General features: G+C 38.3%; 8 protein-coding genes, 1 long non-coding RNA gene and 1 other non-coding gene across 11 annotated transcripts; 5 read left to right on the forward strand and 5 right to left on the reverse strand.

Moving 5' to 3' along the window:
• Positions 1-3,012: 3,012 nt before the first annotated feature.
• Positions 3,013-10,299, reverse strand: LOC104420884 (triosephosphate isomerase, cytosolic). The gene is made up of 9 exons (XM_010032659.3): positions 10,099-10,299; positions 9,457-9,532; positions 7,990-8,113; positions 7,710-7,794; positions 7,475-7,607; positions 6,825-6,919; positions 5,440-5,518; positions 3,456-3,538; positions 3,013-3,374 (listed from the first exon to the last, which is right to left on the reverse strand). Exons 1-9 carry the CDS (start codon positions 10,135-10,137, stop codon positions 3,324-3,326), a joined length of 765 nt encoding a protein of 254 aa, XP_010030961.2. The 5' UTR covers positions 10,138-10,299; the 3' UTR covers positions 3,013-3,323.
• Positions 10,300-18,599: 8,300 nt separating this feature from the next.
• LOC104420885 (DNA replication complex GINS protein PSF2) lies at positions 18,600-22,846 on the forward strand. Its single transcript, XM_010032660.3, has 8 exons — positions 18,600-18,860; positions 18,964-19,038; positions 19,159-19,273; positions 20,912-21,011; positions 21,092-21,122; positions 21,224-21,316; positions 22,139-22,291; positions 22,557-22,846. Exons 1-8 carry the CDS (start codon positions 18,813-18,815, stop codon positions 22,575-22,577), a joined length of 636 nt encoding a protein of 211 aa, XP_010030962.1. The 5' UTR covers positions 18,600-18,812; the 3' UTR covers positions 22,578-22,846.
• A 10,761-nt stretch (positions 22,847-33,607) lies between these two features.
• On the forward strand, positions 33,608-37,469 carry LOC104420886 (hypothetical protein). Its single transcript, XM_010032661.3, has 3 exons — positions 33,608-34,417; positions 36,160-36,376; positions 36,517-37,469. The coding sequence occupies exons 1-3, from the start codon at positions 34,199-34,201 to the stop codon at positions 37,020-37,022; spliced, it is 942 nt and encodes a 313-aa protein (XP_010030963.1). The 5' UTR covers positions 33,608-34,198; the 3' UTR covers positions 37,023-37,469.
• A 2,409-nt stretch (positions 37,470-39,878) lies between these two features.
• Positions 39,879-42,125, forward strand: LOC104423303 (glucan endo-1,3-beta-glucosidase). The gene is given in 5 exon segments (XM_010035816.3): positions 39,879-40,068; positions 40,071-40,405; positions 40,607-41,185; positions 41,442-41,742; positions 41,868-42,125. Coding segments are annotated over 5 exon segments (1,353 nt in total). The 5' UTR covers positions 39,879-39,956; the 3' UTR covers positions 41,894-42,125.
• Positions 42,126-43,416: 1,291 nt separating this feature from the next.
• Positions 43,417-43,489, reverse strand: TRNAK-CUU. The gene has a single exon. It is a non-coding gene; the product is annotated as a tRNA-Lys (tRNA).
• Positions 43,490-63,102: 19,613 nt separating this feature from the next.
• LOC104420888 (epsin-2) lies at positions 63,103-66,040 on the forward strand. The gene is made up of 4 exons (XM_010032662.3): positions 63,103-63,353; positions 63,970-64,092; positions 65,162-65,323; positions 65,422-66,040. The coding sequence occupies exons 1-4, from the start codon at positions 63,223-63,225 to the stop codon at positions 65,798-65,800; spliced, it is 795 nt and encodes a 264-aa protein (XP_010030964.1). The 5' UTR covers positions 63,103-63,222; the 3' UTR covers positions 65,801-66,040.
• A 757-nt stretch (positions 66,041-66,797) lies between these two features.
• Positions 66,798-70,122, reverse strand: LOC104420889 (actin). The gene is made up of 5 exons (XM_010032663.3): positions 69,919-70,122; positions 68,721-68,787; positions 68,182-68,575; positions 67,230-67,843; positions 66,798-67,128 (listed from the first exon to the last, which is right to left on the reverse strand). Exons 2-5 carry the CDS (start codon positions 68,778-68,780, stop codon positions 67,063-67,065), a joined length of 1,134 nt encoding a protein of 377 aa, XP_010030965.1. The 5' UTR covers positions 68,781-68,787; positions 69,919-70,122; the 3' UTR covers positions 66,798-67,062.
• A 654-nt stretch (positions 70,123-70,776) lies between these two features.
• LOC104420890 lies at positions 70,777-71,795 on the forward strand. The gene is made up of 2 exons (XR_720901.3): positions 70,777-71,280; positions 71,406-71,795. It is a non-coding gene; the product is annotated as an uncharacterized LOC104420890 (long non-coding RNA).
• A 36,256-nt stretch (positions 71,796-108,051) lies between these two features.
• Positions 108,052-109,206, reverse strand: LOC104420891. Its single transcript, XM_010032665.3, has 2 exons — positions 109,037-109,206; positions 108,052-108,919 (listed from the first exon to the last, which is right to left on the reverse strand). Exon 2 carries the CDS (start codon positions 108,869-108,871, stop codon positions 108,179-108,181), a length of 693 nt encoding a protein of 230 aa, XP_010030967.1. The 5' UTR covers positions 108,872-108,919; positions 109,037-109,206; the 3' UTR covers positions 108,052-108,178.
• A 2,137-nt stretch (positions 109,207-111,343) lies between these two features.
• Positions 111,344-113,228, reverse strand: LOC104420892. 2 transcript variants are annotated; one of them, XM_010032666.3, is made up of 2 exons: positions 112,878-113,228; positions 111,344-112,092 (listed from the first exon to the last, which is right to left on the reverse strand). In XM_010032666.3, exons 1-2 carry the CDS (start codon positions 113,101-113,103, stop codon positions 111,560-111,562), a joined length of 759 nt encoding a protein of 252 aa, XP_010030968.1. In that variant the 5' UTR covers positions 113,104-113,228; the 3' UTR covers positions 111,344-111,559. The 2 variants fall into 2 exon arrangements, with proteins under 2 accessions (XP_010030968.1, XP_018719278.1); XM_018863733.2 differs by having other exon boundaries at positions 111,344-112,120.
• Between the last annotated feature and the right edge of the window lie 30,951 nt (positions 113,229-144,179).

Here is a 144,179-nt window from a genome sequence, read left to right on the forward strand (position 1 = left end):
TTGGACACATTCACCTTCTCTTATTGTAATATCTGCTCCCTAATAACCTTTTTGAAAGATCGCACGATTTTGCATCTAAGGGATAATCATGTTTAATAAAAAGGATTACCATATTAAGCACGATAATTTGGCTCAGAATTTGTGTAGTTTCCATTATTTTTGTTGCCTAGAAAAAGACTTAGGTACCCAATCGAATCTTCTTCTTCTTCTTTTTGTTAATCATGTTGAAACAAGGCAATAAAAGCACACATTTTCTCCTAACCCAATTAATTTTCATCGAAGTGAATATTCATGTCCAAGCAAAATTAAGTGAGTGCATTTCCACCAGTTATTTGACAATAATCGAACAAAGAGTCTAAAGTTTGTCAAAATTAAGGTGGAAGCAGCAGTCGGTGGATTCATTGAATATAATTAAGGAGGCAATGCCCTTTTTTCTATGCGACCAGTGCTAACTTACCAAATCTAGCTAATTGAACACAACCCACTTTTTTGGGCCAAAAAAAGGAAAACTCCATTTACTTTCAATTTGTTTCTTTAATTTTTTTCCTCTGTTTTCCTTCGGCGACATCCACTTTCGTTTTTTGGTAATTAAAATATTTTCCCCAGCCCTTTTTAATCCCAAAGGTTCACGCCCTCCAACCGCCTCCAAAGTTGACACACTATTCGTATGAAGCACAACTTGTTTGGCACAAACAACAACAATCCACAGTTTCAACCTTGTACAGCTCATGACCTAATGAAACCCCCTCCTGCCATCAAGATGAAGAAAATCAAGTAATCTTTTATTTAACGGGTTAATATTACTAAATATTTCAGATCGATACGATCATGTCACATCTACCTTGAATTCTAAGTTGGTAAATCGCGACAAATTAACCAATATTTTGGGGTAAAATTGAGGTAAATATAGAACGGGCACACCAGTGTGAGATTTTTAATAATATCAATCCTTTTTTCCAAAGAAAATTGGGTATATTTTGCCGAGAGAGAGGAGTCAAATACAATGGCAAGTTCGGCAGAGTGGCAAATGGGAATGGAGGAAGACTTTGAAAAATGGATTCGACAGAGAGATGCGGGACAAAAGGGGGTTGTCCCTCGTGACAGCGCGCGATCTTTTTCCGATTCGATCCGGATCGCAGGGTGTCGAGTTTGACTTTTCCAGAAGGAAGCCGCCTGAGCTATCCATCCATCACCGCTGCCTTTTTTCCGGGATCTTATCTCGGCTCGAGGTGATGTGACGTTCGTAACTTGCACAAGAGGTCATTAATATTTCACGTTTTCCCTCTCCCTCTTTTCGTTTGGCAATACTTCACAGCGTCGATGCTCGTGATTGTCGTTTCCAGTGTAATCGAGAAGCCGTCCAAATTGGGTGACGCGATGAATATGAAAGCAGGGCTCGTGCGAAGAAAGAAAGTAATTCAATTTCTCCGGCGGTTGGTCCGGAAGGCCCGTTGACTACCAAGCTTGTGATCAAATCTAATCATAGTCCGGTACCCAACGGAAAGTTAACATCCGGAACTATGTTGATGAGAACGCATTAAGCTATGATAGTTTTGAATTATTCATGTCTAATTCTATATCTGCGTGGGTTGACTCGAGAAGGCTCATGGGTCATCAAGCCCGTGATTGGATTTATCTGAAGTCATGTCATTTCATATTGAGAAAGAGTTACTTTTATGGAATATCAATAAAAACATACTAGATTACATCAGCTTGAAGTCAATTTTATCAACAAAAAAAAAAAAAAAATTGTTTAGGTAAATCAAATATAGTGTATAAATCCTCTATCAAAGTTATAAATTGTCGTGTCTACATCGAATTCCGGACTAGCTTGCTTGCACTTGATTTTATTTGAAAGGGTGGGAAGGTGCGACCATCACACACTACTCCATCTGGAATTTTTCAATTTGAGCATAACTATTCATTCCAACTGTCGGTGTACAAGGTCATCACAATAGTCCAAACCAACATGTCCAAAGCTAGTAAGTCTGTCCACACGAGCTAATAAATGCGCAAATTAGCCAAAGATTCGGTCACGACATGTGGCTCAAACTCGTGGTCATGGAAGATAATGTTGATTTTCACCACTAGGCTACCATGATCGGTGGATCTTGCACGCTATTAAAAAGTCATGAAGACCTAAGCCAATTGATCAAACATTCATTTTCTTTTTCTGCATCCTAGGACAAAAATGATTGGTTCAATTTCTCGGTTGGATGCTCCTGCCCTCCTAACAAGTACCCACTTGTACAAAAAAACAAGAAGGGCAGAAATTTAAAATCCGGATGGGAGATATTATAGGAGAAAGGCCATGTGGATTGATTCTCCGGGCGCTCGAGGCTAGGACGTCTTCTTCAGACCGCTGAGGGGTTCACATTGGGAGACTGCGGATTCAATGTACGTCTCTACGTTTGGCAGGCTTTGACTCTTATTCCACTTAATTTATACGGCGATGTTGTTGGGACAAGCTGGTTCAGAAGTTTCTACTCGCCTAAAAAGTACAAGAGATCACATGGCCCTATCCACCGAATCTTTTGTCTAGCGAGATAGATCTTGCGCGTTGAGGTTTGGTTTGGTTCTATGATACCACGCCAACACATCTCATAGATAATGCATGAAATATTTTCTCATCCTCTGGCTCGAGCAATGAAGAGAAGTGCTGAGAAAGACCGATTTACTTTATCTTCGGGCGTCTGTAAATAGTGACCTAGATGGGTTCAAAATTACCGTGCATTAGGAAGAAACTCTGGCCAGGAGATCGATCCCGACAGACTTGGTACGCAGAGATTGGCTTTGGAATGGCGCATAACGCATCCCATGTAGATGAAACTTATAAGCAGCAAACACAAATATTTGTCACGAATTTAGTGATTTTCCTGAGGTTTCGAAATCCTTTGGCCAACCTCCAGCAAACGAACCTGTAGGAATAGTTTGAGTCATGGAGACTGATATAAAAAAGCACAGGAAGATCCCGAACAAGGTCAGCCTATAAACAACGAAGCAGTCTGCAGCTGAAACCAATGAAGTGCGGGAAATTTTATTGCCAGATCCCCGTTGTCTCAGGGCATTCCATTCGTGATTTAACTATACTAAGAAAAATCACGAGTCGATGAAGGTTCACCGTGCATATAAGTATGCATTCAAGTTGGTCAAGCAAAATTTAGCATCCAGAGGCATTACAGAAATGTCGAGTCATGATTATTACTTAAAGTAACGATATCCGTCATGGCACTAACCAAAATCTATGGAAGCTTATGACCTCAAAAGACTCTTTTCACATGTCAAGAGGAATTCACTGCCACACCAGAAGAAAACTTCAGAGCTCAGGCACTCTTCTTCACCTCTGCAGACTTGATGATATCAATGAATTCCGGCTGAAAATAAAGATTGAAAGCAAAATTAACAAATATGGAATGGGAAACTAGATGGGCAGTATGCAAAGGCAACGAAAATACCTTGAGTGAAGCACCACCAACCAAAAATCCATCGACATCTGGCTGACCTGCCAACACCTTGCAGTTCCCACCATTAACAGAACCTGCCAAGAACACCCAGTTATGGAAGCGAATTACAATGAGAAAAATTTGAAGAGTCGAGAAAGTGCACTCTGCTTCACAAGCTTTCATAAAATGCAGAGACCTCTGATCAACTGGTGAAATTTAACTTCGAGGATAACTACATTAAATGGTTCACACGATGTTTGCAGTATCTACATTGTGACTGCAAAGCCACACTTTGAAGGTCTGCCATATTAAAATGGTTTAGAGCAATAAGAAAGCAAAGATGTATATAAAAAGCTTTCACATGACACAAAACAGGGATTTCACAAGGCCCCCCTTCAAGAAAGTGGAAAAAACAAAAGAAAACAGTAGCCAAAAGAGGAAAAAATTCTTCGTGCCAATAAAGGCAGTAGTGTATTCCATGAATTCATCAAGTGTGATGTATGTAATATATGACAGGTGGAGTATTGGAATATTTCTATTGATCAGTCATGTCATATAGGCCCAAGTCATACATCCAATTGCTTCCATTTGAATTATCCAGAGGATACCTTATATATATTAATATTGTATCAAATCAAAAAGATGGACAATTAAATCCATTGCTCTTGCCTCTTTATCATTTGCTTTAGCACGATAACTATTCACCGAGAATACAACAATGACAGGGAATGCCTCACTTCTACGAGAGGCAAATGAAAAAATTGGATGGGGTGACAAAATTAATTTGAGTTGGACACGCGTGAACTGTTGAAGAAAAAGCGGACACATAGCAAACATGGTAAATGAGGTAGTACAGTCTATCCTCTTTTGCCATTAAGTTGACAGTGCATATGATTTTGCACTTGCCATGTGCTGATCACCGGATTTAAGTTTGGATTTTGCTATTAGTTTTCTTTTGGCCATAAGTTATGGCCTAATTGCATACTACACTATATGACAGAATTTCTTGTGTATGTGTGTATGTTATGCTTATATATTGGACTTTAAATGCAGCCCCAAGGAGGAGGGGGTTGGAGTAGTTTCCTGGCTTGCGTAGGCTGGCTTCTAACTAGACGTGTTCATGGGCCACCCAGCCTGCTAACATATGGGTAGGCTTGGACAACATTTTGGTTCATCAAACTAAGGCAGGGGGCTGAGCAAGTTTCTCCCCACTATGACCTGTGGCCTAGCTCAACACATATGGGCAGGCTTGGACGACATTTTGGTTCATCAAACTAAGGCAAGGGGCTGAGCAAGTTTCCCCCCACTATGACCTGTGGCCTAGCTCAACACTTTGGCTATTTCACTTGTCTTACTAGTGACTTATAGCCTAGCTCAACACAAACGCCTCAAAATGGGCTTTGCCATGGTTTTTAGGCCTAATATGACGGCAGCCAAACTGACAATTTAAGCCTAGAGACCTCATGCCATGAACAGGTCCAATTTAACTCACCTTTATGCCAAACAAAGTGTTGAATTTGTCACAAGGAAAAAAAAAATCATAAGAGTAACCTTTTTGTCCCTCTTTATTTTCACTATGTTTAGAAGAAGAGATACTCATTTCATAAACAATGTGTAGGAAACTCTACCAGTTAGTCAGGGCAGCTATTCAATCAGATACTATTCAGCTTAAGCCAGACATCAGTCAAACATTAAGCTTCAAAATCCACATATCAACCAAGATGTTAGTCTAACCGGCTGTCGTAGCCTTATTTGCTTACATCCTAAGTGAATTTGGCACTTCTATGACTCATATTATATGAAATCCTATAATGTCTCTTCTTAAATTGAGTTGAAACACAAAAACTGCATCACTGCATGCGCTGCAAAATTCTTCCTCACAAAGGCCTTAGAGTGATGGATTCTCTTCATTTAAATGTGAGACATCTCCATAGACTATACAAGGATACAGATCATGTTAAATGATGCATATTCAACCATGGCACGACAAACATACCTCCATAGATAATACGGGTTGTTGCTGCAACTTCAGGACTAGTGTTTGCATGTAGCCATTTCCTTAGTTCACAATGAACCTACAGTGAGTAAGCACTTAATTAGATTGCACTGCCAATCTGTAATAAGAAATATCAATATTAAGATTCAAAGCCAATGAAAATAAAAAGTCATAGTCACTCATGATGCAGAATTTTCACTGGCTGTTGAAGGAAGGTTTTTAGCAAGTAATTTCTACCATACCTGCCTACTCCCCACATGAGCATAACTCTTAAAGGTAAAAGTAAGTAGGTGATATGAAACAAAAATCAGTTTCTGGAAGACACCAAAACTTATAGGAAGGCATTTATTGATGGGTGAAGAAAAAGGCAAAAGAAAGAAGGCAAAGGACCACAAAAGCCAAAAAGTCTTGCTAAGTCTTCAACAAACTTTCACTTCACAAATAACATTATTTAAAGTCCAGCCATTATCACTATCATAATGCTTGAAATCCATTTCCTCATGGTTGATAGATTTCTTGAGAGAAGTTAAGAACAAATCCTTAATGCTAGACTATTGACTTCACAGCCTTGTCAACTCAACACATGGTCGTAAGGTGAATTGGAAGGGCCAAGTATGGTGGAGAGAAAGTTAGGATAGGTTGGAGATTAAATAAATGTGCTCCCAAGCACTTCAGTTTCAACAGAGCATAGTGCAGAGCCAAGAGCTTTGGCCATGTATGTTTTGGAAAATATGGTGATATAATATCACAAAAGTTGGAATAGAGAGGACTCTAGAAAGGAAGTTCCTATCTATAACTTTTTCGTTCCCATGAGCTAGATTAAAAAAAATCAGGTTAAGGAACCTCAACAACCACGTTCCTTCCTCCCCCCCCCCTAATCACACCCCCAGCAGAAAAGAAAAGAAAAATGATCTATATGGAAACCACTTGCAGATGAAAATCAACAAAGTAAGGAATCTAGGGATATTCGAGGCAAACTTGTCAATGGATTTCTCTTCAATGACAACTGAGTGCCTTCTGTCAGGAGATAGATACTTGATAAGATAAAGGAAGTTTTACTTAAACTTTTCATTCAACAGTCAGTTCTGTCTTATCAAAGATATTGAATGCAATTAACTTCTGGAACCTACCAACTGCAGCACTTAATAGAGTCATCCAATTAACATTAACACTTAATTCGGTTGATTATCTTAATTAAGAACTAATACTATCACCAGGACAATTAGTAAACAGCATGAAGCCTCAAACCAGAAATTGCAATGTTGACCAACATAAAAGAATCTGCTGTTTGTGCATAAGAGGATCACATTTGCATATGTAGGCCTATTGCCATTAGAAACCGGGAAGTGATCTAAATAGGTCAACACAGATAAGGTTCGACTTACCTCCTGAGCCTGAGCTGGAGTTGCAACCTTTCCAGTTCCAATAGCCCACACAGGCTCATAAGCAATTACAACATCAGCCCAATTTGAAACACGCTCTGCAAGAAAATTGGAAACTACAGCTCAATATCTGTGCGACTTATGATGACTCTAATGGGCTAAATGACAAATCACAAAAATGTCCAAGGTGAGGATGCACAAAAGGAACTGTCTGACCATGTCAGGAACAGACTTATATATTCAATCTGATAATAATTGGCCTCTAAAAAGTTTAAAAAAGAGAAAGGAGGCACCATATATAAACATTCTCTGTAGCACGAGAGAAAGTATGTGCAATTAGGCAGCAGCTTAATGGGAAGGAAAAACTCCTCCTCCTTCAATGGGAAAGAAGAAAGTGTATAACATAGAAACTTTGACAAAATTTTGACCACATATCTTAAGCTACAAATGCAAGTGCAGATGCTTGCTACAGGAACCTATACTAGCAAAGAAAACCCCCAAGCTCTTCATTGCCAGAATGTTGAAGTAAAGCAGGAATCCATCAAAAAGACCACGTGCAATGAGTGGATGCAAAAGGAGACATATTTCCCCAGGGAAATAGCATCACCAAACAGGAGCACAGAAGATAGTCCAGAAAAATTAAGGTAAAATACCAGCTATTGCTTTAGTTTGGGCAGCAACTACTTCCAAAGTAGCTCCGGCTTCTCGCTGCTCCAGGGTCTCCCCCACACAAGCTATAACCTTCAAGCCTTGAGACAGTGCATATGCAGTCTTTTCTCCCACAAACTGTAACAATATGATCAGCCAAAGTAAATCAACTTCATCATTTTAACTCATAGAACAATTCCACCATTAAACAAAGTAGGAAATAATGCACCAAATTCTTACCTCGTTGGATTCACCCAAAAGTTGTCTTCTTTCAGAGTGGCCAAGAATGACCCAAGGAATGCTCAAATTGACAAGCATTTCCGCACTATAAAACAGTATTGAATACATCGAAGTCAGTTTATTTCATAGAAATCTCTCAACTTGAACATAATGCCAAACAGTGAAAAAATGAGATAACAGTGAAATTATAGATATATATGACAGACTTACACTTATTTGACAGTGTTTAAACAAAAGACAACTCAGTGAAAACTTAAAACACTTATCCAAATGATCTTACCTAACCTCACCCGTGAAAGCACCTCCCTTTTTCACCCAGCAGTTCTGTGCAGCAACTTGGAAGTCAGGCCTCAACGTACTTTTCACCAGTGGAAGAAAGATGAAAGGAGGGCTCACAACAACCTCTAAAGAATAAGAAAAGGAAAGATTTATGTATCAATTTATTCTTAAATAACATTAAATTGACCCTATCTTGTGTTAACACTAACATAGTGAGTTTCATTTAAGAAAAGGAGACAGGAAAAAGCATACCCACTAATTACCCTTTAAAAATAAAATCTCAATCACCTTGCAATAACTAATGTCCTGAGTACATTAAAAAAAAATGAGATACTAAATTTATTAGAAGAAAACATTGGGACCACAGCATACATGATATGAATCTCCAAAGATGAATGTATCTGCATGTCAGGCCATGCGTTAACACTTGCGACTTTATTAGATTAGATTAATGGCCAGTGAAAAATTTTGTTTCCACGAGCAGCATTGGTCAAATGGACACTTACATCAGAACTCAGGGTAGATCCCACTAACTTGATTGACACAGCTTGTTGGTTGAAATTTTGTTACCACCAGCCGTACCTCTCCTGATAATTATTTGTATAATAAAAAAATCCAATAGATGGTAAAAACGTAAAACCATCTGCAGATTCTTAAGTGTGCGACTGGGATGACTTTTGCTTTATAATTTTTGCTTATGGATTTTTTAGTGGTGCTTGAACTCGTGCTTTTGTTTAACCTTGAACACCTTACTCTTTACATCCATACAAACATTAACATCTACACTCAATTAAAATTTTCCATGATCTTCAATATTAGGAGTGTTTTTTTTTTTCACCTGATTTTGGGGAAAAGAAATTTTTTGAAAAGAAAGCAACAAAATACTTTCTAAAAGCATCCCCAAATGTACCCCACATCATTCACAACTGTAACACCCCAAAATATTGGACTTACTCTATAAACTACAAAAGATACTAGTAGTATTAAACAAATCGTCAAGTTCACCTGAAATTTTCCACCTAAGTTCACAACCTCTCAGTGACTTGGAACAATCAAATAAGATTAATTTTACAGGCCTATTAGAAAGAAGTCAAGACCAACTAGCACTGTGGAGGGAAAAGAGAAAAGGGAGGAGGAGAGGAGTCTCCATCATAACTTTCACCCATAAATTGACTCTCTTTCTATCGAGAGAAATCCTTAAAAGGTATTAAACAGACCTCTATCTTACGTACGAGATATTCCAAATTAAAACATGAAAGATTGCCATGGATATATCAAGCATTATTTATGGGACCCAAGTCTAAGAGACGGCAGAGCTGAGGCTTCTTGAACAGGCATCTTTTACGCAGCAAGCAACACGTAACACTTGGGAGGGCAAATGCATCTTGAATTAGAAACCAGGGCGATGCTAGCTTATTCAAGATAAAAGGAAGCATAATGGACAGAAATGTAAGGTCGCTTCACTCACCCACGACGTCTTGTGGTGGCACTTGCGCGTCATTAAGCGTGGCAACAATTTTCTTGACCTCCTCCGTTGTTCCATTCTGCATCATTTTTATGTACAAACACAATAGACTCAGAAAGTGTACCCAAAAAAAAAAAAAGAATTTCAAAACAGACAGTCTCAAAAGCAAGCTAAGCATCACCATGCTTATCAGCACATTCAGCATCGCAAGCAGAACGGCTCAAACGGCATATGAAGAGAAAGCAGTGCACGTATACGAGCAATATCATTTCCCCAGGCATGAACAAAATTTCGTCAGCCATTAAATCTTTCCAAACTAATTCATACCATGACCACCACCAGCTACCTAATCATCCCACTCCACCGAAAATCGGAGATAAAAAAAAAAAAAAACGATCAATCGGTGCGACAAAACCGATGCACCGTCCGCGATCGAAGAAACGCTAGCGCGACCCAAAAGACAGACCGATTCGATCCCATCGTTTTTCCAAACGAAACGAGCTTCAAAACAGAGAAACCCGATTCCAACCTTCCCCCGGAGCAATCAAAGCAGAGATCAAATCAAAGCCGAAATCAGACAATCCAAATGCACATCGATGGGAACCGGAAAAGGCACCGGAGAAGCAGAAACAGTAGTAGACTCACGCATTTCCAGTTGCCGCCGACGAAGAACTTCCTTGCCATATCTCCGATTCGCGGACGATGTGAGCTCAAACAACACGCCGGGAGAGACGAAGAGCGAAAGGGAGAGAGTTTCGAGCTTGGATCTTTCGGTTCTTCTCGGGTGCCGGATGCAGAGTGGAAAAGTATATACGGGAAATTTTCCGAGCCCCCGGACACTGATTGAGGTCTCCGATCTGTGGTCGATTGGGAAATGACGTTGGCGCCCTCGCCAACGGGAATATTCCCCGGAATATACATTGATATTTTAAGGAAAATTACTGTAATAGTCCTCAAATTTTGATTTAGTATGCAATATGATTAATTAATTTTTAAAAATTATTTAATACAATTCCTGAATTTTAGTATATTTTCAATTCATTTTTAAATTGAACATTGTCCATGGTCTTGAATTAATTAAATGACTACAAAATTTAAAAATTATAAGCATCGCATTACACAAAGTCCACATATCATTTATGTCATTAACCTATTCCAATAGGACGGCAGGGGGCAATTTGGTCAGATGGAATATGAGATTTTGCTCGTGTGGATGCAGGCGCAGGGGGGGTTGCGGTGGGGGTCCACCGAAGGGATAATGCGGATAAAAGTGGGTGGAGCGAGTGGGCTGAGCTTGACCCATGTGAAGTGGCAACCTCTCACGGGCCGCTCGTGCGACCCTCTCCAAATTATCCGAGTCCTAGGATTTACCTGGACTCCGAGAATCACTAAAATCCTTTGATTTTTCGATGATGATTATCCATCTCGGGCCATTGAATTTTCCTTCTTCTTCTTTTTTTATTTTTTTATTTCGTGTGTAGGAGTAGTTTTGGAAAGAGACATAAGTAAGGCGATAAGGTGTTTTAGCTTTACTAATATAGAAAATCTCGTTCATAGAGAACAAATAGAGTTATGGTTATGCTAAATTATATTACCAAAAGAAAACTGTAAGAAATCAATTTCCAAATACGTGCAAAGCATTGGATTTCAATTAGATGAAATGATGAATTCGATTTTATTTTTATAATCTAGGGGCAGGAATCGAACCCACAATTTCGTGAGCCGTAAATATGGGAACACTCTTGCCACTAGGTCAATGATAGGGGGTGTGTGTGTGTGTTTTTTTTTTTGGTTTGAATAAGGTGCTAAAGTCGAAAGGGTGGGTGAATTTTATTAAATAAGTAATACATCAGTCACTTCTTGCAATATTATTTAATGTTTTTACACTTTCAACCATGACAATCGATTCCATTTCTTGAGTCAAGACAACTAGTCCAACTCCTCGACCTATCTAAAGGACACACTTCACTACATCAGTTTAATGCATTTAGGATTTTTCCCTTAGACTGTTATCAACAATTTTGCAACTCAAAATTACAAGAACAAGAGAACTCCTCTAAAATGCCAATTCTTTCGGTTCTTTCTTCTTTTTCATTCTTCTTGTGATGAGCCATATCTTCCCACTTATATAGAGAAAAATTCATAATCTTAATGTCATGAACTAGGGTTTTTTAAAAGTGCAATTGATTGAGGAAGTAGTCAAGATTAGCCCCGGAACTTCAAAGAGTCTAGGGTTCTATTAGTAGTCTAGAATGTTCTCATAGGTATCATCTAAAATGTACACTTGTATTCTAGAGGGTTCTTGAATTGATGGACTAGCTGGTGAGTATGAAGTATAAATCTCCATCGTGAGATCAAGAAGAGACCTATGATTATTATTAGAAGATTTCAACTATATATGAAGAATTCATTCCCTTTGTATCATCCCTCTATTCCGACATAATAAGAAATAATAATAAAAAATTATCTTCGAAAGCATTTTCAGTCTAAAGTTTCCCTAATTTGGGGTCGACCTAATGAGTGAGTGAGCAATAAATTGAGGGTGCACTTAAGTTATTCTAGTAAGGGGTGAATGAATAAAATAAAGTTTTTAGTGCCTCGCAATCACAATCTCATATTTTGGCCCTAGACATTAAGGGTGCGTTTAGTAATATTTATTTTTTTTTTTGTTTTCCTGCCCTTTTGTTCATTGGAACAGAAAAAAAAAAAATCTTTTTGTATGTGTTAATTAATTTTTCTATTTCTTGGAATAAATTGGTGGTCAAGGAATAGATTAAGAACAAAAACAAGAAGTTAAAAAAAAAAATTACTTTTTTTTCGTTTCTCAAGAACAAAAAAAAAGAAAAGAAAAAAACAAGCCATTTCTTTTTCATCCAACCCAAGCCTTTGCTCATTTTGCTTAGTTTGCCCTAAACACTTCCTCTCACTAAAATTTTTTGGGAAAATCTCTCTCCTCCGTTTCTCACTCATGCGATCCCTCTGCCTCTCTCCTCTCGCCCGCCTTCATGCGATCACTTATCAGCACCTGATACCGAGAGCTACCTTGCATTTCCTTTAGGTAAAACCGGCTCGGTGAACTCGACAGCGCTTTATTTTTATGTAGCAATTAGAAAACTACTATCTGACAAATAGTGGCGAATTGCGTGGCATCCATATGGCAATTCTTATTACTAAAACAAAAAATAGAAATTTAATTATTTTAAACCAAAAGTATTTAGTTTTAAATTTCAGGGAAAAGATCCAAAGCCGACTTAAAATTGAAACGAACGCACGTGATAACAATAACTAACTTCTTCTTCTTCATTTTCAATTTAATTTGGCTTTTGTGTTTTAATTTTCAACACGACATAAAATTACACAATTGCGCCTTACCTGAAATTGATATTGTCCGTTTGAACATACATGTACTTTTGTCAAAATAAGTTCCAATGATCTTATATTAATCAGATGTCTTTTAAGTGACTTATGAACTTCTTAAGTTAAATTATTGGTTCAAAGCATCTGTGTGCCCAGCTTCTTGTAAAAATATTAGAAATTAGATAACTAGTCAATAATATTACAGAATAAGGAATGCATTCAAGCAGAGTATGGAATATTTAATATATACGGTTTTCTCTTTAGATGTTTATTAAAAGATTAGTTATGAAACAACTTTTGGGAAAGTTATCAAAAAATTCTAAATCATGTTTACTTTTGTCAATTCAATTTTAAACCTTTGAATTTTGTCAATTAAATGATAAACAATTTCATCTTTTGCCAATTGAATCTATTTTGTCAATTTTGATTGGAATTCACTGACGTGAATATTAACAATGTCACATAGGATGATCAAATCTAATGTGAACAATTTTTAATTATATTTCAACAATTTTTGGAATTTTTTGGAAAATTTTATGGTTTTTTATTTTTATTTTTTTTTGCTTTTTTTTGCTTTTTCTTTTGGGTTTTTGGAATTAGGGCCTATGAGAACCAAGATGCTCTTGCTAGCCAAAGCAAGGGTGCGTAAGCCCTCACCCAGAATCCGTGAGGACCGCAACACCCTTGCCAGATCTGGCCAAGTAGGGCCTTAATGGCCCTTGATAGCCTTAACTCCAAAACCAAAAAAAAAAAAAAAAATCATAAAAATTAAAAAAAATCTAAATATTATTTAAAAATGTCTACATCAATGATAAAGTGTCATATAAGATAGATGGCGTCCATGTCAAATTTCGGCCAAAGTTGGCTAAATGGATTCAATTGGCATGAGGTAAAAATGTCTAGAACTCAATTGACAAAATTAGGAGGTTTAAGATTGGAATGACAAAAGTGTAATAAGTATAGGACTTTTTGGGCAATTTTCCCAACAAATTCAAGTATGGAAGAATTTTGATCTAAACAATTACATATGATTTTATTATTTTTGAGCTAGGAGCACGAGTTTAACACTAGTCAGCTATAAATCACAAACCTAGCAACAAGACTCTCCTGTTACTTTAGATCTTTTAAATTTTGAATCTCTTCCATTTTCAATTTTTTTTTTTTTAACTCCTAACAATATTATCTACTCCTCCCGCATATCTTTCAGTATAACCACAACGCAACTGCTTCTTCTCACATTAATGTCTTCTTCAGTTTTTACTCAACGATGCATCAGAAGATGACCCGAGAACCAGCGTTTAGAGCTAACTCATCACCCTCGACTTGTTCTCCGATCAAAGCTTTCTTCGCAATACCGAATCCTCGGGTCGTTCGCCTCCTCGTCGTCAGCAGCGCAGCAACATTTTCCCTCGGGATCGCGATGATGGTCGAATGGTCTTTACACGCAAAGCACCATCAGGGGTACGAGTGGTTGGTCTATTTTGCTGCACTTGTTGTTGCCCTTCCGATCCTGGTTTGGACGGTCCTCATTCTCTCCGCCGCTTTCTTGTGCGGTGGGGCTTCTAGTCTGGAGCGATTGAGAGTGACCGGCTCGCCCGATTCCATCTTATCAGGGCCACAGCGAAAGGAAGCGGATGAGGAGGCAAAGCACAAAGAGATTTGCTCATCTGATCATGAGCAAGGGTTGGTGCGAGATGAAGTTAGTGACGTGCAAAATGAGGGTTTTGGTGATCATGTTCGTGCTTACGGTTCTCGGATTCCTTATAATTTCTCGAGAACTACAGCGGCGGATGGTAAGATTGCTTTCGAAAGAGCATTTTCTTTGCCGTCGATGGGCAATGCTCGCGAATACAATGACATCGAGCGAAGGTTGAGCTCCTGTTTGTAATGGAATGTTCTTGTTTGCTCGCTGAGGTGATTTAAGTTGGCGTTATCTTCTCTTTTTTGCCATTTATTTGCACTGCTGTAGTCATCGAGTTTGATTTGGCATGATGGGAGATTTTAATCCTTTTGGTGTTTAATCTGATTTACTGCATTGTATTATATTACACAGTCGTATATGTATATGTATTATTATGAAAACTAAACTCATGATTTGTAATTTCATAGGCAATATGGGAAAGTAAACAAGAGAGATTCTTACCAGCATAGACATGAAAAAAATGTAAGCCTGAAAAATGCAAAATATCCTAGCACGTGGCAAGACGGTGTTGAGTACTTCTTGCTTTTTAATTTCTTTGGAAATTTTGCTTTTATTTAATGCGAAACATTTAAAAAAATTCAAATTGACATTTTAACTTTATATTTAATTTTCGAAACTTAGAATAATTATCTTCTATTGAATTTCCTTAAAAAAAAAAAAAAAAAAAAAGCAAACCGATCAGCCTGATAATAAATATAGCAACTAGAACTTTATGGTAGTTCAATATTGATTTCCTTTTTTTCCTTTCTCTTGAAGTTTCTTTATGGTTTCCTCTAAACCTTTGTAGAGTATCTAAAAAAAAAAAAAGTGCTAGAAGACTTCTTCAAGCAATGTCAAAAACATAAATTAAGTAAACGAGAATATAAAAGTATGGGCGAAAATTAAAACTTAAGTGACAGATGAGGCGAATCTCACAATGGAGAGCAACTTTGCTTTCTGTAGCGCTCACTACATACGTAAGGAGAAGAATGACAAACATAAGCAAAACAAGTTTGAACTATTGTCAAGGAATTGAGGCGAATTACGCTTGAAGAGAAATAAATCATTTTCAAAAGAAACTGAATGATTATTTAATTGAGTAGATTTAGTAAGTCAGAGGACTTGATTGTACAAAATAAAACTTAAAAGACCAAGTCGGACTTATCCAAAAAGTTAGAAAACTTGAATGAACAAAGTGAAAATTAGTGAACCAAATTACACAAACGCTGAAACTCAAAGGAGGGATGGTCACTTGATGAAGAAAAGAATAATTAGTGGTTTAAACTCTTGATGTAAGGATAATTTTCAAATTAACCGAGTGTGAGATAAAAGTCCCATCCGACTTAATTATCTATATTTTCTTCTAAAGACACGTATTTACGTGAGTCCTTGAACTTACATAACTTTTTAAATTAAGTTAATTCGACCTTACGTTTGATTAATAGAAACTCATTTATCTGTTTAAGCGATATAATGTGAAAAATCTTCCTGCCATTGTGAACTCGAATGTAATACATTGGACATAAAATAAAATGAAAAATACAATCACGAATGTAATAGTGAAAAATATTTTACCGAAAGTTGACTTTTCATTTTTATGCAAATGATGGTGATTCTAGATAGGAAAGTGTTTAGAGTGTCTCTTCGTTTGTTTTACGAAAAATGAATTTTTAAAAACTAAAAAAAAATGAATCCCTAGAAAAATGAATAAATGAAATATTTTTTCATCATTTACAATAATATTTAGACATAAATTATTATTGATAGTAAATTTTTTTGTTGTTGACTAATGATTTCAAATTCATTTTATAAACGGAGCCTAAATGTAAAAATGAAATGCAAGGCTTATAAAAGCGAACCATGAACGCTGGAAATGAAAGGGGTAGAAATTAATATATTTATCAAACATCCTGGGAAGTCGTGTTTTGATAGATAATTGTACAATTACAATGGAAATGGTAGCCCATTAACCACGATTACAAGAAGCGCCTACAAATGCAAACCCTTCGAGATTCTTAGCATTCTACTGATACGTCGACAATCATCATTCACAAGAAAGTACAACTTCCAAACCACTCAAATAATCAACGGTGACATAGGTCTGTTTAGTTCACTTTTTTCAAAGAGGTTTTAGCCTCCAAAGCTCTTCAGAAAAATATCAAAGCATTTGTCAAGCATTTAAAAATAGCTTTCGACTAAATGTTAGACATTAGGAATATCGGAAGCTCAATGCTACTTTGGCCCAAAAATTCCAAAATAACATTTGCAGAATGCTAAAATTATAATTAAAATATGTTATCCTTCTAAAACTATATCGCAAATTCTTTAATTTTTCGATTTTGCTCCTCCTTGTCAATTCATCTTCTTTGCATGAGGGCAACCGACAATGACAAATCTGGCTAGTGAAGGGTCGTGCGACTCAGGCGACTTGAGCAACCATTACCTAGGTCTTGTGATCTCAAGTGACCATCACCTTGAAGTCGCGCAATATTAGACGGCCTTTGCATGGGTCTCATGCGACCTAAGCAATAGTTGCCTGCATCGCGCGCTGCCTAAGTCTTGCTAAGGATCCCTCGATCAAGCGACCCTTGCCTGGGTTGCACAACTCTTGTCGGAGGTCGCTTGTGGTCAAGCGACAGCCACTAGAGCTAGATCTGGCTCTTGAGCATAAGGCTTAAGTTTATATAAAAAATATAGCCTAAGCCCACTTCAAAAGAATTTTGGTGCCTCTATTCAACGTCTTCATCCACGCGTGTTGTTCTATTTTGTCTCAAACATATAGTCAAATTTTAAGATTTGTTAGTCTCGCGTGCTCTGTTGATGAGTCACGATACACTCTGCGAATCTTTTGACAATTTCTCAACGTCAATATCCTGTACCCGTCAACGATTGTAGCGGACGGTGGTTGGCGTGCACGCCATACAATTGACTAGAAATTTTTTTCTCCACCAACCAATCTCTCCTAATCGATGAAACTCCATCATTTTTTATCACAAAGGGTTGACATTTTCCTTTTTTTTTTATGCGTGTAAACAACTTGACTAAAAAAAATCATATTAAGTTTAGGTGTTAATATCTCGAAAAATCCAAAATTAGTATACTTGTGACAAATTTATTTTGAAATAATTTTTTAATCATAAAAAATCATAAAATAATACACCCATAACAAATTTATCTCGAAATAATTTTTAATTATAAAAATCATAAACTAGTACACCTATGATAAATTTATCTTCTATTAATTTTCGTCAAATTTTACCACTAAATTTGCTTACATGAATGACATATGATGACATGTCTTGCCACATGAAAATCCATAAGGTCGATACTATGAAAAATTCCACATTGGTTATATTTTATGAATTTCTATGTGGACTTGTCATGTCACCATACTACGTCACCATATGTCATCTAGGTTAGCAAATTTGACATTAAAATTTAACATAAGTTAATATAGGATAAATTTGTTATAAATGTACCAGTTTAGATTTTTTATTATCAAAAAATCAGTTTGAGATTTTTAAGAGTATTAATCCTAAGTTTAGAAAGGAAGAGGGAAATACTCACAATTTTTTTTTTTGAAATTTATTATATATATTTTTTCGTACCCATCACTCACTTTCCTCTCGGGATGGAACCACCGAACCGAATCAAATTGGCTGGTTTTGGGCGATTTCCAAAGAGGGCGTTTCGGTTCCTAGTTTCCACTTTTGGAATCGATGGCCAATCGGTCCGGTTCCCGATTTCAAGGTGAGAATTGGACCGATCGGATCGGACCAGTTAATTATATATATAATATTTTTAAATTTCTTAAAAAATAAACCATAATTTCTTCTAATTTCTTCTATTTTTCATTTTATTTTTTCCCAAAATAGTAAATTTACTGGTTCTATCAGTTAGACTAGTCGGTTCAATTCCTAGTCTTGAAATCTAGGAATCAGTTCTCTCAGTCCGGTTCCCAATTCCACCTCGAAATCAGACCGGATTAGGAGCCGATCAGTCCTACTTTCCTCCCATTCCCCTTCTTCCCAAACAAAGCAAAAAGCCAATGACTAAATTTAAAAGAAAATAAATTTCATAAGATTGCTTCGCAATCGCGCGCGGACTCATTTTTCTTTTCCTCATTTTCAGATTCCCAATTCGTTTTCCCGCCACCGCCGCTTATCACCTTCCCGCCAATCCCGACGGCCGACGGCGCAGACCCTCGTCGGCTACAGCGGCGCTCCCTCTCTCTTCACTTCGGTTCGCCCGCTTTTCTCCGTCGTCTCTGCCACCGCCGTCGCTCGCTTCTCGCCGCGAGAATCCCTAGATCCGCCCTCCCATGGCGGTCCAGTCCGAGCCCGACTACTCCCTCTTCACCGCCCAAGAGGTAAGGGATCACGCTCCTGCACATACGCCTCCTTGCGCGTGTTGTTCTGTCGCTTTTTTAGGTCACTGACGCCCGATCCTTTGCGCCTGCCTGCCTCTCTCAGATCGAGTTCGTCGCGGAGGATGAGTTGATCGAGATCGTGCCCAACATGCGGATGGATCCGCTCAACCTGATCTGCGTGAGTCCCTCGCATCCGACGCTCCTTTCTCTGGGCATCGGATGCTTCTGTGCGCGCGAGTGATTTTCGTTTCCCCGTTTTTTGATTTGGAGAGTCTTACTGAGTCGCGTTCGCTGACAGGGCGATTTCGGTCCGTTTCTCCCGCAAATAGCCGCTCAAGTGCCTCTGTGGCTAGCTGTGGCTCTGAAGAAGCGAGGCAAGTGCACGATTCGGCCTCCTGAATGGATGTCTGTGGGTAGGTTTTCCCGTTTTCCCGTTTTCCCGTTTTCCCTTGGCTTCTTTGGGTGCATATATGTTAAGGTAGCTTGTAGGCCTGTGAATATCTTGTTTTGGAGAACAGCTCTTGTTTTGGACATTGGAGTAGGCTCTGATCGAATGTGCTGATTATTCTCTCAGCTCGGGCATTGTTTTAGCTGAGAAGGTTTGTTTAATTGCTCAAGTTTTTTTCGTCTGGTGCTTGTGGTAAATCTCGGACAAAATGCACTTTTTGTAGTTCCTCTTTTAGTCTATTTGGACTCTCGTACATTTGAGAGGGGCATCTTTGGAATATAGTAGATTATGAGAATTGATTAATTGTGGACACCTGATCGGATAACAAATTGATGTCACCTTTCGAACGGTGAAAGCTAGTCCTATGTCCATTAACATAGTGGACAATGGCGTTTTAGTAGAGGACCTTGTTATCTTTGCAAAGAACTTTCGACTGCAAGTGGGTCAGTACATCTCCTTTGAAAGTTCTTTGCTAGTTTTGTACACGTTGGTTATCAAGTAGTGCTTCCACAAACAGATGAAGATACTAATCAAAGTTGAGTTCATCTTGAACAGAGTTTTCTCAGCATCGTGATTGCTATATTTCGCATCATTCTGCTTTCGTTTTTTATTTTTGTTCTTAATCTATAGTTTGTACTTGAAAAGTTATACAGACATTAGAGGATGTCAAGATCATTTCCCATTAATAAGGATGAAATTGTTGTGTGTATGGCTTACAAAAACTGTCCAGTAAGTTCAATTTGGTTTTGGGGTTTGAATGCTCAAGAGTTAGTTTTGGTTCATATGATGTTGAATTATAGGAGTACTATTAATTCATCAGGAAGCTGATGACGTACTAGGTCCAAGTACACCATTCCTTTTCTCATCAATGTTCCAGATTACTGGAACCTCTCTCTTTCTTGACACTGCCACAGTGTTGGGTTATCTCAGAAAAACAAAGTAGGTAAACATATATGAGAAACCTTGGGATTTGGAATGCCACCAGAGGTGAAGCTTGTTAATGTGAATTCTGTGTTAGCAGAGAAACCAAAATACTGTGTATTCTAAATTATCAACAATCTGAAACTCTACTTCCATTTTATGGTACACTAAAGGTCTGGAACCTTTGAATTTGTGTTCTATGTTCATGCATGAATAATTGATTCACTTTCACACTATGTATTTCTGAAATCTCAGTTCGATGTATACACTTTAAGAAAAAGTTGACATGCAATGTGGAATCATAGTTGCGTGGACATAATCCAAATAGAACCAAATCATATCATTTTATTTGACGATACAATCGGAAGGTTTACCGCTATCATATTGCAATCCATGCTCCATGTAACTTTAGGAGTTATTCAACAGTAGACTGTTATAAACTTAAAATCTCCATGTTGTAAATGGATTGTGACTATTGGATGTACATGGATTTTTAAAGTTGAAAAGGATTGCTGAGCTACTAGGTTGTGGACCAATCAAACTTTTTTCTTTTTCTTTTTTTTTTTTTTTTTGGATGTTAGCGGACACATTTGGCATGACAGACCACTGAAATTTGTGAACTTTTAATTTTTTAACATCAAATGTAACCATATCTTTTTGACATGAATTCTCTCTTTTCTAGAAAAACTGACCCATGTTCTGGAAGCTGAACGAGATTCTGAAAGAGAATTTCAGTCTTTACCATTCCATTATGTGGAAATTTCAAGACTTCTTTTTGACCAGTAAGTATATGAAGTTGGTTTTTGAATGTGCATATCAGTTGATGTTTAGTACCAATTCTTACTTCTCATGTGATCAACAGTGCACGGGATGACATTCCTGACGGGTATATGGTGGGTTAGAAAGTTTTTCATTTTGTTGTCTTCTTTCCCAACCTTTCATAATTACGCGTGAGGAATACTAGAGCAACCTTAAGTTATGTTGTCTGCCATAGGTGAGGTCTCTCACTGAGGATATAAGGGACGTGAGATTTCATAAAGTTCAAAGCAGCCTGGAGTCATTTGATGGTCGAACATCTGCAGTACAAGTATGCTTTTTATCCTAGTTCTATTCATTTGTTTGCTGGCAAAAAAATCTAACCATTTTCATTGCACAGAGAGGCATATTTTGTCTCAGTTTTTTGAGTTATTCTTATAGTGTAATAATGAAACTAAGTAGAAGATGTTGAACACATGATACCTGCCGATTACACCTATGGTGCTCTGGTCGTCTCCACACATTCGCCATTATTTTTATCATTGGGTTCATGACCCTTGGTCAAGATTCAACTAGCAGACTCAGCTTCTGGGAAAGTATGATCATTCTAATTGGCCACGTTTCATCTCTATGTGGAGTGGGCACTATTATCCAGATTCACTTCTAGCAGACTGTAAAATAACTGTCATGCACGGTCAGGGTGATTAGGTAATTAACTGTAAGATAATTTGACTATTTTCTGGGTACACGGACAACGAGCTTTCTCGAGCTTATCAAAACTTCTATCGTCTTTCAAATCTAACCAAACCTTTTGCTGGGAGATCTATCATCAACCATCTGTTACGATGTTATAAAGTCAAACCAGCACAAATGATTTGTGTTGGCCTCAGTATATTTCTCGTGCATCTCTGCAGCTGGGCATATTCAGAACAGAACCATAAGCAGCATAGGATAGCTTTTACTCTGATAGTTACAATTAAGTTGATTAACAACTGGCAAGCTGGAGCAGTTCCTTTCATGAATTTCTACAATTAGCAAGTTATATAAGATTCCCATGGGGTGCTAGAATTAAATGTTTGCAGGGATTCTTGACACTCAATGGACATTTCTCAACCTGAGGATTTGTAGTCTTAAAAGTTTTGTAATTTGACAGATAAAATCCTTATCGGCTATGGAGGTGAATATAGTTCGTCCCTTTGTCGCAAGAGCCCTACAGTCGTTCCAGAAGCTTGATAGTCTGCTGCCAGATACAGATTCAATGCCAAATAATCAACCACAACAAGCAGATAAAGCCGCAAAAGGACGAGTATGTTCTTACTTAACTTTCACCCTCTATGATACACTTAGTGCTTTGCTAGGCTAGTAGGAAAGGTCGAGATATTAGAACTGACCTTGTCAGATACATGACTGGTGTGGTAATTGATGTGAACTTTTTATGGGCCGAGAGTTAATGTTTTAAACCACATGCTTAGTTCTTGATCTTCCATGAGAAGGATTCTTGGCAACATACATCTGGACAGGACTGCATGTGGATGACAATCCCTAATAGAGTTTGTTTATCCATGATGCAGCGTGTGCTGCGGGGAAGGTGAAGGTTGTCGCCAGTCATCCTCATCATGTTGTGTTGTGGAAATGTTGCTCAACCGTGCAAGCAGGTCAGGAACTCGTTTTCTCTTTAGAGGGTCTGGATTTTTGTTGTGGACTTTGCCTTTTGAGTGAGCTTGGTTAAGTTATTTAACTTCACAGCATGTGAAATGGAAGACAAGGATATGCACATTTACATAGTTGTAAATATCTGGCTTAATGACACATCCTCTATGCTTTTGAGTACGTTGAAGAATATGTAGCAGATTGAGTATAATCATCAGTATCTGTATTATATATTTTATTTTTGAAGATAGGTTTTAGGCCGTTATATAAGGTAGGTATGCATTTGGGTACGAAGTAGGTTCTCTCTATATCCTCTATAACTAGAGCCTCGATGCAATCTTTCATTGGGCGGCAGGACGCCTTCCTCTTTACGGCTTAACTTTCTTCTCTAATCCTGGGTGCTGTTCTCTAGCTCTACATAGCCGCAGAGACTTTAAGTCAATAACTGGATGTCTGATAAAAGACAACTGCATTTCGCCTCAGCCAAATCACCCACATTTCGACTGGAAATAGTTCATTCCTAGGGATCTTTTAGATGATTAAATCAAACGTTGCTGGCGATGTCATCTTGAATCCGCTCCCTCAAAGGGTTCTTGAAGCTGTTGTAGACTGTCGAGTATTTACTAGAAAGTCGTAGTTAATAATTAACACTCATATATGCTATAAATAATGTTAGTTATCTGAGTGAAGTTAATAACAGCCTTTTACGAGAGGTTAGTTATTAAGACACTATATTTATAAATAAACAAGTATACTGAGAATTTTAATGTATTATTCGATCAACAAGAGAATATAGTTTAATATTCACAAAAGATTTATGTAATGTCCTTAAATAAATTTCATAATCAACTCAATTGATTATTATGATTGCTAACATAATATTCATCATTGATATCATATAATATTATCTAACAGCAGCAATGTGTAAATAATCGATCATAGCAGATGATATTTTATCATGCAAATTCAGTACTTTGTGACTAATATTACAGCGTATTGATAAGGGGAAGGAATGGAATAGGCATCCCCTAGATCTAGCTAAGGATTGCCCAATACTTCAAAAGCTTGGAATGGGCAATTTCCTCTAGATGGTCACCAAACAATCCCATTCTTGCATATGCCAAACTATGATCTTCAATTCCTTTGGGTTCGGTTATTGTAGCCACTGTTTGGGGGCCACAGGCCCATGTTTCTGCCTCTCTTTCGTTCTTTTTTTTATATTTTCGAAATATTGGAATATGGTTAATTTTCTTTGCCATAGAGCCTACGGCTCACTCGGTGGTGCCGATCCACGCCATGCTGTTGCGCAGCCCCCATGACACGGCCTATATCAAGCTGGCTTGGGCCAACGGGTGGCTCGGTTCATGACTAGTGACACGACTCTCTCCAGCAAGTATCAGGTTCAAATGGGGTCTATCGGAGAAATTGTTTAATCAATTCTAATCCATTGAATTAACGTCAATTATTCGAAACTTTTCGATTTTATACTAATTTAATCATAAACCTTTTGGCGAAATTCTAATGTCATCCTTCTAGTCAATTTTCGCTTTTCGTCGGAAATTGCTAACGTGTAGGAAGGCTGATAATGATTGAATTGCTATGTCAGTAATTTCTAGTAAAAATTAGCTGGAAAGATTACAACTGAATTTTGTGAAAAGATTTGAGACTAAATTGGCAAAATTGAAAAGTTTAGAACTGTATTGGCATTCGTACAATAAATTTATGACTAATTTGGTAATTTTCTCGGTAGATACATTGTTTGATCTTTTCACGAAACCAATAGATTTTCCGCGCACATAGCGCTGCAGATATATCCTCCTCGAAGGTACTTAGTACTTTTAAATAGCCAAGATGCAATCAGGAAGCAAAAGAACAAAAGCAATAGCTCTGCGCCTGTGAATTGGCAATTGGGTTTTGGTCACGGGATTGGTATGACGGTACCTCCAATTGCCAAATGCTTGCCATCCAGAAACCCAATCTCGAAAGAGACCGTTGGGGGGATATTCACAAGATGCCGGTGCACCATTCCCGGGAGAGACCCCAGAGTATGGAATAGAATATCCTCCTGGCACCCCTTTTCTCTTCGTCCCAATCCATATCTGCTCATGCTCTGTAGATAAGATCATCTATTCCCACTTATGAAAAGGACGTATACCATCCGCGGTTTCGACACATACCACCGAGCAATCATGGAAAAATAGAGGGGTGTAAATAGAACTTTGAAAACATATTTCCTAATGTAAAGTTTAGAACCATAACCAAAAAAAAAATTATAATAGATTTTGAACTGTTTTGGTAATTTTTCCAAACTTTTCCCCTCCCTCGTCCATCTGATCTGTGGAATTTGCCTTTTGTCATTTGGGAGTAGGGACAATTTGTAGCCAAAAAAGTCAAGGAAAGCCTTATCCGAAAAGCATTCACCGGGTCGTCGTCGTCATCGGGCCGTCAACCTCTCTTGGGACCTTCTGCAAGTTGCCCTTTACTTTTTACCTCATGTTGGCTAGGCCCACAGCAAAAAGAAGGAACAAAGAAGGAAAGGAAAAGAAAAGGAAAGAACCCACCACCACCACCACCACCACCACCACCACCACCACCACCACCAAGCATTTCAGATTTGACAATAGATTTCAGCTCAACCGATCCCTGCCAAAAGCCATACATCGTCATCGTTGCCATGGAGCTTCGTCTCCATTCATTTTGTCCCTACATGGGGTCGTGATTTATGATGTTGGGTAGGTTTCTCCACTGGATCTCGGCTGTCATCATCTCCCCCCCACCTATCCGGTGGTCGCTCGCCAAATGTTTAGCTCCGAAACCACACACCCAACATGTCCCTCTTGTTCCCTAATAATGCTGTCCTCGTCAGTCAGTCGAATCAACCTAGACATTCCCTAGAAACTGAGGAGGAAAAATGGGCATTTTTATTTTAGATACCCATGTGTCCTTCGCTCCTTCTGACCCCTCTTTTCACATACCAATCTAGTTTGTTTTATGTTAATGGACACTTATGTCATGGAATGAATGCTGCCGGTGATGTCCCGCCATTGAATGAGTTCTCAATTGTTTATCTCGATTAATTTCGCAATGATTTGATTCTATCCACACAAAGGTCGAGGTTTTTATATGTACCGACTCACATGGTTGATCCCGGGGCTTTTGTTTTAGGACATAGTGTGTGGTCCATGATAATGTATGTCCAACATGAGGCATGTGATTGTTCTTCTTGATGATTATGATCTTTGCATAATTCACTTTCATTGTTATTATTATAATTGCTATGCTGTGCTGCTGTGGGCTCCACCTGTCCAGTTCATGGTCTGTTTCAATATCGCACACTATTATTAGCCGTAAACATTCGAGCACCTTCCTCCTACCTTTTTTTTTTTTTTCCTGAAAGGTTTTGTGATGATGCTGCCTTCTTATTTTGGTTTTGATTGCAATGTCAGGCGGAGGATTGAGTAAAACCTAACGCAATGCCATGGCGGTCCCGTTGATGCGATTCAGAGTAAACCAAGTAGAGATTGATTGGTAATGGATCCGTTCGTGATGGTACCGCTAATCTTGTGATGTGACAAATTAAATAATGTCCACTAATTGCGTGGAGAATTTTAGTGAACGATTCTTTGGACAATACTTACCTACCTGTCTCGGTCCATTTGAGGCTGAATTATTTTATTTGGCATTGACTATAGTGTCAAGACTCGAGACAATTAACAAATGACAAGTTTAGGTATATGAACTTGATTATGTGATGAAAATGCTTATAATTAGACCAAGTCTAAGCAATTGCCCATGCATTGTCATTCTCCCCGTTTTTGCTCTCTTTCCTTTTGTTTCGTCAAAAAAAATAAAATTGGGAAATGAAGAGACAATGTCTTGACTGGAAAATGGTGTAGTGAAAAAAGATTTGAGGCAACTAGACAAAAATTGCACAATATCCAAGGTTAGTACTTGTGTAGACAATGATTAATTATGAAAAGGGTATTAAACAGAGACATCATTATGGAAATTCAGAGACGATAAGTATGAGACTCTTTTTTAATTATACAATAATCCAAGGTTAGTACTTGTGCAAACAATGATTAATTATAAAAAGGGTAATAAACAGAGACATCATTATGAAAATTCTGAGACGATAAGTATGAGACTCTTTTTTAATTGTACAACAATCCGAGGTTAGTACTTGTGCAAACAATGATTAATTATGAAAAGGGTATTAAACAAAGACATCATTATGGAAATTCATAGACAATAAGTGTGAGACTCTTTTTCAATGTATAGTAGTCATGATGTGTTTGTTGAAATGAAATATGAACTTTGAACCTTTCTTGTGCAATTTTAAGCTGTCATTGTTTCCTTTCTCAATTAGAGTTACAGTTGTCAAAAGTTGCGATTTAGATCTTGTGATTGACGGTCTTATGATCCAAAATTTACTAAATGATTTCAATCATACAAAAATTGATCATGGGTAAGATCATGGTAGCATTGCTTGTTTAGATCGGCAATAATGTAAAAAAAAAAAAAAATGTGATATTGTAAGATTTTACTTCCGCTTGTTAGACGACACAATTAGTTCACACAAAATAAGTTTTGGGCCGAAATTGGTAAAGCCTAACCTATAATATGTTTAAACCACAACTCCAAATAGAACTTAGAAACAAATTATATTGATAGTAGTAATGATAATTTTTGGTTCAAAAACCAACATGACAAGGAAGGTCAATAGAACACACAGTCTTTCAAATACATCAATCTGATATCTTCTCATGAATCAGTAATTTGGGTAAAATTCTTTTGTATAAAACAAAGAAAAGAAAATGAGTCTTCATAATTTCTCTCCATTGAAGGGCTAATGATTTATTCAAGATTTTCCTTGTTAGGAATTTCATTGTGTGATTTTGATGACACGAGACAAGAATATTTTCTTCATGTGCTTATGGTGTTTCCATTTTTTTAACTTTTGAAGTGCAAATAGCACTATGGGAAAGGTGTAATTTAAACTAAGTGGTAGCGAAGTTTTTCCCATGGCCAACCTATTTGCAGTACCTCTCAAGTACTTGTCTCATTTACTTGGGACTTGCAACAAGATGGACCCATATCATTTTCGCATCTTTTCGGATGGTTTGTAAAGTCTTTAAGATGTTAGCAAGATGGACCCATATCGTTTCAGCATCTTTCAAATGGTTGGTAAGGTCTTTAAGACGTTAGCATCCGATCTTACGGGTTCGATAGCAATTTTAACCACCTTGATCAGAGCAGATCATAAGCGAGCCATTGGTTGCTCTCACGCGACCTAAAAAAAAATAGTGAAAGTATGAAATATCAGCCGGAAAAAAAAGAAAAAGAAAAAGGAAAAAGAAAAAGGAATCGTATGCTTCTACGGAAGAATCCTTCCACATGTTTGAACCGCCCATGGAAAAAAGGTGTTTTCACGGTGCATGAGTTTATTTCTCCGGTACCGACCAAAACAAAAAGTTTATTTCTCTGGTGATTTCCTTTTTATTTTTATTTTTATTTTTTTTGGTCGGTTTTGTTTGGTGATTGGATGATTGGAATTGGAGGAGGGCGCGTCGCCACGTGGGATTTGAAGATAAAGATAACGGCGGGGCCCACACGCACCATCTTTCAAATCAAGGGCCAGCTGGACTCTCCAAAAGTCTCAATTGGCCGACCATCTAATCATTACTTCTTTTCTCCAACCCAAAAATAAAATATTATTATTATCATCATCATCTTTCGGGGGGCTAATTCCATAAAAAAACACGAACTTTAGGTGTTGTCCCAAATCTACCCAAATTTTATTTTGTCTTAAAAAAAACATGAACTTTAGGGGTTGTCCTAAATCTGGCGTGAACTTTATTTCGTCTAAAAAAAAGCACAAACTTTAGATGTTGTCTCCCAAATCCACCCAAATTTTATTTGAAACAAAATAAAGTAATTCAATTATAAATAGGTTTCTACAAGATGCACACGCTTTTAATATCTCGCTTTAAGGCAATGTAATTTTCTGTTTTCAACCTAGTTTTTGACATTGCAAACAGTTTGCCAATTGTTAATTGATCTAATGGCCTTAGCTATGTACCTCGTCCCCTAGAACTGAAGCTGCTGAATTATTTTTCCCATGAGAATCATCTGTAAAGTTCACCTCATTGGAAAGCAAACTTAAATTTAACACTTCCTCCAAACACTCGAATACAGCATCGTTTTGCTGTGTTGGATATTATTGCTGACGTGGAAATGACATGTTGGGTGACTGTGGAATGAGGGTTAACGGATGACAGATTTGAGACACAAGTGAAAATTTATGCATTTTTTTAGACAAAATAAATTTCGGGCCATATTTGGGACAATACTTAAAGTTCGTCTTTTTTAGACAAAATAAAGTTCGTCAGGATTTGGGATAACACCTAAAGTTCGTCTTTTTTTAAAACAAAATAAAGTTGAGTAGGATTTGGATAACACCTAAAGTTCGTACTTTTTTATGGAATTAGCCCCATTTTCAGTGTAAATATATCTAAAAAAGACCCAAAATTACGTCCAAATAAATATGCATGTTGCGGCAAAAAAATTTGAAATACTTCAATCGTATCGGACAAATTTAGTGTTTTGATGATGAAAAAATTTGAGTATTTATATTACTGTGGAGATAGTTTATTGTAATTTTTTCTGAAGCCGGGAAAAGAAATAAAAAAGAGAAAAGGACAAAAGGGGAACGAGGAACATGATGGGAAGGCCAAAGGAGAAATAATTACCCAATCTTTTTTATGTGATTGGAAGGGGATTTGTCGTGTTATCACTTGATCGAGATGATGGGGAAGGCTCGAAGGATGGAGGACAACCGTTGGTGTTGGTGTCGAGAAAAGGAAAGAAGCTGGGAAAGGTGGTGCCGTGAAGTGGACCCCCACGCGACAGCCCCGTGAGGCGCGTTCGAGACGGTCCAATCGTTTTAAGACCGCGTCCCGCCGTCGCCTTCAGGGGTAACGTCTCCGGTCACTTCCAGACTCTAAAATCAATGCCCGAGTCAGTTCAATAATCAGTATGTGAGAGTGTTTTTTTTCAAATGGCTTCTTTGAAATAGTTTTTTTGTAAGAAAATTTTAATGTTCTTATTTTCTTAAATGAAAGCACGAAATGATTATATTTATCATAATTTTAGTTTAAAATTATTTTTTTTTTTCCTTCTTCTCTTTCCAATGAGGGCTCGGCCACTATCGTCAGATTGAACGAGGGCAAGCCTCGCCTAAGGTTGACGAGGGATTGACAAACCTTGTCAGTTGCCAACGAGAGCCTACAAACTTACACTTAGGGTGAAGATCACCTCATTGATGGCCGCAAGGGTGGCCTCCCTTAGGCCAAGGGTTGCCTCACCCAACCCTCTTCAAGTACCGTGGGTGCCTTGTTGACCACCAATGAAGAAGAAAGAAAAATGAGAAAAGGGAGATTTTTTTCAAAAAGAGAAATGACTAAGATACCCTTGATCAGTCGGAGGGCCATGTCATTTTTAAAAGAGATATTGTCACTTCATGCCCTTATCTGAAATAAGATTTATTTCAAACCCTTATTAGAAAAAACAATAATATTTCAGATTTTTATTTGAAATTTTTCCTAATTTTTTGTGGGGATGATGATCTGGATGGACATTAAACTTTAGTCAAATGTATGGTCCTTGAACTTTTCTTTTATTTAATGTAGTCTATGAACTTTACCTCGTTATGCAATACTATCCCTAAAATTTTAATTTATTCAATATAATTTCTAGACTTTTAGTATATCTTCAATCTACTCCTTGAATTATGTGAAATTATTTAACTTTAAACATTTTTAATGATTAAAAATTGAACATGTATCAAAAGTTTATGGACCATATTTAAAAGTTCAAGTGCTATATATTGAGCTAAAGTTTCTTATGGATTATATTGAATGAATAAAAAGTGTATGGATCATATTAGATATTAAACCAAAATTTAAGATGGATTTCGGTCATTAAAAGAACATATATTTATTTATGTCGCAATAATTTATAAGCATTCTTCCACTTGGATATCTCCTAGACTCCAAGGTTGAGAAAATAGGTATGAAGGAGCAACGAACTTTCCTTCTTGCAGGAGTTTGATTTGTCCCCTCACCATGTGGCACTGTTTATGGTACTGTTGCGCATTGCAGTAGTACTGTTTAACGTAGTACGCTAAAGCGCTGTGGGTTCTTTTGAAGGAAAAGATTTGAGTGAGGGCGCATGGAAGACTTTCTATGCCCCCATCCATGAACGGGGTCACTTTTTAGGAAAATATCTTTCCCCGGGTCCAGTCCTTTCTTTGAATGAGACCGATCGACTTTGCACATGGCTGTAGCGCGTCCCTGAAGACTCCCGACGTCTCCAACCATTGTTGAGAGAATTCGAGAGTCGAACCCACGCTATAAGGTGAAAGTCCAAAAAGTCGAAAGCCAAAGCTTTTTTGGTCAATATATCGCGTCTATAAAAGTCCCGCCTCGAAGGGGAAATCATCATAAGCTTCCTTCCCCCGCTTAATCATGAAAATTTCTCTTTCGCAAACTTTTCATGCCGTTGATTATACATTGTTAGACTGTTGGAATTGTTCCGTAGAATAAAATATAATGGTACAGTGCCACCTTTATTTGACCTAAAACACTTTGAACTCTTTCTTCTTTTCTTTTCAAAAGTATAACATTTTTTTAGTCGAAAAAAGTATAACATTGACACGCCATAGTTTTCTTGATTTTTTTCTCGAAATTTTGAGATTATTCCTTTTTCATTTTTAAATTTGTAGAGAAATAGTCATGCGTAGAATTAAATGAAGCCAATTAAAGGGTATGAAAAATAAATTCGAGGCTGTTGAATGAATAACTTTTTTTTTTTTTTGCTGTGTTGTTAACAATACTTAATATGAAAAATATTTTTCATATTCAATGTGCTGATTATACATAGCACAAGATGGATAATGCATTGAAAATGTACACCCATTCTTCACTAAGATTTTAAACAACAAATCCAATTTATTTTTGAGGAAAAATTATACTTTTGGTCCCTCTCACACATTTTCTAATCAGTTCTCTATATTTTTAATTTGTTTAATCAAATCTCTTGACTTTTACAAAGTTTCTAATCAAGTCCTTCCAACGTCATATTTGACCCAGTGCAACCGAGGCAGCTATCAAAATGACACCAAAATATGATGCAAGTAATGTTAGATCGCAAGGAAAGATTTTGTCCATGTTGTATAATCAGACGCTGTCTAATGACAACTCTACTAGTTGGATTTGACGATATTTAGTGTCAAAGGGAGTCGATTAGAAAATTCATAAAAGTGGAATGACTTGTTCAGGTAAATTAAAAATATCAAAATCTAAGTAGAGAAAAGCTTGAAATCTATATAAGAAACGTAAGGTAGAATTATTATTCTTCTTTTCATTTTTAACGGGGAGAGAGGAAGACGTAGAGGATAAGTATTAGAATGAGCTGTAGGTCAATTATTTCAGCGGCAAGGAAACAAAGCCAATTATAAATATTATCATTAATTATTTTTATTACTATATTCATTTCGAATTCAATGATGGGGAAAATAAATGAGTGACGTCACATGGAGCTTCCGTGTAGAGCACGTCACCATCCCCATCTTCCATTCAAGTTGGCTCCTCTCTCTCTCTTTCTCTTCCTGACTTGGTCGCCAAGATTTTGTTTTTCACCTGCCTACCCCACCGCATGCCGGGAGCCCGGCTCCTGCAATTACCCTTATGCCCCCTGACCGCCCGTATTTACTATTCTGCCATCATTTGCAATAATGTCATGAGGTGATCCACTCTCATTAAATTCGATTATTGTCATGATTATGTTTCCACGCCTCATACGAAAATCGCAACAACCCAAAGCCCGTGAAAATTGACTCGCGATTGAATCTTTCCTTTTATATTAAAGGCGGGTTTATTTCGCGAAAAATAAATGACATAAAAATAATTTTTATATTATTCATAAAAACAAATAAATGAATATTTTTATTGTATATGAAAATAATTTGGCATGGATTACTGATGATGACGAAAATATTTTCTCTTGATTAATTATTTAAATGATATAAATAATTATTTTTCGAAAAATATTTTTTAAATCACCCATTTTTGCAACAATTTGATGATTTATACATTTTTCTTTGTATGAATGTTTGATCAATATCAGTTTTGAGGTTATGAAAAGTAAAAAGGGAACAAAACCCTCTAAAATAAGAGTACTTTTTTTATTTTATTTTATTATCATGTAACATGTATAGATGTGTTGTTCTAAGATGCCACGCATGTAATAATAGTCTGCAAAGGATATGACATATTGTGAGGATGCAATTTTATTTGGTAAACCGTTATTTTTCACAGGTTCATCTCGGTGAGGTGCACATATATTTGCTTTCTTCCTTTCACACGACACGCACAATTTCAGTAATGACGACTCGACGGCTCAATATGTACTAACAGTTTTCGAAGCGTCCGACCCTGCTGTCGATCCGACATCGAAGACACGTCGCCGCGTCCGTTCCCAATTCGGTTCGAGGGCGAGGAAAGGTCACCGAATTTCACGCCCAAGCAGTACGGGGTCGCTCAACGGCGTTTCTAGATTTTCCCCTCTAGGGATATATAGGAGAATAATCTTCCAGCACGTCTCGGCATATGCTCTCGCAGCGAAAACCGGGATAAAGAAAAAACCAACTCGCGAATCGTGTCGACCAACGAACCCGTCCGAGAATGCGGTCCGAATTCAAAGACGAGCTTTTATACGTGTTCCGGTAATCCTCCCCAAAAAACGCCGCGCGGGCCCCACCTAAAACCTCGTCCCCGCGGGCGACGACCCCGAGGGGGCAGAACCGTCATTGCGCCCTCCCGCGGGGCCCACCCCTCCCCGAAATTTTTATATGAGTCTGCGTCGTCGGTGGAATTTCAAAAGATAAAAGGAAGAAGAAGAAGGAAGAAGAAGAAGGAAGAGAACTCCATTCCTCCCTCCCCTCCCTCCTCTCTCTCTCTCTCTCTTTCTCCGTCTCTCGCTCTGGATCGAACTCGAATTCGAATTCTCGCATTCGCAATCCTTTCGAGACGAAATCGACGAACGGGGGAATTTTCCAGAATCGTCGCCGCCGCCGCGTCTTCTGAATTCCTGTAATTGGGAAGCTGAGAAACGGGCGGAAGAAACTCGAATTTCAGAAGAACCTGCAATCCAAAAATTCTTTTTTTTTTTTTGGGTAGGCGTGGAGGCCTTCCGGTCGCTATTTTGTTGATTCCGTCCATTACGTCGCTTTCCTAGGGTTTCTCCCCCGAGAATTCGCCTTTCGGCGTGGAATATTCCTTTTTGGACTCGTCGTTTTGTTGGCCTGCGCCGCCGAATTGAGCTCCGCCGCAGCTGGATTGGGGCGGGTTCGTTTTCGATCGATTGGCTTCTCTAGGGTTCCCGTGGGATCTGTTCGGGGGCGTCGGTATGAATTCCTCGGCGACGTGCTGACGGTGGCCGGAAGAAGGCGAGGAGGGAAAATAATTGTCGAGGCTAGTCAAATCGCCTCGGGGGGGTGGTCATGGATTGCACGGTGTGCGTGCCGCCGATGACGGAGAATCTCCTGTCGAGGAAAATCGGGGAGCGCGGAGGAGGTTTCAGCCACGAGAGCGAGCACGACCTGGCGGTGATGGTGAGCGAGTTCCTGGAGAACGGAGGGAGCGGCGGGGCCGAGTCGTGGTGCAGCAGCGACAGCGACTCGGGGCTAAGCGATCTCGCGCAGCTCGCTGAGAACATCACGGTAAGAGTTCTGCTCGATCGCCGGTCTCTTTCGTGTTCGAGCGTTTGGATTGGTCATTATGTGCGTGTATCTAGCGTTGCTAACGGGTTAAGTTTTCTCCTTTTTCTCTCCTTTTTTTGCAAGTTTGACTTTGGTGGTTGAAGTTGATATAGGATGCTTAGAAGGAATTTCAGCTCGTTTCAGCCAATAGGGATTTTCTATGGTTCGGTTGCTTCTGTAGCAATTAGGGAAAATAATAGAACGAAGAAGGGGAAAAAAATGAAATTAGTTCATGCGTAAAATTGATGCGTTAAACCAATTGGCAGTTTTTTTTTTTTGCACCTATATTTGGTAGAATTTTCAATGATTGGAGGAACTACCTGTCAACTTTAGCTGTTAGGTTGACCGTGGGAAGAATATTCAAGCCCTGCTTCTCTTATGGGAAGTAGGTGATTTGGTGTAGTTTGTATCTACTACTATCTTCCTGTTGTGGAATAAAGTTGATTTTTCGCAGTTTATGTCCTGGGTTATTTGTCTGGGGCGGCCCTTTGGGGAAAACTAGCGAGGCAAATTATACTTTTCGAGCCCCTTTTGGACTTGCCATTTTGTTGGGTGTCCTTACAATCGATGTGGAAATTGCTGGGATGCTAGGATATAGTGAAGACAGTGGTTGTATGGTGTTGAATATTCGGCGGTTTGTTTTGGTGCCGTGAGATGAGTTGTAGAATGCTTCCGGATACAATTGTTTGATCTAATATAGGACCTTAAGTCTCTTAGACAATGATTTTCTGTGGATGCGATTTTTGCTAGCTTCCCTTTGGCAAGCTGAGTTAGATGATTTTGCTATCCGTGCCTGGTACTTCCATGAGAAGTATAATCAACAGTCCTGTTGCAGATTGTGAAGTGCGACTATCAACTTAACTCTACCTTAAATAACCTCATTTGTACTGTTCAGCTTTATGTGTCTTAAGTCAAAGTTGAGTAACTAATGGAAGTTATTATTTCTGAGGGTATTTAAATCAGTTGTGAACCTTCTTTTAACATGTTTTTGTGAGACTGCGATTACCTGTGCTGTCCTACATTAATTTACCAGAATGCAAATTATGGCCTGATGGTGCATGGCTTGCTCGGTGGACTTACTTGTATTTGAAGGACTGATTTGGCAACTAAAAAATGAAGAGTCATTACTATGGAAGTTAATAAATGAATAGAGATGACTGGCCTATTTTTTTTTTATTCAACACTTATTAGGTTTATTGACATGGAAACTGAATATTCCATACAAAACACCAAATTTCTACTTTCATAGAAGTTTGGAGATGAATAGTTTGTGTCATTAAACTATTGAATAAGGAATTTGTCACAGAAAGGTGATATTAAGTTGCCCTTTAAACTCATTGCTTTCTACTCAGCTTTCTCTAGTCAAAATGAAATGCTATTGGTAGCATGCATGGAGAGGTTGCAGATAAAGATGATCAATTCAGACCTGGACAGAAACTATACAATAAATAATTCAAAATCTAGCATTTAATGGAAGAGGATCTGATTGCCAAAAAGTTGATGCAGTACGATGTTAGGTTATTGTGGATTTTGTAGATGGAATGAATAGGATAGATGAAAAAGGAATAAGCTGTATTGGCCTCTCCTTTCTTACTGTTTAATCTGTTGTTATTTTTGCTATCTGGTGTTTTGCTATACCATAGAAAGTCGAAATGCTTTTTGAGTTGATACTCACGTTATGCCTATATGCCTTTTTGTCACAGTTTTCTAAGCGCAACTTGGATCAGTATGAGAGTGACTTGCAATCAGTGGTCCATTCTCTTGTGCTTTCCATCAACGAGAGAGACCTTCAGTTTGTCAAGTCAGGATCGTGTAATGCCAGCTGCATTAGATTTTCTCTGGTTCAGCTTTTGAGACAATCGGGATATGATGCAGCAGTTTGTTCATCAAGATGGCAGGGTGGCAGCAAGGTCCCTGGAGGTAGTTGATTGATCTTTCTCTGCTGATCAATGGATTTGCCAATTCATTATCTTTGTGTCGCCAACTGTTTTTCTTTATTATTATTTATATTTGATGCAACTGTTTAAGCATTTCCTTATGTTACATGATATATGATGCAGGGGATCATGAATATGTCGACGTGGTTAATCATACCGGCTCTGGAAACTCTGATCGGTTGATCATAGACATCGACTTTCGGAGCCACTTTGAGATTGCTAGAGCTGTTGAGTCGTACGACAGAATACTGAAGTTACTTCCAGTGATCTATGTGGGCTCCTTGAGCAGGCTCAGTCAGTTCCTCAAAGTAATGGCTGAAGCCGGTAAGTTTTCGCTTAAACAGAACTCGATGCCGCTCCCTCCGTGGAGGTCTTTCAAATATTTACAAGCAAAGTGGTACTCGCCCTACCAGAGACAGCCCGATGCCGAGAAGCAGAGTGGTGTCAGAAGGAGCTCCTCGGAGCACGAGCAGTGCAGCGGGCATCTAAAGAGGCTGCAGTCTGCGCTAAGGTCTGAAATGGAAGCAGACCAGCTGTTGAAGCCCAAGAATGGCGACAGCAAGAGCCGGAGGCTGAAGGTCGACCGGCGGAGGCACTCCCTGTTCAGGAAGGACTCTTTGAGGGCCTGACCAGGGAGGGACTTGTGTGCGGTTTTTTTTTTTTTTTTTAATACACGAGAGAGGAAAATATATTGCGGCTTTTCCATCAATTTTTTTCCCCATATAGTGAAATTAAGTGTGGACCAAAATGTCAAAATGGTTCATACAAAATGCAGGCGTCATTAGGGTTTTACCATGATATAGAGAGAGAGAGAGAGAGACTCCTTTTCATTTTGAAGTGGGCGGCATAGTGCAATTTTCTTACGGTGGAGGGAACAGCAGAGCTCGGGTTGGAGTTCAAGGTTCTCTCAGGTGTTATGTCACCTTTTTGTTTTGTCTTTGTTTTTTCGGTTTAAGTTTTTGTAATCCTTGCCTCTCTATTTTGTGGGCGTGGCAGGAATCTTACTTGCTTTTACATCCTATATTTGTGACAATTTATTTTTTCTCCATTAATTTAAAAAAAAGATTAGCGCGGTAGCTTCATCTGCTAATTTCTCGTTTTTGGTTAACATACGTAGCTGCTAACTTTCCTTCGCTGGGGTGGGAGTGAAGGAGCGTACAACCAAATGTCTGACACGACACAAGGATATGATAAACATCGTATCTTCAGTTTGAAATTTGCGATAACATTCGCTAATCTCGTCAAGTTCGTCCAAAATCTGATTTGATAGGTTGTATCGTGTCACATTCTTCTTTGTGTGAAGCTGAGAGATTTTGATGGGCGATTTTCGCGAACGTTGCCTGATCAAAACCAGGGCGTGGAGGACGTCACAAGGCGGTGGAGATTCTGAGTTCCTTAAAGAAAAGCACGATGAAGCTGGAGGGTCGGGGCAGAATTATCGGCATGCCGGCCGCGCACGGTGCACTGTGAGATAAGGATATTCCGGTTGAGGACCAAAGTGGTGGTTGTTGGAGCGCAGACAGTTTGGGTCGACAATGAGTTTGAGTAAGAAGCAAACTGTCATCGACCGATCCCTACAATTGTGATTTCCATTGACAGGGGTACGAAGAATTCCGACGACGATTTGTCAATGCCGGCTAGGCCATGTCAACATCTTGAAGGTTCATTCCGATCACATGCTGTGAATGGTGTCGATGCCTCCTTGGCTTCTTGTTCCCAATTCCCCCGACCCACAGCCTCCTCAGCTCCCATGATCCAAAGGTCCGAGATCGATGGACTCCTCATCGCTGATCTATCAAGTTATTGACAGCTGAGAAATCTCTACACACGAATCACGTCGCAGCTGGATACGTAAAACAAGTTATTCAGAAATTCATTAACGACGTGAATCGAAGTTCTCTCTTTGACTATGCAAAACTGGGCGCCGTGGGATTTGTCCTGAACGACTGAATTTTCCGACAAGGGCAAGGAATTTCTTCGTTTTGCTAGTGTTGAACTTGTGCCTCCAGCACGATGAGAATAATGACATGTATAATTATTACAACAATTTTTTATTTATTTATAAATTTTAAGTTCTATCATAAAAGTTCTTTTAGTAGGTATCTAGAAAAAAATAAAAATAAAGAGTTCGTATTTTCATCTTCTTTGTTTGGAAAAAAATTGTATTTTGATAGAACATGTCACTTGTTTGAAAAACATTTTCTAGTTGTGAAGATGGGTGATAATAAGAGTTTTTATTTCTTATTTCTATTCCAGAAAAAGATAAGTGGAAAAGTTTTATTTCTCATTTCTGTTTCAAATCTATTTTTAGATTAAAAAATTGTTCAAGAAATAGAAAAATAAAATTACATTACCAAACAGAGTTTTGTTTCAAAAACAAGTATTGAACAGAAAAATAGTTCTGGAACAAAAATATAATAGTTATCATGCATATGCGTGTCCTTACAATATGCGTGTCCTTACAAACGAGAACTCTCGATACTGTTTTTCTTGGAATAGAACTACTATAGTCCCACTTGATAACTTTGGAATTACAAGATCACTTGGAAGGACACTAGATCAACATATTAGCGTACATGATTTGGACAATTTGTCAATTTTTGCACCAAGGTCAATCAAATATGCTCGTATCACGGTGAAAATAACTACGACACATGAAATGTGAGAAAAAACTATTTGTATATATATTACTTTTCATACAAGAAGGACAATGCGAATACAATATCCATTTTCATGTCAAAATCAAGTTGTATTCTTTTAAAATCAAGGATTTTTAGCTACTTATAGAATCATAGTTCTCAAATAACTTCAAAAAACATAAGCAAAAATGCATAAAAGAGAGGAGAAAAAGATGACAAAAAGAGTAGCATTGGGAATGGGCGGTCGCTCTTCTTCGGAGAGGATTAATGAGTTGGTCAAAGTCAAACCAACTTTCGTGTACTTAGATTTTTCTTTTATTAGAACCATAACAGTCTTTCAGCAGAATTTCCATCCAACTGTAACGGAAATAATGGATTTTCGATGGGATGCGCTACACATTTAATTTTCCATACCATTAATTATAAAGAAAAAAGTCATACTCTGGCCATCCGAATTTTGTGTTGCGCCTTACTTAATTTATAAGATTAATAAAATATTCCAAGAATTCAAATCGGGATTTTACGCATTAATTAAATCGAGATTTCTCCTTATGGTTCTTTTTTCCATTTGCCCGAAAAGTAAATAAGAGAACTCTTTCTTTTTTGGTTTGGATTATTGAGTGGAGCTACTGATTTGGCTCTCACATACATTCATGTTCGATCCAACAAATTTGAGGACCATTTGACACCTTAAAAACGAGAAAAATAAGAAAATAAATTTCCACCGACCAATACTTAGGACAACAAATAAAAGAAAAATACCCTTATTAGCCTTTTTTTTTTTGGTTCGAAATAATTAGTCAGTTTGACCCCCAAAAATCTCTCCTGGCCATCCTTCCTCCTTGGCACTCCATATAAAATATAAACTCAGCAATCCCATCTCCCCGCTCTCTGGCAACCCGAACCACAAAAACACATCCGACCATGGCCGCCCACCGCCACCTCCTCCTCCTAACCGCCGCCCTCCTCCACCTCCTCGCCGCCGCCTCGGCCATTGGCGTCAACTACGGCACCCTCGGTGACAACCTCCCGCCCCCGCCCAGGTGGCCAACTTCATCAAGTCCCAGACGATCATCAACCGGGTCAAGATCTTCGACACCAACCCGGACATCCTGCGTGCCTTCGCTGACACCGGGATCGCCATGACCGTCACTGCTGGGAACGGCGACATCCCGGCCCTCACCCGGCTTGCCTACGCCCGCCAGTGGGTCGCCATCAACATCGCCCCATTCTATCCGCGGACCCGGATCGTCCGCGTCCTCGTCGGAAACGAGATCATCCACAGCCAGGACAAGCGCCTTGTCGTCAATCTCCTTCCGGCCATGAGGACCCTCCACAACGCTCTCGTTCTCGCTGGTTTCAGGGGCATTCAGGTTAGAGATTCTCTCCACATCTTGCGCAGACAGAAATTCTTTCTATATTTTCATGCATTATTATCGTATCACATGCAACGTTAGGATCTTTACTGCGCGCATGGGTATGTCTCCTTTAATTCCAAGCTTGTAATCTTTTCCGTGATCAGGTAACGACCGCCCGACCTTTAATTCCAAGCTTGTAATCTTTTCCGTGATCAGGTAACGACCGCCCACTCCCTCGGCATCCTTGAGATGTCCGAGCCGCCAAGCAGAGGACGGTTCAGGCCCGGGTACACCCGGGTCCTCGTGCCGATGCTCAAGTTCCTCCGGGATACCAGATCGCCCTTCATGGTCAATCCCTACCCTTACTTCGGCTACTCCCCTCGGAAGGCGAATTACGCCCTCTTCAAGCCTAACCGAGGCGTCTACGACAGGTTCACCCGCATCACCTACACCAACATGTTTGACGGCTTGCTTGACGCTGTCTACTCGGCGATGAAAGCTGTGGGCTACGGCGACGTGCAGATCGTCGCAGGGGAGACTGGGTGGCCCTCCCTTGGCGGCCCCGGCGAGCCCGCCCCGACCCTTGCGAACGCCGTCTCATACAACGGGAAGCTGTTGAAGCACGTTAATTCGCGCCGGGGGACGCCCCTGATGCCAAACCGCCGGATAGAGACTTACATCTTTGCCCTGTTCAACGAGAACCAAAAACCAGGCCCGATCGCTGAGAGGAACTTTGGGTTGTTCTGGCCAGACTTCACGCCGGTCTACAAGATCGGAATCTTGCGCAGTGAAAGGGTACGCCGAATGGTACAATTGCATGGTACAATCATACGATATGTCCGGAATCTTAAATCATGCTCTCATCTAATAATTTCGACTTTTCAAACAACACGGAAGAGGTTGGCAATGAATAGAGTCACAGCATGCAACTGATATAACAGATCAGAGCTTGCAACTTGCATGTGACTTGTAAAACGTGAATCCACCTTATTAGAAAAACCATCTACAGTTATTAGGGCATTTCTAATTTCCAAAAACTTATTCAGTACAGCACCGACGCGGCAGGAGAGGCGGGAGAGGCGGGCACCGTAGGGCACCCCGCCCAGGTGGCGGCAAGCGGTGGTGTGTGCTGAAGCAAGGCGTGAGTGATCAGGCGGTGCAGGCCAACATAGACTACGTGTGCAGCACCGGCGTCGACTGTCGGCCCATCCAGTCCGGTGGGGCGTGCTTTGATCCCAATAACGTCAGGGCCCGCGCTTCTTACATCATGAACTCTTACTACCAGACCAAGGGTCGCCAGCCATCCAACTGCGATTTCTCCGGCTCCGGTGTGTTGACCTCCGTCAACCCAAGTGAGTGCCCTTTCATTAGTCTCTTTTCGTTCTCACTATCTAAGAAAAAAAGAAGAATGTGGCTGAAAACAGAAGAAGGAAACAAGAATACTTCATACTCACCATTTTCGACTCTTTCTACACAGGTCATGGTGCATGCATCTACATATGAGAAACCGGAACTGTAGAGACACCGGCATGACCTGCCGGAAACTGCGAGGGCTGTCTCGCTAGCATTGTAATCCCAAAGAGTTAATTAAGTTATAACAAGAAATGATTGTCCTATGATAACCATGTCCTATTAAATTTCCTGTGTCACTCAGTATCTTGATTGATCTCTCAATAGCTCATGAAAGAGAAAGTTAGCGTGTAGATTGAACCCCCTTCGCTCAGTTTGAATACTCCTATACATGCCTCAAGTAACTTATTTTAACATGTTATATTCTTGTCAATCTGATGTGTTTCTGCATCTTTGGACATGATAATAGATACCAAAGTATTTCTATACATATCTTTTTTAGTCCTTCAAAGTTAATTTACATCGTAGAGTGCGATTCATTTAAGCACTTGGTTCGGATGCGCCGATTCCTATACTGGACTTACACTTGCCTAGTGCCTTCCTCTCATAATGAACTTGAGGGACACACCTACCATCCTAAAGATGAAGCCTTAAGCCATCAACATGGACAGGGCGATTTGCGTGCATTCAATTGCGATTTGCATGCATTCAATAAGGAATGATTGACGCGAAAGGTTGGAACATCCCGTGATATTAAGAAAGGAAGTTCCTAGGTGAGTCATAATATGTGTTATCTAACTTGATTTTGACAAGTAATTTTTGCATTTCTAATATTTAGTGTAGTTAATAACCAGGTCATATTTGGGACAAAATATATAGTAAATTTGGTTTGAAGGGTACGAAGAGATAAAAAAGAAAAAATTAATGAGAGAGAGAGAGAGAGAGAGAGAGAGAGAGAGAGAGAGAGAGGGTTTTGATATTGCCTTTTCTTTTCTTATTATTCTTTGTGGCTGGGTTTTTGGAGGGCAGTGGGAGCATTTTGAATACAAAGTGGTAATTTCGTGATATTATGCTGGATGTAATTTATAGTCCACGGATATAACTTGGGATGCAAAAGTTAGTCTGGTTAATATAAAGGACGCAAAGAGGTTTTGTTACGAAACATAAACTTGATTTTGTAATTTTGCTCATATTATATGATACTATATCAAGGATGATAATATGTGATTGCCCCTCTACTACTTTGAGGGTTCGTGCGCACATTTCGATTCCTCAATCTTTCTTTTTAGTTAAGTAAACAGTATGTCTATTTGATAGATTTCGGATTGCGAAACAATCCGGACCACTAATCTCTTGAATAGACAAGATGCCAAGCTAAAGTCGGGTGGAGAGCCAAACCCGAGATTGTCTTAAGTTCAGTGAAGTAGAAAACCAGACGCACATGATGCCCCTCATTCACATGTACATGTCCGAGGTTTAACCACTAAGCTAAATCAACGAGCTTTAATCTCTATCTACAACACTGGCTGTTGGTAATTAGAGATTGTAAGAATGGACTAAGTATGCTTGAAGCGCAATAATATAGCATTAGAAGATGAATTAAAACATCTGAAGGCTAAGTTTTATGCAAGAACAGAAAAAGGTGGAAAAAAGGGGGAAAAAAAAAACAAAAAAGACGCCCACCGTGGGGCTCGAACCCACGACCACAAGGTTAAGAGCCTTGCGCTCTACCAACTGAGCTAGACGGGCTTTTGTTTTCTTTCTCCGAGTAACAATATTTAACTGTAAATAGGTTCATACATAGACCATTCAGGTTCCACAATATTATGCTATGTTTGGAACACCACGAGGGTGTAGAACCAAACTAAGTTTTGCAAAACAGTCGGACTATGCCAACGTGACTTTCCAAAAATATATTCGACAATTGTTGGAGTTCCTAAATTTAAGATCTATTGCAGAGCAATAAAGTATAATATTCCAAGATTATTCGTGCAAAACAGAAAAAAAATCACGGAAATCACGGACTAATGTGATAAATTGGTGAGATGATGAGATCAAAATTTGCAATTAATAAAACATTCGATTGATAGCCCAGATGAAACAGGTCTTGCAAGTGTTTTTCAAGGAACTTTGTCGAGATTTTTTATTTTTATTTTTATGAAGAGTATTAGATGGACATAATGGCTACGATACTCAATTGCAATGTTCAATTTGAACTCCATAAAAAGGAGAAAACTCGATCAGAAGATATACATAGACAAGGGACAATACAAGAGAATTTGAGCGTTATTGAAAGACTTTTGAGTTTGTTTCTTTTATAAGCTTGTAAAACCCACTTAAGTGATGTTCTAAGAGTTAGCAAGAGCGATAAACTCTTTTTTGAACGCATGAGAGTAGTAGTTGTACTTCACGTGAAGGTATTTATCTAACCGAGAGACAAATTGTACGAGGAGCTCTTTGAAAATACTTAGAAGTGTGGTTTATAGTTTGGGGAGGACCTACTGTAATATGTGTACGAGAAGTGGGAACAGCTGTTGGAGGGGGCCAATAGTTACTCGGTCTGTAGTGGGGTTGTTGTAGAAGGAATTCGGGTTTCATGTGACACAAGATTCAGCACTTGTAATAAGACAACATTTGTACTATTGACATAAATGGTGAAATTCAGCTGTTTGGGTTGCTAGAATTTGGAAGAGATAAGTAGGCAAATTCAAGCTGATCCTCTATAAATCTCACTTGCAATTTCTCTTTTCTTAAACTTGTTAATTTTTGTTGTTTATATCACTAGTTCATTTTACGTGTAAAAGCAAAATTTTTAGGGTATACCACGAAAAACCCCACAGTGGTACATTTGTGATAAATTTACTTGAAACTAATTTTTGATCACCAAAAAACCTAAACTAATACACTTGTGATAAATTTATTCTAAATGATCACAAAAACCCCTAAACTGATAAATTTGTCACAAATTTATCATAAATTAATTTTTTTTATCACAAAAAACCCCAAACTGGTACATTTATGAAAAATATACTCTCCGTTAAATTAGAATAATACCACAAAAAACTACAAAACCGATATAATTGTAACAAATGAAGAGTAAAATCTCAAATTAGTATACCGGTCAATTGTCATATATCATCCAACCTAGCAATTTGATAGTAAAATTTTATAGAGATTAACAGAGGGTAAATTTGTTACAAATGTATCGGTTTTGGATATATTTGTCAAACGTGTATTGGTTTGGGATTTTTTATGGTAAAAAAATTAATTTGGCGTAAATTTATCATGTATGTACAAATTTGAGATTTTTCATGATATTAACCTAAATTTTTATTGGGGTTGATTTTAAGAAATAATTTGTGTGTTTTTTTTTTTTTTTTTTTGAAAATTCATCCGCTTTCTGTAGTTGCTTAATTGGTAGTTGTGATCCATTTGCAGGTGGGTTGATTCTTGATCTAAAAGGGGAATTAGGAACCAAACCAATTGGTTTTGGAATTGGATCCAATTGACTAGCTACAATGCAATTCCTAGTTTTCCAGAACAAAGAACATATTTGCTTCCTCTTTCCCCTTCTTGAGTTCTTCCTCTATTATATTGTCCAAGAAATCCATCTCCATAGGCATATAAACCATATGTTACTTCACAAAGTACAATCTTTACTTGTAACTCTCGGATGTGCTGACTCCCCTCTCTACCCACTAGGGTTATCTATTTCCTTAAACCCTAAATCTCTCTCTTGGACTTGGCCACCTTTTGTCCAATTCCACGTTGGAGCTGGGACTTCACCAGGGTGCCTTGGAACCCTCCTTTTCTTTCGACCTTCTTAGTATTTAGGTGGGTCTCCCTCTAAATCATCTCCAACTAATTTTCTCAAATGGAGGATAATAAAGTCGAGACCTCAAGGATGGCTGCCTTTGTAGGTGCCTAGGAAACTTATTGCTTGTGAAGAAGGTAGAGATAAGAGAAGACCAAGTTTATGTAGAAAAATTGAAGAAGGTAAGCTTACGCTCTTTGGTAAACTCCTCAATAACCCTAAGTTTAGCTTCTAAGCCATCCAAACTACGATGAGGAAGGCTTGGCACATTGAAAGGTTGAGTTTCAAGTACCTAGATACATGCATTCTTGGCATGGAGTATAGCCCTTATTGGAGAATCTTTTATGAAAAAATGGAAGAAAATAGCATGGAAGAGGTCATCCCTAAAATGCCGCCTACCTTACATGAGATAAGCAAGAGAAACCTCAGTGTATAAAACCATGACTAGAAAAGGGAGATTACCCTGAAAAAAAAAGGGAAGGAAATTTGGTATAAAAAAGGGAGCAAGATGTAGGAACAAGCTTTAATACCTGTGCTCCCCTAAAAATTATTCCCAATAGCGACTTGTATGAGGTTCTACTCCCTTTTTAGCGTTGCAACCTATGGTAAAGATTAAAAAATAGAAAAAAGGGTTAAAATTCCAACCAACAAGAAACAAAGGAGGTATAATTAGCAAAATTGTCAGGAAATGTTGAAAGACATCGGGTTGTTGGAGGCACCAATTTTATTGATGAAGAAGCAAACAAATGGGTTTTGGTGAATAGCCTTAATAAGTCACCACGAGACATATGGAGATTCTAAGTTAAAACTGTCAGGGGTTGGGCAAACCAATAATAGTTCAAACCATTAGAGCCTTAGTGGCTCAAGAAAGGCCTGATATCCTTTTTCTCACGGAGACAAAGAATCAAGAACACGTACTATTGAGAATAAAAAAGAGGTTAAAGTTTAAATATAGTTTCCTCATTAATCCAGTGGGCATCAGGGGAGGCTTGGCTTTATTTTGGAATGTGGAATTTTCTACTATTGTGGAGTCCCATTCATGCATTTCATAGATGTGGTTTGCAAATCATGGGATAATAACAAATATATGAGAGTGAACTTTGTGCATGCTCCTTCTAAGTCTTAGGAATGTGTCATGTCGTGAGAAAAGTTACATAGAATTGGTTTGACTCGACCCAACCCGACCCGATTTGAGCATGAAAATAGTATATTTTAGGGTGATGTCTTAATATTATTTGGATAATGATTATAAAACAAGTAGTGTGCATGTTTTGGGTTGGGTTAGGGTTGGAACATTGTTTGACCCAAATACATTAGTCACTACAACATTTGTGAAACAATTTCGCTAAAACTTTAGAGGATGCGCAATGGATGAACGCCCTTGTTGTCTTCTCCTCCTTGTTGATCTTGCCGCCATCCACGGCTCTTCCTTGTTGTTATTGAATCTCGTCCCTTGTGTCCATTCTTCTACATTCGATCAAATCAATTTCTCTTTGAATCCACCCCTCCGCTTTGTTCCTCGCATTATGGGGTTTCAATTCACCTTGATTGGGAGTGCTTCTCGCCTTGCGTTACGGTGGTGTGGGATCTAGCGTTGTTGCTTATGTTGTTATTAGTGTTTGTGGATTTGCCCAATTTGAGTTTTAACCGGATTTTGGGTTTCTTGAGGAGGATTGCTGTTGAGAGTTTGTAGGAGTTATTCGGTTCTAAAGTATATGTTTTCCTATGATTGTCGATTACTCCTTACCAAATTACTTTTGCTTTTTGTTAACCTTACTTTCTAGTGTTCATCATTTGGATTGTCTGCAATGTATTACCCTTTTATTTTTTATTTTCAAATTTTTCATTAGTAAATTACATTACATGAAACAATTAGATTTTAGAGTTAGGAGAATATGCACCGATGAGGTTTTCCCTTTGATGTGAATTGATACTATCGATTTAATGTGGGTAGTGATGCGTTGACTGTGGAATTATGTACATGTATCAGAGAGAAAATCAGCTGATGTAATTTATTTGTCATCTGAGGGTGGAGCTTCATAATTAGCGGTGCATTTTAAAGGAATACAAATGATATTATTTGATTTCACTATATTTCGATGGTGCTGTGCCATGATAATCATGTACCCTCTTTTAAATTTGCCTCAAGACCTATAGCTTCTTGAGTGTTTCCTAATGTAGTCAAGAAATTAGTGACTGCCAATTTGTGGTTTTTTAGATATCACTACCTAGTTGATTGTGAGGTCATAGAGAAATTGCATCTCTAGTGTGAATGTTGTAAGAATAAGGTTTGAAAATATCAAATTGTGGTTGTATTGTGTGAATATAACAAAACTTGAGTTGATTGCCATTGTGTTAGTTTTGTAATGAAATGTAATTAGGCTATATGGAACTGCCAACTAAGAAAATATTTGCATTTTCTGTTTCTGAAAAATGAAAAGTTGAGAAGAGACAATATAGTAAACTTTTGATGTTGGAGAATAATTTTCTTGATTCATATATGAAAAACAAGTGGCCAATGAGCTATATGCATTTTTTTTATGAATATATGGATGAGAAAGATTCGAGTGTTTGTGTGACCCCCTCCTTTTGTTCTAAGCCTCCCATTACTAATGCTAGTGCCAATTTTAGTTAGAATTTTTTTCTTGAAAGAAAAGATGAGTGAATTCATTCTATATGCTTAAATGCTTCATACTCCATTGGTACTACTTTTTCTTTTATTCATTCCTAATGTTGATGAAGGGTTTGGCACATTATATATTATTGAAATAATAATTTGCAGATTCTAAGTGTTATAAAGTGAAGAATTGCTAGATGTCTTCAGCAGGTGGCTCTAATGTTACAAATAGAAGAAGGAGATTTGCAAGGTGTGAACACTTTAAAAATATTCTTGATCAAGAAAATGCTAATGTTTATATTGTGAAACCCCTACGTTTGGTCGTCCGGATTTATAATCGGGATAGGATTGGATAGGTCCTGGGATTTTTATATCCCGTTCGGTGTTTGGTGAATCGCACTATTAAAGTGGGATATGTTCACATCATGTACATTTTTTTTTTTTTATATATATAAATGACATATCATTATAAATGAACCTAAATCTTCATAAATGAAGACGGTGAAAATATCTCGTAACGCTATTCCTTAATTTATTTATTATTTATTATTTATTATATTTTCCTCTTTTTTTATATTATTTTCATTATTATTTCTTTTTTCCCTTTCATCATTTTTTAATAAAAAATTATCAAATAGTAAATTGTACTAACATATTTAAAATACAAAAATACCTAAAATATATAATAAATATAAATATTTAATTTATAGATTGAATTTTTATTATAAAATAGAATTAAAATTGAATATATAAATTAAAATAAGATTAATTAAAAATAAATTTTTATTTTTTATTTTTATTTTCTTAAATTATAATTCAAATATTATTTATATTGAAATATAATTTCAATTTTGTTAATTTAATAAGTTTGTTATTCAAGAAAAATAACTTTCCTATTATGGACATTAGAAATCCCGTCCACCTTTATCCCACTCCATGGGATAATTTTATCTGTCTATATCCCCCTTATATCTGACTTTATCCTATCTCGAGTGAGCACCAAACATAGGATAGAATAAATTATATCCTATCCCGAATTTTATCCCGACTACCAAACGCAGCCTTATTGGTTGTACTAGTGGTCAAGGGACCTGTTCGATGCATCATCATTTAGATAGATGTAAGGAATATCCATATGCCAACACTAAGAAAAGGCAAAAACATTAAAAGATGACGCAAGCTCGAATGTCTATTGACTGATTAGGGGATTCAAATGTTTTTTAAACGCAAGCTTGAATGTCTTAGGAGTTCGATATTTGAAAAATGTAGTTAACTCTTAGAACTCTCTATTTTTGAGAGACGAATCACTCAATGTGAGGTGCTGTGCTCATATATTGATTGTGAGAGTGGAGTTAAAAGACATAAATTATTCCATGGCTAGAAAACGTTTGGTTGTGCATTATGTGAGGTCTTCTTTTGGCAGGCTAAGAAAGTTCGAGGGTTGTGTTGAATTAGAGAATAGTGAGTCCAAGAGTCTTGTACGTTTTTATGTAGAATTGGAACTCAATATACATGATGTTGGAAGTAGCTTTGAAGTTTAAAAGTGCTTTTAGCATATTGGAAATTTGAGATAGCAAATTTGCTGAAGAGCTTTCCAAGGCGAAATGGTTGACCACTAGTGAGGAGGGATTATGTCGGTCACTTTCTTCCTTTTCCAAAGCTATTCTTTAATACGACTTAAAAAGTTTTAGGTTCTTCTTATGTCACTATTAATGATATAGTGGAGGATGCGTATATGATTTATATGATGATTGATAGATATTGTGGAAATGAGGATCAAAGTTTGCTGGAAATGGCTAAGAGAATGAAGAAAAAATTTGGTTAATTTCACTTTATTCATTACTTGCGTACTTGACCCGTGACATAAGTGAGACTATGTGAAGTGGATGATTAATCATGTTTATGAAAGTAAGTAAAAACTTTACAAGAAAATGTGATAACTGAAGAGATTTAGGAGAAATTACTTTGAGTTTTTTCTCTAGAGTATATAATTACATGAGGCATCTAGCTTTTTATAGCTGTTATTCAGCTAATTATTTGCGCTAACTACTGAAGCAAAAAACCCAATATACTAACTATAAATCTGGTTAGTATCTGCTGGTTGTAACAAAAAAACAACACCCTAAAACGTAGGAAACAAATCCCTAAAAGCTAACAAACAAAATCTAGAAATTCTGGAAACAAAATAATCACACTTCTACTGCTAACTAGAAAATCCGATATGATTTTCAACACTCTCCCTCAAGCTGGGTTATGAATGTCTATCATACCCAGCTTTCACCTTAGAGTCTCGAAACTATTTCTGAATAAAACCTTGGTTAGTATGTCCGCTGTTTGATGATTGGTTGGAACATACGAGAGCTTCAAGATTCCTTCTTCGAGTTTTTCTTTGATGAAATGTTGATCGATCTCCATATGGTTTGTTCTATCACGATGAACCGGGTTTTTGGCAATCCTAATAGTAGCTTTGTTGTCACATAATAATGATATAGGATTGGAATTAGTGAATCCTAGTTCATTTAAGATTCTTCTCAGCCATATGTGACACATTGCTCTAAATTCCGCTTCAACGCTGCTCCTAGCAACAACGGGTTGCTTCTTGCTTCTCCAAGTAACCATGTTGCGCCACACGAAGGTACAATACCCTGTTGTCGACCTTTGGTCCATGAGAGATCCAGCCCAATCTGCATCCGTGAATATCTTCATGTTTCTCTTCTCCATTTTTTTTAAAGTAGAGCCCTCTTTCAAGACTTCTTTTTAAGTATTATAAGATTTGAAAAATTGCTCGTATGTGCTTCTCTGTTGGTCGGTTCATGTATCTACTAATCATACTTACTGCGAAACTAATGTCTGGCATAGTATGCGAGAGATATATTAGTTTGCCAACTAATCTTTGATACCTCCATTTGTCCGTTAGTGGTGATTCTTCTTCCATCTCGGTTTTATTTGTAGAATCCATGGGCGTGTCAGCTGGTTTGCACCAAAGCATACCAGTTTCCTTCAAAAGATCAAGAGTATATTTGCGTTGAAAAATTGCAATTCCTTTCCGTGACCGAGCTATCTCCATACCTAGGAAGTATTTGAGTTGACATAGGTCTTTAACCTCGAATTCTTCTGTCAAGATATTCTTCAGTTTTCCAATCTTGTCCATATTTTCACCAGTTAGGATTATATCATCGATGTATACAATCATTATTGCTCTTTTACCTTTAGTTGACTTCTTGACAAACATTGTATGATATGTTTGACATTGAGTGAAATTCAGCTTCTTAATGACTCTTGTTAACCTCTCAAACCAAGCATGAGGTGATTGCTTTAGGCCGTATAGGGATTTCTTGAGTTTGCACACCTTGTTGAAGTTCTCGTTAGTGTCAATTCCCGGTGGAACTTCCATAAAGACTTCTTCCTCCATTTCCCTATTCAAGAAGGCATTCTTTATGTCTAATTGATGTAGGGACTAGTCCAAGTTAGCTGCAAGGGAGAGAGCAACACTCGAATGGAGTTTAGTTTGGTCACCGGAGCGAAGGTTTCTTCATAGTCTATACCATATGTTGCGTGAATCCCTTAGCAACTAGCTTTGCCTTGAAACGATCAACACAACCATCGACATTGTGCTTAATTGTAAAGACCCACTTACATCCCACCAATTTCTTCCCAGCTGGCAATTCTATATATTCCCAAGTATTATTCTTCTCAAGTGCATGAATTTCCTCAAGAACCTATTTTTTCCACTCGGATTGAGCAAGTGCCTCCTGAATATTCTTGGGAATTTGAATGTCGCTCAACGTTGAAACAAATGTCTTGCATTTAGGAGACAACTTTTCATAAGACACAAAATTGTTAATGGGATGTTGAGTGCACTGTCTCTTTCATTTCCTAAGAGCAATGGGCTGATCAAGATCATCAAGTACAACAAAATTTTTTGAGCTTATAGGAGCATTACCTTCATCTATTGTGGGTCTTGAACTTGGGTCTCTCTTAAGCTGGCTTTGATGTAGTAAGGTCCTCCAACTCCTTTTAATTTTCCACCTAGAGTAAACAATTACCTCTTTATTTTTGTCTTGTGTAGCATCTTGAATGGGTAGACACGAAAGACTTTAGGATGTTGGATGACTCTCGGATGTTGGAATGGGTAGACATAGAGGATAAGCAAAATTGGTATTTGTTTGTTGTGACCCGAGTGAATGAAAAGTGTCCCGAAAATAATATTCCTCACAACTCTCCCCCTAAATGGTATTTTTGGAGTGAAAGGGCTGGTGCTCAAAGAAGGTAACATCCATGGTGGTATAAAAACGCTTTGTTTGTGGGCAATAACACTAATATCCACTTTGATTTGGAGTGTATCCTAGAAACACACATTTGAGGACTTAGGATCTAGCTTGCTACGGTGTTGCTGATTTATATGAACAAATGCCGTGCAACCGAATACTTTGAGTGGGATATGTGAGGCAAAACGAATATGTGGGTAGGTATGAAGTATACTCCAAAATGGTGTTTGGAAATCTAGGACACGGGAAGACATATGATTGATGAGATATGTGGCTGTCAACACTGCTTCTCCCCAAAAATGTTTAGGAACATGGATGGCTAACATAAGAGAACGAGCAACTTCCAAAAGATGCCTATTTTTCCTCTTCGCTACTCCATTTTGTCGTGGAGTGTCTACACTAGAGCTAATACGTATGATACCATGTCTATTTAGATATGAACCGAGCTGTGAGTAAAAGTATTCTCTCCCATGATCTGTTTTGAAAACTTGGATTTTTGTGCTGAATTGGGTTTGGATCATTAGGTTGAAGGTCTGAAAAATTTGGCCAATATCTGATTTTTCTTTCATTAGAAAAAGCCAAGTGAGTCTTGTATGATCATCAATGAAAGTAACAAACCACCTAGGATTAGAAATGTTATTGACACGAGAAGGTTCCTAAATATCGCTATGAATCGTGTGAAATGGATAAGAAGACTTATAAGGTTGTAAAGGGTTATGTTTGGATAATTGACACACCTCACATTGAAGTTTTATTGAATCTTTATTAAACAAAGAAGGTAGCAACCTTTTTAAGTACGAGATATTTGGATGACCTAACCTGTAGTGCCACAATCTTACGTCACTCTCTTCTTTAGCACAAAATGCTACGCATGACATCTTCTTGTTTTTCTATTCTGAGGCATTAACTCGCAGAAGGTAGAGGCCCACATCCATCTCAGCATTGCCAATCGTCATCCCCAAGTTCAAAACCTGAAATTCACATGAGTGTGGGAAAAATTTAGTAATGTAGCCTAAATCTTTGGTTAATGTGCTGATGGAAAGAAGATTATAGCTAAGTTTGGGAATAAATAATACTGAATTCAGTGTTATATCTTTTGAAATAACCACTAATCCAACACCAGCCACATTTGAGAAAGAACCATCAACAATTTGAACACTAGTGCGATTTTGACATGGATTATACTCGTTGAACACCATGATATCTCTAGTCATGTGGTCGGATGCTCTTGAGTCTACAACTCAAGAGGTGATTTTCTTTTGTTTAGCACTAAAGGCATTTAGAGAATTACCTCGTTGAGCTATCGTTGTTGTACTAACTCCTTCTGGATGGGTTGCCTTTTGAACTGATTCTTGTAGCAACTTTTTTAGCATCTCCAGCTGCTCTTTGTTGAAGGGACTCAAATCTACCAAAGCGATTGTTTTGGTTTGGACTACATTGCTTCTGCTCTCTCGATTTTGAGTAGGATGTGAGGCTGATGGCTTCTAATCATTTGGCCGACCATGAATTTTCTAGCATGTGTCTTTTGTGTGACCCATCTGTTTGCAATGATCACACCATGGACGACCACCCCTTCGCTGGTTGTTGTTGTTTGATTGAGTGTCTCGACTGTAGGATGGCTGAGATCCTCGAGCTATTAGAGCAGAATTTATTGGATTGGTCTGGTTGTTTGAAGAACCAAGCATCACCTTTTGCCGAGTCTCTTCTCTCTTGACCTCAGCAAAAACTTCTAGTACACTAGGTAGGGGCTTTATGCTAAGAATTCGTCCACGTACCTCGTCAATCTCTTGATTCAAGCCTAACAAAAATTTGTAGATGTGTTCTCGATCTTGAATTCGCTTGTACCGCTTGCTATCTTCAGGACAACTCCACATCATATCTTCCAGCATGTCAAGTTGTTGCCAATAACGTATGAGTTGGTTAAAATAATCAATGACAGAAGATTCCCCTTGCCTTAGGTCATGGAGAATGCCCTTGATCTTGAAGATGGCCGATGTGTTATCTTTATTTGAATAAGTTTCATGAACAACATCCCAAATCTTCTTTGCTGTCTTGTAGTACATGTAATTCTCCCTTGTTTCATTCGTCATTGAATTTAGCAGCTAGCATCTCACCAAGTTATTTTCCACCTTCCATGTTCGATAATTTGGGCTTGTCTCCTTAGGTTGTACGGCAGCTCCAGTTAGGTAATCTTCTTTACCTTTTCCGCAAACGAAAATCATGACAGAATGCGACCATTGATTGAAGGGAAAATCTCAAATAAGGACCCAAAGTGAGCATATTTTCTCAAATAAGGACCTGAAGTGACCGTTGTCCCAAATAAGAACCCGAAGTGGTTAACAAGTCTCAAATAAGGACCTAAACTTGCTGGCCGACCAAAATGTTCACCGGCCTGCGAGCATGTGACATTTTTGATGGCTGGCATATGGGTAATTTTGTCCAAAAAAATATAGATAGAAATTAACAAACCCTAAAAATAAACCACCCAAACTCTTCATGTTATTTTGACCTAAAAAAAACTCTTCACGTTCTCACGTTTTTCTTCTTATGCTCTTCATCTTCTCTGTTCTTTGTTCTCTCTTGCTTGGAGAACCGAATTTTTCTGTTAATGGAACACGGAATTGAGATAGAAAGAAGGAGGGAGGGAGGGAGGGAGTACCTTTGGAACTCGAGAGAACCAGTGATCTTGCTTCATTAATAGAGAATTTGGGTTCTCCAAATGAGAGGGGACTAAGAAGATAAAAAGATGAAGAGCAGAAGAAGAAGAACATGAAGAGTTTGGGGGTTTTGTTTTTGGGGTTTGTTAATTTTTATCTATATTTTTTGGGACAAAATTTCCCATATTCCGACCACCGGAAATGTTGCACGCTCGTCGGCCGGTGAACATTTTGGCCGATTGGCAAGTTTAGATCATTATTTGAGAGTTGTTAGCCACTTCGGGTCTTTATTTGAAATAATGGTCACTTCGAGTCCTTATTTGAGAAGGTAGGCTCACTTTGGGTCTTTATTTGAGATTTTCCCTTGATTGAAGTTGTGACCGGCAAGTTTATGACCGGTGATGAGAAGAGTTCCACCTTCGGATACATTGATAGGTTGGGTAATGTGAGGAGAGTTCTGAGCTCTAGGGTATGAGGTTTTACTCTCAACCTTGCTTGCCATGGTAGCTCTAGGGTATTTTGTCATGGTGGAAACACTAAGAAATATGGTAGAAAAGATTGGTCCAGATCGAGCTCTGATACCATGAAGAAATTTAGGAGAAATTACTCTGAGTTTTTTCTCCAGAGTATATAATTATATGAGGCATCTAGCCTTTTATAGCTGCTATTCAGCTAAATATATGCGTTAACTACTGAAGCAAAAAATCCAATATACTAGTCATAAATCTAGTTAGTATCTGCTAGTTGTAACAAAAAAACAACACCCTAAAATGTAGGAAACAAATTCCTAAAAGCTAACAAACAAAATCTGGAAAATCTGGAAACAAAATAACCACCCTTCTATTGCTAACTAGAAAATCCGATTATGATTTTCAACAATAACATCTTTGACATTATTGTTTAAGCAATACTGCATTGACGTGTGCTCCTAACACAACTTGAGACTAAAGAGCACAATGATAATAAGCATATCAAAGTTCTTGGTGGTTGGTGCTAATATTCTAACTGACATGTCTATTAGTTAAACTGGACAACAATATTTGGATGAAAAATCTGAATTGGACGTACTTGGAGGAAGCGTGTGAAAGTTATAACTCTAAACTTGATATCTTAAGTTGGTGGAAAGTAAATTCAACAACATATCTTATCCTCTCTACCATTGCTCAAGATATCCTGGCGGTGCCCATCTCGACTATAGTATCGAAGGCCGCGTTTAGCACAAGATGTCATGTGCTTGATGTGTTTCATAGCTCCTTGACCCCAAGCATGGCAGATGCTCTTATATGTGCTCAAGATTAGTTATGATCCGCACCACTTTCACTTTCGATTGAGGAGGACTTTAAAGAACTCGAAATCTTTGAGTCAAGTGAAAAAATATTGTTGTAGAATATTTATACCCTTTATATATCAATTGCATGTTAGTTCTCATTTTTATTGTGAATTTATTGTAGAGTTGCTAACTACGACTAGGGAGCTAAACTTGATATTGACAAAATTTGAGGTTAGTACTTAATAAACAAATTTTTTATTTTCATTAATTTGAATTTCTCTCTCTCTCTCTCTCTCTCTCTCTCCATCTTCTTCTTCATTCGAGCAAGGGCCCTAAACCAGTTGCTATCTAAGCTCTAGTTTAATTTTTGATACTAAAGTCTTCACATCATGTAATTCAGCTTTTCACTCCATTGGAATTCCTTTCAGTATTTAACTAGTTTAGTTGATCTGGACTATGATTTTTGGTAAAAGACATTACAAATGCTGTCACTTTTGTTTTGGGAAACCTCATGTAGGCAGTTAGTTTTGGTTGCAGGCTCTTCTGAGTGCCTATGTGCAAAAATTGTGTACCCCATTTTATATTTGGGCTTTGTCATTGTGCTTGTACTATCAAAATAATTCTTTCTTAGCCAACAATGCAACTTACCGTGAGATTGCATGAAACACAAATAGTTTGAAGTAAAGATGATGTTCTGGCAGGAAGAACTTTGGTAAGATCTTTACAAGTCCTTGGCTAGAGGATCAACACTATTACTTGATGATTCTCTTACTCCAGTACTTTGGGGGGTTTAATAACAACAAGGAAAGTGCGAACAATTCACTCATCATAACAAAAAGCTACCTCTAAACCTTGATATGATATTTGAGTTCATGTGATAGATTTGAATGACTAAAGTTTTTAATATGACCCATGGATGCTCTCTTTTAGAAGCGTAATGGTGATTTTCTCCTTTTTTTTTACCATAATTAAGTTGGATGATCCATTTTGCTTTTTTAAAGTTTCCTCTATTATTTTTACCAAATTAAGTTTTTGTGATTTGAGAAGTCATATGTTGTCACTCGAAGTTGTTGGCTTGACTCATTCCCTCCACCTGTACTTTATTACTACCTTCGAACTTGATTTAGACCTTTTTTTTCCATAATTCTTTTTACATCAATTACTTTCCCAATTTGATCCTTGCCACCTTATGCAGATGCAGGGGTGTCGAGCCTATTACATGTGCACCTCTTTGCATCATTTGATAAGAAATTGTCCAAATGCTTCCACACTGCATCCTATGCCCTAGAGATGTAATAACTAGTGTCCTTGTCTATAATCATGTGTACAACCATATCCGAGAGGCTTGTGTCTGATGTTTGTCTTTGGGTTCCAACAAATGCTTTCTTGCCAAATAGTGTCACTCCATTTGGGAATGTTACTCCCCATGTTAGACCTTTTGTGGATCAATTTGTTAATTTTGGGATGATGCCCCTCAGTATAGCTATGATTCCTGCTGCATCTTTCTTTGTTCCAATGTATATGTCTACAATTTATGGTGGATTGCCTGCCTATGGATAAGTGTGTTTCAAATTCAACTTATTTAGTGTTAAAAGTATTGAAGGCCCTATCTTTTAGATTTGTTGTTATTCAAAATGCGAATGGCCTTTTATTTGGAAAATTTTCATCAAAATTTCTTGATAAAGAAGAAGTGAACAGGAGCCATAAAAAAAGAAAAAAGAAAAAAGAAAACAAATCGGATTTTCACTTCGAATCTTATATGTTTCGAGTTTGGTCAGGTCGGGTTGAGGTAGAGCATGTGACCCTTACGATTTGGGTTGGGTCGGGTAACATAGAAACCCGATCCATTGACACTTTTATATCATCCCATGGGCTTGTATGGACAATTTTAATGAGGTCCTCTATCATTGGAAGGAAGTAAGGTGAAGATTGGCTGAACTTGTTTGACTTAACACATTTAGAAAATTTTTGAATTCACGTGGGTTAATATACATGGAAAGTAAGGGATGTGCTTTTACTTGGGCAAACAACAAAGAAGGGGCTGACTTTGTAAAAAAAAAAAAAAAGACTAGATAGGGTCCTTTGCTATGAATTGGAGAATTCCCTTCCCAAATGTGAAAACCTTTGCCCTACCAATAGTTGGTTCCGACCATTGCCCAATTTATTATCTTTCAATCCCAAACTAGCAAAAAGGAGGAAAATTTTTAAGACCAAGGCTTTTTGGGTAAATGATGAAGTATTCATGTTGATGATTCAGAAGGCATGGAATGCAGCTAACAAGCAAAATTTGTGCTTACCACAAAACTGAGTGTTGTTAAAAAGGCCTTAGAAAAATGGAACAAGAAATTCTAGAATGCCCATAAAGAGATTTTGCTGTTGAAGGAGGATTTGCAGGAATTGATGAACTCCTTAATACTTTCATGCATTAGGGAGAGAGAAAAGAATCTTAAAAGGGAGATTGAGAAAAGATGGAGACATGAAGAGATATTTTGGGGGGTTAAGATTTAAAATTAAATGGCTGAAATAGGAGGGATAAAAATACCAAATTTTTCCATGCAACTACTATCCAGAGAAGGCAAAGAAATTGAATCTCCATGTTGAAGAGTCCAAGTGATGTGTGGGTATATAATGAACAATAGTTGAAAATTTTGACTAGCTATTTTTGAGAGCTTTACGCTTTAGTGGAGATTGAAAACTTTAGGTCAATCATTCTCCAATGCCTTACTTTAGCGGGGGAGAAAATAAACAAGGCTTTGCTGCCTGAGGTAACAACACAACATATTCATGCTGCTATCCACCAATCAGGAGCCACAAAAGTTCCTAGATCGAATGTGCTAGATGGGATATTTTATTATTTTAATTTGGAGGTTCTTTAATTAGCTATTCTCAAGGAAGTAAGGCAATTTTTTTGAAATAAGGATAGTGAATCTAGAACTAAATGAACCCAAATTACCCTTATTCCCAAAGTACCAAATCCTAAGAAGTTAGAATAGTATCGCCAATTAGTTTGTGTAACTTCTCATATAAAATAATTTCAAAAGTCTTGACAAATAGGCTAAAACCATGGCTGGCTCACCTAATCTTACCTAAGCAAAATGCTTTCGTCAATGGGAGACTTGTCCAAGACAACATTTTAGTTGTATAGGAGGTTCTTCAGTGACTTGGAATTCGGAATAGAAAAAAGAAGTTTCAGGCTGTACTTAAATTGGATATGCAAAAGGCATACAATAGAATTTAGTGGGATATCCTAGAAGCTTACATGCTAAAGATGGGGTTTCATTCCAAGTGGGTGAAATAGGTGATGCAATGCATGACGACTATCTCTTTTAGTACGAAGTTTAATGGAGAACCATTGCCCTATTTCTATCTTCGCGGGGTATTTGACAAGGTGTCCCACTTGCTTCATACATATTCATTTTAGTGACAAATGTGCTCTCAATGTTATTATAACATGCTTTAGGACATGGGATTATTAAGGGCATTCAACTGAATAGGGCATGCATCATTCTGAGCATCTACTGTTTGTAGGCGATTCAATATTTTTCTTGGATGGGACCATAAAAGAGTGTCAAAATGTAGCTGAGATTCTGAATAGGTATTGCTATGCATTAGGCCAAGCCATTAATTTAAACAAATCCGGGTTGTACTTTAGTAAGAATTGCCAACATAAACTCCGACAAAATATGTTGGTTGAATTGTATGTCTCATAATTAAAAAAAAAAAACTAGGAAGTATTTAGGAATTCCTTCATATTGGGGTGAATTGAAAAAACAGATGTTTACCTTGATATTAGCTAGAGTGAACACGAAGTTAGAAGGATTGAAGGAAAAACTTATTTCAAAGGCAGGAAAAGAGACCCTCATTAAAGCAATTGTGCAGTCTCTCCCATAATATGCCATGTCAAACTTTAAAATTCTCGTTTCTATTTGTCGGAGTATTGAAAGGAGAAATGCAAATTTATTGTGGAATACAAGTGAATAGAAATTTGGATTACACTAGAAAAACAGAAGACACTCAAGACTAGAAAAGATAATGGAGGACTAGGCTTTCGTGACCTTATCACCTTTAACAAAGCAATGCTGGGAAAACAAGCATGGCCTCCATTAAAATGCTCCCTTGTTATGGGGCTAGTTACTGAAAGGCCTTTACTTGCCACTCTTGGAATTCTGGTCGACAGGAAAGGGGATTCGTCCTTTGTGGGGTTGGCAAAGCATCCTTATGGGAAGAGATGCAATTCTTCATTAAGTGAAATAGGTAGTTGGGAATGGGGAAAATATTAACATTTGAGACACCAAATGGCTACTTAGACAAGAAATTAGAGGACTAGAAAACAGCAAGGAATTGACGAAGGTTTCTGAACTTATTTGCAATGATATCCCAGCTTGGAATGAATAAATCATTTTGAACATGTTTGACAAGAGAACAACCAATGAAATCCTCACAATTCCACTGGATTCACAAGAGAGAGGACATATTGTTCTGGATGAGCACTAGATCGAGCAAGTATGCTATAAAAAGCTGATACAACAAGATTAGAGAGATTAGGGAATAGAGCAGCTTGGCCACAGCCTCAACTTCTCATCAATTCCCTTGTGCTCTCCGGACTAAGATTTGGAAAGTTGAAACATACCCAAAGATCCATTTTTTCCTTCGGAGATTATGCCATAATGCATTGCCGATAAAGGCAAAACTAGTCAAACGGGGTATAGTGGAGGAAAGCACCTATGATTTATGCAAGCAACACCCAAAATCGCGAAGCACCTCTTCTTGCTCTATCCTTGGACTCATTAAGTTTGGCAGGACCGTGCAATATAGATACACATCTCACCTTATGGCCTTGGCCGAATTGACGCATGGCTAATATGTTTCTAACATACCTTAACAAGTTTTAGCCTTTTAGCTATAGTCCTTTGGCGAATCTGGAAGGAAAGAAATAACTTTGTTTTTCACAATCAAAAGCCAACGCCAAAGAACCTAGTTAGCTCAGTTATGGCGGAAAAAAATGCTTCATTAATTGGGCTAGGTCAAAGAAGAAAGGGAAAGAATCCGAAAACCCCTTACGTCATATCTAGAAAGGCCTGATCAAAGAAACCCTTAAAATTAATATTGATGAGTCTTTTTTACTCGAAATTATTGATGGAGTTACTAGCTACGTCTGCAGAAGCCAAAACGGAGAGCTGGCAGATGGCTTCGCAAAGATGGTCAAAGTGCACTTAGCCGAGCAAGCCGAGACTTTGGCCACTAAACCCTCAAATTTCTGTCATATAGATCTAGTCGAAGTCTTGAGATTGACTCGGACAATCTACTGCTAATAAGGAGGCTCACTAGAGAAGTACAAAGTTCATGGGATTTGGAAGCTCTAGTCAACGAGGCCAGAAGCCTTCTCATGTGCTTCTTCTCTAACTTAAGCCTAGCCCATTGCAGTAGGAGGAGAATAGTGTCACAGATCGGATTACAAATTCTCTTAGGATTGGGTCTCTTCCTTTTAATTGGTTATCAAGCCTACCGAAAGCCCTATGGACCTTACTTTGTTCTGATTTATGTCTTTTGTTTACAAACTCTTTGATTTAGCTAATGATATCTTTTTTTCCGACGAGAAAAAACAGTACAGTCTTTACTAGATAGTTGAATTCCGGGTGAGGAGGAAAGGGGGCTCCTAGCTTTCGTGCTTTGGTGGGTCTCTGAGATCCTTTCGATGATGGGCACTCGACCGAGTGCAGGATCAGGTCGAACTCGGTACCCATAGGTGGGATTAAAGCAGCAATACCAGCATGCACACCTCAATTCGTGGGATAAGTTAAGGAGATAGGGATTGAACCCCCCTCTTGTCAGATCTCAAAGGCGAGATCCTAACCAAGTAGGCTAAGTCTAGCTAGCTAACTTTAAAAACATGTTATTTTTAAACTGTTTTTTTCTAATTATTTTATCACACTTCCGAAAGCTTCGAAAGTTCTTTTCTGTAATATTTTTTTTTGGTAAGGTTCTTTTCTGTAATATTTTATCTACTCAATCGACAACAAATCCAAATCATATATTAAAATGTAAATATATGCTTGATGTAGACAAGATCTACTACTTTTTAATTAATGTGAATCAATATATTGCATGTATCGTGTCAACTTTCTCCATCAAACATGACTGAAGTTTTGGTAAAAAGAAGAGATAAGAGAGAGTGTGAGAATGCATAAACAAATAAAATCTTACCTCATACTCTTGATTCCATTTAACCACTTCTTTTGGAGGCTCTCGACAATATAACATTATCTCAGACAATGCTTTTCTAATTAAATGAAAATAATCTTAATTAACCATCAAATCGTTCGTTTTCGAAGTTGAAACGTATTTATAAAAAAAAAAAAATTGAAATTGTCGTTTCTTAAATATAGTAGTATTGTATGGTCTTTCTAATTTATTTGCACATCGCATATTCAAAATCTTACCCCATGATCTTAATTCCCTTTTGATCTCTTCTACTTGATTCTCTCAACAATATAACATTATATCAGACATTTTTTTTTAAATTAAGTAAAAATAATTCAGAACCGATAATTTAAATAAAATATCATCTTAATCGTTTTGGAAGTTGAAACATTAAAAAAAAAATTGTATTTCTTTAGATAGATTAATACAATATGGTCTCTCTTATTTATTTACACATAACATATTTAAAGTCGACTTTAAAGGGAGTAGTTGGCGTCTCTTCTGAGTAATGGAGTGGTTGGCTCGGCACTCGTTAGTTTTCGTGCATGAAAAGACTCTTCTCTTCTTCTTCTTCTTCTTTTCATCTTTTCCTTCTCAACTTAAAACTGATTCTAGAGATGTACCCATTTCATTTCCCTAAATCATCATCTTTGCCATGCCGATCCTCGTGAATGACAACATGGGAAGCTCCTTCGACGAATTCAAGAAGCGGGCCTCTTCATTTCTCAAGGAAAAGATCGTCAAGACCGTGCGCCTAAAGCTGACTGATGTTACACCAGCTGAAATGTAAATTCAACCATCTATTTTCACTTTTCACTAACAATTTCTGAAACTTCTAAACTACTTCTGCTGCGTCCATTTCTCGGTTTGAACTAAACTATGTATCGCTTGAATTTTGCTTTCCAGCGTGATTGGTTTTGGTGACACGGTTCAAAACCAAGAAAAACATGCCAAAAAAGGAATTTCAATCTTGGGGGCCTTTTGTTGATAGCAAAAGGGGATATGATATACATAGTTCATAGTTGATTATGCAGTTAACTTGATTCATCTTGCAAAGTAAATAAATCTGGTTGAGAAAAAAAGTTGTATACATTGTTTCGGTTGGGTCACCGCTCCATATGAACGAAGCTTCCAATAGCCAAACTGCTGCACGTCTGTGCATTCTATTTGATTTGGTAGTGATGGAGCGGATTATGTGTATGATTTCTGTCTCGTCCCTTCTAATTCCATCTAGGTTGCTTGTAAATTGAGCGATCAATCATATGTTCCGATGATACTATTGTTGTTATTGCACGTGCAAAGACTGGTCGAAATTTTTGTTGTTCTCCTAAGTACTGGTGTTCCTTCTAATCACACATACGTTTCTCACGTTAGTCTGCTTCTTGATGCTTGAATCCTAAAGATTGACAGAAGAAGCCACAAATGGAAATCCAAGGCCACCGGACGCGCGCGGTATGGCCATAATATCGCAGGCTGCGTTCGAAGTGGATGATTATTGGAGAATAGTAGAGATTCTGCACAAGAGGTATATAAGGCTCCGTTTGTTTTGTGAAAAATAACTTATGGAAAAACATTTTCGGAAAATTCCGGCGTTTGTTTTACGGAAAATGAATTGCTTGGTGAAAACATTTTCCACCAATGAAAAAAAGTCTTCTAAATTAAGTAAAAATATTTTCCACTTTGGTTTCTCTTATCTTTTGCTTCCTCATCCTACTTCATCTTTTTCTCTTTAATTAGATTTTTTTATAAAATTTTTCTTTTCTTTGTTTTACTCTTCTTCTTTATTTTTTTGTTTTCTTTTTCTTCTTCCTTGGCCAGTCATTGGCCATAGTGGTGGCTAGTGATTCGCCACAGTGGTGGTTGGCGATTCACCACAAGTCAACTCCACCCTTGCCCAAGACTAGATTTGGCGAGGGCAAGGCTTGAGTTCGCTAGCCTCGGCGAAGCTTGGGCTTGCCGAATCTAGCTAGCTATAAGCTTGCTAGCCTCATTGGAGCTCGAGCTTGTTGAATTTGGTGAGCCGTCCAACCGAGCTCTAGCTCCATCGAGGTTGGCGAGCTCGAGGCTTGGCCGATCTAGGCGAGCTGTGTTTGCCGGCCGAATCTAGTGATTGCTTTGTTGGCCGCCAAGCAACCGGCCACTATCAAGGCATGCGGTGGCGAGAGGAAGGAGGAGGAAGGAAAGGAAAAGGAAAAAAAGAAAAAGAAAGAAAAAAAGAAAGAAATTAAAATAATAAAAATTCGAATTTCTAAAAATACAAATAATTAAAAATTTAAAAATTTAAAATACAAAAATTAAAATAAATTTTTTTGGTCAATTACAAATATTAAAATTCATTTTTTAAAATTTTTTTCCCAAAAATCAAATTAGATAACAAACAGTGGAAAATATTTTTACTCAAATTTCAGGTTTTAGCCTAATATAGGAAAATATAGTCATTTTCTTAAAAAATAGCTTTCTAGAAGATATTTTTCGAAAACGTGATATTTTATGCAAAATGAACATACCCTAGTTATTACTCTATTTTCACCTAAAACTGGAAATGAATGACAAACTCTCCCTCAATCTGTTTGATTTACATGTTATATACGTAGGTTGGTGCAATTTGATAGAAAGAATTGGCGAGTCACTTACAAGGCTCTAATAGTGTTGGAGCACTTGTTGACCCACGGACCACAGCGTGTGGTTGAAGAGTTTCAAAGCGATAGAGGCGTTATCAAGGAGATGAAAGACTTTCAATACGTTGATCAGAAAGGGTGAGTGAAAAAAAAAGAAAAAAAGAGAGATGTGTTTGGTAAGATTGATGTTCATGATTAGCGAAACTCAATGTAATTCCCTCACATATGATTTCCAGATTCAACTGGGGCGCGAGAGTCGGCGACTTGTCCGAGAGAGTACAGAACCTGCTTGAAGATGGTGAATACTTGAGAGAAGAAAGAGCGAGGGCACGCAAGTTGACTCGAGGAATACAAGGCTTTGGGAGCCTCCAGCGGCCGTTTTCTTCCACGGACGTTGGCGGCTTCGAAGGCTGCTCCTCATCATCACCGTACGGCAGGTGCAATTCTCAGTACAGCGAAATCACTGGATTTGACAGCAGAAAATACGCTCTGATGGAATCGAACATGGTGATGGATGGCAACGAAGAGTGTCGTCACTCCACAGAAGACCATCCTTTCTGTGAAATCGGGCGTCCGACTAATAAGATGTCTCTTCTTCCTAGTCCGAGTGCCTGATCAAGATTTTCGGTTTGCAAAGTGATGTATATTGACCTTACTATGGAGAGAGGGAAATTAGAAGTCGGTTCTTTTGTTTCGGTACATTTTGTCAGCAAAGATAAATCAAAGGGTTTAGGACTTTGCTCAACTGACTTTTGGTTGATTTGTTCTTTGTGCCGGTCTCAATAAGCAGTGGTCTCAATTGTGTATGGTTTCTATAGCCTAACGTGAATGCACTCCTAAGAGATTTCATCGTGATTCTACAAATTGTGGAGCTTCTGAGAAGTTTACCATGCACGAAATTATTTACAAATGAATAATGTAGTTAAGTAGTGAACATATTAATTATGGCGGCACATTTTTCGCCTGTCATAGTAGCTCGGTCTAAGAACAATGGAAGTTGGAACATCTACTCCTTAGAAGAAAAGATCAAAATAATTTGGAGAAAGTTTTGAGTAAGTAGCTATCGCCATCACTGCTACGATGAAAAACTCACTAGACAATCTATTGGCAGACCATCAGCCAAAATAATCAGAAGAAGGGTTCAACCTAAGCTTTCCCTAAGGCTATAATAAATGGCTGAGCCTTGACATCAATTTGCAGGCAATAGAGACAAGTTGCTTGTGAACTTAAACCGGGCATCACCAGTTGACCGAGCAACATACACAGAATTCAGTATACAACATTTGCACGAAGATAACTTAGACCCTGCGACATAGAAGTTGACACAAACACTTTGACAATGTCAACTAGAATTAATGTAAACGTGACCCCATCAAGCTTCCAAGATACATAGTAGCCTTCTTTTTAGAAGTTTGTAGCACTCTGTATACCGTATTGATCGATACGCAACATGTTATTCCTGTCTAAATCCCATCGACTTGTTTTCCAGGTGTTGGCTAATAAGACATGTAGGTGTGTGAGCATGCTGGGAATTAGATCTTTGATCTTGTTCGACAGATTAAAAGGGTCTAGTAATATGCGTAAACGGGACAATACAGGAAAAGAGAAGAAGGGAAAAAAGAAGGCAAAACTGGCCATAGAATGAGAATTATTATACAAGACAATAGAAAAGGCTTGGCTTTTATAAGATAAACACGACAGGAATCCTGGACTTCAGATCAACTGAATCATGAAAAGGAAATGATTTTGGCAATCAAGTATTGCCTTCTCAAGATCTAATCAAAAGGGGATACAGTAGAATCAGAAAGAGCAGCGAGTTGCGTTTCTTTCTAAAAAGGACAGTAATCTCTTCCCTCGATGACCTTCTCCTTGAAAAGTTAGAAGCACTTTCTGTGCACGATTGAAGGTCCAGATTCATCGTACTCCGCCTTTGCAATCCACATCTGCACCCAAAAACAAACAGCGATATGCTCAAAACATACCTCTTTAACAACATAAGATGCAAATAAAGTATATATTACACGAATGCACGAGTTAGACAAACCTGCTGGAATGTGCTAAGAGATGCCAAGATAGAACCACCAATCCAGACACTGTACTTCCTCTCAGGAGGAGCCACAACCTTGATCTTCATGCTGCTTGGTGCTAGTGCTGAGATTTCCTTGTTCATTCTGTCTGCGATACCAGGGAACATAGTGGAACCACCACTGAGGACGATGTTTCCGTACAGGTCCTTCCTGATATCCACATCACACTTCATGATGGAGTTGTAAGTGGTCTCATGGATTCCAGCAGCTTCCATTCCGATCATGGATGGCTGGTAGAGAACCTCCGGGCATCGGAATCGCTCAGCCCCAATAGTAATGACTTGACCATCTGGCAACTCATAGCTCTTTTCAACGCTTGAGCTGGTCTTGGAGGTCTCAAGCTCCTGCTCATAGTCCAGGGCTATATAAGCCAACTTCTCCTTCATGTCTCTCACAATTTCACGCTCAGCTGTGGTAGTGAAGGAGTATCCACGCTCAGTAAGAATCTTCATCAAATGATCGGTGAGATCACGCCCAGCCAGGTCAAGACGGAGAATGGCATGAGGGAGGGCATAACCCTCATAGATTGGCACCGTGTGACTCACACCATCACCAGAATCCAACACAATACCTGCAAAAAACAACAAAAAAACGCGTAATCCTATTGCCTGAAGCAGAGAAAAAGTTCCTATAGATCAACATAATTCAACCCTCACAGACCAACAAAAGAATAATTCAGGTCGGCAGTCCTCAAGTCAATCCATCTTCGATCTCCTGTATCTAGTTCTTTGTTTGGGTGGTACACCCGTGGTACCTTTTAATTGAATTATCTTTAAAAAAAGTGAAGTCCTTTTCTTTACCTTAAAAGTGAAACTAGACTGCATAGCATAAATTTTTTCCCTAAGGAAGTTAGTTTTATCGCAATTCTCTACTTCAAAAAATTCCATAAGTGAAAACTGATCTACTTACCAGTTGTACGACCACTTGCATAAAGGGAAAGGACAGCTTGGATGGCGACATACATAGCAGGAGTGTTGAAAGTCTCAAACATAATCTGGGTCATCTTCTCACGGTTAGCTTTGGGGTTGAGAGGAGCTTCAGTAAGGAGAACAGGGTGTTCCTCTGGGGCAACACGAAGTTCATTGTAGAAAGTGTGATGCCATATTTTCTCCATGTCATCCCAATTGCTAACAATCCCATGCTCAATGGGGTACTTCAATGTCAAAATACCACGCTTGGATTGGGCCTCATCACCAACATATGCATCTTTCTGACCCATGCCAACCATCACGCCAGTATGACGCGGACGCCCAACAATGCTAGGGAAGACGGCTCTCGGTGCGTCATCACCGGCAAATCCAGCCTACACAAGAATTTTAATCACTTTCTAAAATTGGATCTGGTAAGGGACATCAAAGATCTGGAGCTGAAGATATTCTGAAATCTGATCCAAAACAAGCTCCATGTGATTAGAGAAAATGATACACTGGCAAAAAGCCAAAAAGTACCTTGACCATCCCAGTTCCATTATCACAAACGAGTGGCTGAATATCCTCAGCTTCTGCCATCTTCTAGCTGATCAATAACATCACAAGTTGTGAGAAGAATTTCATGAACCTTATATAGAAGAACTATACCAGACAGGCCTTTTCCTCTATTCAACTGTTTTAGTGTCTAAAACATTGACTAGGAAACAAAACAGTCATGCGAACACAGTCATTAGCTTGAGCAGGTGCTAAGCCATTGAGCAAATATAATGTCACAAGGCAAAACGGGAAAAAGGGAATAACTGAATTTAAAAATTGCGTTTCTGAAATATGAGCAGAAAACATTTTCCTAGAAAACAACCAAGAGAACAATAAAGCACCGGACATTACGAGCATAACCTGATAACCACACATAGGACATTATCAGATGAATGAAATCCAGGACTACGTAGGATTAAAGCGAAGGCCGACCAAATTATGCATAACCCTTAATTTGCTACAGGAAGTTTGAAACTCTGTGCTTATAGGCATTCGTGAATTCAATGTGATTTTGAACTTTACTAGTGACCCACCAGAAACAAAATCACACTAAAGGGTACTAGGATAAGATTTTGGTAGACTGGAAATCGATCGAGGATAACAACCATGACCAGCAGGAGAAAGCCGTTCGACAAATGTATATGTTGATCTGATACATTTTTCAGCAACTTCCTCAAATTATGTTTTCACTCAAATTTCAATCACCGTTCATTCCTTCACTCGGATAATCCTTCAACCCCGAAACCAGACATGACGACGTCAAGGAAAGAGATGCACACAAATTCCAAACCAAGACGACAAGCAACCATTTTGCCAGAACGACCCGATACAACTCTCAGGCAATCCAGCATTGACAAAGGTCACAAATGGCACGCGCGATTATCGAAACAAATGAATCCCATTTAACAGGAGGCAATCTCGCAATCTTCCAAGCCAATCAGGCATCACATCAAGATCAGCGGCAACAAAAACCGACAATAAAATCCAAACTCCCAGCTCGGAAAGACAATCCTCGGGAGCAGACGAAACGTCAAAGCAGACAATGCATCAACAAACCAACGACGACCCACGAATCAAGTCGCATTCTTTCCCTCGACTGGGCCGCCAAGAAGAAGAAACAACAAGATCTGAACGCTGGTGAAGAGATCGTCGGACAAGAGAGAGAGAGAGACAAATTCACCTGGCTGCGAGAACGTGGGAAGGGCTGAAGGGGAGGGGTGAAGAGAGGGCAATGGTAGAGAGAGAGAGGCCAAGCTCGAGCTTCTGCGGAGGAGGGAAGAGGGAGAGGGTGGGGGGACTCTTCTTCTGAATCCGAGGGGAAGGAGGAAGGAGGAAGGAGAGATGATTAATACGCGGAGGATGACGAAGCGGGCGTACGGACGGAGGAGCGCTTCGCGCGGCTGATTTGCGCTGGTCCGATTATTACTGCGTGCCCCCACGCCCGCTCGTTTCCAAACCAACATTTTCGATTGGGATTCTATTGTTGGCCCCCCCACCCCTTTAATTTTTAAATAGCGCAACTGATTCTTAAATTATATTCTCTCTCTCTGCCACCGGCCGTGGGGTCTACCTCCTCGGAATCTAAAAAGCTCGACCTCGCTTAAGGCCAGCACTTGTCGACTTGTGCCAACCTGAAAAGAACAAAAGTATTTTAAAATCGACTTTTTTAAATAGAATAAAAAAAAACATCAAAGATGAATAATTTCGGAAAGTATTTTTACCTTCTTAGATTTAGGAGTTCAATTTCTTAATTTTATGTGAAAATTGCTTGACTAAAAAATATTTTCGGTTGATTGATCATTTTTGGCGTTTCAAACGAGCGAAAGTTCATAAAACTAATTTTTGAAAAACACTTTGTCTCAAACAAACACACTATTATCCACATAGCTTTAGTTCTTAAATGCCTTTAGCTACGTGTCATAATTTTTCACTGGTTCAGTGCTCGCGCACTAAGCCTTCGTGGAAAGTATGAGAATCGAACCCTTGATCTTATATGATCCCTCATGGGTATCGCGCCTCCTCAGACATTCACTGTTGGATCGCAAAGTCAAAAAGATCACGACCCTTTAAGCTGAGATCTGTAGGACGGCTAGGATCCGTTGGAATTTAATCCAACGGTGGAAATCGCGAGTGCACCGCGCGCGTATATGGTCTGGTTTTGGCCGAGCCCCAGAGGACAAGGTATCGAAAGCGCAACCTCTTCAGAGTTCATCGTTTGGGCCAAGAAAGTTCCGGGCCTTACAACGTAAAATTCGATCGCATTGTTCCGCCCCGAATTCCAGACATTTTTTTCTCGATCTGTATGAGACGTTGGGCGCAATTACCCAACTGAGAAGAAAGCCGAACTAGTGGAATTTGTTGGCGTGCGAGATTAGCTGAGCAGCCCCGGAGGTGGTGGGAGTTGAAGAGGAGAATGAATCAGAGATTCGGTGGCGCGAGGCAGCCCACCGGCACTCCGTCGCTGGCCTGGTCGTGCGTCGTGGTCGTCGCCTCCCTCCTTGCTGGCGCCTCCGTTGTCCACAACATCTACAAGCCCGATCTGGTAATACCCGTCTCTCTCTGACCGCCAGCTGTTTGATGGAATGCCTGACCGGGTTTTGCGGTTGGCGGGGTCTATAATGTCTGCGGATCTTTTGTGTTTGATGGCCTTGACTGGTGTGTGTGCAGACGTTGCCTCCACTGGAGAGCATCGAGGAGGCCAAGAAGAAGCAACCCGAGAAGGAATGAAGGAAAAGCTCCTGTCTTGAAACGTAGAGATGGTTTAGCTAATGCCTTTTCCTCCTAGACAAGGAGCCAAATAACGATTTTGTCAATTGGCCATTCTCCGTGATCTTGCTTTGTTGTACCCATTTTAAGTGTCAACTGTGTTCTTTTACTTCCCATTGCTCACTTGGATAATATTTCATCTTTCTGCTGATTCTGCAAAATGGACTTGAGGGAGCCTGGTTTCTGCTAATTCGTCCAAGGTTTTTTCCGGCAGGACTTGCGAACTCAAACTCAAATGCCATGCGAGGTTAGTAATCTTATGTTTATCTCAGTAAACTTGTTCGTGGTCAATGTGCTTGATGACATGATTATGGAAGGAATTTGGTTGGGACCACTTTTTGTTGTCATGGATGAAAATATTTGACTGGAACATTTTTTTTTTCCATTTTTTATTGTTCGATGCAAAAAAATCAGCAAGTCAAAGGAAATAACTTTAGTCGATCAGAAAACCCTAGTTTAAATTTAAGGAAAAAAATCCTAATTTACAGTGTTTTTTTGTTTCGTGAAAAATTTGACTTTTTGGAAAATTGTTTTCCAATATATCAATTTTCAGGAAAATGATAATATATTCTAGTATTTGGCTGAAATTTAAAAATGAAGCGGAAATCGTTTTCGATTGTTTGAAAAGGAAAACTTACGTTTATTTTTTTTAAAAAAGAGACATGCACTATTTGTAAGATATAAGGACTATATGAAAATAAATTTTTATCGAGCTAAAATTTCATAACATAAATACTTTTATAGATTGCAAACAATTTTATTATTATTTATGCTTTTTTATCAGCATTTATTTTTCCTTATTGTCGACATAAGTATCCTAATAGAAAAAAGAAATTAGTTTGCTTTTTATATGTCGTAAATAGAGGTGGAAAAATGGGTTAGGGGCTAATTTTGTGACTTATATTTGATAGAATGGGTAGAACTCGTGCTGCTTAGAAGTGTTTACATGAGTTTGGACGGGTTTTATCGAAATGGAGCCCTACTAAAAAATGGGTTTTAATGGGTCTGTCATGGACCCAATTTTGAACCCACAAATAGCTCAGGCCCCCTAAAAGCTTATTATAGCTGGGAAAGTGATGAAATGAGATGAGCGATGAAAGAATTAAAGCTTGCCACCCCAAAACCTACAGCCCACTACCCATTTCATGACTCTTAACCTGGCCCATTAGCTTTCACGCTTCTTTTCTCGTTATCATGAAATGATGCAATGAGGGATGGACAAATAAAAGGGAGCTGTAATAAATAATATATCTTTTGTTTCCCTGTTCGTTATTTGAAAAAATTTACATGGGTACTCTTAATGTTATTACAATCATTTAGTCAATTCAAATGGAGGCTTTTTATCTTTTGGTTCCCTCCATGCTTCGCCGCCAACTGTCAAGCTCAAATGGAGGTCTTTTATCCCTCGGTTTATGCATGCTGGGCCGACCCCAAGTCACTTCAAATGAGGCCTTTTGTCCCTTTATTTATTCAATACTTGCCGCCCCTTGTCCACTCAAATGAGGTGTTTTGCCTCTTGATTTGTAGGAAGCTTGGCCGGCCACCATAAAGCCCAAATGGAGGCTTTTTATCTTTTGATTTCGAGTGTGCTTGGCTGGGCGCAATCCCTCTTATCTTGTCCCATTCTTGTTAACATGGAATATGCTCTTTCCTCCTTGCCAAAACGGAACCAAAACCACCCAAAATTATAGAGAGGCTTTTTATCTTTTGCTTGTTCATTCTTTCTCTGTTCAATCATCAACATATATGGGCAAGTTTAGAGGGTTAATGTTGTATGAATGCAAAGAAAAGAGGGTGATTGGAGGGTGGCCATCAAGCTGGACGAATATTAAAATTAGATGATAAGAAGGAACAAACCGTGAGTGGTGCGAATCAAGCTCATGCAATATGGGCCTTTTTGGTCAAGGGTCAAGCTTCATCCTTATTGACGAATTTAGTCACTGATTTTCTTATGGAATGTATGAATAGTCCATGAGCAAAATTTAGGTGTCAATATTCACAATGCATCACCTTGAAAACTGTCGCGACCAATTTTTTCGGCGTAGGCATGAACCACCTAGGGTTTGGCTAATGGATTGTTAGCGCAACTTAACTCGGGCTCTCTGCCCCATACCAGTCGCGACTTTAGGTTCAAGTTTTAACATGCAATTAATTTTCAATTAGGAGTCGCCACTAATCTATTTTTGGTGGGTCGATTAGAAACCCAAGTAAAGTAATGGGAGATTTACTTCACTTCTACGAACCGAGACTATGGGTACGGGGACTTGGTTACGCTAAAATTCTCTAACGCCCTTTCGGTACCTTTCTTTTTATTTTAATAAATGTTTGGCAAGCGATTTGGATTGATTTTAAATCTATTTTCCTAACATGTGAGGTGACCATGCGAGTGCACAAACCACCAATTTAACACTCAAGAAAGCAAATGAATAAATTGCAGGACTTACCTCAAAGCAACGAAAGCATCTCGCAATGTTAAATTAAAATCCACATCAACAACCCTAGATATGGTTTCTAATTAACACACAATTTTTATTTTGTTTTCACTTTTTAATGAAAATCATGCAATATGCAATGCAATATTAACTAAATGACCTAATTCTAATAACATGTAATTTGAATGGCCTAGCAAAAATAATAAATGTCATGCATCTCAATGAATTCTAACCCTAATGACGTGCATATGACAATTTTTCTTTTTCCTAAAAGAATACATTTTTATCCTAAAAAATAAAGACAAATCAACCTATGGCATTTTTTATGTTTTTTTTTTATGAAATTCGAAATTAGGTGAAATATGAAAATTACCTAATTAGATTAAGATCCTATTTAATTTATATTAAGAATTAGGTTGAGCCACATCCTAATTTAAACTAAAATATTATCTTAACCTAGATAATCCTAAAATGCAATCCATTTAATAAAATACCTAAACCTATAGTAAATTAAGAAATTATCTAAATTAACTTAAGTGCAATTTCTATCCTAATATGCAATGACGTGCAAAATGTACCCTAATTCTACATGAATTATGCATGATGATTTTTTTATGTTTTTCCTTTTTCCTTTTTTTTTTAAATTTCAAAATTAATAATTGCCAAATAATTAAACATGCAATCCAAATTAAAAGAACTAGCAACCTAAATGAATTGATTTGATTTTTTTATTTTTTTAAAATTCGAAATAAAATACCTATTGTGAACATGCAAACCCTAAAGCTACATTTTCTATTTTTTTTAAGAAAATTAATTTAAGCAACACCACATCAAATCAAGCCATATTGATACACAAATTGACGAACCATATCTCGAGCATGAGATCGGGTTGGCCAATTTCACATAAATCACGAATCGGATCTCGAGCGGGAGATCGGATTGGCAATTTTTAAGTGATTGCGAGTCGGATTTCGAGCTTGAAAATCGGACCGAGAATCACTAATTTCCGAGCAATTTCATGTCATGGAATTTCAATTTCAGATTAAGGAATAATTACACTAAAAAGATAAAATAAAATAGCAAAAATAATTAAAAAAAAAAAATAAAATAAAGAAAATACCTAAATTTTCTTTCACTTCTCTTTTTCTTTTCCTTTTTCCTGAAAAAGAAAAAAAGAAAAAGAATAAAATAAAATAAAGCTGGTGGGTCCGGCGAGGGGAAAGCCTCCGGCTAGGGTTCCGGGCGTGGCGTGTGGCGGCGCGGCACCCGGGGGCTTCGGCGCGGGTCGTCGGGACAGCTCGCAAGTCGTCGGGGCGGAAGAGGACCGCGGGCTTTGGGCTGGGTGCGGGCGTCGCGGCGGCACGGCGGTGTCGGGACAGGAGCACCGGAGCTTCGGACTGCGGGTGGAGAGATCCGGACGTCCGGATCGCGGATCCGCCGCGGCGAGGTGGGACGAACGACGGCCGCTTCAGGTCCGTCGCGGGCGGGGCGGCGGGACTCCGTGCATCTTTGCAGTCGGTGGCAAGGCGCGCTCACGTGGGGCGACGGACGCGGTGGAGGCGGATCGGTGGTGGTGCGGCCGCGGCGGAGATGCGGAGATAGCGGTGGAGGCGGTGCGGCGCGGTCGACGACGTTGGCACGCTGGCGCCGGCGCGGGCGAGGGGCAACCCGGCGAGGAAGATGAACAGTGGCGTCCCCTTTTCTTTTTTTTTCTCTTTTTTCTCACGTCACTCCTTGTCTCTGTACTCTCTCTCTACTGTTTCCCTTCTGCAGACATGACTTTTCTTTTCTTTTTTTTCTGACTTTTTTTCTCTTCAAGACAAACCAAAGACAAACGGAAGAAAGCAATTTTTTTCTTGATTTTTCTTTCGAATCCCCGCTCACCAGACCCCAAGAACTCCTCACGTAATTGCTCTTCAAAAATTTCGAAAATCCCCCCCCTTTGTCCGTACGTGTGCAACGCCTTTTATAGGGGAAAATTTTAGATCTTTGAAGCATATTTTATTTCAATTTCACTCGTGCATAATTTTCTGAATATATCATTGCACTACATGTGATATTCTCTTTTGTATTTTTCACATATTCTATCCAAAAAAATTCCCTTTTTGCACGAAATACACCTCGCAAAGTGTATATTACCCAAATATGTGAAAAATCCTAATGCAATATAACACAAAATAAAATTTCCTAAACTATATGCCATGTGATTTTTTTATTTTATAGCAAAAATTAACCCTAAAAATTTAGGTGTCAACATGCTGCCCCTCTTTGAAGGTGAGCTCACGAGAGGTTGCCTTAAAAGACAAATTGAGACCTAAATTTTGGTCATGCTCATGCAATGAATGATTTTTGTTGGAACGTGAATTCCATTTTTTAATGCAATTTATATGATGCATGTAAATGTTAATGCAAATGATAGATGAACCTACCGGAATAACTTACCTTTAAGGATGATAGAGTAATTCAAGGTAGTGGGTGTTACCTGTCCGAGGACCCGTACCATTCTACGGTCGCCTAGAATAGTAACATGACTTTGTGAAGGAACTGCTTTCCCGGGACCCGTACCATTCTACGGTCGCCCGGTATGGCGAAAGGAGCTGCTTTCTCGGGACCCGTACCATTCTACGGTCGCCCAATACGGCAGAAAAGTTTTGTAAGGAACTGCTTTCCTAGGACCCGTACCATTCTACGGTCGCCCAAGACGGCAGAAATGTTTTGTAAGGAAATGCTTTCCCAGGACCCGTACCATTCTACGGTCGCCAGTCACGGCAGAAATGTTTTGTAAGGAACTGCTTTCCCAGGACCCGTACCATTCTACGGTCGCCTAGTACGCGAAAGGTTTTGTCTAGGACCCGTACCATTCTACGGTCGCCTAAACGGGGATTCATTTTCCAGGACCCGTACCATTCTACGGTCGCCTGAATGAAGAAATTGCTTTTCCAGGACCCGTACCATTCTACGGTCGCCTGTTAGAGCAATAAATGTTGTCTAGGACCCGTACCATTCTACGGTCGCCTAGATTGAGGTTTTGCTTGGCTAGGACCCGAACCATTCTTCGGTCGCCCAACCTTGCGACGAAATCATCCGGCCCAGGACCCGAACCATTCTTCGGTCGCCTTAATCGATTGAATCTGGATGAAAAATCTTTGGGGGACAACTCCATTGAGTGTCGGTGTAAAGGACTCTAGGCTACGAAAGCACGCCGGTCGATAAAAGAAATCCACAGCTACGGAAGCACGCCGGTTCGATAAAATGGACTGGGGGCTACGAAAGCACGCCAGTCAAGAACTCCGGGCTTCGAAAGCACGCCAGTTCGATAAAATAGACTCTGGGCTACGAAAGCACACCCGGTCAATATAATTGGACAACTTGACCAAGTCAAGTGTCGATGTACTTGAGAGAGAATACCTACACAATGACAAGTATTTTAGAGTATGGTAGAGATATACTTACTGATGATATCTCGATTCTTGGGGATATGTCTTTTGGAATTTGGATATCCCGTGGAGGTCTTTCACCTCATGGTAGAGGTTTCTCATCTCCTAATATCATGAAACATTCTCGAAAGGAACTTGAATTACCTATCGATATGATTTAGAGCAAAAACCGATATGCATTCATCAAAGAGATAGACAAACGAGCTAGTCTAGAATGCATATTTCAAAATTCAATGAGATTTTCATCAACTCAATCGGGGTTCATGCATAATGACCTTTGCATCACCCAAATTTCCACTAGAGAGAATTATCATTCAAGACAATCTTCACTCATGACATGGATTTCCTAAGAATACCAAATGAGAGACCTTCGGTTAAAAGGACTTTCACTCACTCTCATTTAGAGGCTATTTTATGAGAATCACTCCGTCTCACTATCGTCATACCAATAAGGGTCCGAGTTTTCTCGCAAGCGGTACGACCTTACCAATCCGAGAGGTCTTTGATAGGGACCGTAATGTGGGCTCAGTCAACGGCTTAACAAAGGGACTCTTTGAGTCAAGGCTATTGAAAGAACAACTCTTTAATTATCTCGGGTTTACAAGTCAAGAACCCTGCAAAATGAGAAAGAAATAATCTTGCTCGCACTTTTTCGAGCGATGCATAAAACATGTGAACTCCTATGTTAATTCAAGTGCCATAATCTGAAGAGACTTTACAAGGGACGTAACATAGGCTGGGTTCATGGGTTGAGAAATGAAACAATCATTAGGCTCAAAATATGTGTTAAGGGTGAGAGTTGATGATCATCTTGGCATTGCCACCAGTTTTCTTTTTCATCATCGGGGATTGTCTTCATGAAATGCCCCATTGATTGTAAAAACTCAACTTTTGAGTTCTTTGAGTATTGCTCCATTGGAGATACAATCTTTTACAACAGATAGTCTTTATCTTGACTATCTTTTTTTCATCTATGGGCATCATCGACCTTGCTTTTATCAAGCACACTGTTTTTTCATGCCCCTAGTTCTTGTTCATTTTTCTTCACTTTTTTCATGGGCATTGGCCTTGCTTTTACCAGCACACTGCTTTTTCATGCCCCTTAGTTCTATTTTGATTTCTATGCATGCGTAAAATAATGACACTTGAACTTTCAAGGGTCTTCATATGCCTTTTGCCTTGCCCCGAGTGTGGGGGATAATCACCAAGCTGGGTTTAAAAAGAAATGAAATTGTAGGCTCAAGTGGGCTATGCAAAGGATATAAGCATGTAGGATAGAGAAAAAAATGCTCTTCGTCATCCTAAGGCACTTAAATTACCATATGAATTCATTGTAATAGCACGACTTGAAAATTGATGTAAGTGAAAGCAAGAAAATTTCAATCCATTTTCTTCACTTTATGGTGCTATCTTACCCTCCAATTTGCCCCAATGTGGGGTGGTTCTTGACAGGGATAATTTGAAAGAATTTCCACAAGTGTATGGAGCTCAAAGGGGTTAAGCAATGGATTATATGTAGTGTTTGGGATAGAGAAATGAATTGCCTCTCATCATTTCGGTTATCGTACCTTTCGCGAGAGAACTCTTTACCTCACGAGATATGGAACTTCCTACATTCATCTCACAAGTGTATCAAGTGTATAAGTAAGGACTGTGTATAGGATAGGGCTTGCCTTTCATCATCGATACGTCTCATTTAGCATTCTTAAACATTAATGTCACTCCATTGAGTTGTCTATCTTGATAAATCTCCACATGAAATTGGTGAGCTAAATGAAAATTTTCTTCTCAAAAGAGTTCAGCAACTTTAAGCATGAAAAGCTTTTGTGGCTTCAAACAAACAGTTTACCATACTAAAAAAAATTCTCTTATAAGTATGAAAACATGATTGCAAGCATTCATTCAATGAAATGTCCCACGAAGGGACTGTCTCAGCAATGGATGTCCTTGGATTGAAAATCCGCTTTTTGATTTGATGAATACTTCGTTCTTGCTTTTGCCCCTGTACAAGAGAACGTGCATGAATAGGATACTATGCAACTCAAAGTAAATTCAAATTGCACAACCATTTTGGCTTGGATCGAGATTTTGTCTCGTCATGTCACTACTAGAATTTGTAGCGCCCCCAATTCGTCATCCGCAAGGAAAAGAACAAAGCGTCATCTCCCAAAATTATTTATGTTCAAAGACGAGATGTACCTCTTTCATCAAAGATGGATGATTCTCTTTTAACTTGCCCCTCATTTAATGGGCGAGAATGAAAATTCCGTCAAGCATGGAAATGGAACACACTTTGTTTGGCCCTTCAAGATGGATATTTAAAGTAGTATCGAGATGTGGCCGACATTAACTCTTTAGAAACTTGTTGAGTAACAATTGAACCAATTGCAACTTGATGTGCCTTTTCGGATGCTTTCTTATCGGGTCAAGAAAGTAATGCTCAAACATGAAGTAAATGAGTCAGAAAATTAAACAAGGCTAATCTAATGCATTCTTTTTGGAAATGTCTTGAAAAATGATCTTTTTTTTTTTTTTTTGGTTCTTTTGGATTTTTTTATGAGGAAGCATGAAGAAGCCCGGTCCTCGAATTCTCCTTGGATGATATTTTCTTTTCATTGTTGGATATCGTCACCGGGCTGGTTTGGTGTACCTCATCATGCCCTCAAAATAAAACTTGTAATTTTATTGATATTCATCAATCAATTACATTTATTGAATGGAAATGCAATTTTCAAGCCCTAAAAAGAAAGCGAAAAGGAAGAAATCAAAAACAAGCCCTAGAAAGCGATAAAAATTCCGCGCAGGGGAATGTAAGAAAGCAGTAAATGAGTTACTCTTGTGGGCTAGAGCCCATCTTCTCCTGAGGTCCTTCGTCAATGGCCCCTATGAAGACATCATCGAAGAGACTAGAGATTCCTTCCAATGCATTTTCGGGGTTTTCGATCTCCAGGGGTGTCGGATCATCCATGCCACCCCATCCATCTGGGACAATGTCGCGGGGATCAATATAGAACCGGGAGGAGCCGAATACTTCACCGGATAGTCGAATTTTCCGCTTGGCTGCCCGGGGTATCTATTACTTACGCTTCATCCTGCATCATTATGGGAGGACCGGGGAATGTCTCGCGAATGTTTGGGAGTATTGGGTTTTGCCTTTCTTGCTGTGGTCGAGGTGGCGGGTTTCGCCTTTCTGTCTTCGTCCTCCCAGAACTTTCCCCAACTCTTCGATGGTACCTAATCCCAGCACGGGACCTCGAGGGGCTTCAATGGGGTTTCGAATCCACGACCATTTCTTCCAAGGCCCCTTTGCCGAGAATAAAACCATTCCCAACCATCATCCTTCCTACCATTAGAGTAGCATTTGAAACTTCGGGGAGTTGGTGGTGGTGAGTCTCGAGAAGCATGAATAGTGGATACCAACTCAAATGAGTGGTAGCTCGATTCGAACTCAAAGTCGGCTCTACATAGGGGATAGCTGTCTCATGATAAATTCGGTGATCTTCTTCGCCATAGACGGTGACTAGCTTCCCTTTGATTACGAATTTCACAGCTTGATGTAGACTTGATGGTACCGCCCCAGTATGAATCCAAGGACGACCCAACGGGAAATTAAAAGCAAGAGGGATATCCATTACGGAAAGGAACATTGAAAACCACCGGCCCTATTTGCACATCGAGGTGAATCTCCCAAGCACCTCCTTCTTTGTACCATCAAAAGCTCGGACGAAGTCTTTACGGCATGTATCTGGACGGGTCCACCTTAAGGCGATGAAGAGTGGCCGGTGGACATATGTTTAGGGCGGACCCATTATCAATGAGTACTCGAGACACATGAGAAGCCTTATGCTTGACGAGATACATAGAGTGCCTTGTTATGCCCCCTACCCTCAAGAGGGAATTCCTCATCAGAAAAGGCAATCATGTCCTTAAGAAGGATCGATCCCACAAAGTCTTCCAACTTGTCTGCCTCGACCGTTTCAGGTACACGAATTTCACTTAACACCTTCATTAGAGACTTTTGATGCACGGGGATGTAAACGGGAGTTCAAGCAAAGAAATGCAGGCGGGCATCTTTCGTAGCTTGTTCGACCACCTTGTACTCGCTTGCTTTGATCACGGCCGAAACTCCTTAACCTCTTCATCGGTGACAGTTTTGCGGGTTGAGTATTAGTTTGAGAATAAGTCCGACCAGACCTTGTAACGAGGTCAACATCTAGGTCATAGGACCAAGGGACCGCCTTATTGTTGACATATTCATACGGTTGAGGCATTTCAATCATTATCTCATCGTCGATGCATCTTCAAGTGGGGGCATGTCCACGAGTGAAGGATCAACTTCCTCTTTATCAGCATTGAGCGCCGCTTGCTCCTCCTCCCAATCAATAATGATGGGGAAATAGTGGAAACTATAGAGTTATGGTCGGCATAAACGATGATTCCGTCATCCACCATCTGGTGACTCTTTCCTTCATCGGTGAAAGAGGAACATCCTCCTGATCGGATAATATCCAGCTCTTACCAAGCCATTGTAAGCATCTGCCACATGTACCTTCGAGTTCTTGATTCGACGAACTTCGGGCTCTAGGATAGCATTGACCGTACCTTCATGCTCCGTAACGGATTTTCTTGACGTTTGGGTGAGCGATCAAATGAAAAGGCCTTTGTGTCCAAGAGGTTTTGGATCTTGTGTTTCAAGGTGAAACATTCATCGTTGAATGTCCCAATTCACCGCTATGATAGTCGCACTTCTTCGTCGAGTCGTAACTACGAATGCTTTCGCGGTTAGGGCGCTTTGGTTCGCTAGTAAGCAATCCTTTCTTTCTTAGAATTGCCAACACTTGGGATGGAGATCCGGGAGAGGAGAGAACCGCCTTCTTGCTTGGGCAAATGATTGACGGCCGGTAGCTTCTGTTGCTTTGGATTCATCCGGATAGCAGGGTGCGATTGGCATTTTCCCGGCTATAAGCCATATTTACGTCTACAGCAGCAGTCTCCTTCTCTTTCTTGGCAGGGAATCTTCTACTCGATGGTTCAAGAAACCATCCTTCCCTTATTCCCATCTCGATTCGTTCCCCCACGAAATAAGCTGATTGAAGCTTTCAACGTACGTGCTGGCCATCCGAATACGAAACTCGGATGGGAGAGTTTTGATAAATAACTTCATCGGCTCCTTGTCGGTAGGCTCGGGGTGATTTGAGCGCCGATTTCGCCATCTCACGGCATACTCTTTGAATGACTCGCTCCTCTTTTTCTCCATCCTCTCGAGATCCTCTCGGGAAGGTGCAATATCCATGTTGAACTTGTATTGTTTGAGAAATGCGTCGGCCACTTCATTCAGTGTCGAGTAGGTTCACATTCTTCATGACATACCAATTTAGTGCGAGGCCCAGTCAAACTTGCATGGAATGATTGGATCATGAGAGGCTCGTTTTTGACATATTGAGCCATACGCACATGGTACATCTGAAGATGAGCTTTTGGGCAGGAAGTACCATCGTATTTCTCAAAATCCGGCATTTTGAATTTCTTTGGCATCTTGACTTTTCGTACGGACAAGTCGAACGGGAGTGAACTCGTGACTCTGCAGTTGTTTCAACTTTTCTTCCATTTTAGCAAAGCGTTCATCCTGCTCCGTCTTAGGGATGTTGACAAGCTTAGCCTTTTCCACATTGATCGAGAATGGATCATCTTCCGGTCCGGGCATGTCATCGTCAATCGTTTGAACCTTGTTTGCTTGCTTTGGGATAACCACTTCGGGAAGAGCGGGTGCAGCTGTTGGATTTGCTGGAGGAATTGGAGTTGATCCGTCACAAGTTGTAAAGAGGCGAGTACTTGTTGGAGTTGAGTCTCCACAGCGGAGACACGATCACGCATTTCGGTTTGTTCAGCCATTCTCGCTCTTAATCGCGTGATGATGGGCGAACGTGACGGATCCGTTATCACCTAAAAATTAAGAAATGAACACAAATAAGTATCTCATATGAAAATACGCCGATCCATGGCAATACTCTAGAAATTTTATTTATCAATGGAGCTTTTGACAAGCCTAGAAATTTGATATGTCCTAAGCAAACGAACTAGGAAAGTAAATGACTCAAACTCCCTAAACATTAATCTAAAAATGAGAATAGCAAGATTGATTCAAGCACTTCATTTGGCTTGATCAATATACATTCGGGACACCATTCGACGCAATCGTTTGTTCTCCTCTTGAGCTTTTTCAGCAACTCTTTTGAGGCGTTTATTCTCGGCTTGATTGGTGATCTTCAACGGCGCCTCCGGTATCTTCGGAAGCAGCTTCTCGGGAATCTTGTGTTGTTGGATGTACTTAATCGAGGCATAGTACTTCCTTTCGTGCCTTTCAACTCCTCCTCGGGCCATTTGAGCTTTCGCGGATGGCACATGTCCCACATTGATTTGATAGTGAGAATGGAATCTTCATGGCCTCGGCTTCCATCGACAAAACTGACTTGGAGTGGCTCTACTTGTAACGCCGGGGGAAGCTCTTGCACGACTTGATATTGACGAGTCACCCTAGTCGGATAGTACTCCAATGCTCCGGTGAATCCCAATAGAGGGATTGGGCCAACTCCTCCACACGAGAGTCTCGCTACCCGAACTTGGAACCATTTAGCATGCCATAGGAAACCCTTGGAAGTTGGTTTTTCATGAAAGCTAGCCACCTAGAATAATGATAATCCGGTGCATGTTTTTGGTTGTTCTCAAATCTCATAATAGGGTGGTTGGAATTACTAACATCATGTATAGTCATTAGACCACCAAACCCTTTTATATGTGAAAGAAACCAAATTTGTAAAAGTTCGGGAGAGGAATGGAGAGTCTTATCGCCACCTCTTTTGAAATGAGTGAGGGAAAGGAAAGTTTCAGTTAGAATAGTGTTTACAAAATTCTTTCCTTCCAACACTTGTTTAACTAATTGAGCGATCAAAGGGTTAATAGCATTCTTGCAGAAGGGAAAACTATAAACCCAAAGAAAGCCAAAAGGAAAACCCTTCGCATTTGAGATGAAGTGCCTTTCTCAAAACATTGTTTCAGAAAAGATAAAGGACATGCATTGCGGTTAGCCTTTAAAACCTTTCTTAAATCGTCTTCCTTAATTCTCAGAAAATCAGATAAGGTCATAACAGGATCTATTCCGATAGGTGGACTAATCAATTCAGCTTTCAAGGATTTTCCTATGGCAATGCTATACTCTTCCAAGGTGGGAGTGAGCTCATGCTTACCGCCGAAGATAAAAGTAGAAGTCTCGGGGCACCAACAGTGGGCGAGTGCTTGGACGAGGCCGACATGGATGTTGATACGCAGCAGCGGAAGTAGTCGACCAATATGTGACTCTACAAACTGACGGCCATCTTGATCTAACTTGTCCCACCAAATGCTAAGCTCTTCCCTTGGAGGGAAAATAATTCGAATGTCCGGTGTCCCCATTGTATATTGATCAAGACTCGGGACAATCCTAATGCCATGGACCGACAAAATAATGCGATAAAGTAAGTAAATTGCAAAGGCCAAAAATTTAGAGAACTTACTTTACCAATGATGGGCAATCACATAGACATGCGCATGTTAAGTGGCTCGATTTCTACACTATAAGGCTTATCAAAGTGAAGCCACAAGGATGATCGGACTAGCCACGAGCTTGTGGACTATGTCGGGTCCTCATGACTCCGGCTTGATCAAAGAGCCGACCCGGGTCGCGAGCATGCGGACCGAGGTGGGTACTCTTGACACCATGAAAGAAACTTCGGGATTGAGATGGGCGACTCGTACCGCGATCATGCGGTCGGAGTGGCAAACATCTCAATACCATCCTAGATGATCCTAATGCGGCCCAGGTCCGGCGGCGGGTTGTGTGTGCAATAGTGTAGTGCTAGATGCAAGGCATGCACAACATTTTATATCAAGCAACACTTCATATATGAAAATAAACCATACATTCCTACACCTCCCTACAAAACAAAGGTTAGCAAACACTTCCCCTTATACCTCCCATCCTGCAAAAACATTTAACACCTTAAATGTTAGGGACGTACACAGGATCCTCGCTGCCAAACAAAAACATTTTTTTCAAAAGAAAATTGGCCTAAGTCCACTAAAAGTTTTAACTCAAGTCCCCAGCGGAGTCGCCAAGCTGTCGCGACCAATTTTTTTCGAGGCATGAACCACCTAGGGTTTGGCTAATGGATTGTTAAGCCTAAACTTAACTCGGGCTCTCCCAAGCCCATACCAATTCGCGACTTTAGGTTCAAGTTTTAACATGCAATTAATTTTCAATTAGGAGTCGCCACTAATCTATTTTTGGTGGGTCGATTAGAAACCCAAGTAAAGTAATGGGAGATTTACTTCACTTCTACGAACCAGAGACTATGGGTACGGGGACTTGGTTACGCTAAAATTCTCTAACGCCCTTTCGGTACCTTTCTTTTTATTTTAATAAATGTTTGGCAAGCAGTTTGGATTGATTTTAAATCTATTTTCCTAACATGTGAGGTGACCATGCAGGTGCACAAACCACCAATTTAACACTCAAGAAAGCAAATGAATAAATTGCAGGACTTACCTCAAAGCAACGAAAGCATCGCAATGTTAAATTAAAATCCACATCAACAACCCTAGATATGGTTTCTAATTAACACACAATTTTTATTTTGTTTTCACTTTTTAATGAAAATCATGCAATATGCAATGCAATATTAACTAAATGACCTAATTCTAATAACATGTAATTTGAATGGCCTAGCAAAAATAATAAATGTCATGCATCTCAATGAATTCTAACCCTAATGACGTGCATATGACAATTTTTCTTTTTCCTAAAAGAATACATTTTTTATCCTAAAAAATAAAGACAAATCAACCTATGGCATTTTTTATGTTTTTTTTTTTATGAAATTCGAAATTAGGTGAAATATGAAAATTACCTAATTAGATTAAGATCCTATTTAATTTATATTAAGAATTAGGTTGAGCCACATCCTAATTTAAACTAAAATATTATCTTAACCTAGATAATCCTAAAATGCAATCCATTTAATAAAATACCTAAACCTATAGTAAATTAAGAAATTATCTAAATTAACTTAAGTGCAATTTCTATCCTAATATGCAATGACGTGCAAAATGTACCCTAATTCTACATGAATTATGCATGATGATTTTTTATGTTTTTCCTTTTTTTTCCTTTTTTTTTTAAATTTCAAAATTAATAATTGCCAAATAATTAAACATGCAATCCAAATTAAAAGAACTAGCAACCTAAATGAATTGATTTGATTTTTTTTATTTTTTAAAATTCGAAATAAAATACCTATTGTGAACATGCAAACCCTAAAGCTACATTTTCTATTTTTTTAAGAAAATTAATTTAAGCAACACCACATCAAATCAAGCCATATTGATACACAAATTGACGAACCATATCTCGAGCATGAGATCGGGTTGGCCAATTTCACATAAATCACGAATCGGATCTCGAGCGGGAGATCGGATTGGCAATTTTTAAGTGATTGCGAGTCGGATTTCGAGCTTGAAAATCGGACTGAGAATCACTAATTTCCAGGCAATTTCATGTCATGGAATTTCAATTTCAGATTAAGGAATAATTACACTAAAAAGATAAAATAAAATAGCAAAAATAATTAAAAAAAAAAAATAAAATAAAGAAAATACCTAAATTTTCTTTCACTTCTCTTTTTCTTTTCCTTTTTCCTGAAAAAGAAAAAAGAAAAAGAATAAAATAAAATAAAGCTGGTGGGTCCGGCGGGAGCCTCCGGCTAGGGTTCCGCGAGGCGTGACGGCGGCGCGGCACCGGGGGCTTGGCGCGGGTCGTCGGGACAGCTCGCAAGTCGTCGGGCGGAAGAGGACCGCGGGCCTGGGCTCGGGTGCGGGGGCGTCGCGGCGGCACGGCGGTGTCGGGACAGAGCACCGGAGCTTCGGACTGCGGGTGGAGAGATCGGACGTCCGGATCGCGGATCTGCGCGGCGAGGTGGGACGAACGACGGCTGCCAGGTCTGTCGCGGGCGGGGCGGCGGGACTCCGTGCGCAGGTCGGTGGCAAGGCGCTGCTCACGTGGGGCGACGGACGCGGTGGAGGCGGATCGGTGGTGGTGCGGCCGCGGCGAGATGCGGAGATAGCCGGTGGAGGCGGTGCCGGCGCGGTCGGCGACGTTGGCACGCGGCGCCGGCGCGGGCGTGGGCAACCCGGCGAGGAAGATGAACAGTGGCGTCCCCTTTTCTTTTTTTTTTTCTCTTTTTTTCTCACGTCACTCCTTGTCTCGTACTCTCTCTCTACTGTTTCCCTTCCTGCGAGACATGACTTTTCTTTTCTTTTTTTCTGACTTTTTTCTCTTCAAGACAAACCAAAGACAAACGGAAGAAAGCAATTTTTTTCTTGATTTTCTTTCGAATCCCCGCTCACCAGACCCCAAGAACTCCTCACGTAATTGCTCTTCAAAAAATTTCGAAAATCCCCCCTTTGTCCGTACGTGTGCAACGCCTTTTATAGGGGAAAATTTTAGATCTTTGAAGCATATTTTATTTCAATTTCACTCGTGCATAATTTTCTGAATATATCATTGCACTACATGTGATATTCTCTTTTGTATTTTTCACATATTCTATCCAAAAAAATTCCCTTTTGCACGAAATACACCTCGCAGTGTATATTACCCAAATATGTGAAAAATCCTAATGCAATATAACACAAAATAAAATTTCCCTAAACTATATGCCATGTGATTTTTTTATTTTATAGCAAAAATTAACCCTAAAAATTTAGGTGTCAACAAAAACGCTCAACAACTTAAACATAAGGAAACTGAATTAGTTAATTTGGGTACAGAGTTCTTGGCAAGAATTTGTGAGTTTTGAGGGCAATTAGGAGTTTTGACAACATGAGGCCCATTCCCTCGTCTTTACAACAGGGCCTTTTTTTTTTTTATTTTTTTCAATTTATAAAATCATGATGCTTCTTGCTTCTTCAATGGAGATATATAGAATTGAGCCGTGGTAATTGAAGTATTGATGGTGTCCAAGTTTAGGGTGCTAGTTACGGGGGCGGTGAGTCCAATGGTGGTGGTGGCGTCAGCAACAAAATTGTTGGCGAATGTGCCAAATTTGGTGGTGGTGGTGGTGGTGCGGTGTTCAATTCAACCATAATGTCCAAATCAACAGTGTCATTGTCCATGCTAGCTCACATCGTTAGGAATTTAGAAGGATTACATTTAGTCGAATTTCGTATGTTAAATGGACAAAAAAAAATTTAGAGACCACATTGAGTATTGAGTAAAAGTTCAAGAATTTCCTATCTCGTTACCTTATTTAAAAATATAAAAAAAAAAAAAAACAAAAGGAGTATTTGTTACAGTTATAGTGATGATGTGGCTAGCTTTATTTATTTTTTATTTTTTTATATACCAAATTTCCTTTTCTTTTCTTTTAAAGTTGGCAAAGCAATTTGTTTCTCCATTCAACCCTTTCCATTTAGATGATCAAACTATTGGACATTTAAAGTCTCTAATTTTATGTGGTAAAAAAAGTAGTATCTCTCTGTTGCAAATTCTAAATACAAAATGAAGCTTTTATACTATTGTTAAAAGTTTAATTTCGCCTTTAGTTACTCAATAAAATCTTCTAAAAAGATTAAATTGTCAGTGAATGTTATGTTGGAAGTTTGTTTGTAAAACAAATTAAGTGTATGTTTCCTTGTCCTATATAGGAAAAGTGGGAGGAGTTGGGCTAGTTAATAAGTGTGGAGCTAGTGTATCTAAAGAAAAGATTAGGTGTGAGCTAAATCCCATAATTTTTGCATGCAGGTGCACAATTATTAGGCACACTTAGCACTTGCACGCTTGTACGCCCGCGATTTAATTAGCACGTACTCCTTTTTTTTTTACTATTTTATTCCGTACGGTTATTTTATTAACTTTAATTAGTTCAAATGTTGTTTTGTTTATTGAGAATTTCTGAAAATTATGAAAATTCGAAATTTTATTTATTAATTTTTTTTAATTATTCCGAATTTTTTATATTTGTGTCTTTTCAAGATAACTTTTTGGAAATGATGCTTGTTCAGTTTGCAACATTTCCCGAAGGGTTGCATTTATTCATTTTTCAACTTCTTCTATATGGACATATTTGTTTATTTGGGTAACTTCTTTCGAAATGATATATTCATTCATTTTGCAATTTTTTAAGAAGAGTTACCTATGTTCTTTAAGACCGATTTATGTGTGTGTGTGTGCGTGCGTCCATGCGTGCGTGCGTGCATGTGTCAGTTTTCCATATGAACGAAATGAGATCATTTTTTCTTTCGAGTCTTTTTTCCAAAACTATAGTCATCTTTTTAATCATTTCCTAGAGAGATCTCGAAAAAATGTGTGTGTGTGTGTGTGTGTGTGTGTGTGTGTGTAGTTTTCCATATGAATGGAATGAGATCATTTTTCTTTCGGTCTTCTTTCCAAAACTATAGTAATCTTTTTAATCATTTCCTAGAGAGATCCCGAAAAAATATTAGAATTGCTATCTAGTATTTTTATTTTAAGACTTTATTGTATCTTGGAGAATATTTGTCGGTAACCATTAGCAACTTTGTGGGGCAAAAAATCATTAAAAAAAGTGATATAATGTCTTAAAGTCCGACTTAATTACTTTATTGGTTTGAAATCATATTTTTTCCAACAATTTTAAGGATTTATTTTGTTCAACAATGGAGTCGGAGCAATCAAAGTCATGAATCAAGACATGGTCAAACTGGACTGGTTTGATGGGAACATCTTTTCTCGCTGGAGGGATAAGATGATGTTTTTTTTTTTTTTTTTTTTTTTTTTGGTAAAAGGTAAGAAGAGGGATAAGATGATGTTCTTACTCACTACCTTGAAGATTTCCTACATACTAGATCCTAACTTGGCGCCTATAGAAGATCCGAAGCCTACCATCAAGGGAGGACAACCAAGTGTGGAAGCCGCTAAGAGGGTTAATAAAGAGAAGAAGAAACGTGTGGAGGATGAATTATTTTGTCGAGAACACATTCTGAATACACTGTCCGATTGTTTGTACGACTTATTCACTGAAATGAAGTCGGCTAGAGAAATTTGAAACGCACTAGAATTCAAGTACAAAGTGGAGGAGCAAGTAACCAACAAATATCTAATCGCAAAGTATTTTGATTTCAAATTTATTGATACCAAACCTTTGTTGGAACAAGTCGATGAATTGCAAGTGCTAGTGAATAAATTCGTGCCCTCAAGATTGATATTCTAGAAGCTTTTCAAGTCGAAGCAATTATTGCGAAATTGCCTCCAAGTTGAAAAGACTATGGAAAAATGCTGATGCATAAGTCAGGGACTTCACCTTGGAACAAGTATAGAAACATCTTCGCATTGAGGAAGAATCATGTTTACGTGATAATTCTATTTTGTACAATTCCAAAGTGAACGCTGTGAAAAGAAAACGGAAAATCGGTCAAAACTTCAAAATAAAAAATGGGCATAAATTTAAGAGAACACAAAAGAAGAAAAATGGTTGCTGTTTTGTTTGTGGCAAATAGGGACACTATGCCAAGGATTGCATTCACCGCAAGAGCATTTCAAAGGACAAGAACACTCTGACGGTTAAGGCAGATGCAAATTTGGTTGAAGAAAATTATGTGGCCATGATTTCAACCATGTTTTCAAACATGAAAATTTCTAAAATTAATGATGCGATTGCTATGGTTTCTGAAATCAACTTTACCATTGTCCAATCTGGGGTTAGATTCTGAAGTAATAGTCCATGTGTGTAAAGACAAATACATGTTCAAACAATTTGAAGAGACCGTCGGCTTAAATGTTTAAGAGATTCTGATGGCGAATAATGCTTTTGCAAAAGTTGCTAGAAAAGGCACGGTGGAGATAGACTACACTTCTGGAAAGAAGATTACTCTTCTTAATGTGTTATTTATACTTGAAATTAGGAAGAACCTAATTTCTATTAATTTATTTTGTAAGAGGGGGTTTCGGGTTTTGGTTGAATCTGACAAGGTTATCCTATCGAAGAATGGGTTGTTTGTAGGAAAGGGTTATGCTAATGATGACATGTATCAACTGAGTATCAATAATAACATTGTTAGTTCTGCTTATATTGTTGATTTTTCATTTTTATGACATAATAGGTTGGCACATATAAATATTTATTATTTGAAGAATATGAAGAAGTTAGATTTGATAAATTTTAATCGCTAATTTGATAAATGTGAAATATGTGCTAAGTCCAAACTTACTAAGAAACCGTTTCCTAGTGTTAAAAGAAATTCAAATTTATTGGATTTGGTTCATAGTGATATACGTGCATTCAATGGCATGCTAACACGTGGTGGTAAAAGATATTTTATTACCTTTGTGGATGATTGCAATGGGTTTTTATATATTTATCTCATGAGGTCGAATGATGAAGCATTTACCATGTTTAAGAAATATAAGGTTGAAGTAGAAAATCAATTCGAAAGGAAAATCAAAGTTCTACGTTTAGATAGAGGTGGGGAATATTTCTTATTTCTCTTCATTTTGTGAAGAATATTGTATTATTCATCAAGTTTTGGCAACATAGACTCCACAACAAAATGGCTTGACTGAAAGGAAAAATCGATCTCTTGGAGAAATGGTTAATCATATGTTTTCAAATTCAAAGTTACCAATTAATCTTTGGGGACGAGCATTGCTTACTACATGTTATATTCATAATAGAATACATTCCAAGAAAATGACATAATCTCTTATGAGGTATGGAAAGGTAAAAAACCAAATTTGTTAGTGGGGGTGTTTAGCATACTATCGAGTACCAGATCCCAAGAGAACAAAATTTGGTCCTAAAGCTATCAAAAATGTTTTCGTTGAGTATGCTGAAAACAGTAAAGCTTATAGGCTTCTTGATTTAGAGTCCAATGTCATTATAGAATTGAGAGACGTTGAATTATTTGAGAGTAAATATTCTATGCGTTCTGAAATTATTAAAAATAATTCAAAATCTACGAAACTCAAGTAGATTCTCAAGAGAAAAAAATGAATGATTCTAAAGACATGATTGAACCAAGGAGAAGTACTAGAGTTAGGAAACTAAATGACTTAGTTCTTGATTTTATTACTCATGTTTTTCTTGTTAAAGGAGATAGAGATAATAACGTGGTAAATAAATACTCTTTAGTATTTAATTTAGAAGACGATCCTAAAAGTTTTGATGATGCCATGTCTTGTAGAGATTTTTTTTTTTTTTTTTTTTTTTTTGGGAAATAAGTTGTAAATGATGAAATTGAGTCAATTATGTCCAATAATATTTGGGTATTAGTAGTTTTACCAAAATGGTCCAAACCTATTGGGTGCAAATGGATTTTTAGAAGAAAGTATTATTTTGACGGTTATATCCAAGCTTTTAAGGCTAGACTTGTGGTCAAATGATATAGATAAAAAGAAATAATATATTATTTTGATACGTATGCTCCTATAGCACGTATAACTTCTATTTGAATTCCTTTTGCTCTAGCTTCCATTTATAATCTTTGTGTTCATCAAATGGATGTCAAGATTGCTTTCTTGAATGGAGACTCAAATGAGGATATTTACATGGAACAACCAGAAGGTTTCGTTCTTCTCGAAAATGAAAGAAAAATATTTAAATTGATTAAGTCTCTTTATGGGCTTCAGCAAGCTCCAAAACAATGGCATGAAAAATTTGATTTAGTCATATTGTCTAATGCTTTCATCCATATTAGTGCCGATAAGTTTATACACTCTAAATTCACTAAAGACTATAGTGTCTTAGTGTGTTTATATGATGATGATATGCTTATCTTTGGAACGAATATGACTGGAATTATTGAGACTAAGAAGTATCTAATTTCTATGTTTAAAATGAAGGATTTGGGTGAAGTAGATACTATCTTAGGTATTAAAGTTAAAAAATGTAGTAAGGGTTATTCTTTAAGCTAATATAGCTATGTTGAAAAATTATTAAATAAATTTTAACATCTTGGTTTCAAGGAAATAAGTACTTAATTTGATTACAGTATTAAATTAAATTATGATACTGGTAGAGTGGTGGCATAACTTGAATATGCGAATGCTATAGGGTCTTTAATGAATGCGATGTATTGTACTAGACTTGATATTGCTTATTCTGTATGCAAGTTGAGTATGTATACTAGTAATTTAAGTATAGAACGTTGGAGAGATATTACCAGAATTTTTGGTTATCTTAAGAGAACTAAAACTTTAGGATTATTCTATAATAATTATCTAGCTATATTAGAAGTATACATCGATGCTAGTTGGATTATAAGTGTGGGAGATGAGCATTCTACTTCTGGATGGATTTTCACACTAGGTGAAGGTGCTTTATCTTTGGCGAGTAAGAAACAGACATGTATAACTCACTCAACAATGGAATCTGAATTCATTACTTTAGGCAGAAATTGGGGAAGAGGCCGAATGGATTAGGAATTTGTTGTTGGATATCAAATTATGGCCTAGTCTTATACTTCATATTTCTATAATCTGTGATAGTCATGCCACTTTGGCAAGAGCTTATAATAGTACCTATAATGGTAAATCTAGACATATTAGTCTAAGATAAGAATATGTGAGACAATTGATTAAAGATGGTATCATAACAATTGTCTACATAAAGTCAAGTAATAATCTTGCCGATCTTTTGATGAAGGCTTTACCAAGAGACATTGTAACATCCTCAAAATTTAACCCTATTCAGGATACGATAAGGGTTTGCTTCTGTTAATGCATAATTAGTAGAATTAGAAACCTTCGAGTTGGCCTTGAGTCCCAAATGGCCTTGGGTCCTGAGCGGCCATAATAATTTGAAAGTATGGTCTCGAGAGTTCCAAGGTGGTATGGGATGCCATGTGATTCTCTAGACACCATGTGTGTAAAATGCATGAATGCTGAGTGCATATGATGAAAATGATGCCATAGTTTGCACATGTGTGGCATGGATATACATGAGTTACATGAGGAAAGTGCATGAATTAAATGTCATTTCAGTGACTTATGTGGCACATGCATGCTTTGATTGATCCTATTTATGAATTGAGAGGCATGGGAATATCCTGCAAGTCGATGTTTGAGTAAAAAAGGCACGGATAAGTTAGTGGATTTGTACGCCTTTGATTAGGACTCGAGAGATTTAAGTTGCTGCATGGTGCCTGAAATTATTGTTATTCATGCTTGGATGATTAAATTGTGAACATCGTATGCTTAATGGAATGGTGCACTCACGTAGTGATTGTTTATACTATAATTGGACACGTGATAGAGTGACGCATGTTGAGTGGCCTAATTCCTGTTAATAGATAATGCAAAGCGAAGGGTTTGCTATTGGTCTGCCATCGAGAGATAACCTACATATTTAGGACGTTTATGAGGTGAATGGCTTCCTTACGCAAGGTCTAGGGAGTTTACTCGCTGAGTTTATCTCACTCCTTGTTGTTTAACGTTTTCAAGCCCTAATCATGGCTATCCGAGCTTGAGTCAAAGTACCTTGAGATGGATGCGTACTAAACGTGTAGGAGTTACCACTTTGTGGGGTCGTCCTCGCAGAATAGAGGTGTTAGGTTAACCCCAACCCTAATACTTGGACAATTATGAAGGAGTCCACTACGCAAGTGTGTAAATGGCTAAACTTTTGATGTAAGGAAATATTATATTTGATGGTAGAATTATATATATATATATATATATAATATATATATATATATATATAAAAGTGTGTTATGATGTGTGCCTTATACTATCCCTATTGTTTGTTAATGATTGGGAGATGTTTATTTTGCTTCTGCTTGTGTATAATCAAACGATAAAATGAATGGGTCGGCGATGCATCCTAGGACGTCGCAAGCAAATGACCTAAGTGAAAAGCGATGGCGCGAGCTCGCATGGGTTGGGGTGTGACACCCCGTTCGGTTTGGTATAAGAGTATGGTCATTACCTGGAGTGATAAGGCGCATTGAGACCTTGTGATAGTTAGATAGGAACTCTTACATTATGCATGTGATTGTTGATTGTCTCATTGAATTGTGGTTCTTAATTCCTGATTGTATTGTTGGGATTGTGGAATTAGTTGTTCTTAGCACCTTGAGAGGAGTGAGCCCAGATTCAAGGATGAATCAAATGAGGGCAACTTCAGGACAAGCTAGTGCTAGAGAAATGGCACAAAAGAATCCTAGAGTGGATGGAATTCTGTAAGCCCTATAAGTTATTAGGAACTTGATTGAACAATAGACTTAGAATCAGGCAAAGGCTACTGCCTTTGTAATCAAGGAGCTATGCCTTTATTCATCACAAAGCAGTTCATTAGATTGGTTGTATTAGAATTGAAAATGTTGGAAATAGTTCTTAGTATCTCCACTCCCAATGAAAGATAAGGTGCTATTTGTTTTTGGCTATCAAGGGTGCGAAATAATGGGCGAAAATAATTGATAGATCAAGTTATTGTGGCTATGTATGACTTTGACGTCATAATCGAGATGGATTAGCTCAAAAAGTGATGAGCCACGGTTGATTGCTTTAGTAAGGTCGTATAGTTCAACCCTATTGGTAGTTTTGGTTATGAGTTTATAGGGAATAGAGGTTGACCATTTACACCCTTAATTTCTTCGCTTGAGGTAGAATGATTGTTAGAGGATGGTTACCGGAGTTATTTGGCAACGATAGTTAATTCGTTGGTTGAGGAATCAATAATGGAAGACTGTGCCATCATATGAGGCTTTCCCGATCTCTTTTTGCAAGAATTGTCAGGATTTCTTCCTGATGAAAGGTAGAATTCACGATAGAGTTGGCCCTAGAACGGAGTTAATCTCGAGAGCACCCTATAGAATTGCGTTGTCGGAGAAAAAAGAGTTAAAGGTGCAAATGCAAGAGTTACTTAATAAGGGGTTTATATGCCTTAACACATCGCTGTAGGGAGCGTCGATTTTATTGGTAAGAAAGAAGGAACGGACCTTATTCAAAGGAGTATGAGATTTGGATTTCAAATTGAGGTAAGCCACCCCTTGAGTCTTTTGACGATTCCTAGGATTGAACTCAAAGTGCAAGCGAGGATTAAAGAATGGCAACCAATGGATCCTACAATTCAAAGGATTTTACAAGGGGGTGTAGAAAAGAAAAAGCCTGACTTCCAAGCGACCGAGGATGGACTATTGAATTCCGTGGACATTTGTGCATACCAGACAACGCAGAACTTGAGGATTAGATCTTGTCGAAAGCTCATCGAAGTTGATGTAGCCAAGGGCTTAACGTGCAAACAAGTGAAGGCACAACAATGCAAAACCGAGTGGATCCCTACGACCACTTGAAATTCTAGAATGGAATATTATGATGGATTTCGAGATGAGATTTCCAAGGAGTCAGAAAGGCAATGACTTTATTTGGGTCGTAGTGGATGGATTGACAAAGTTCATGCATTTCATCGCCGTACAAAAGCGTTATGCCGTTGACAGATATGTTGAGTGCTAGTGACGATCACTTCGGATTAAGATCCTAAGTTCACTGCCATGTTATGGAAAAGTCTTCAGAGTGCCATGAGAATAAAGCCAATATATAGCATAGCTTGTCATTCATAAACATATGAACAATTTGAGAGAACTATTCAAACTCTCAAGGATATACTACGACCTTGTGTTTTGGAGTTTCAGGGAAGTTGGAAAGAATAATTACACTTTGTTGAGCTCGTCTATAACAATAACTATCGGCAAAGCATTAAATGGCACCGTTTGAAGCATTGGATGGTAGAGCTTGCAGAACTCTGGTGTGTTGGGATAAAGTTGGAGAATAAAAGATAACTAGCCCGGAGTTAGTGCAACAATCAATAGATACGATTAAGGTCATCAAAGAAAGGCTTAAGACAACCCAGAGCCGTAAGAAAAGCGATGCGGATAAATGACGAAAAGAGGCCTTTGGAGTTCCAAGTAGGTGATCACATCTTCTCAAAGTGTCACTAGTGTGAGAAATTTCGTGTTTCGGCAAGAAAGGAAAGCCGAGCTCAAGATACGTCGGACCCTTCAAACTTGGAACGAATAGGAGTTTGGCCAATCATTTCATGTTACTGTTGAAACTTGCTCAAATATATGACGTATTCCTCCTATCCATGCTAAGGGAGAATCAATATAACTCGATCCACGTGCTTATCAATGAAGAGATAGACGTGGATAACAAAGCGTCGTGCGTGAAAAGACTAGTAATGATAGAGGATAGATAAGAGCAAGTACTTCGGAATAAGACGATCGCTTTAGTTAAGATGATCTAGCAACATAACGGAATGGAGGGAGCAACGTGAGAAAGCGAAGAAATAATAAGGCGTCAACGTCCCCATCCATTGGGTAATTTGGAATGATGAAAATTTTGAGGACGAAATTTCTTTAAGAGGGGAAGAGTTGCGACATCCTCAAAATTCAACCTTATTCAGGATACGATAAGGGATTTGCTTCTATCAATGCGCAATTAGTGGAATTAGACTTTAAGTTGGTTCGTGAACCATTCAAGAGTGTTAAATATATTGGGAAAGACAATCTAGGATTTTGATGCGCACGACCAGAGAACTCAACCATGTATTGATGATTTGATCATAAGGTTTGATGAGAGACAATCTTAAGTTGTTTTAGACCGATCCAGGAATGGTTATAGATCGATTTAATAATAGTATATAATCAGATTACGGGTGATTCCACCCGATTGCTATATTAACTACGAACGATCCTAAACCAATTCCAAATGATCGTGTGCTTCAGTGCGAGCAATTGACCCCTCACTATTACATGACAATTGAGGATCATCCATGAATTGAAAAGACTCAAACGTGGATTGATTTCGAATCAACCATGGGTCGAACTCATGAAACTTTTTAAGGACGCTCGTTGGGTTTAATTATGCTAAGTCGCATTTGATAGATTTCAACCACAAATTCTAATTCGGTTAAGGATATCGGACTTTAGAGGATTAAGTGATCACCATTGGACATTACTTCATCAAATTCCTTAATTATCGATAAACTCTGAATTCTTGAATGAGTAAAATTGGACAAGAATTGGAAGCCCAATGGGCTACATGCTCGAGTTATGCCCAAATTGGATGAGTCAAGCCCAAACCTAAGCCCCATGAATGTGAATAGTGTGCGTACTACTGAACTTTCATCACTTTCCAATTTTATAAAGATTTCTGTGATTTGAATCTCACAAAACTTGTTTCATGAAAGTTGTTCAAAACATCTTGATCTATAACATACTTTAATTTTAGATTTTTCTGAGATGAAATGGTTGGTATAATAGTCTATTCTTTTACCACGTGAAAATTGCCCAGTGTAGTAAGAACGATGGTTTATTTGTCTTTATGATTTTTTTTTATAAATTTTTCCCTTTGGAATCTAAACATGCTTCCTTCAAAAAAATTGTAGAGAACATCTATATCTACAACATACTAAAATTTGAAAGTGTTTTATGAAGATTTAGATGTCAAAATGGATTTTTATTTTGCGGTCGTTGGAACTATTCAATGGACAAGATTTTGGGTTGCCTTTGGTGATTGACTACTCTTTATATAAAAATAATTGGGTTTGGATTCCCCATTAAAATTTTTATTTAAAGTATTCTCTACAACGTATTAAATTTTTATAATTTTTCGAATCCGTTTGATAATATAATGACATTTATTTCGAAAATTGCTCGAAACTATTCTGCAAATTGAAAGGAGAGGGCCACACGCCCAAGCTTGAAGGACAAGCTTAGGTAATTGCATGGTTGAGATCGACCATTGCTTCCCAAGTTTGGAGCCATCATTGCAAGGACATGAATAGTGGATGAATAGTGCGAGATCTTGGTAAAAAGGCCGAAATGCCCTTCCTTTGGACCAAGGACAAAAGAAAAATTTGGAAATGGGCAAGTGAAGGGGTGGCACAAGCTTGTGGGCGGCAAAGGAAGAGAGAGATTGAAGGTTTCCTAGTATACCTAACTAGTTTAGTCTAAGCTCTATGCACTCAAGTACTAAAATCTCCCCATTAATGTAAGAATTTTTGCTTCTTGGACAAGTCACCTTGATTGATTGATATAAGTCCAAGAAGTTGTGGATTTGAAGGGCATTAATGGACAATATTTCCCTTTGTCTCTCTCTTTCTCTCTCTCCTCTCATTTCCTTGGGTTCCTACGACAATTCACTCTCTCTTCCTCATTTTCTCTCTCTCCCTACCCTTTGAATGAATTTCCCTCATCCTCTTCCTCATTTCATACCCATGTGTCTCTCATTTTCCTCTCTAGACTTACCAGAAACCGACCACCATAACTGCCACCCTTAAACTGTCCTTCACACTGCCGTTCCCGTCGTCGTAACCGAGCTTTGAAGCTGAGGAGGCCGCTGTCCAGCCCCCACAATAGCTCCCTCTTGCTCATTTCTTCTTCGGTTTGGTCCCTCACAAAGCTCGAAGGTTGTGCCAAACGTTGAGCCGCCGCTAGACCGCCATCTAGCCACCATCTAGTTTCCTTGAGCACTGTACACATGCGACAAGCCACTGTCCGGCTTTGTCGCACCTCCCCCGTCACCCTACGAAGCTTGGATTTGTTTGTGAGTAGCTTTCTAGCCCTTGATTAGGGTTATTGTTGCATTTTAGAAGTAGTTTAGGGTGAAATTAAGGTTAAATGGTGCTTTGTTGATGTGATAAGTGAGTTTTATGTAATAAGTGATCATTGGGTTTCGATAAGTTATCTTAATAGGTTATCGAGTTTTGGACTATAAGTTATCGAGGTTTGGATGATAGGTTATCGAGTTTTGGACAATAAATTATTGAGGTTTAGACGATAAGTTATCAAGTTTTGGATGATAGGTTATTGTGTTTAGGGTGATAGGTTATCACGTCTTGGTTCAATAAGTTATCGTTACGTGATAAATTATCAGGTTATGATAAGTGAAGTGTGATATGCTATTATAATATGTGATATGTGATTATTATATGCAATAATAGAGTGATACATTATATTATAATGATATGTGAAACGATGTTGTGATGAGACATATTATTAAGAATAGGTTTTGGTATTATGATATGTTGTTATGATATGCCATGATAAGATGATACACTATTATGTGGTGATGTATGTTTTTATGTAGTGACATCGTGATAAGGCATGTGATAAGTGCTTTTAATGACTTATGTTCAAGCATGATAATTTATCCTACATTATATGTCATAATGGGGTGATGAATCATAGTGTCGTGATATGTCATATATGATGTGATTTTGTGATGAAGTGTGTTATTTAAATAAGTCTTGGATAGATTGTGATGACAATGTATTATATGTGTTGATTAGAAGTATTTGTTACACATATGTTATGTTTATTGTTCACGATCGATGCGTGAGAACACCTCGAGCCTCCGAGACAAGATATACGATAGTTCTTGGCCGTGCAAGGAAGCACATCGGATCAAGTCTCTCTTTTGGGATCGGCGATATTGAGATGTATCGTTTCCGAACCAAGTCCAGTACTAGATCGATGATCATGTCACAGTGGGTCGGTCGGTCCTTTGTTGGTTTTGGTACGATACTGAGACATATTGTTCCCGAGCTAAGTTTGGTACTAGTTTGATGATCATGTCACGTTGGATCGGTCCTTTCTTGATCTCGGTGCAATATTGAAGCGTATTGTTTTCGATCTGGATTGGATTTCGGCCGATGTTCAACGTAAGGGGTCAAGTCACAGATTCTCGTTTCGTGCTCGGCATATTTTATTGATGTACCTTCGATAGATCATAAGACACACTCTGCTTGGCACGCCATTGAGACATTCATACTTAACTAATGAGAAAGATAATAATGAGCGTAAGTGATGATGTGCTTGTATGATCATATAAAGACTCTAATGCGTTTTATGCGAAGTGTGAACCCGTCCTGATGCGTTTTATGCGGGATGATGCCCGATTAAGTTCGGATGCTTCCAAGTCAATGGGATGTCGTTCGTGGATGGATTTTGGAATGAAACCCCTTACAGGAATGCTCCCAAGTTAACGGGATGCCGTGCTCGATGGGGCGAGATGATGCTCGGTTATGCCGGATGATTGCGAGCCTTTGGATTAGCCTTGAGTCCTTAGCGGCCGTAATAATTTGAAAACATGGTCTTAAGGGTTGCATGGTAATATAGGATGCCGTGCGATTCTCGAGACACCACATGCGTAAAGTGCATGAATGCTGAGTGCATATGATGAGAATGATGCCATAGTATGTATATGTGTAGCATGGATATATATGAGTTACATGAGCAAAATGCATGAATTAAATATCATTTTAGTGACTTGTGTGGCACATGCATTCTTTGATCAACCTTGTTTATGAATTGAGAGACATGAGAATATCGTGCAGGTCAATGTTTGAGTCAGAAAGGCGCATATAAGTTTGTAGATTTGTACACCTTTGATTAGGACTGAAGAGATTTAAGTTACTGTATGGTGCTTGGAATTATTGTTATTCATGCCTAGATGATTAAATTGTGAATGTCGTATGCTTAATGGAATGGTGCACTCACGTAGTGATTGTTTATACTATAATTGGACCCGTGATAGAGTGTCGCATGTTGAGCGGCCTAATTCTTGTTAATACATAATGCAAAGTGAAGGCTTTGCTAATGGTCTACCATCGATAGATAACCTGCATGTGAGGTCGTTTCTAAGGTGAATGACTTTCTTACGTGAGATCTAAGGAATTCACTCGCTGAGTTATCTTATTCCTCATTGTTTAACTTTTTCAGGCCTTAATCATGGCTATCTGAACTTGAGCCAAAGTACCTTGAGATGGACGCGTACTAGACACGTAAGGGATACCACTTTGTGAGGTCACCCTCGAATAATAGAAGTGTTAGGTTAACCCCAATCCCGATACTTGGACATGTATAAATGAATCCGCTATGTGAGCGTGTAATGACTAAGCTTTTGATGTAAGGAAAGATTATGTTTGATGGTAAAAGCATATATATAAAAGTGTGTTATGATGTATGCCTTATACTATTCTTATTGTTTGTTAATGATTGGGAGATGTTTATTTTGCTATCGTTTGTGTATAATCAAAGGATAAAATGAATGAATCAGCGATGCATCTTGAGACGTCGCAAGCAAATGACCTAAGTGAAAAGTGATGGTGCGGGTTGTTGCGAGCCCGAAATAGTTTGGGGCGTGACAGCCATGGTAATAATGACCTCATAAGAAATGAGGTTGAAACCCTTTAATTGAAATCACCTGTAATGGTAAGTCGACATTTTTCTAGAACTTACTAATTACAAGGTTTAATGGGTAAGAATAAGTTACTGAATATGATTGTTTGATGCTGGCGTAGCCTTGAAATGAGAAGTCAGTATTGTCTGCTACCTTTTATAAGTTGAATTGAATTTTTAATGAAGTATAGTACAAACTTGTACTGTGTTAATAGTAACATAAATACATGGTAGATGCTTCATTTATATGAGTTTAGAAGTTGTGCTGCTTCTTATGAAAATTATGGTTGCTTTCCAGAGACTCATGAAATGGGATTAAGCATAATGCCATAATACTGCGAATAATATAGAACTTTTCGCTAAAAAAAGAAGTTAGTATATGTGCGGTATGCTTGATTCTATTATTTAAAAGTACAAGTTTAAAGCCGAGCTACTTGTAATTTTGATAGAATTTTGAGATATTCACACTAAGTAAAGGTTTAACTTAAAAAAGAATTTTATGTATGTATATTAATCTTATTGAAATTTTGGCTGTATGGTTTTCAAACTTTTAATTTTGAAATCTTTGTTCTACAAACAATGTGGGGGATTGTTGGAAATTTATTTGTAAAACAAACTAAGTGTATGTTTCCTTATCCCACATAAGAAAAGTGGGAGGATGTGACTTAGTTAATAAGTGTGGGACACCTAATGAAAAGAGTGGGTGTGAGCTAGACCCTGCTATATCCGCGTGCGGGTACGCGAATAATTGCATGATTTTGATGCAATTATTAGGTACACTTAGCACTTTGTGCGTTGACGGTTTAATTAGCATTAACCCATTTATTTTTATTATTATTTAATTATGTATGGTTATTTTATTAACTTTAATTAGTTTAAATGTTGTTTTGTTTATTGAGAATTTTTGGAAATTATGAAAATTGTATTTTTTTTATTATTCCGAATTTTTTATATTGTATCTTTTCAAGACAACTTTTGAAAACGATACTCGTTTAGTTTGCAAACTTTTTTGAAGGGTTGCATTTGTTCATTTTTCAACTTCTTCTGAATGAACACATTTGTTCATTTTGGCAACTTCTTTTGAAAGGATACATTCGTTCACTTTGTAATATTTTAAAGAAGAATTGCCTATATTCTTTAAGACCAATACATACATACATACATACATACATACATACATACATACATACATACATACATATATATATATATATATATATATATATATATATATCAGTTTTCCAGATGAATGAAATGAGATCATTTTTTCTTTCGAGTCTTCTTTCCAAAACTATAATCATCTTTTCAATTGTTTCTTAGAAAGATTCTTGAAAAAAAATACTAAAATTGCTATTTAGTATTATTTTAAGATTTTATTGTATCCTGGAGGATATTTGCTGGTGACCATTAGCAACTTTGTGAGGTAAATAAATTCTTAAAGAAAGTGATATTATGCCTTAATTAATGGATTTATAACAATTCTACTCAAGTTATTGTCCGTAATTAATGGATTTACATAAAATGAAGTTCATTTCATGCGTACTTGCTTCGAGTTTCTCTCTGTTTTCGAGTACCTTTTAAGGTTGTGAATGTGGCATTAGCTTTCAAGCTGTCAAATTGAGTCTCGAATGAAAAACTTATGGGCTTAAGTTGAGATGATAGGCCCAATTCTATTGAGCGTACCTTTAACACGGATAGTAAAAAGACCAGAACATTTTCAATCGGGCCACGGAATGTCCTTGGCAGAATTTTTGTTTGGCAGGCCTTTGTGAAAATGTAATGGAAGGAGGAATAAATTTTCGCAAATTAAATTTTTTGGACTTTCTGAAGTTACTAATCAGTGATCTTATGTGTTTTTGTTGTTGATGGATTGTTAGGAGTAACTGGATTACCGCTGTGGTTAATTTTAGTTACAAGAAGACAGATTTATGTTTTTATTAGGTTTTTTGCCTTCTTGATATATTTCAATCCGCTATGTACTATAAGTTAATTATCAAGGCTGCAACTATCTCTATTGTCTTTATCATCCCCATCAAGTTAATTATCACTTTTATCATCTCCATCGGTCTATTTCATTTGTTTATTCATGTAATTGGTTGACTCTCTATGGGGCAATTAAAAGAATCAGGCGGAAAGCCTAAATCATTCTAGTTGCAAAATTCTTGACATTGTATCCACACGGTTTCGTTGATTGCACCAATTTTACCGATTGGATTAGTGATTTTACCACAATAATAATAATTTGCGATTTTGAGGGCGACTTGGATGAAATTTGAGTCATAAAATCGATTTCATCATTTATAGTGTGTGATTTTGAAAATTAGAGTACTTCTTAATCAAAATCAACTTCAGTGAATAAACTGCCCAGCACAAAAAGAAAAAGAAGAAGAAGAAACCCATTGCAAAGTGGGTTGCTCTTGTCCCTTGAGGAACTGATATATCATCTAAACAAAGGTTCTCCAGAGTATTTTATAGTGCTTTCTACACAATATATTGTACCTAAAAATACTTCAAAAGTTTTGTAAAAACAACTAAGAATTACTCTTATGTGATCCGTCAGTGAATCCCAAGGACGGGATCCTCAAGGATTTTGCACAAGTGCTCACATTGCAAGTAGGGGCAAATGGACGAAATTTTCTCCAGTCACATCTCTGATTGGTGGGTCACAAGATAGATATATCACATATTTTGATATTAGTTATGAAATTTCTTCCAACCAAGAATGGACGAAAATATCACTCTTGCAAATAGACCATATCGAAAGCACTAGCAGACTCACCCTAGCTAATTGAAGCGTGAAGTCTTATTAGCCCTGTGAAATGTGAGAACCGCATGGAATCGACCTCTCCTTAGGACTGGAACATTGTTTGTGGCAATTTCCCCTTCACAAATGAAGGTCAGTCTTGACAACAAAACAGTGCATGTGATTAGACGTTGCTTTCAGGCATCTAAGATTCGTGTGCTTCTACGAATTTACTTGCTCGTTTGTGACATAAGCTGCACATTACTTAGAAAGCAAATAGGGAGATGATTGTCTCATTTGTCTTTTCAATTTTTTTGCATATAAGGTCGATGGAATACTTGCTCGTTGAGGGGCCAAAAACGTGCAGATGAAGGGATCTTTGAATCCGTCCTTTTTTTTTTATTTTTTTATTTCAGGTCAGAATAAAGACAAAATTGAAGGAAAAAGCTTGGCATTGAGTTGATAGAACTCACACGACACAATAAGAATAGTCATCTTAACTCATGAAAACTAGGCAAAAGTCATGCACCTTGCCCTAGCAACTTGATGAGAGAGACGTGAAGCTTGATCTGGTCCATGTATCGAAGCATCTTGACTGAGTCACTCACTTTTGTTTGGTTGGAAACTTCCTTGACAAAGGGTACCTTGATGAGTGTTTTCATATCAAGGACCTTTGCCAATTAAAGTATTTTTTTTTGGGAATTAAAGTAACGATGACAAGTTCAGGGTTATCTCTGTGCTAGAGAAAGTATGTACTTGACATCCTATTGGAATGTGGCATGCTAGTAGCTAAACCAGCAACTTCTCCGGAGAGCAACAATACCGGTTAGCTATATCAACTGGACCTGCCATGAGAAACCCAAGTCATTATCTTCAATTAGTGGGATATCTACTTTACCTCACTATACTCAGCTTGAATCATGCTATTTAGTCCACATACTCTCCCAGTTCATGCAGGAAATGAAGGAGCAGCATTGAGAAACAGCTATACAACTTCTTCAATATCTAAAGTAAAACCCATCACGAGGGATTCCTGACTTCACTCAATCTGATTGCCTTTTGTGACTCCGATTGGGCAAGTTAGCCAATTACTCGGCAATTGGTACTTGTTACTTTTTCATGCTCGGTGGTTGTCTCGTGTCTTGGAGAACCAAGAAACAGACCATAGTTTCTTGATCCTCTGCTGAAGTTAAATATTGTGCTATGGCAATTGCTACTAGTGAACTAATTTGGTTGCACACTTTACTTGCACAATGTACTTGCCTCCCTCAGGTATTGCATGAGAAACCGACAAGTCTTTATTATGACAACCAAGTTGCCTTACGCATCATGATGAATATGGTATTTTACAAATGGACAAAGCATATTGAGATTGACTACCACTTTCTTTGTGAATATGTACAATCGAGTGTCATTGGAACCAAGCATTGCCCACTAAACTTCAACTGGCAAGACATTTTTACCAAGGCATTGGGTTGAGATTGATTTATATTTTTCGTTAGCAAGTTGGGCATTGTGACCTCCATGTGCCAACTTTTTTTTTGGTCGAAAATGTGCCAACTTGAGGGAAAGTATTACGGACGATTTGCTAAAGATTTACATTTTTTTTTTAAATATTTGGTGTATCTCTTGTTATCGGTTAGAATTTGCTTTTTTGTTTTTTAGTTAGCATAAAATTTGGTGTATCTCTTATAATTAGCTAGAGATGCTGGGTGGATCTTTTCTTTCATTTTGTCGGTTAAGCAATATGCTGTATAAATATTTGTACTATACGTTAACGCACTACAAGCAAATTACGATTCCTCTGAGGGAACATCAACTAGCGTCACGTATAAAGGTGTTGTCATGGAAATTTTCGAAAGAGGGGAAAAAAAATCTCATCGCCCTTGGATTTAATCAAGTAATATTTAATTGCTCGATTATGGAAATCCATTTGGAAAAAGACACGGACGTTGTGATATTTTCCCGATATATATGTGCAATTCGAATATTTCGGTGCCTTCCAAGATACACTTTTTGATAATATAATTAGAAAATGATATTACAGGATGTCTTTTAACAATATCACGTGGATATGATTTCATTATTTTTTAAAAGACGGTTTCCTACGCCTCACGGGCCCCTTGTGCCCATTCAGAAGAATCAACGTCACGTGAAGAAGAGGGAAGTCTTGTCGGATCAAGCTTTCCAGCCCGTTCGTTTCTTTCTCGGCGTACGTTAAAGTCTCCTCGGCTCAAGCTTCCAAGTTCTGTTGTTTTAATATGTCGAAGTTCCGTCGGATCAAGCTCGAAAGCTTTGCTGTCCTCGTCGGATTAAGCTTCAAAGCTCCAGAAATTAAGGGTTTCCACCAGAAGATTTAAGATCACCTAGTTAGGCGCTCGAATTTAATGTCTTTGTTGAGGAGAGCATCACAGATATACTCGCAATCGAGTCGTCAAATTAGAGATTATAGTAATATGTTGGATGTCAACAGATTTGGCGCCAATTTACACATCTTATGTTTAGACTCGAATTTTATTGTAGAAAATGGATCTTTGTCCATCCTAAAATTTCTTGGTGATCATGCACAATTTGGCAACGATTTCAAGTCCAATGGAGCTTTCTAAGTAGAGATATGCAATCGCCTCTATCTCTCTCTCGCTCTGTTGTTTGTGTGAGAATATGAATGCTTGCGGTACTAAGTGCATGAATTTTTGCAATCCTAACAAAGCATATTCACAAAAGTGTCTTCAAAGTAAAGGGTGTTATAAAAGAAAATTTCTGTAAAGCCCAGAACTTTGGCTTCTCTTTGGATCTGTTTGATCAAGGGCAATGCCCCTAACCAAGCAGCTCAGTGGGGTCCCCGTTAAGCGCGGCTAATGTTCCTCTAAGAGCCAATGTCCCCAATGCTCTGCCAAGGTTTCCTGATATACCCCTAGAAGCAAGGTCCACTTTAATCTGCATTCGGCCCACACCATCGCCTTCCTTGGCAGGAACGAACTCGCCATTCCTCCAGCTCTCGGTCACCATGTCCTTCACACAGCCCACATGATACTCGGCCTTCCCTCCGACGTACGACCAGCTCGGGAGCTTGACTTTGTCGATGTAACGCTTCTTCATGCCGCACCATGTGCAGTTCAACTTCACCTTATATGCCAGATGAAGTTCCACACTGTTGACCACGATGGATTGTGGAAGTGCCAGGCACGACGGGTGGCAATTCTTGCCCGAGCTCGACCTGTACCCGCAACCGCTAACTGGTTTGGAGCACATAGCGCAATATCGGGGTTTTCCATCTTCAGCCTTCACATCGGGGTAAAATTTCAAGGAGTGCTTTCTCCATTTAAGTTTCAGAGACGCTGCCAGAGAAGGGTTCATGCATTCTTTATGGACGCGAACGACGCATTGAGAGCACCCGTAGCCGGTGCCGAAGCCGATCTCCTTGCATGCGGTGCAATAGAAAGGGTCCAGTGGCTTCATCGGTGTGAGTTGGTGCTCAGGATGAATCCTATAACTAGTTTTCTTCGACATCTCGGTTCCCTCGGATCCGGTTCCTGTATAGCTAGTGCTCAAAATTACCTAAGAATTGGATCACAGTCATAGCTATGTCAAAAGGAGATATGGAAAGATTGAAAATTCAAATGATAAAGATTAAACAATAACTTTCTGAACAATTAATCATCAAGAAACGGATACCTGTACTATATGCAGTTGTAGGCCTCGCTCTTTTCCTCTGGAGAAGAAGCAGATTTAAATGAGAGAAGAAGAGGTTGGTTTGCATGTAAAGTTTAATATTCCTCTTTCTATAAACATCTTAAAGGAAGTTCCCAAGAAATACGTGCGGAAATTGCAAGGACAATTTGCCCCAGTTGAACTTGGTTCAATTTGGATCCTAAGTACGTGAGCGAGTTGGCTGGGTCCATTTCACACTGCGAGTAGACTTGACTTTATATCTCTATCCTATCTTTTGTCTTGTCGAGTCTTGTCGAGCGAGAGGAGCTGAAATATCAGTACATTAACCCCATCGACGTGTGGAATACGATCCTTTTTTTTTTTCCTATTTTCTCAATTTTGAGGAAAAAAACGCAATTGACAAGTTCAAAGATGCATATTCAATGTTGGTGTTCTGATTCGACACAGAACAGTCATCTTCAGCGAAATTGTTAGTTGTTACTGTCCTCAGACTAAATTTGGACCGTAAATTTTGATGAGAAGTACATAGATTCATATGTCACTCACCATTTTCAATGACCCCACACGTCCGTAATAATTTGGAAAATTTCTCGCAACGGTGGGGATATAAACATTAAAAATTTGGAAATTGTAAATGAGACAGTCTCCCCAACTTGGTGCCCCAACTCACGCATGACAGCAACAGTTCAACCATCAAATGGGTTCGTTTACCAGCAGTTCGCATCAATTAACAACTGTCATTTGTCATCAACTGGCCTTCCACAAGGCGAACCATTTGCAAGTTGTGCAGCCGTGGGAACAATTCTCTTCACATTAAATTTGATGTCTTCTAGGTGTCGAACAACTCTTGTGGTTTTTTTCCGTAAAGATTATCCAAGAGGTTGATTCTACGTGAATTACACCCTGAAGCAATCCAAGAGTGTTTGTGGCCATAAAAATCTCGTGGCAAGATTTTGTGTATTTTGTTTGTGAAATTGAAAGATTATATCGTAAGGAATCATGAGACCTAAACACTACAAGATTATTTGGCATAATTGAGGCTGAGAAACACTGAAATTGTTTGAATCACACAATTATAATTGCAATCTCTATTATATTGCTCACTCAAGTATAATCCACAACTTGGTGCCCCAACTCACGCATGATAGCAAGAATTCAACCATCACATGGGTTCGTCTACCAGCAGTTCGCATCAATTAACAACTGTCATTTGTCATCAACTGGCCTTCCACAACGCGAACCATTGGTCAAGTCCATGCCAAGGTCTATGCACCTATCCCATTTCACATGGCCAGCCCATCGTGCTTCAACTATAGAGGGAGAGTTGATTTCGATTTGAAAGTGCTGTTATTGCAAGTTGTGCAGCCGTAGGAACAATTATCTTCACATTAAATTGGATGTCTTCTAGGTGTCAATTGATGAACAACCCTAGTGGTTTTTTCCGTAAAGATTATTGAAGAGGTTGTTTCTACATGAATTACACCCTGAAGCAATCCAAGAATGTTTGTGGCCATAAAAATCTCGTGGGCAAGATTTTGTGTATTTTGTTTTTGAAATTGAAAGATTATATCGTAAGGAATCATGAGACCTAAACACTACAAGATTATTTGGTGTAATTGAGGCTGAGAAACACTGAAATTGTTTGAATCACTCAAGTATAATTGCAATCTCTATCATATTGCTCGATCCATAGTTAGGCCACATTGACTGAATAACATAAATCGTGGAGAGGTTTTCCACATTAAATCTCCATTATGCCAAGTGTGTATAATTGGTTTGTCGGTTTTTCTTTTTCTCTTGAATAAATTAGCTTGACAGTTTGGTTGCTTATTCTTGCTCGTGTTTGCTGTGCAGGGCATCCGTTCGTTTAGGAGGAGTGTCTTGTGTGGTTATCCTTGTGAACTTGGTTTTAACTCCCCAAAGCGTACCTCAACGGCGGCATCAACAGTAATATATCGTACCATAAGCAATCAATTGTTAGCCGTTTGATGACATCAATTCTAAAAAAAAAAGTTCACCAATAGACAACCTCAACCATTAGATACCAGCATTATACTTTCTACGATCGTTCCTCATAAAATTCTAGTATATAACAAGTCTCGCGAGTACCAAACGTAATAAGACATCATGATCCTCCGCAGGAACAGCAGATCCTTTACACAGCATGTTGTTATTCTCAACTTACATAAACAGTTGAGCTCGGGCTGAAGCACTAGACCTAATCAAAGCGTACCTCAACGGCAGCATCAACAGTAATATATCGTACCATAAGCAATCAATTGTTAGCCGTTTGATGACATCAATTCTCAAAAAAAAGTTCACCAATAGACAACCTCAACCGTTAGATACCAGCATTATACTGTCTACGATCGTTCCTCATAAAATTCTAGTATATAACAAGTCTCGCGAGTACCAAACGTAATAAGACATCATGATCCTCCGCAGGAACAGCAGATCCTTTACACAGCATGTTGTTATTCACAACTTACATAAACAGTTGAGCTCGGGCTGAAGCACTAGACCTAATCAACGACCAGAAATCAAGAGACGTCCAAACAACTTTGATCCTAGGTTGTACAGCACGTTGCCGGAAATCCCAGTTGGGTCTCCAAATATTGCCGATATCCCGGCAACGATAGGAACCTTAAATATTGTCCTCCGGACAAACCCTCTTTTCTTGCCTTTCTGTTTTCCAGGCATCTCAGCACTCATCGAGGTCTTGCCATCATTGTCGTCCTCATCGGTGAAAGCGATGTTGCCGTTCTTCCAGCTCTCCACCATCATGCTCCTCACGCACCCCACATGGAAGTTGTGGTTCGCGCACATAGACACGTACCACCAACTGGGGATTTGGACCTTGTTTCGGCTGATCGACTTCTTCTTGCACCAGTTACAAACCGAGGCACAGGATGCCACGAGATGGAGCTCAACATTGTTAACGTTTATGGACTTCTCGAGGTGGAGGCAAGGCGGGTGGAAAGTGGCTGCGTTGGAGCCGTACGTGCCACCGTGAAGAGGCATTGAGCATGCCCCGCAGAAAGTGCAGGCATCACTGGTTTCTGTAGGAATTGCATGCGTTAAATAATCCTGTAATGAGATTGTAATGTTATATATCTGTAAGGGCTATTTACTACTATATTCAGAATTACTATACAATTCCATCAGTTAAGTGTCAGAAATTATCGAAACTTCTTATGAAGTCAACAATAACTAGTTCTAATGCATGCTTGTGAGCGGCTATTTTGCATTCTTCCTGAGACGTCCTTACAATTTTGCGATTCTTTCAATAACTAAAATTAAGCATTCACTCAAAATTAAGTTAAAACAAATGAGAGAACGATAGAATTTGTTGTTGCACTGAAAAGACAATTCAGAAATTTCACCGAGTCTAGTTATTAGTGCAAAGTTGGTTGTTAGGTTTTCCACCTTAACCTCTCTTTTTCTTGATATTTTTACTTCAGTTTCTCTTTAAGAGAAATTGCTTTGTAGTATGAAAGTAATATGTAAATGAGGGCTAAATGAGAAATTCAACAGTAAGACAAAACGCACTTTTCATAAGAAATATTGGTATAGATATAGATAATACATTATTCTCAATTGTAATTATTTGAAGTAAAATTAAGAAAATCAAATTTGAAACTTCCCTCCATTATACAGAAAGCAAATCATATCAATGAGATTGATAAGTTATTCAAATGGATATTTTACCATGTGACCGCATCATCCTGAGAGTGCATATCCCAAACAGCAACTAAAAAAAATCCTATATAATAAGAAAAGAAAAAGGTGCGAACAGATTAATATGAGAGCAAGGAATTATTTTTCATGGACACGCTGTTCGTACCTGAGGTTTGAGGATTATACTCGAGCCTGCAGTTGTCCTGAAGAGGGTGCTGTGCCTTCGGAGGCGGGTACATACACTTTCTGTGGACAAGGACGAGGCACAACTTGCAACCATAAGCCGATCCGAACCCGATCTGTCTACATGCGCTGCAGAAGAAAGGGTCTTGCTGCATCATCAGCACAAGCTCGTGCTCCGGGTGAATCCTTCTGCCCCTTGCCTCCGACATTGGCTGTTTCCTTCCTTCCCTCACCTGCCTTTATGCGATCTCAAGAATTCGTTCCGGTGTTACCTCTTCTATATTGTAAACCCAGGTGCGGAGAGAACGATATGGTCGCCTGATTCTTATTACACAGGAACTGATACATAGAGATAGGGGCAACGACCAGGTCAATCTTAATTAAACATCGACTTTGGTTGACTTACCTACTTGATTTTTTAGAAACTCTTTTATCTCTTCCTTTCTCCAACAATAATTCATATCCATCCTCTCCCTGAAATCACTCGTAAAAATATATGTTACGGTGTCTTTTTTAATTTAAAAATAATTTCTAAATCAGTCTTAATTACCAAAAATCATGCAAAAATTGTTCATCAAGCACACTACTACTTTCCCTAAGGACACTTCAGTTGAAGAGTGAGTAGTTGAAGCGTGATGTCTTAGAGTAGTGTACGTGAAAAGGGATAAACGCATGTACATTAGCGTTATAGGTTGAAGATTGTATGATTGTTTCGCCTTTCTCAAGGGTCAGATTGATGACAATCATAGTTTCTACCGAGAACTGATCAAATGCTGCTGTCATTTACGTTTGGCTATACTTCTATGAGTTAAATTCAACCACGTTACTCTATTTCAGCCCAGTTTAAGGATTTGAGCTCTATGCTGTTAAAAAAGGCCGTGTCCCCAGCCTTTGCACTTGTGAAAATAGCACGAGCGAAAAATAAAAAAGGAGAACACATCTTAGTCGTCAAGTCTTCCATTTATAATTGTTTATTAATAGGCTTGCGTGAACTGAAATACCGACAATCAAGTCGACCTTTTCCACAAACATGCTTGATGCGTTTCCAATGAAGACTTGGAAAAGTAAGTCAAGCAGCCCTGTGTTAATAGCAAAATGGTTAGCGATTCAATATTGTCGTTCTGGGCCCATTTAGTCGTGATTCCCTTCAGCACGCCAAACTGATTGAAAAAGGACAAAATTTTGATTTTGCAATATTTATCATCAACGACGCAAAGAAAAGAATGAAGAATTGTTCACGAAAGGACCCATTTGGCCGAAAGTGCAGCTGCAAAAAGCTTTGGTCTTGATTATATTGGAAAGCGCGTAGCAGAAGTCTGAATCAGTCAACATATTTAATTGGATTAACATTTACTCAAAAATTTAAGCTAACGAATTATGAGACAACTTTGATATACTTTACACCACATCAAATTTTGGATGGATGATTTCTCAAACACAACTCGCACGTGCATTTCAACAATCTCCGCCTCATGTGTGAACTCCCTTAATCCAGTTATTCTTTTACAGCTTGATATCTCATGTTGAATCTCCATTAGCACCCAATTTTATAGTTGGTCTCTTTCTCCATACCAAACTATAAAGTCCATGCATTTCATCACCATACGAAAGGGTTATGCCGTGGACAAATATATTGAGTGCCAGTGACGATCACTTCAGATTAAGATCCTAAGTTCACTGCCACGTTATGGAAAAGTCTTCAAAGTGCCATGAGAATAAAGCTATTGTATAGCATAGCTTGTCATTCACAAATGGATGGACAATCCAAGAGAACGATCCAAACTCTCAAGGATATACTGTGACCTTGTGTTTTGGAGTTTCAAGGAAATTGGAAAGAACAATTACACCTTGTTGAGCTCATCTACAACAATAGCTATCAACAGAGCATTAAAATGGCACCATTTGAAGCATTGGATGGTAGAGCTTGTAGAACTCTGGTGTGTTGGGATAAAGTTGGAGAATAAAAGATAACTAGCTCGGAGTTAGTACAATCAATAGATGTGATTAAGGTCATCAAAGAAAGGCTTAAGACAGCCTAGAGCTATAAGAAAAGCGATGTGGATAAATGACGAAAAGAGGTCTTTGGAGTTCCAAGTAGGTGATCACATCTTCTCAAAGTGTCACTAGTGCGAGAAATTCCGTGTTTTGGCAAGAAAGGAAAGCCGAGCTCAAGATACGTCGGACTGTTCAAGATTTTGGAACGAATAGGAGTTTGGCCAATCATTTCACGTTACTGTTGAAACTTGCTCACATATATGATGTATTCCTCGTATCCATGCAAGGGAGAATCAATATAACTTGACCCACATGCTTATCAATGAAGATATAGACGTGGATAACAATGCGTCGTACGTGGAAAGATCGGTAAGGATAGAGGATAGAAAAGAGCAAGTACTTCGGAACAAGACAATCACTTTAGTTAAGATGATATGGCAACATAACAGAATGGAGGGAGTAACGTGGGAAAGTGAAGAAATAATGAGGCATCAACATCCCCATCCATTGAGTAAATTGGAGTGCTCAAAATTTCGAGGAAGAAATTTCTTTAAGAGGGGAAGAGTTGTGACATCCTCAAAATTCAACCTTATTCATGATACAATAAGGTTTGCTTCAATCAATGCGCAATTAGTGGAATTAGACTTTAAGTTGGTTTGTGAACCATTCTAGAGTGTTAAACCTATTGGGAAAGACAATCTAGGATTTTGATGCGCACGACTAAAGAACTCAACCATGTATTGACGATTTGATCATAAGGATCAATGAGAGACAATCTTAAATTGTTTCAGACCGATCCAGGAACGGTTATAGATCGATTTGATAATAGTATATAATCGGATTACGGATGATTCTACACGATTACTATATTAACTATGAACGACCCTAAACCAATTCCAAATGATCATGTGCTTTGGTGCGAGCAATTGACCCCTCACAATTATATGACAACCGAGGATCATCCATGAATTGAAAAGACTCAAACGTAGATTGATATCAAATTAACCACGAGTCGAACTCACAAAACTTCTCAAGGACGCTCGTTGGTTTTAATTATGCTAAGTCGCATTTGATATATTTCAACCACAAATTCTAATTTAGTTAAGGGTATCGGACTTTAGAGGATTAAGTGACCATCATTGCACATTACTTCATCAAATTAGTCAATTATCGGTAAACTCCGAATTCTTGGATGAGTGAAATTGGACAAGAATTGGAAGCCCAATGGACTACATGCCCTCGTTAGGCCCAAATTGGATGAGTCAAGCCCAAACCTAAGCCCCATGTGCGTGAATAGTGTGCATACAACTGAACTTTCATCGTTTTTCAATTTTATAAAGCTTTCAGTGGTTTGAATCTCACGAAACTTCCTTCATGAAAGTTGTTCAAAATATCTTGATCTATAGCATATTTTAATTTTATATTTTTCTGAGATGGAATGATTGGTACAAAAGTCTATTCTTTTACCATGTGAAAATTGCCTAGTGTAGTAAGAACGATGGTTTATTTGTCTTCTTGATTTTTTATAAATTTTTCCCTTTGGAATCTAAACATGCTTCCTTCAAAAAAATTGTAGACGACATCTATATTTACAACATACTAAAATTTGAAAGTGTTTTATGAAGATGTAGATGTTGAAATGGATTTTTTTTTTTTGCGGTCGTTGGAACTGTTCAACGGACGAGATTTTGGGTTGCCTTTGGTGATTTACTACTCTTTATACAAAAAATAATTGATCTTGGATTCCCATTAAAAAAATTATTTAAAGTATTCTCTACAACATATTAAATTTTTATAATTTTTCAAATCCGTTTGATAATATAATGACATTTATTTCGAAAATTGCTCGAAACTGTTCTTCAAATTAAAAGGAGAGGGCCACATGCCTAAGCTTGAAGGACAAGCTTAAGTAATTGCATGGTTGAAATCGATCATTGCTTCTCATGTTTGGAGCCATCATTGCGAGATCTTGATATTTAATGCATGCAAGGATGTGAATAGTCATGAATAGTGCGAGATCTTGGTAAAAAGGCCAAAATGCCCTTCCTTTGGACCAAGGACAAAAGGAAAATTTGGAAATGGGCAAGTGAAGGGACGGCACAAGCTCGTGGGCGGCAAAGGAAGAGAGAGATTGAAGGTTTCCTAGTTTACCTAACTAGTATAGTCTAAGCTCTATGCACTCAAGTACTCAAATCTCCTCATTAATGTAAGAATTTTTGCTTCTTGGACAAGTCACCTTGATTGATTGATATGAGTCCAAGAAGATGTGGATTTCATGGGTATTAATGGGCAAGATTTCCCTTTGTCTCTCTCTTTCTCTTTCTCCTCTCATTTCCTTTGATTCCTACAACAATTCTCTCTCTCCCCTTATTTTCTCGCTTTCTCTCTCTCTCTACCCTTTGAACAAATTTCCCTCATCCTCTTCCTCATTTCATACCCATGTCTCTCTCATTTTCCTCTCTAGACTTACCAGAAACCGACCACCACAACTACCACCCTTAAACCGTCCTTCACATTGCCGTTCCTGTTGTCGTAACCGAGCTTTGAAGCTGAGGAAGCCGCTGTCCAGCCCCCACAGTAGCTCCCTCTCACTCATTTCTTCTTCGGTTTGGTCCCTCGCGAAGTTCAGAGGCCGTGCTGATGTCGAGCTACTGCCAGACCACCATCCAGCCACAATCCAGCTTCCTTGAGCACTGTACACGTGCGGCCAGCCACTGTTCATCTTTGTTGCACCTCCCCCATTGCCCTACGAAACTTGGATATGTTTGTGAGTGACTTTCTAGCCTTTGATTAGGGTTATTGTTGTATTTTTGGAAGTAATTTAGGGTGAAATTAAGGTTAAATGGTGCTTTGTTGATGTGATAAGTGGGTTTTATGTAATAAGTGATCACTGGGTTATAATAAGTTATCTTGATAGGTTATTGAGTTTTGGACTATAAGTTATCGAGGTTTGGGCGATAAGTTATTGAGTTTTGGACGATAAGTTATCGAGGTTTAGATGATAAGTTATCGAGTTTTTGATGATAGGTTATCATGTTTAGGATGATAGGTTATCACGTCTTGGTTCAATAAGTTATTGTTATGTGATAAGTAGTTACGTGATAAATTATCAGGTTATGATAAGTGAAGTGTGATATGCTATTATAATATGTGATATGTGATTATTATATGCAATAATAGAGTGATACATTATATTATAATGATATGTGAAATGATGTTGTGATGAGACATATTATTAAGAATAAGTTTTGATATTATGATATGTTGTTATGATATGCCATGATAAGATGATACACTATTATGTGGTGATGTATGTTTTTATATAGTGACGTCGTGAAAAGGCATGTGATAAGTGCTTTTAATGACTTATGTTCAAGTGTGATAATTTATCCTACATTATATGTCATAATGGGGTGATGAGGCATAGTGTCATGATATGTCATACATGATGTGATTTTGTGATGAAGTGTGTTATTTAAATAAGTCTTGGATAGATTGTGATGACAATGTATTCTATGTGTTGATTAGAAGTATTTGTTAAACATATGTTATGTTCATTGTTCACGATTGATGTGTGAGAACACCCCGAGCTTCCTAGATGAGATATACGATAGTTCTTGGACGTGCAAGGAAGCACGTCGGATCAAGTCTCTTTTTTGGGATCGGCGATATTGAGACGTATCGTTTCCGAACCAAGTCCAGTACTAGATTGGTGATCATGTCACGACAGGTCGGTCCTTTCTTGGTTTTGGTACGATATTGAGATGTATCGTTCTCGAGTCAGGTTTGGTACTAGGTCGGTGATCATGTCACGTCAGATTGGTCCTTTCTTGATCTCGGTGCAATATTGAAGCGTATCGTTTTCAATCCGGATTGGATTTAGGCCGATGTTCAACGTAAGGGGTCAAGTCATGGATTCTCGTTTCGTTCTCGGCATATTTTATTGATGTATCATCTTTGATAGATCATGAGATACACTTCGCTTGGCATGCCATTGAGGCATTCATACTTAGCTAATGAGAAAGATAATAATGGGCGTGAGTGATTATGTGCTCGTGTGATCATATAAAGACTCTGATGCATTTTATGCGAATATGAACCTGTCTTGATGCGTTTTATGGAGGACGATACCCGATTAAGTTCAGATGCCCCTAAATCAATAGGATGCTGTTCACATATGGATTTTGGGACAAAGCTCCTTATAGGAATGCTCTCAAGTCAACGGGATGCCGTGCTTGATGGGGCGAGACGATGCCCGATTTTGCTAGATGATTGTGAACCTTCGGGTTGGCCTCGAGTCTTGAGTGTCCATAATAATTTGAAAACATGGTCTTGAGGGTTGCAAGGTAGGTTTTGTCTTTTTCTTCTTTGTGCACTTTAAAACCTTTTCAATTGTGTCAAGAAGTATGTATTTTGCTTACTTTTTAAAATCTCACATGAGAAGGCACTATACAACATGGTATAGTGCGGTAAATGAAAATACAACATGATCTCGGCATGAAATCGAATTTTAATAAATATAATCATGTTCTTGTAAAATTATATATCATTATGCACTTGAATTTAATTAGTACGATGATGTACAAGCGGAGTGTTTCTACCTCACTTAAAAGATACACATAGTCCGTCCCAGTTAGGAGGGTTGGGTCCAGGCTAGTGTCATCTCCTTCGAGACAATTACCGTTGGAAAAATTTCAAGTTTGAGCCAATAAATAAAAATACCGATTCAAGCAAATTTCCTAATTTGAATAGGTTTCCTAGTTTAAGTAGGTTTACTAAAAAATATTTCCTATTCTGGATGCAGACATTTTTATATATATAATAGATAAAATTCTACGCAGTGAGCAAACACTAAAGTAAACAAATGGAGTGTCCGAATTTTCTTTCTATAAATTTTGTGAGTGAGTTATCTATGAGAAATTGTGAGATAACATTTTTAGGTTTACTTTGAATGTAATTGAGGACTAGGAAATATTTGGGCGATCGAGGGATTGTAAACTCTACTTTTTGAATTCATAGTTAATTTCTTGCCAGTTGACTCTCCTTGTGGAGTAGGTGCTAACACTTAGACTGAACCTCGTATATCTCTAGTATCCTTATCACTCCTCGTTGATTTCTATGACAATTTTTCTTCTTGAATTTGACTTGAATTGCATAATCCGATAGCTTTCGTGTTATTTTCACAACAATTAGTATAAGAGCTTGGGCTGGGACTTTTCTAGATGTGATTTGGGGCTCTTGCTTGTCTATTGCTATTTGTAAATTCTGTTGTTACGATTCTATTTTGGTGTAAAAGTATAAATTGAGAGAGGAAAAAATTTAGGTTGGGGAGCGTTAAGATGCTTGCGCTGTTAGCAATCCAAGGTATCGTGAAGGGTTAAGATGACAAAGATGAATTGCTAGAAATGATGAAAGAGGTTGATGGAGAATGTGAAAAATATAATTTTATTAAATCTATCAAAAGAAATGTTAATAGAAATGCTAAAGGAGAAGGATGTCGCAACCTTGTGGCCAAAACTTCAAGCCCTTTGTGTAACGAAGTGTCTAAATAATTGCCTTTATATGTTAAGGAGGATACCTTAATTTTGATTTGTTGGAGGTACCTCCATCAGAGCCCACTTCGATGAGTTTAACTAACTCATGATGGATTTAAAGAGCATCAATGAGGTCTTAATTGATGAAAAATAGAATACAATGTTGTGGGCGTCTACTAGAATCATGAGAACACTTTACAGATTTACTATTACAAGAGTGTACTACAATTATCTTAGAAGTGGACAAATTTTCCTTGCTCTCTAAGGATTGGTTGATCAAGGTGAGATGAACATAGGGGTCAACAACAAAGGTAAAAGCATTCGAAGTCCAAGAGTAGCATAATGTGGTTTGCATATCACAAGGATGTGCACATTAGGAGAGATTACTCGAAATTGAGTAACAAAAGCGGCAGGCAGAATGCAACCAGTAGTGTGGCGAACATTGTGAGAGCATCGGTTATGTAGAGTTATGTGTGACTACCGGAAATAAATAAGTGCTAGATTTTTATTTTATTTTATCATATGACATCTCATAAAAACTGATTTATTACAAACCAGACTAAAAGATGGTGGTAGAGATCTGATGGAGAATAACACAGTCTACAAGGTTGTGGGGACATGGACAATCGAAATTTAGATGCACAATGAGGTAGATTGCACACTTACAAATGTGAGGCATGTACGAGAGCTTAAGAAGAACTTTATTTCTCTATGGACACTTGATAATATTGGGTGTACTCCTAAATGTGGAGTGCTGAAGACTTCTCAAGGTGCCATGACAGTGATAAAGAGGAATAAGATGAATTTTCTCTATCATCTACTTAGAGGGATCGTAATGGGATCTACTACAGCCTAAGAAGCATTGACACTTTTGAGAGCCTTCGTATCGTGTTGGACACTTCAACACGTATCCAAGACTTATTAACACTCACCGACACTCTCTAACGCTCGGTCAACAGGTGTTGAAAAATCCCATACGTGGTTAACTCTCCCAACACTCTCTGACACTTGAGTTCGGAATTCCACCACATGAGTTTGGAATTTTGACACATGATTCCGACACGTATGTGATCAATTCTAATTTTTTTTTAATGAATGAGGGGTCAAAACGTAAATATGTAAAAAAAAAAAAAAAATAAAAAAATAATAAAAGGAAAATAAGAAAAAAATTAGTATTCTCTTCTCTTTCCGACTCTTACTTTCCATGACACACGATTTAATGGAGGTTTATAAAACATGTATAGGCGAAATAAACATAAACATAATGGAAGTAAAGATAAAATTCTACCATACATGTATCTCCAAAAGGTTTGTTTGTGCATTTTAATAAAAAATAAGAATATCAAAGGGGGTTAAATGACTTACCTCTCTGAAAGGTTTGTTTGTGCTTCAAACGACTTGATTAAGATATTTTTAGTTTGAGCCTCACGAACGTTGGACCTCTAGTTTAGACACACCACCAATTCACCTTGAATGGAAAAAGAACTCGCAGGTAATTGCCACTATGATTGTGCTAGCAATCTCGTGGAGACAATCTTGCGCACATGGAACCATGTAATCCTCTCTCTAACCTATGCACCCTCTCTGTTTTCTATATATAATGTCCATGTGAAGTCAACATTTAACTTCCTGTAGAAGTAGGTCTCTGACCTCTCAAATAAATTAAATAATTACTTCCTCCAGAAGCTGGTCCCTAACCTCTCAAAGAAGTTAAATGATTACTTCCTCCAGAAGCTGGGTGAGCGAGATAACAACTCTTGTGAGTGGGCTATGTTTGTAAGAGAAATGAGTGAATTGGTTATGATGTATGATATCTCTAGATTCATCATTGAGTTGATAGGAAGACTTGTACTAACACATTAGTACTCCCAAGAGAATTGATTGTCCCGATCCATATTTAGGTCTTACAAGTCATGATTGACATCTAGTAATATGTTATGGCTACCTAGACAGTGTGAATGCTTTAAAAATGCAATGAACTTGTCAATTGTGGTTATAGTGTAATTCAATCCCTTTTTCTTACTATGTACCGATTGAACAATGCATGAATATTTGTCAAATCACCAATTCAATCATATGTGAAAACCTAATTGACCTATATTTTATATGAGACATAAACAATTCATTCTCGGTTACAACCTTGGCCTAGAATTTCAATGCAATTTCATAATTAGATCGCATAGGACATCATTACTGTACCTTGCATGTAATAAGGAGATATATTCCATGTTGGGCCACACATGTAACTTCATAGATGAACAAACTATAACCATCGGGTACAAAGACGGATCAATGAGCCGGCAATATGTGTACCCATGAATCATAGCCGTCTAACACACAAGTCAACATTGTGCCTTGGGTTAAATGATTATTTACACAAGACCAGAGCATAAGTGATTAGGCATTGACCACGTTAGAGACTTCCATGTCATTAATCGTTCCATGCTTGTCACGTTTAGTGAATTTGTCTAGTACAAGCACTTGTGTTCTAACTCAAGCATCACAATACCCAATGACCTGTGACTCGTCATTCTCTTAAGTATCTAATACTTGATGATGAAGCTAATAACACATCGGTCTCAACATGATCATTAACATCCACTTAATGATCCATCAATCAAGCACAATTTAAAGATTCGGTTTGAATGTGAACTCGTTACACATATTCTTAACATCTCAAGAATAGGTCCAGTTGTAACTGATCTTATGAAATCATTCATATATATATATATATATATATATTAATAATTGCACAAATGAATGAATATGTCTTTGCTATTACTTAAATAATAAGATTGATAATAAAATGAAATACCTAACATGTAACTATTATATAGTGACTTTAAGGCATACATGCAACAATCTCCCACTTGCATTAAAGCTAGTTTGTCTGGCACGTCAAACTTATTTTGTCAATGTGTCTTTCAAAAGAAGATTGAGGCAAGTCCTTAGTGAAGTGATTTGCCACGTTTTTTGTAGAGGCAATTTTCTGCTAGGCGATATCACCTCTCCCAAAAGTTTCTCTGATGAGATGGAAGTATCTCTTTATGTGCTTGGATTTCTAATGAGACCTTGGTTCCTTTACTTGAGCTATTGCCCCATCGTTGTCACAAAATAATGTAATAGGTTGCTTAATTGAAGGAACGACTCCAAGTTCAGAAATGAACTTCTTCATCCAAGTGGCTTCCTTCACTGCTTCAAAGCAGTTACATTCTTTGCCTTAGTGGTGGAATCAACAGTTATGCTTTGTTTGGAACTCTTCCAACTTACTGCGCCACCATTGAGTGTAAAGACAAACCTAGATATAGACCTATAATCATTAGGATCCGATTGAAAATCTAAATTAGTATAAGCTACAACTTTAACTCTTATTCTCCATATATCAAGAATACATATTTATCATTCATAAGTACTTAAAACATTTTTGACCACTATTCAATGCTTTTCCCCCCAGATTAGACTGATATATGCTAGTAATGCTTATAGCATGTGCAATACCAGGTCTTGTACATAGCATAGCATACGTTTTGCTTTCAATAGCAAATGTGTAAGGTATCTTCGCCGTCCACTCTCTTTCTTCATGTGTGTTGGCCTTGGAAAGATAGATTGCATGCCTAAAAGGCAATAATCCTTTCTTAGAACATTGCATGTTAAAATATGTTAATACTTTGTCTATATACATAGATTGTAAGAGGCCAATCAATTGTCTTTATCTATCTTTATAGATCTTGATACCTAAATATAGGTTGCCTCTTCTAAATCTTTCATATAGAATTTTTGTGACAAGAATAGTTTTATCAATGATATCATTGGTACATCATCTTGAATCAAAATTATATCATTGATGTATAGGACTAGAAACACAATTGCGCTCCCACTAACCTTCTTGTATACACATGGTTCATCCAGGTTTTTGATGAAGCTAAACGATATGACTACGTTATCAAAATATATGTTCCAACTTCTAGAGACTTGTTTGAGTTCATAAATAGATCTTTTAAGCCTACACACCTTCCATCTTTCGCTATTGGATTCAAAACGTTATGGTTGGTCCATATAGATGTTCTCCTCAAGAAAACCATTTAGAAAAGTTGTTTTGACATTTATCTAGAGTATCTCATAATCAAGGTGTGCAGCTATAGCCAACATACTCTGAATGGATTTTAACATGGCTATAGGTGAGAAAATTTCGTCATAATCGATTCATTCTTTTGACGATGTCCTTTCGCTGCTAGCCATGCCTTGTAAGTTCCAACTTGTTTATCAGCATTCATCTTCCTCTTCAAGATCCATTTATAGCCAATTGATACAATACCATTAGGCAGGTCAACTAAGGTCCAAACATTATTGGAATACATTGAATCCATTTTGAATTTGATGATTTCTAGCCATTTACTAGAATTGATATCCGACATTGCCTCCTCATAGGTATATTTAGGTAAAACAACAAAACTAATATTTAGGTATATTTTGAATTGAATTCGATTCAATGTATGGTATTTTATTAAAAGATCTTGTATGATCGCATTTTTTACTTTCATATCCCTTTCCCTTTTACCTTTTCTTGTTCAGAAAAAAAAAATACTATGTTAAGATAAGAGAATTTCGGGAATCGCATATTTAATTCAAAGATGGATCACTAACATAATATAATTAAATAATCCAATTCAAAATATTATTTTGAAATATATTTCAATTCGAATGACTTGCCTATTTCGGAGGGTCGGCGGGACATGGGAGCCTCAGCTCATGCATCGGTTTACCGAAATCACCTCCCTATCCAATTTTTGGGCCAATTCCCCCTTCGTACTACCAAAAAATGAGATTCTTGCCGAATTTGAGTTGGTTGGATGGTTTGAAGCTCGAGTGTAAGGAAGAGGAAAAATGTTCAACCAAACGCGGAATTCATTCACAATGAATCGTGGTCCTATATATTCAGCCAAGTGTCTATAACGGGCAGGTGGACGGGACATTCTCACACTCTTCCTAAAAGGTTGTGCATCAGAAACTCCCACTGAATCAGAGATCGGTATCTGAACTTGGTTGTTTGGTACATCATTATTTTCTTCTTGTAGGACTATTTTTTGCCCGTCACCACCTTCATAGACAAACTGATTCTTCAGGAAAAAAGCATGCCCGTTGACCAAAATTCTTTGGTTAGAGTAAAAATAGAAATAGTATCCAAGAGTCTCATTTGGATATCCAATAAAGTGACCTTGTTTAGATCTAGCCTCCAATTTTTCCATTTTCAGATTTTTTTTTTTTTTTTTTTATGAAAGTTGGATAGCTTCAAATCTTAATATAATTAAAACTTAGTTTCCTGCTATGCCATATCTCATAAGGTGTAGTTGGAACAGATTTGGACGGCACTCTGTTCAGTATTTATGCAGCTGTCTTAAGGGTATATCCCCAAAGGGATATAGGCAAGTCGGTGTAACTCATCATAGATCACACTATATCTAATAAAGTGCATTTTCTTCATTTATATACACCATTATGCTATGAAGTTCCAGGAGGTGTCCATTTTGATAAAATGCCATTGTCTTTAAGATAGTCTAGGAATTTAGTACTAAAGTATTCACTTCCTCGATCAGATCGAATAGCTTTAATACACTTTCTTGTTTGTTTCTCAACTTCAACCTCGAATTCCTTAAACTTGATTCAGATTTATACTTTATTAGTACAAAAAACCATACCATGACTGATCATTGGTAAAGATAATGAAGTGAGAATAACCATTTCTAGCAGTTTCATTAAACGGCTTGTATACATCTGTATGTATCAATCCCAATATATCAATAGCTTGTGCACTATGTCCTACAAATGGTGCTTTGGTCATTTTTCCCAGAAGACATGTATCGCAAGTCGAGTACAACTCAAACATGGATGGATCAATGTACCCTTCATTACTTAACTTGTTGATTCTATCTTCTCCAATATGACTCAATTGGAGATGCCAAACACACTTTGGATTTGGACTATCTCTAGGGTGTTTATTAGTTATGGCATTTATATCAATTCTATTTTGGTTGTTGACATCGATAATTGGATTACCGGACATTATAATGGTATAAAGATTGTTAGTTAACAAGCCAATACCAACACAACTTTTATTATGATAAATAGAACATCTATCATTAGTAAAAGAAATTTTATAGTTCTCTTTACTCAAACGACGTATAAAGATGATGTTCCTAACAACATTCTTATAATACAAACAATTTTTCAAAACCAATACATGTCTAGAAGGCAAATATAAATGAAAAGTCCTTATAGTTAATGAAGTAACTCTTGCTCCATTGGCAAATGTTAAAACAATCTCATTTTGCCCCAAGATCCTGCTGATTTCCAGATTTTGTAAGGATATACAAATATATGAGATTGCAATAGAATCTAGAACCCATAAGTTGGATTTAGTACTAACCATAAGATTGGTTTCAATAAGCATAGACATACCTTCAGAAGATTGGTCCTTGAGCTTGACCTTTAAGCCCGCAAGATATTTCTTATAGTTCCTCCTCTAATGCCCCTTGACACCATAGTAATTACGTTTCCTTTTTCAATCGTGGAATTTGATTGCACAATAGGTTTGACAAGCCTCTTCCATTTCTTTTTTTCTTTTTTCAAAATAGTCTTACCTTTTGAAGAAGAAGCCTTAGCCATAGCCACTACATTAGGCCCCATGTTGTGCATTCCTTTTCATAAACTACCGGTATGCTATGTAATTCAGTAAGAGTTTTCTCCATCTTATGCATGTGAAAGTTTTGGACAAAACTAGAGAAGGAATTGGGTAAAGATTTGATGATCAAATCCATAGCTAACTTGTTATCCATAATAAGATTTAGCCTTGCCAAATCATTTTCAAAGCATGATCGTTAACCGATGATCCTTCAGCCATCCTCATAAAGTACAATGCCTTAGATCTCATATCTAGAGGTTCGACCATTCTCACCAAAGTATTCCTTTGAGTCAAGATGATCAATCTAACATCTTTCATAGTTTCATACTTCTTTTGTAATTTGTTATAAATCGAAGCAAGCATATATGACCTAACTTTTAAGTGATCGTCACACCACTTATCATAAGCGACATGCTCCTCTTAGGTCCCACTCTCAGGAAAGTAGTTTGGCATCTTTTCATCACCTGATTTTCTCTGAATTGAGAACAATTCTCAAAGTACTCACCTAGTCGGTGAAATTGGATTTAGTCAAACAATTCTTATCAATTATAGAAGCAAGTGGGTTTGTGGTCCACCCTTTTCAAAGTAAATATATCTGTGCAGAAAATAAATTGTTAGCTATTGTATTTCAAAATAACTATTTCATTTTGGCCTGTAAATGAAATAGATCCTCCTATTGAACTTATATTCGAATCCTATACTCCTTAAAATGAGAAATGGTAATATTTGTTGGGTAAAGATTGCTAGTGGGAATTGGAGTCCCACCAGTCCAAAGCATACCTCACCTAACAGTTATTAGTGTTCTATGAACTTAGTGAGTGAACTAACTTGTTCAACGCATCATATGTGAGTCCCAATCATAACTTCGGCCTCTAGACCATGAAACTTCACCTAAAAATTATAAGTATCATGATCAGAGTTAAGTCTAGCCCATCGTTTCATGCAAGTATTGAAAGCACAAACGATCCCCTCACCCCACAGTTATTGGAAATTGTTTGGCGTCAACTCCACGGCATCACAAGCATAAAGGAGAAGTCAAATATTATGAATGACAATTAACCCCTAGGTATCCATAGCCGGTCAATCAACCACTATAATTTTGGATCAAATCACGATGATGGAAGGCCACGAGTTCGAAATTGATTTTGACTTGATATTATTAATAATGAGGTTTGGGGCGTTATTAACGGTCTCATGTTGCACATTAACCGGTTTAACATGCATAATAACATAAAATGAATAAATAAATAAATGTCACATAAATATTTATCTTACATGATGATCATGGAATTATGGCTCAAGGGCCTCAAGCCAATAAGCCTCATTTTTCCATTTTAATGTTTTAATAATAGAGACTTGCTCTTCACTTCTTCCTGGATCCTTGAACTCTTCAAAGACCATAGAGCTCTCTAGCCTAATGGCTCCTTGTCTCTTAGCATTTACATCAATAATTGATTATACTAAACTGTCCAAAAAAATAAATACATTTCATGAAAAATAAAAGGAAGGAGTAGCCTCCATTTTATAATTACAACCCAAAAAAATAAAAATACTTGTAATCATCATACATTCATCCATACATCAATCATATTGATTATGGGTTTTTCCATGATCACCAACCTTCCTCATGAGCCATAATGGAAAGCACAAATAAAATTTTGCACTAAATCAAGTTCATGGTCAAGCAACGCAAGCCACGTCAAAAAATCAAAGTTGATGAAACAAATTTCATGAGCGTGATTCCAAGCAGTAGTAGTGTTGTCGCTTCCAGATTCACAATTGCAAATCATATTGCAGAAGATAAATGCAAAATATAACGACGTATGGATTTTTGATTCAAAATTGATTTAGTCTTAATTTTTGCTCAGTTGATTAAATTTATCACATAAATTAATCAACTTCTATAGGCCACATAAGAGAAAACGGTTCTCTTAACAAAAGTAAATTGACCATTAGAATGTAAAAATAAATATGAAACAAAATCAATTAAACGCATGAAAATGCTTGTGGATTGGCTTTGATACCACTAGTGGAGTTTTATGGAACATTTATAGGTGAAATAAACATAAATGCAATGGAAGCAAAGATAAAATTCTACTATACATGTATCTCCAAAAGCGTTTTTTGTGCGTTTTAATAAAAAATCAGAATATCAAAGGGGGTTAAATGAATTACTTCTCGAAGCGCACTTTAAATGACTTGATTAAAATGTTCTTTTGTTCAAGCTCCACAAACGTCGGACCTCTAGTTCAGACATACCACCAACACACCTCCAACAAAAAAAGAACTAGCAGGTTATCACCACTATGATTATGTTAGCAATCTTGTGGAGACAATCCTATACACGTGGTCGGCAATCATTGCTAACCATGTAATCCTCTCTTTAACTTGCTCACCCTCTCTTTGCTCTATATATAACGTCTTGGTGAAGTGAACATTTAACTTCCTCCAGAAGCAGGTCTCTAACCTCTCAAAGAAGTTAAATAATTACTTCCTCCTAAAGTTGGTCTTTAACATCTCAAAGAAGTTAAATGATTACTTTCTCCAAAAATTGGGTGAGTGAGAGAGCAGCTCTCGTGAGCAGACTGTGTTCGTAAGAGAATGAGTGACTTGGTTATAGTATATAACACCCCTAGGTTCATCACTGAGTTAGTAGTAAGACTTGTAGTAAAATTGACATCTAGCAATATGTCATGACTACCTAGATAGTGTGAATGTTTTAAGAACATAATAAACCTGCTAGCTGGTTATAGTGTAATTCAATTCATTTGTCTTATTATGTCCCGATCGAATAATGAGCATGAAATATTTGTCAAGTCATCAGTTCGATCATAGATGTGACATCTGAGAATTTCAACAACCCTCGGACATGTGATGACCATGACCGATCGATGGGAGTATCGTCGGATGGTGTCATTGATATTTTGTACGGGCATTGTTCTATTTTCACCGTTGGACCGATGGGTCACAATTAGAAATGGTTCGATTGTCGAATGAGTTATAGCCTCGTCCCTACGTTCAAGCGAGACCAAGATTTATTCCATGAGATGTGTCGACAAGATTTTTTCTATATTAAATTTAGCTGTCAAATTGTGCACCCTACGAACCGGACCTCCTATGTACATTGTCGCGACCCCGTGTAGCGACGTAAGTAGTTATAATTTGACCCACGCACGTGCTGAAATTAAAAGTTTGATTTTGGAGAAATTGGACCGTGCATGAGGATCGTGCACGTCTCTTCATTGTACGAACTTAGCAAGTAAAGAAACAAATTTTAATCAGCATGCAGCCCCTTCTTTCCGCACGTGAAGAATCGTGCAACCGGTAAACCATTGAAGGAATTGTTGACCAAAAAGGCCACGTGGCTTCCCCACTTGATTGCCAGCGAAGAAGAAGCCCACGGAGAAGCTGTGTTGGCTCAACAAGAGGGGAGATCCGCATGCAGGAGGCCACGTACACCTAAGCTATCTTCGGTTCCTGCAGCCACCGAAAGAAGCCTCATGCAGTTGACTAAATTGTCAACAAAGTGAGGAACAAAAGGGCGGATTAGTCGAGAGTGAGGGAGAGCTTCGTACGAAACCAATGAGAGGCAGAGAGAGAGAGAGATCAACGAGTGGGTGAGTGCAGTGAGTGAGCGAGAGAGTTCGCAAGTGTGCAGCGATCAAGAGTGAGGGGGGAAGAAGGAGACTGCCCTCTGTCTGTACGGGTGTGCTGCCGCCGTTGACGCTGCTCGAGTCCGCTGTCGCTGAGCCGCGTCCGAGACCCCGAGTTCTCTGTTTTGCTTGCTGTGGTTGCGTTGGGCTTAAGGCAAGTAGAGTCCATTGATCTATCCCTTGCTTGCTGTGTTTTGTGTGTGATGAATGGTGAATTTCGGATGTGGATGAAGTGTGAAATTTCGAAGTTATAGGAGTTGTGTCCTAGCCTAGTATTTTGTTTCTGGAAAAAATAGTCCGACTTTTGATGATTTCGTGAGTTGCATGCAATGTTCTAGTTGAAATCTGACTTTAACTTCTTGATAAAAGTTGTAAAGAACTTCTTGGAGAATAACATATCAAAATTTGAAAGGAAACAGACAAGTATAGGTTGATGAAACCATTTTTCTTTGATGAAGCTAGATCTGGAAACTGTTATGTTGATCTGTTGTGATTCCGTGAATTTTGTGAAATTATCCAGTCCGAATTTGATCTCGTGTTCTTGATGAGAGTTGTAGACGACATCTTTAGGAGAAACATACTAAAATTTTAGGATAAACGGACAAGTAATGATTGAGGAAAACGATTTTATTTGAAAAGGATGAATCTGGACAGTGAACCGAGAGATATGAATAGTTATAAAAAATTATAGATTTTAATCAAGAAGGAATTAAATTTCGATTTCTTCATGAGACTTTTACCTCTATGTCTCAATTATAACATATTAAAATATCATAACTTTCAGAGTTCATTCAAGGGTTTAATCAAAATTATTTCCAAAACTGTGCAAAAGTGGTACTGGAATTTCTTTTGCTGTGATATATATGGATTTATGTGATTGATGTGAAACTTTATTGACATAGTGTTCTTCATGAAATATATTTTTCTGGATCTTGTTTACATCATGTTAAATTTTCAGAATTTATTGAGATTTTTTACTAATTTGTCCAGAATTTTTATTAAAGAAGTGCATTCTGCTTTATCCAAAATTTGTTGTATTTTCAAGAATAAATGGACTGCCCTACGAAATATGATGTCTTGAGTGGTTATATATGCTGCATATATGGTGATGTTTGGCATATCATGTGACATCAAAAGATGGTTTAGATCTTTGATATTGTTGCATTAAATGCCATGATGAAAATGGGACATATATGAGATTATATATTGTGATAATAACGAGACCGTCGTAGGTGTGAACTGACGATGCCTCGGGAGTGTTGGGATGCTCGGAGTGTGGGTGCCGGATGCTCGGAGTGTGGGTGCTGGATGCTCGGAGTGTGTGTGCCGGATGTCCTCGGGAGTTTCGAGATGCCCGGTGGTATACGGTACGTAATGTCCAGGGGGAATGCCTAGTTGTATGGCGGTATGTAATTTCGGAAGCCCTGGAGGTGTGTGCCGGGGGGATTCCTCATGATGCTAGTTGGGATGTGAGATGCCCGGAGGTGTGTGCTGGATGCTTAGAGGTGTGTGCCGGAGGCTCCTCGCGATGCCAGGTTGGATGCGAGCGATAAATTGTCGGATGCAAACATTTGTTCCTAGATGAAAAATAATGAGATCCTTGTTAAAGATAAGAACTGAAATTGAATCATGTGCATGGGTGTATGCATATGGCATGATGCATGATCTGCTTATGAAAGTAAATTGATGCTATTTGATATTGAAAATGCGATCATGAAGGCGTGAATGGATCTCATGGTGATGTATGCTTGATAGCATGGATTATACGAATCATGGTGATATATGCATGGCTGCTTGATAATATAAGTACAAGTGCATGGTGGTATATGCACGTGTGGCACCCCGAACCCTTCGTAGGTCGCCACAAGTGCCAATGTTACACCTTATTACCTTTCTTCTTAGAAGAAGCGTCGTAATTCATAGACACATTTTTTTTTAAAACGGTCCTAGCACGACTCATTAGCGGAAGCAAATTAAAACATCACCATCTCTCCCCCTACCAACCATGATACAAATACACACCACTAATCATCATGATTTTATAGACAAGCCATGACACTTTATTTACATATATTTTCAAGATGGGACTTCTTTGGGTCGATACATCAAAAGGAAAAGCCAGGACTCAGCCACGTCCGGCCTAAAACCCCAAAAAGAACCCTCGACCCTCTACGTCTCACGTGCACAACCCCCATCATCAGAGTCGGCTAACTATCCCAAAAAAAAACCAGCTCCTACTCGTCACGCACGGGCCTCACACCCAATCCGGTGCATCAGGCGGTGGCGGTGGCAACATCCCTCTCATCACCCCGTCGCGACGAACGTGGACGGAGACGAACTCCTGGACAATCGGGCGCACTCGTATATACGTCGATCCAGGCACAGAAGGACAGCCGAACTCCTCGCACTCAACCTCGACATCGGATGGTAGACCGTAAAATACACCCCGCGTGACGGCAGGGAGCGGCATGCTGCTAATCTGAAATGTTGGTCCCCAAAGGGGTGAGTACAACCACTCAGCAGGTAAATGAATCCAATAACCACTCAATGCATCATACAAGTCATACATGCATTTCATGCATTACTTACCTTGAAGCCATGCGCATACTATCATGCATCATCATCACAATCATAACACATACATGTGTATCATCATGTCATACTCATATAGTTGTCATCATGACATTATTATATTACACATATGTCATCATCATCATATACATGACATCATCATACCATACATGTCATCATCATCATATCACACACATGTCGTCATCATCATGACATCATCACCTCACACATGTCATCATGCCTTATCATATATATCATCATCATCATCATCATGCATATCATCATGCCATGTCATATATCATCATCATCATCATGCATATCATATATCATCATCATCATCATCATGCATATCATCATGCCATGTCATATATCATCATCATCATCATCATCATGCATATCATCATCATGGTTTGATTTCCACTTTTAACTTTCAATTTGATCACCACATCATCCTTCCTCGGATCATCAATTTCATCTCATATTATACACTCGCATCTCATGCGAGAAAAACCTCCGGCATTCAGCCATTCTAGGCCACCGGGCATCCGGCCCCCCACATTCCGGGCATCTTGCATCCCAACTGGCATCACGAGGCATTCCCCTCGGGCAAAGGCCTCCGACAAGGCTTTCGGCATTTACACTCCCTGGCCGGGCATCCCGCACCCCAATCCTGGCATTGCGAGGCATTCCCCTCGGGCAAAGACCTCCAACAGGGCTTTCGGCACCCCCAACTTTCCGGGCATCCTGAATCTCCTAGGGTCATCCGGCAATGTATCTCTATACATTCCGGGCATCATCATCCACCACAACCATCTCCTCATTTAACATTATTCATGTTCACCAATTTCGGTCTTAATTTAGCATGGCATATGATGTATTGGAAATCAACAATCATGTTCAGCATTTGAATTCACACATGCATCTCAATGCATACATCAAGATCTCATCACACATACTACATGGTGCAATTATTTATAAAATAAAATTCATGGAATTTATGCCAATTAAAATAATCCATTTATCATGCCCCTTTTTATTTTTTTATTTAAATTCCAGCTTGTGCCATTTTCAAAAATATTAAATTTAATTATTTATATAATCTCAAAAATCATAAAATTAAGGCAAGTGATAAACAAGACAATAGGATGATGATTTCATGTAAAATACATGGCCAAATAAAATTTCACATAATTCCATAAATCACACAAAACAGCATATGTTTTTCGGATGAAATCAGTATGCACAGTTTCTGAAGAAATTCGATTTAAATATCCATACGACCTCCAAAAATTACGAAATTTTACCGAGTTATAGCCAAGACATTAAAGTACATTTTTCATGGGACTTTCAAGTCAGATTCTTTTTAGATTATTTTCTAGAGTCTCACGAAGCTTCTGGATCCAACACCGAAACGTCCAGTACATGCTTCTCCGAAATACTGAGTTTTCACCTACCTATTCTTCTTCATTTCCTCTGAAATTTGGATATGTTATACATAAAAATGTTCTCTACAAGTTTCGTGAAGAGATCCAAGTCAAATATCCAGAGTTTAGTCGACATTTAGGTCCATGAAGTCTCGGGTGTCCTGTAATACATCTCCAGAATTACCGTCTTCAAGATCTAGTCGATTTACTAGGTTATACTTGTTCATTTCACTTCAAATTTTAGTATGTTGTATTTTAAGATGTCCAATACAACGTTCATGAAGAAATCGAAGAGAGATTCTTAGCACAAATCAACATGCAACCACAAATCCATCAAAAGGTCAATGAAATCTTTCCAGATCTGAGGTCTCCATAGGATGAGAGTTTAACCCCTCAAATATCCATAATTTTCCACCAAATTTTAGTATGTTGTATTTTAAGATGTTAGCTACAACTTTTATGAAGAGATCGAAGCAAAAATCGGACTCTAAACATGCATGCAAGCTCACACAACTTTCTGACTCAAACTGTTCAAGCAAAAACAGCAACACCACTCAAGAACAAGCCATCCAAGCTTCGGTTTTCCTCTCCTAATCACCCAAAATTCGACATACATGTAACACACACACATGCAAGAGCATCTAGAGGACTCCAACTTGCCTCTAGACCGGACGGACGACAGCACACGGCGGCGAGCACGGCGGACGGATGGCGACGACTCCTCCTCGGCTCCTCCTCCCTCTCGGCCACTCTCCCTCTCTCTCTCGCGAAATCTCTCTCTCTCCCTCTCTTGGCCGAATGAAGCAACCGGCCACCTCTCTCTCTCTCTTCTCTTTTATCCCCCCATTTCCTAATCATTAGTAATCATTGTTTGCCTCCTAATTAGCCAATGCATGCCATCTTCCTTTGTGCCACTTGTCTTAATACATGCATAATGGGCTTTGAACTTGGGCTTGGGCTTGGGCCGGCCTTCTTGGGCCTCCCTCTTGGTCAATGGCAGCCCACTTGTGGGCTTCAATGGGCCTCCCTCTTGGTCGATGGCAGCCCACTTGTGGGCTTCAATGGGCTGGCCAACTTGGCCCATTAAAGATCCACTCTTGGGCTTAAGGCCCAATCAAATTTTTTTTTTTTTTTGAATTTCTTCTATAAATTTTAAATTTTAATTTTCCACATGGCCAAAGTCTGACATTTTATTTAATTCATAAGGTGCATGGCCAAGCATAGATTATCATCATTAATCTATCTAATTTAGAATCTCATAAACACAAGCACAAATCACCTAATCTTAAAAAGAGGCTAATGGCTAAAACATAAACCATAGGTAATTTCATTACCTAATTAGAGACTTTAACACACCTTATAGCTTGACTTTGAATTTTTGGGATGCCACAGCATGTGGTATGATGGTATATGCATGTTGTATGGTGATATATGCATGGTTGTAAGGTGAGGTATGCTCGAATGCATGAATGATATGTGCTTTATTCGTGATACCTTGATTGTTCTGTCTAATGTATCGTGTAGTTTGGTGGATCTTTACTACTGAGTGGTTGTACTCACCCTGTTTGGGAACTAACATTTTAGACTAGATAAGATACATCTGCTACCACTGCCACCGGTAGATGGATCGAGTGATTGGATATGACCATGAGGAGGAGGATAGCAAAGGAAGGAGCTTTTGGACGTCGACTCTGATCGATGGACTTTAAGTATACGACTGTTGGAGAAGATGTCGGTCATCTTTTGAAGTATAGCCGAGTATGGAAAACTACAGCATTTTGATGTATCGATGAATGATGTCCATCTAGTTTAAATAAATAAAAGTGTTTGACTTTTACCTATAAATGTTTAGTGGGTGTGCATCGTTTTCTAAATATAAGGAAGGGAGTTGTTGGATACGCTTCCGCCATATTTCTGCGAAGGGACTTATATATATATATATACCCCCAGGATTGATAGACCTTCAAGTCAAGTGAAAGGTAAGCAAACAGTGGCGACCCTAACGGTTCGGGGGCCGTCGAGGGGTGCCACAATAGACATAAACATAATTGACTTGTATTTTATACAAGACATAAATAATTCATTATTTTAATGCATTGTCATAATTAGATTGCATAGGACATCATTAATGTACCTTGCATGTAACAAGGAGACATATTTCATGTTGTACAATGTGTAACTTCGTATATGAATGAACTGTGTTCATTAGGAACAAAGATAGATCAATGAGCCGGCAATATGAGCACCAATGAACTATAACCTGAGATAGCTAGTATAAGCACCTAGAGGGGGGTGAATAGGTGTAAAAATAATTTCTCGAGATAAGAGAGCAATACTAAGTAGACAATAGAAAGGAAGTTATCATTTGGTTAACAAAACAAATTATGATCAAAGTAAAGTAAAGAGTATGGAAGAGAAAAATGAACACAAGATTTATAGTGGTTTGGCTTATTCCAAGCCTACGTCAACTCTTCTGCACTGACAGCCCATCGGCTAGATTTCACTATGAACAAAAGAGTTATTACAGCAAGTCTCTCCCTTGATTCCACAGTGTAGAAACTCTACCACACTTCCTCAAGGTTTCTCAGAATATAGATTCTCTTTTGCGTACACGATTTCGCTCAGTAAATGAATTGACTAAGAACAATGAGCTTCAGACTTTGGAATTCTTCTATCGCGCACACACTCAAACAACTGGAACGTCTTCCTTTTATACTCCTTTATGCCATCATATCCGTTGGCACTTTCCAAAGGAATTCCTCCAATCTACCCGTTGGACAGAATCAATTAGGAAGATCATTCGAGCTATTAAAGGAACATATCGATAGCCCATCAATCCTGCTCGCCCATACAATCAGGATCTCGGTTTCCATAAGTAGAACTTTCCAAGTATACTTCGCCAATCATCGGATCCTTAATCTCTGAAACAATCATGATCAGTTAAAGGATTCCGTTATGTCATATCCAACCAAGAGATCTTCTCCAGTCGATAAGGTCAAATCCTTAATGAAACACCTAGTTCTAGATAACCCTTCTTCGATGGTCTAGAAACTGTCAATGAGAATAGACTTTGAGTCTTGAGTTTGGTAGTCGGAGGTCTTCAGACTTTGAATATAAGAGTTTGCAAATCTTCAGACTAGACTGATGGAAACGTTTTGTCAGCTTCAAAATATTCCAGGAAGATTTCTCCAACATAACCATCCAACACACAAGTCAGCACTGTGCCACAAGCCTAAGAATTATTTACACAAGACCAGAGCATGAGTGATTAGACATTAATCATGCTAGATGCTTTCACATCGTTAATCGTTTCATGCGTGTCATGTTCAATAAACTTCTCTAGTACAAGCACTTGTGTTCTAACTTTGGCATCATAATACCCAATGACTTGTGACTCATCATTCCCTTATGTAACACCCCGAACCCTTCGCAGGTCGTTACCAGTGCCGATGTTACATCTTATTACCGATTTTGTCTCGTACTTAAAACAAGCGTCGCCAAATCACAGGCATTTTTTTTTAATGCGGTCCCAGCGCGACTCATAGCGGAAGCAAATCAAACATCGCCATCTATCCCCCTACCAATCCATGATACAAATACACACCAGCTAAACATCGGGATTTTATAAACAACTTCGACGCTTTGCTTACATACTTATATATATAGCAAGATGGGGTTCCCTTCGGGTCGGTACAAAAACAAGAAAGGTTAGGACTCTGCCATGTCCTACCTAAAATCTCAAAAAGAAACCTCAACCCCTAACATCATACGTGCACAAAACCCTCCCATCGAAAGCATCGACTATCTACATCAAAAAAGAGATCCAGCTCCTACTCATCGTGCGCAGGTCTCACACCCAACCCGGTGCATCAGGTGGTGGTGGCGGCAGCATCCCTCGCATAGCTCCATCCCGTCGAACGTGCACAGAAATGAACTCTTGTATGACGGGGGCCCCGTGCAGGCCGATATCATACATCACTAGACATCGCACTCGGATAAAAGTCAGTCCGAGAACAGAGGGACAATCTATCTCTGCACACTCAACTTCTACATCAGATGGTAGACCATAGAATACCCCCCTGCGAGACGACAGGAAGCGGCATACTGCTAATCTGAAATGTTATTCCCCAAAGGGTGAGTACAACCACTCGGCGAGATAGAAATCAATAACAACCCAATGCATCATGCATATCATCATACATGGCAGGCATTGCTTACCTTTTTGATGTCATACGTATTCATGCATCATCATATCATACATATCATCATCATCACCATGCATATCATCATGCATACCATATCATAGGTGATCATCATACCACATCACATCTCATCATCATCATGCATCATCATGCATATAATATCATAGGTGATCATCATATCACATCACATCTCATCATCATCATGCATATATCATCATGCATATCATATCATGGGTGATCATCATATCACATCACTTCTCATCATCATCATGCATCATCATGCATATATTATCATAGGTGATCATCATATCACATCACATCTCATCATCATCATGCATCATCATGCATATATTATCATAGGTGATCATCATATCACATCACATCTCATCATCATCATGCATATATCATCATCATCACGCATATATCATCATGCATATCATATCATGGGTGATCATCATATCACATCACTTCTCATCATCATCATGCATCATCATGCATATATTATCATAGGTGATCATCATATCACATCATTTAATTCTCATCATTATCTTTTAAATTCGATCACCACATCACCCATTCTCAATTATCAATTTCATCATCCCTTCGGGCAAAGACCTCCGACAGGGTTCCCAGCGTTCCAGCCATCCCATGGCCACCGGGCTTCCGGCCCCCCACATTCCGGGCATCTTGCATCTCAACTAGCATCACGAGGCATTCCCTTCGGGCAGAAACCTTTGATAGGGCTTCCGGCCTTTACCCTTCTAGCCAGGCATCCCGCACCCCAATCCTGGTGTCGCGAGGCATTCCCTTCGGGCAAAAACCTCCGACAGGGCTACCGGCCCCCCACATTCCGGGCATCCTGAATCTCCCAGGGAATTTCGGCAATGCATCTCTGTACATTCCGGCCTCATCCTCCACCACAACCTCTTACTCACATATCACTTTCCACATTCATCATCCATTTAATCTCATTATTACGTGGCATATGATTCACACATGCATCACAATTCATGATCATACATACACCAATGTCATATAACAATGCATAATAAATTCAATAGAATTCATGGCCAAAAAAATAATCCACCTTTATTTTATTATTATTTTATTATTTTTATTATTTTTATTTATTTATTTTCATAAATAAATATTACATTTAATAATTTTCCCAAAATCATAAAAATTCAAACAATCATTAAATCAAACCAATAGAATGACAATTGCATGCAAAATTCATGGCCAACTTGAGTTTCACACAATTTCACAATTTTCACAAAATAGCACATGATATTCGGATAATGGCCAGATTGCACAGTTTCCAAATAAATTCGATTAAAATACTCATATGGCCTCCAAAAATTACGAAATTTTACAGGATGATATCCAAGACATTTTCGTGCAACTTTAATGAAGAAATATAAGTCAAATTAGTTTTAGATAAATTTATACATCCTCACGAAACTTCTGGAACCACTACCGCATCGTCCAGAATGCACATCTCCGAAATATTAAGGTTTCACCCATCTATTTTCTTTAGTTTCCTCTGAAATTTGAGTATGTTATGTATCAAGGTGTCCTTTACAAGTTTTATGAAGGGATATAGGTCAAATAACCAAATTATAGTCGTCTTTTAAGTCCTTGAAGTCTCGGGTGTCTCGGAACACACCACCAGAATCAATCATTTCCAAGATCTAGCCGATTCACTAGGCTATACTCGTTCATTTATCTTAAAATTTGAGTATGTTGTAGTTTAAGATGTTACCTACAACTTTCATGAAGACAATGAAGTCATATTTTCATCACAAACCAACATGCAACCAAGAATCCAACAAGAAGTCAGTGAAAACATCACAGATCTGGGGTCTCCGTATAACAAGGCTTTAACCCCTCAAATCTCCATCATTTTTCACAAAATTTCAGTATGTTATAGTAAAAGATGTTAGCTACGACTTTTATGAAGACATCAAAGCCAAAATCGGACTCCAAATACACATGGAAGCTCGAACAAGCTACTGACTTCCACAAACCGAGCAAGAACAGTCACACGGCTTGAAAACAACCAACCCTTACCTCGGTTTCTCTCACAAACACACTCAAAACCGAACATGCAAAACCATATACACACATGCAAGAGAAGTTAAAGGACTCCACTTGCCTCTAAGATGGACAAACGACGGCACGGCGGTCGGACACGGCGGTCGGACGGCGAGACACGGCGGCACCTCCCTCGGCTCCGCCTCCTCTCCCTCTCGGTCTCTCCCTCTCTCTCGCGATTCCTCTCTCTCTCTCACCCTTTCTCTCGGCCAAAATGGAGGAACCGGTCACCCTCTCTCTCTCCTCCCCTCTTATACTCCCTAGAGCTCATGATTAGTAATGATTACTTTGCCTAAAAACCAACCAATGCATGCCCATCCCCTTTGCCACTTGTCATTTTTATTTTTAAACTTGATTGGGCTTGGGCTTTGGAGTTGGGCCATCCAGCCACTCCTCCTTGGGCTGGTCGACAGCCTTCTTGGGCTCTAATGGGCCGACTAGCTTGGCCCACCAAGCTTTAAGCCAAATGGGTCCAAGGCCCATTCCAATTTAACCTCTTTTTCCTTTTTTTTTTTTATAAATATTCTTGAATTCCAAATTTTCATCTTGGCCAAAGCCTTGGGATATTTTAATTATTGAAATTTAATTTATGAATCATATGGCCAAGCACAAATTATTAATCTATTAAAAGACTAATGGCTAAAACATAAGCCATGAAAATTCTACCACCTAATTAAAGACTTTAACACACCTTATGGCTTGGCTTTGAATTTCTGGGATGCCACACCTTAAGTATCTAATACTTGATGGTGAAGCAAAAAACACATCGGTCTCAACTGAAATATACACTCAATGATTCATTGATCGGGAACAATTTAAAGATTCAATCTGAATGTGAAGACGTCACACATATGCTTAACGTCTCAAGAATAGGTCCAGTTGCAACTAATCTTATGGAATCATTCATATATATATATTAATAATTGGACGAATGAATGAACGCGTCTTTGCTATTAATTAAATAATAAGATTGATAGTACAATCGAAATCCCTAGGATGTAATATTACATAGTGACTTTGGGGCATACATCCAACACAATTCACCCCCACGTTTGTTTTATTTTCCCTCTTCTCTTCTAACACACTCTAATACGCAAGTCTAGAATGTCGACCACTTGTTTTTTTCCTCCAAGTTTTATGGATTATTGGAATGGAGATGAATTGGTCAAATTGAAATAATGAATGATAATAACAAATAGTGGATTAATATTTTTAGTGTAAATTCATTGAAGGCTATTTATTATTATTTATTTATTTGTGAATTTGAATCAAATTAATTTGATTAAATAATCATAAAAATGTTAATTTATCATACATATAAAAATATATATTTAATAAACACCGTGTTCCAATGTGTTGAAATTCTCTATTTTTTGAGAAATAATATGCTAGTGTGTGTCGTGTCGTGTCACGTGTTGTGTGTCAGTGTTGGTGTTACTTAGACTACAGCTTCATTAGGTGAGTTAGACTTAGACTTGACTCAGTTATGGCATATATGGTTTGGGCATATGAATGAGGCAGGTATGACGATGTTAACACCCAGACAACAACTAGTAGCTAGGAAAACAATCATTTACAAACATACAATTATATCAGTTACATTTACAAGCCTTTTTTTTTTATCATGTCCGTTATATTTACACCCACTATATCTTCTATGTTCAAAAGGCTGGGGTAAACCTTAACTCCTCTAGCAAGACTGCAACTTTCTTGTGCCTACAATTTTGAAAAACAACGAGGTGAGTCATGGACTCAGTAAGTAAAAACCTCTAATTCTCTACTAGGAGGATATCTCATCATCAAAATTCAATAGGTACAACACTCGTAATACAATGCCGATGGCAGATCAACAACAAACTTGTTGCTATCCTCGACTACATGCAGATGTACATTACCACATACTTCATAGCATGCTTACTTTTAGCATATCAATGAACACATCAATATATCATGCTTATGCATATACCGACACTTATGCAAATTCATTTACTATTGGCTTGGCTCAACTAGGCCCTCCCGGCTCAACTGCGGCATCTGGCTTCAAGCTAGGCATCTTGGCTCAACTAGGGCATTCTGGCTCAACCAAGGCATCCTAGCTCAACCGAGGCATGTTGACGCTAGCTCACCAAGGCATCCGGGCTCAAACCTAGGCATCCTAACTCAACCGGGGCATCTTGTTCAATGAACGAGTTATCGCCGCCAACGCTATGTGGCAATAGGTGCTTTTTTCTCTTTAAGTGTACACATAAGTGCATTACACAAACCGGTTTTTCATCTTTTATTTTAGCCGATGTATGCAAGGCTCGATGGTGTGCTTATTCAAGTGAGTGTGCCATGACCCTCAACATCATATTATAAAATATACCGGGAATGATCATTGGTTCATGGCTTGAGTCCCATGCTTAGGCAATTGCCATTCCAAGTCGAGTGAACATTGACCTCGTCCTGGGGCGTGAACACACTCAAGCATGCAAATATGAGCAAACACACAAAATAACATTACAACATACACACAGCTTACATGGATGAGCACACCACTAAACTCGACGATGTAGGCTACACCCTAACCAAGAGTTAGAGATTCTACTCACAACTTTTGAGCCTAACTTCAAGATACTCCTTTAGTGACTAGACGGCTCCTAAGATGGCTTAGAGGAGAAATATGTGAAAGAGATGAGAGAAAGGGAGAGGAAAGGAGAGAATGGCTAAGCCTCCAAAATGTGAGGATGTCTTCTCCAATTAAGCCTAAGGAACGAATTGGCCTATCTAGTCTCCTTTGTTGGCGCCTATGCTTATTTATGTGTGATTGTGATTGGTCCACCTATTTACTTACCCTCCAAGGCTTGCTTTAGGCTTATGATGTGCCTATGGCCTTAGCGGACACATAAGACCCCTTAATGCCTGATGTCTTCTCTTGATTGGTTGGCCTTTGGCTTGTTCACCAAGGCTATCCTTTAGGCTTATCATAACATAAGATGCTAGAGGACACCTAAGCATAAATTACTAACTTCTTCTCCAAGGCACATCTTAAGCCATCATTACCAAGCCAAATGGTCCACTCTAATTTTTCCAAGTGTTCCACCTAAAGTCCTTGGGTGGCAAGTCTATTTTGCCTCATAATTACACCTAGAAA

Source organism: Eucalyptus grandis, chromosome 10, assembly GCF_016545825.1.
Source record: "Eucalyptus grandis isolate ANBG69807.140 chromosome 10, ASM1654582v1, whole genome shotgun sequence".
Lineage (NCBI taxonomy): Eukaryota > Viridiplantae > Streptophyta > Magnoliopsida > Myrtales > Myrtaceae > Eucalyptus > Eucalyptus grandis.

Coding starts and splice junctions, on each gene's coding strand:
- LOC104420884 (XM_010032659.3), bottom strand. CDS start 10,137: ATGGCAAGGAAGTTCTTCGTCGGCGGCAACTGGAAATGC. Junction 6,920..7,474: donor CCAAACTAAAGCAATAGCTG/GTATTTTACCTT, acceptor ATTTTCTTGCAG/AGCGTGTTTCAAATTGGGCT. Junction 3,539..5,439: donor AACCCGTATTATCTATGGAG/GTATGTTTGTCG, acceptor TGTTCTTGGCAG/GTTCTGTTAATGGTGGGAAC.
- LOC104420885 (XM_010032660.3), top strand. CDS start 18,813: ATGGCGGTCCAGTCCGAGCCCGACTACTCCCTCTTCACCGCCCAAGAG. Junction 18,861..18,963: donor CCCTCTTCACCGCCCAAGAG/GTAAGGGATCAC, acceptor TGCCTCTCTCAG/ATCGAGTTCGTCGCGGAGGA. Junction 19,274..20,911: donor TCCTGAATGGATGTCTGTGG/GTAGGTTTTCCC, acceptor TCTCTTTTCTAG/AAAAACTGACCCATGTTCTG.
- LOC104420886 (XM_010032661.3), top strand. CDS start 34,199: ATGGATTGCACGGTGTGCGTGCCGCCGATGACGGAGAATCTCCTGTCG. Junction 34,418..36,159: donor AGCTCGCTGAGAACATCACG/GTAAGAGTTCTG, acceptor TTTTTGTCACAG/TTTTCTAAGCGCAACTTGGA. Junction 36,377..36,516: donor TGGCAGCAAGGTCCCTGGAG/GTAGTTGATTGA, acceptor TATATGATGCAG/GGGATCATGAATATGTCGAC.
- LOC104420888 (XM_010032662.3), top strand. CDS start 63,223: ATGCCGATCCTCGTGAATGACAACATGGGAAGCTCCTTCGACGAATTC. Junction 63,354..63,969: donor GATGTTACACCAGCTGAAAT/GTAAATTCAACC, acceptor TGAATCCTAAAG/ATTGACAGAAGAAGCCACAA. Junction 65,324..65,421: donor CAATACGTTGATCAGAAAGG/GTGAGTGAAAAA, acceptor TATGATTTCCAG/ATTCAACTGGGGCGCGAGAG.
- LOC104420889 (XM_010032663.3), bottom strand. CDS start 68,780: ATGGCAGAAGCTGAGGATATTCAGCCACTCGTTTGTGATAATGGAACT. Junction 68,576..68,720: donor ATGGAACTGGGATGGTCAAG/GTACTTTTTGGC, acceptor ATTCTTGTGTAG/GCTGGATTTGCCGGTGATGA. Junction 67,129..67,229: donor CTCTTAGCACATTCCAGCAG/GTTTGTCTAACT, acceptor TTTTGGGTGCAG/ATGTGGATTGCAAAGGCGGA.
- LOC104420891 (XM_010032665.3), bottom strand. CDS start 108,871: ATGTCGAAGAAAACTAGTTATAGGATTCATCCTGAGCACCAACTCACA.
- LOC104420892 (XM_010032666.3), bottom strand. CDS start 113,103: ATGTCGGAGGCAAGGGGCAGAAGGATTCACCCGGAGCACGAGCTTGTG. Junction 112,093..112,877: donor GTATAATCCTCAAACCTCAG/GTACGAACAGCG, acceptor CAATTCCTACAG/AAACCAGTGATGCCTGCACT.